The sequence below is a fragment of the Schistocerca serialis genome, chromosome 1 (genome assembly GCF_023864345.2).
Source record: "Schistocerca serialis cubense isolate TAMUIC-IGC-003099 chromosome 1, iqSchSeri2.2, whole genome shotgun sequence".
NCBI classification, from domain to species: Eukaryota; Metazoa; Arthropoda; class Insecta; order Orthoptera; family Acrididae; genus Schistocerca; species Schistocerca serialis.
In genome coordinates, this window is record NC_064638.1 from 1,217,684,868 (window position 1) to 1,217,829,046 (window position 144,179).

Sequence of the window (144,179 nt, forward strand, 5' to 3'; positions counted from 1 at the left end):
AGTAGGCTGCAGTTTAAGACATTAGTCAGGAAGAATCAATACGGGATACAGAAGTACTAATGAATGACGAAATACGCTTGAAGTTTTCTAAGGCTAATACATACAGCCATAAGGAATAGCTCATTAGGCAGTCCAGTTGTGAAGGAATGGACATCCCTAAAAAGGGCCATCACAGAAGTTTGGAAGGAAAACATAGGCACAATGAAACCAACTGCGAAGAAACCAGGGATAACAGAATAAATAATTCAGTTGATCGATGAAAGGAGGAAGTACAAAAATGTTCTTGGAGACTCAGGAATACAGATATACAAGTCGCTGAGGAATCAAGTAAATAGGAAGCGCAGGGAAACTAAGACGAAATGGCTCCATGAAAAATGTGAAGAAATCGAAAAAGAAATGATTGTCTTAGGACTGACTCAGCATACAGGAAAGTCAAAACAACCTTCAGTGACGTTAAAAGCAAGGGTTATAACATTAAGAGTGCAACGGGGGAATACAGTGTTAAGTGCAGACGAAAGAGCGGATAGGTGGGAAGGATACATTGAAAGCAACTATTATGGGGAAAATTCATCTGATGTGATAGAAGAAGAAACAGTAGTCGATTTAGAAGAGATAGGGGACCCGGCATTAGAATCAGAATTTAGGCGGACTTACGATCAAATAAGGCAAAAGGGATGGATAACATTCGATCAGAATTTCTAAAATCATTGGGGGAAGTGGCAACAAAACGACTGTTCATGTTGGTGTGTAAAATGGATGAATCTGGCTTTCAGAAAAACATCATTCACACAATTCCGAAGACGGCAAGAGCTGACAAGAAGGAGAATTATCGCACAATCAGCTTAACAGCTCACGCATCCAAGTTGCTTACAACAATAATATACAGAACAATGGAAAAGAAAATTGAGGATGAGCTAGATGATCAGTTTGGCTTAATGGAAAGTAAAGGTACGAGAGAGGCAATTCTGACGTTGCGGTTAATAATGAAAGCAAGACTAAAGAAATATCAAGACATGTTCATAGGCTTTGTCGACCTGGAAAAGGAGTTCGACAGTGTAAAATGGTGCAAGATGTTCGAAATTCTGAAAAAAAGGGGTAAGCTATAGGAAGAGACGGGTCATATACAATATGTACAACAGCAAAGATGGAATAATAAGAGTGGGCGACCAAGAACGAAGTGCTCGTATTAAAGAGGGTGTAAGACAGCGATGTAGTCTTTCACCCCTACTGTTCAATCTGTACATCGAGGAAGCAATGGTGGAAATAAAAGAAAGGTTTAGGAGTGGAATTAAAGTTCCAGGTGAGAGGATATCAATGATACGATTCGCTGATGCCATTCTCTTCTACACCTACATCCATACTCCCCAAGCCACCTGACGGTGTGTGGCGGAGGGTACCTTGAGTACCTCTGTCGGTTCTCCTTTCTATTCCACTCTCGTTTTGTTCGTGGAAAGAAAGATTGTCGGTATGCCTCTGATTTTATTCTCATGGTCTCTTCGCGAGGTATACGTAGGAGGGAGCAATATACTGCTTGACTCCTCGGTGAAGGAACGTTTTTGAAACTTCAACAAAAGTCCGTACCGAGCTACTGAGCGTCTCTCTTGCAGCGTCTTCCACTGGAGTTCTTCTGTCATCTCCGTAACGCTTTGTGATTACTAACTGATCCTGTAACGAAGCGCGCTGCTCTCCATTGGATCTTATCTATGTCTTCTATCAACCCTATCTGGTACGGATCCCACACCGGTGAGCAGTATTGCTATCCTGAGTGAAAGTGAGGAAGAATTACATGAGCTGATGAATTGATTTGACAGTCTAATGAGTACAGAGTATGGATTGAGAGTAAATCGAAGAAACACGAAGGTAATGAGACGTAGTAGAACAGCGAGAAACCTAATATCCGGAAGATGGTAGATGAAGATAACTAATTCTGCTAACTAGGCAATAAAATAACGAGTGACAGACGGAGCAAGGAGGACATCAATAGCAGACCAGCAACGACAATAAGGGCATTCCTAGCCAAGAGAAGTCTACTAACATCAAATATCGGCCTTAATTTGAGGAGGAAATTTCTGAGAATATACGTCGATGGTACAGCATGGTATGGTAGTGAAACATGGATTGTGAGAGAACCGGAACCAAAGAGAATCGAAGCATTTGAGTTGTGGTGCTACAGACGAATGCTGAAAGTTAGTTGGACTGATGAGATAAGGGATGAGGAGGTTCTACGAAGAATCGGAAGGAATGTGTAGAAAACTCTGATAAGGAGAAGCGACGGGATGATAGGACATCTGTTAAGATTGGTTCAAATGGCTCTGAGCACTATGGGACTTAACTTCTGTGGTCATCAGTCCCCTAGAACTTAGAACTACTTAAACCTAACTAACCTAAGGACATCACACACATCCATGCCCGAGGCAGGATTCGAACCTGCGACCGTAGCAGTCCCGCGGTTCCGGACTGCGCGCCTAGAACCACTAGACCACCGCGGCCGGCATCTGTTAAGACGTGACCGAATGACTTCCATGGCACTAGAAGGAGCTGCAGAAGGCAAAAACTGTAGAAGAAGACAGAGTTTGGAATACATCCAGCAAATAACAGAGGACTTAGGTTGCAAGTGCTACTCTGAGATGAAGAGGTTAGCACAGGAGAGGAATTCGTGGCGGGCCGCATCAAACCTGTCAGAAGACTGATGACCCAGAAAAAAAGACCTACCAGTAGTGCTGGTACACAAGGACACCCGGATGGCAGACGTATGACGAATATAAACAAGTTACTCTGGCAACACAACGCCATCTAGGATACAATGAGTAAAACAGGTGCAGGGGTATGTGAAGTTGCAGACAACTTTCTGGGGAGTGCAACCACAGCTCAGAGACTCTGTACACAACAATAAAAAACACTCATCACTCAATAACTGTTTAGATTTTCATACGTATTCCAACAATTTAAAAAGTTGAGAACGACGATTTGATTCCAAAAGCCGCATAATTGTATCAAGGTAGTTTATTCGCAACTACCTTTTCCACGACAGTATAGACACGTCTTCAGTCTTATTATGGTTGTATTTTCATAATGTTGTTCGAAAATGTTGTTCATCTACATAATGAAAATGTACTATTACACACCTGAAGGTGCGTCTATACTGACGTGGAACCAGTAGTTGCAAAAAGAGCAAATTCATATTTTGGTAATACCTCATCGTTCTTGACTTTATCAATGGTTACAATTTTTATGGTATTTTGAATGGTTGTTGAATGTTGAGTGTTTTAACTGTTATAAGTGATGCTGTTTGGCTGTACGTGGAAAATTGTAGAAGGTCAACATTCATAACAGTATTAACTCGAAAAAGAAAGTTAATCTGAGGTATGATGGTATATTTAGATAAACCTTTTTGCTTGTTTGGGTGTAAGGAAAATTTGCCCATAGTCTGTAAAAGTATTTTTGAAACCCGCTGGATGAACTATAAACGGCCTAGACATACTCCCGAATTACATTTTCAATTGTGGATTTCGTCACATTTACAGAAACATTAAGGGTTAACAAATGTCATCTATAAACTTTTATACAGCCAAGAACCTCCACTGCCAGCTCTGTGTTACTTACTTGCAGAATGTTAACAAAAGTGGGCCTATTTCTCACATTGGAGGTTATATTTACTTTCATTCATTCCGAACTAGGGATGCCGCGTTTTTTTTTTTTCAGGTCTGTGCGGCTGGTCCCGGCGGTGGTTCGAGTCCTCCCTCGGGCATGGGTGTACGTGTTTCTCCTTAGGATATTGTAGATTAAACAGCGTGTAAGCTTAGGGACTGATGACCTTAGCAGTTGAGTCCCATAGGATTTCACACACATTTGAACATTTTTTTCTTCAGGCAGAGTTCCTCCTAGGAGGTATAATCTTCTCACTGATGTTGAGTTAATTAATTACGAAGGTGTTCAGCATGTAAATCACCTTTCATACGTTAGGCCTAGCAGCTGCAGCCACGAGGGCACGTGTAATTAGCGCTGCAAATGTGCGGTGTTTACAGGAATTACGCGCTGCAGTGACGATCACAGATCATAAATAAGTAACTTTGGTAGAGTACCAAATTGGGTAAGAGCAATTTCACAATTATCTGCCCGGATGCCGGGCCTCACTTGCTAATGACATAAATGGTGATGAGAGGCTTTATCATGCGGTGCTGTGTGAGGAATGGCCGGATCGCGACCTTCCTTGCTGTACTGCGTTGAGCGCGCGCTGACTAATTCAACTGCACTGACGCGTGTGAGTGATGCATACAAGATCAAAGTGGCGTGGCTGAGCCAATAAAAGCTTTCGCGAGAGCCGTATTATACGTGTAGCGGCCCCCAGAGAGATAACTGCGCTTCAAATATTGTACTAAAAGCCGGAGATCGGCTATTAACGAGACCGCCGACGTGCTAGCGTGCTCGGTTTCTCTGAGAACGGCGTATAAAAAAATAGGGGCCTGTCGGTGTTACGATGTTTTATTGTGCTCGTCAATACGTGTAGATGCATCTGAATCTACTTGACTTCTCTGCATTTCGCACTGTATTGTTTGGCAGAGTGTTCGCAGAACCCCTTTCATTCGATCTCTGTACGGTTCCGCTCTCGAAGAGCTCGAGGAAAAGATGAAAGTCTAGATCGTTTGAAGTAAGTTCCGATTCCACTTATTTTACCACGATGTCCATTTCTAGGAAATTATTGCGGCATTCGAAGGAGGAACTTGGTGGTTACAATTCCGTCAAAAAATCTTGCCGCAACGAGAAACGCATCCTTTCAAATGAATGCCAATCCAACCCGTTTATCTTATCCATGGCGCTCTCTCCCTTATCTCATGTTAGTAACCGAGCATCTCACTTTAAGCTTTTTCGGTGCCCTCTGTCGTAGTGATCTGGTAACGATCGCACACCGCGGAACAGGAGTCTAGAACACGACTGATAACCGTGGTGTAGACAATCTCTTCAATACGTTTGTTGCACCTGCTTAAGAATATTGACAGTAAAATGCAGACATTTGTTCGCCTCCCGCAGAATATTTCTAGTGTGGTGGTTAGAGCTTAAGTTGTTCGAAATTTCACAGCCTTGGTGTTTAGTTGGAACGAACTTCCCTAAATTTGTGTAATTTTTCGTCTGGCCGAAACTGAAACCTGGTAGTCAAGGGAAGGCAGGAGTCGGTTACGATTGTAGACGGGGCCGTAATCAGTTACTACTGGATGCCATTTACAGTTACACACATTTATTTTTAAAATAGTAAATCCAAACTCAACAATAAATTAAAAAAATAACACACGTTATTAATGAAGGAATAAACAAGAGTGTAAATAATAGTGCTTTCAGTGAGTTACAGTTTAGCATATCACCATTAAATACAGATACAACAGATAACATCTTAAAAGCAATTAATTAAGAATTGCTTAAAACTCGCTGCAACTTACAAATTACAGGTATTGACATATTAAAAGCAAGTCGCCACAAACAAAGCGGACGGCATCAGACGCCAGGAAATAAGGTTCCAAAGGCTTACTGCGCATATACAAATAGCAAATTACAATTTTAAGGCAAGCGACCACAACCAAGGCTCAAGGTCTTGCACGCCAAGAATGGTAATAAATTAAGAACTGTTTAAGAACTAGCTGCAATTTACAACTTACAGGTATTGAAACATTAAGGTAAGTCGGCACAAACACAGCAGAAGGCAACAGACGCCAGGAATGGCAGTAAGGTTTTAAGGCTTACTGCTAAAATGCAAATACCTAATTAAAATATTAAGGCAAATGACCACAATCATGGCTGAAGGCCTTACACGCCAGGAATGGCAATAATATTAAAAAAATTGAAACCTGCTGTAAAAGGGCACATACAATAGCAAAAGTTAATTAAAAAAAAAAGAAAAGCAACTGGTCCAGACGGTGCTCCAGGAATCGGCAACTGAGAAGGTCTGGCAACAAATACGAGGTGCATTCAAGTTCTAAGGCCTCCGATTTTTTTTCTAATTAACTACTCACCCGAAATCGTTGAAACTGGCGTTACTTCTCGACGTAATCGCCCTGCAGACGTACATATTTTTCACAACGCTGACGCCATGATTCCATGGCAGCGGCGAAAGCTTCTTTAGGAGTCTGTGTTGACCACTGGAAAATCGCTGAGACAATAGCAGCATGGCTGGTGAATGTGCGGCCACGGAGAGTGTCTTTCATTGTTGGAAAAAGCCAAAAGTCACTAGGAGCCAGGTCAGGTGAGTAGGGAGCATGAGGAATCACTTCAAAGTTGGTATCACGAAGAAACTGTTGCGTAACGTTAGCTCGATGTGCGGGTGCGTTGTATTGGTGAAACAGCACTCACGCAGCCCTTCCCAGACGTTTTTGTTGCAGTGCGGGAAGGAATTTGTTCTTCAAAACATTTTCGTAGGATGCACCTGTTACCGTAGTGCCCTTTGGAACGCAATGGGTAAGGATTACGCCCTCGCTGTCCCAGAACATGGACACCATCATTTTTTCAGCACTGGCGGTTACCCGAAATTTTTTGGTGGCGGTGAATCTGTGTGCTTCCATTGAGCTGACTGGCGCTTTGTTTCTGGATTGAAAAATGGCATCCACGTCTCATCCATTGTCACAACCGACGAAAAGAAAGTCCCATTCATGCTGTCGTTGCGCGTCAACATTGCTTGGCAGCATGCCACACGGGCAGCCGTGTGGTCGTCCGTCAGCATTCGTGGCAGCTACCTGGATGACACTTTTCGCATTTTCAGGTCGTCATGCAGGATTGTGTGCACAGAACCCACAGAAATGCCAACTCTGGAGGCAATCTGTTCAACAGTTATTCGGCGATCCCCCAAAACATTCTCTCCACTTTCTCGATCATGTCGTCAGACCGGCTTGTGCGAGCCCGAGGTTGTTTCGGTTTGTTGTCACACGATGTTCTGCCTTCATTAAACTGTCGCACCCACGAACGCACTTTCGACACATCCATAACTCCATCACCATGTCTCCTTCAACTGTCGATGAATTTCAATTGGTTTCACACCACGCAAATTCAGAAAACAAAGGATTGCACGCTGTTCAAGTAAGGAAAACGTCGCCATTTTAAGTATTTAAAACAGTTCTCATTCTCGCCATTGGCGGTAAAATTCCATCTGCCGTACGGTGCTGCCATCTCTGGGATGTATTGACAATGAACTCATCCTCATTTTAAAACAGTGCGCATGTTTCTATTTCTTTCCAGTCCGGAGAAAAAAAATCGAAGGCCTTAGAACTTGAATGCACCTCGTACTTTCGCGAGCGATGAGATAGGCAGCCAAGAGTTGCATTCACTTCACAAGATCATAACGGTCTAGTGGCAGTCTAACGAATGACTAAAGATAATCTTGCTGAAGCTACCTGATGTCCAATAAACCAATAAACCAAAGCCGGAACCAGCAGTCTACATTACGTCCCCAGAATACTGAGCTTAGAGTGCCCGGAACGAGGCAGAAACCACTACCACCAGAGTAGAAGAATAATAAGAAGTCAAGGAATGCTCTTCGCCTCGGCGACACTACGGGCAGCAACATGAACCCAAGTCACTGGAGAATCGCGAGATATCACAGTGGTGGAGGTTTCTCTACCTGGATTGCAATGCATTCATCTTAAAGCTTGCTGCATCCAGTTTAGGACGAGGTCGTGCACCCTCTTGACCACAGCCCTTCCATCCGGCAGTCCATGCAAGCCGCCAGAGGTCCTGGCGTGTTCTGGCACTGGGCACATCTGGCTCCTCCTGAGTCCCATCCCGAACTGGCCCACTCAAACGACCCGGAAAAACAACGACGTCGACCCAAAGAAAGGGCAACAGTTACTCCATATCGATAACCACCGCTGCTGCCACTAGCGGACAAGCAACTCTTGTGAAACCGGGTGGCGCCAGTCAACACGAGAAGAAGACAAAGAACCGTAACCGTGCCAACCAAACGATACCGTCTGGCCTTCAACATAGGGCGGAATCCTACAAACAGCACCAATGTGAGCCGCAGCACGGCTCAGAAATTTTATGAATCTTTTTTTAGAACTCAATATTAAGGGTCATTTTCCACTTTCCCTGCATATAGATATCTTATTAAAATCATTTCCCAATTTAGTTAAATTTTATGATGACGTCATTGGATGGCACATGACTTCAAACAGTCTAAGAGGTCTGCTCAGATTGTTTTCTAAATCGTTAGTTCATCAGAATAAAACACCGTCCGAACAGTCAAAAAAATGGTTCAAATGGCTCTGAGCACTATGGGACTTAACTTCTGAGGTCATCGGTCCCCTAGAACTTAGAACTACTTAAACCTAACTGACCTACGGACATCACACACATCCTTGCCCGAGGCAGGATTCGAACCTGCGAGCGTAGCGGTCGCGCGGTTCCAGACTGTAGCGCCTAGAACCGCTCGGCCACCCCGACCGGCTCCGAACAGTGCTTGAAGGCCAAACGGTATCGACCTGCCACCGGGTCATCCTCAATCCTTAGGCGTGTATGGATACGATAACATAGGGGCATATGGTCAGCACACAGCTTTTCCACCCGTTGCCAGTTTTCGTGACAGTTGCCGTTACTTCTAAATCAAGGAGCTCCTCAATTAGCATCACAAGGGCTGAGTGCACCCCGCTTGCCAACAGCCCTCGGCAGACCCACATGATGCCTCATACAAGTGCTAGCCAAGCCCTACAGCGCTTAACTTCGGTAAACTGACAGGAACTTGTATTACCACTACGGCAAGGCCCTTGGCTTAAGTACATCAGAGGGCCTATAAGACTTCCTTGTCATCGCGAGATATAACTTACATTTTATTACTTGCCTTCACGTCAGTTATTGCAACCTCTGACCTTTTTGACGCCATATAACTAATCCAGTCATAAAGCCCGCAATTCGATTAGAAGGCGCTTGTGAGAAACGTCCTCTGGAAGGCTAGAAATGTAAAACCAACTTGACATGCCCTCTCGATAAATCTCACTATTTCGTTTGAATTAAATGCCAGTTGTGTTTCAAAAGAGTTATAGTTTCTGAATCCAAACTGGTTAAAGGCCAAAATATTGTTTTCTTTGAGGTGTTTCGTAATAGAGCACGTCTAGCAAATTCCTACTACAAATCGACTTCAGTGACGAGAATAATGGAATATAATCGAATTAAATCGGGTGATGCTGAGGGAATTAGATTAGGAAATGAGACACTTACAGTAGTAGATGGATTTTGCTGTTTGGGGAGCAAAATAAGTGATGATGGTCGAAGTAGAGAGGATATAAAATGTAGACAGGTAATGGCAAGAAAAGCGTTTCTGAAGAAAAGAAATTTGTTAACATCGAGTATAGGTTTAAGTGCCAGGAAGTGTTTTCTAAAAGTATTTGTATGGAGTGTCGCCATGTATTGATGTGAAACATGGATGATAAATAGTTTAGACAAGAAGAGAATAGAAGCTTTCGAAATGTGGTGGTACAGAAGAATGCTGAAGATTAGATGGGTAGATCACATAACTAATGAGGAGGTACTGAATATAATTGGGGAGAAGAGATATTTGTGGCGCAACTTGACTATAAAAAGGTATCGGTTGGTAGGACATGATCTGAGGCATCAAGGGATCACCAATTTGGTACTGGACGGCACCGTGGAGGGTAGAAATCGTAGAGGGAGACCAAGAGATGAATACAATAAGCAGATTAAGAAAGACATTAGTTGCAGTAGATACTGGGAGATGGAGAAGCTTGCACAGGATAGAGTAGCATGGAGAGCTGCATCAAACCAGTCTCTGGACTGAAGACCACAACAACAACAACACGATACCGGTTTATGCAAATGAAGGATTAATTTCATTTCCTTTCTCGTGCACTGATCTGGCCTCTGTGACTAATCTTTAGGCATGGATCTTACCTAACTGAGAGCTGCCGAAGGACGTTTTCGGTACAGAATTTTTCTATCAAACAAGTCAATAAAAACTGAACATCTGCAGTCCATACAGCACCTTGAGACAACTCTTGTTGTCGACGCCATTTTGCGCATAATGTTTTGACCGTCTCTCAGTTCGTCCTATTAAGGTCCTCCAAACGGTGGTTTCACTCTTGCTCGTTGCCTGAACTGTAACGAGATTGCGGAAGCACTAATTACACTTTAGTTCCACTCTCAGTTATTGCGCGATCTGCTACGACCGATTTGTCTGTGTGGCACAGACGACAATGACTTGTGGTCTATAAGACGAGTGATGAAACAAAGTGATCGTGTGGTTTTGTTAGGCACCTTGCGCAAGTCTTTCCATTTGACTCAACTTCAGCGAATTACCCGTTTTTCTGATGCAAATGAGATGAAGTGGGTTAGACAACATAAACACCCAGTCCCAGTCTGAATAAAATTCTCTCACTGCCGGTATTTGAACCAGGGACCCCATAGTTCAAAGATGTGATGCTAGCCACCATTCCACGAGCAGCAGAGAAACAGGTGGAGATGCTTCTGAACGGACACACGCAAGTACCACTACCCGATTTACAGTACAAAATTGAAGCATCAAACCGTATCGAAAGCCTCACCGATGCGAATAGTGTATGCTTCTCATTTTGTGTGAACTCTGGCAGAAAAACATATGACTGTGGTCAGCTGAAGTTGGGGGCGAATTTATAAGCACCACTCTATCTGTACATTTCGAGCCATATTGGCATGCAGTGTTTGACGCTGTCTCCTCATGCTTCTACCACACTCACCGTCGTTATACAAGAAGAACTCCCTCCAGCTATTCTGGCAGCCAGCTAGGAGTGGAGTTAATAATACACTTAATTTTTCGAAGTAGTGAAGTAGTGAAGTAGTGAATGCACACTTTCCTCCGCTTCAGAAGTGCGTAGATAACACGGTGAAACAATTCTTTTGGTAGACTGTGTAACCTGTGATGCACTGTGGTTTTCACCTCTTCGTCACGTCTGTATGCGGCACACTTTGCAAGAAGTCACCCGATACGCCGAATTTGTTCATTTTACTTCCTTGTAAGCGAACTTACGTGTACGTTCCATTTCACTTCACTTGAAAGTTACGTTCAGATATTTAGCGAAGGTGATTTTGACATGCTGCACACCACTAACAGTGTATTCTAGATCACGTGTTTATTTATCCTACTCGTCTCTACTAATTTATGGTTTTCTGCATTTAGAGAAAGCGGCCTTTTATTACACACAAACAACTACGTCCAAGGCATCCTGCATTCTCCCACAGTCACACAACGATGGCACTCCTCTATACGCCACAGCAAACAGCTTCTAACCCAATTCCATCAAGTACTGCAACTGTCAGAAGGCTGATTCAAATGAAAACTTAAAAAGTTCCATAAAATTTCGAGAAGTTGGGCGATGGAGTTTGGCAGGTGGCCCTAGTGTGCCTTGACATTCAGAAAATGACCGACAGGTGACAGAGTGATGCTGCAATGAGAGTGGCCACCACCACTGACAAGCGCGCATGTCCAACGGTTTCTTTGAGAGCATCGAAGAGATGCAAGTCACCGAGAGCGAGGGCTTCTGAATAAGGAGGTGTACCAAGCATTCAAATTTAACTTCACGAATAGTCTCAAATATCGTATGGATCGTATGTAATAGAGCGTTGTCAAGCTATAGCAACGCTTCGGAAGGTGGAAGTCCTTTTCGTTTACTCCTGATTGCAGAGCAGAGCGAATTTTTCAACATCTCTGAATAAGTACTGGTTACCATCCTACCCTACCCATGTAATGCTCCAGAATTACTACCTTTGCATCCCAGAAGAGAATGAGCATGACGTTCAAATCAGATGGTTGAGTGCAGAATATTTTTGGTTTCGATGATGAGCTATGGCGTCATTTTTTGCTTGACCTTCTCTTTCCTGGTTGGTGATAATGAGCCGAAGTCTCGCCGTCTCTAACAATCTATCCTAGAAATGCATCACCTTAAGTTTACAAATGTTGCTAACATTCTTCACAGGAACTGACGTGACAGTCGTTCAGTTCAGCAGGCAACTGACGTGGCAGCCATCTTGCAAACACCTTATTGAACCGCAGTACATTGTGAACAATATTCATCTATGAATCAGTACTAATCTTCAGACTTGTGGCTTTTTCGTTGAGGGTTACGCATTTGTCCTCGTTTACAAGCTCCTCCACTGACGCCTTGGGGAATCCTGACAGTAGTTACACCGTTTTTGAACTTCCTACCCGCTGTAAACGTGCTGCCATGATAAACACAAAAAGCACCAGAAAACGCACCGCAGTTGGGTGCTCAATAGCGATGCATGTTGTGAGCGTGGTGGCCATTCTGGTTCCAGCATCACTCAGCCACCAGTCGGTCATTTTCTGAACCTCAAAGCACACTGCTGCCATCTGCCACCTCCATCACACAACTCTACGGAATTTTATGGAACTTTTAAAGCTTTAATTTGAGTCAGCCTTGTAACGAGTGCAGTACTGGATGGAACAGGGTTAGAAGCTGTTTGCTGCGGTGTACAGAGGAGGGCCATCGTTGAGTGACTGTGGGAGAATACAGGATGGCTTGGGCGTAATTGTTGGTGTAATAAAAGGCAGCTTTCTCGAAAGGCAGGGAACTATAAATTAGTAGAGACGAGTGGGATAAAGAAACATGTGATTTCTAATACAGTGTTAGTGTTGAGCAGCGTATCAAAATCACGTTCGCTTAATATCTGAATGTAACTTGTCAAGTGAAGTGAAATGGAACGAACTCGTAAGTTCGATTATGAGGAAGTCAAATGAACAAATTCGGTTTATTGGGAGACTTCTTGCAAAGTGTGCCGCATACAATACACTTTTGCAATGCATTCTGCAGCGTTTAGGATCTGCACCAGGTGGAATTAAAGAAGACGTCCGAACATTTGACACAGATGGTGCTAGATGTGACGCCATTTGACACGGTATAGTATAAACAGAGCTGAAGTCATTGTTTTTGTCCCGCATGATTGTTGACTTACACGCGCTGTGGTGCCGAAGCTATAGCGTCACCACTGCTGGCTGGAGAGTATAGTGGCCGTGGGCCGCTGTGGCACGGGCCACGCTTTAAAAAAAAAAAAAATTATCTACGGGCTACCAGGACGTGACGACATTTTCGCCCGGCTGTAGTCAAAAAAAGATGAATGTCCCTGTACAAATTTGTGCATGAGAGCCGCGAGCAGTGGTTCTTATAGTAAAGCACGTAACACCGTTTTAAAAAAGAGAAAAGGATAGATCATTCGGTATGTGGATATGCAATGGGAATAACGTATGAAAGAAGTTACAGCGCCGAGAAGGTTCTTTCAACATAAAATTAGTAAACAATTTACAACATTGAAAATTTCCTTGCCTAAGAGGGATCTACCTATCAAAAAGCAGTGTTTGTGGAAACCCAGTGACTGAGCCAGTTAAAAATTCTGTTATTTGAACGATTAACCTTCGAGAGACGTTTTGATTAAATATTTGATTAAAAGCAACACTTTTTTTAAAATTCAAGACAGTTACACACTATGCCAGATAGTATCTGCCGACATACACACATATGCACATCACCAACAACATTCACTGTTGAGACTTATGTGATTATTTATTACTTTTAGTTATTGTTTATTATGTGGCGTACTTTGGCCTTGATTTGAAAATGTTTAGAGGAACATGAAGTCTGTTTGCGGCAGTGGATGGAACTGGTCAGTTCCTATAAGAAAGCGATACCTTATATGTATTTTCAATAATAACACCAGATATAGAGGACATTAACCGAACACGACCGCTGCATTAAAAATATGAATTACATTTTTAGTATATCAGCGAACTATTTTGCGTAGAGTCGAGTATGGTCACTTTTTTCAGCTTCGTTGCGTACTTATAAAGTGGCGTTTGAAGTTGTATAAGGAGCAGTAAAAGAAGGCTGGAGATTGCTGTAAACGTTAAGTGATGTAGATGCTTGTAATTTCTGGTAAATGGGGTACCTAACTTATATAAGGCGCAAGCATTTTGCTTGTTTCGCACTATTGTCGATAGAGTTGTAGAGCAAGAGCTTTGCCGGCATTGGTGGTACTCGTAGTATAGCCGTACGCTTTTAGGACTAAACCGTTTTTTCCGGCACAACGGTCTCGGTACTTGGAGTAATTCGGCAATAGAAAAATCTGCAGTGGTCACGGTCTAACACTCTGCGTGGTTTCTGTTCGTTCTAAGTCGTGTCTCCCTACCACTTTCGCGCAACGATGCTCTGAGCGTGTGTTTTAGGGAATTGACTAGTTTGAACCTGGGACCTATTGCTGGTAAGGAGACGCCAGACCACACATGACATGTAGAGTTCAGAAGAGTTCAGTGAGACTAGCGATGATATAATCAAATACTTAGTGATTTCAGCGTCAGCTCAACTGCACTCCCTGTAAAAGAATCTTAATACTAACTGAATTTAGTGGAAGGGGTCAAGGCTTTCCTATTTTCAGTTATCTGGTAAAATAACGTCCAAAAAGCAGTTAAGTTTACCGTTGGAATTTTTATTCTACTCACAAAACATTGTTTATAAATTGCACTATTGATAAAAGGAAATATTTTAATACAGAGTTCAACAAAAATGTGAAAGAATATTCCCTGAATTGCTTTCCAAGTTTTATAATGTATCGAAGGATGACCTATGCCATATCACATCTATAATCTAGGTTTAAATTAAGTTCCATAAAAGAGAAAGCTATCAAAATGGTCTACTGTGACCCTCAATTATTTTTAATTACTCATTTAACTTGTCGTAAATTACAGTGGCTGATGTGGCTTCTCAATAATTATATAACAGAAAAATCATCGCGTTTCAGATTTTAACTTTAAGCAGCAAATGTGAATACCATGGGCTTTAATTGACGATCGACACTAGTATTACGCAAAAAGGGGATGTAACAGATGAGACTTCTGCAGTTCTGAGTGAAGCCTTATGCGCTCTTATGCAGCATCGCGTGCGTTCATTACCTTGTCATTGGTTAGGCAGCGTCAGGGGGCAGCGGGCGGCGCAGCACCACACACCTCGCCGTCTCGGAAGCAACTCTCCCTAACTTCTCTTTACTACAATTTACTGAAGTGGGTTTAAGAAAAAGGTATCTAGCTGTGTTTTCAACTGACCAATCAGGGTCTCAATGTCAACCTTAAGCTCCGCCTACAAAAATTCTGTCTATCCAATGAGAAACGTTATACTTTTCGTGGTGGGGCAATGTTTTTAATGTTTGCAATGTAACAGAGACGCGTATAGTCTCACGCTAAAACCTGCAGCTGGTGTGGCCCTTTTAGTGTTATCGTAAGATCTATACTGTGCTTCTGGAGGGCTCTAGCTTTTAACATGGGCGGGGGGCTGCTCTTTGCGATGTGGGTGTCCATCCCTTATCGTAGGGCCTTCTAGCTTGCACGACTCTGCTCTCGGCTTCTGTTCTCGTTTCTCCCCTCGGAACTGTGTCTGTTTCACGGTGGGAAGGGATGACATGCATTTAGGCGTTCTTGTGTTAGTCTGTGGTATTCCATTTGCTCACTCGTTGATTGTATTACTTTGGTTAATTTAATGTCAGGATTTATTCGTAGCTATGTGACATACTGCCGAATTTGCTATCATGTCAGGGTTTTCATGGAAAGTGTTGGATTTGCCTGACACCTTACAATGCGTGGTTTAGTGGTTTGCGAGTTGCTGAATGCAACTTGTATATATCACGGTTTTAGGCAAAGTGGGCTTGGAATTATTGTAACTGACTCTTACTTTAACTTAGCTACTGAGGTTCTGTTGATTTCAACGCTGGCCAACATTAAGGCTCGTCATCAGGTGTTTATCTGTCCTGCGTTTTATTGTGTTTGTGCTGATGTGACTTTGTCACTCTAAACAGTGAACACTTGCTTTTATGTTATTTTATTTATGTAGTCTGCCAACCACTATCTTCGGTGCGTGAAGTAACTTCAATTCGCTCAACTGCAGCTTAATCACTAGTCTTCGTCCGTATGTGCGATAAAGAACAATAAATATTATATTTGTAGTTGGGGGACTTTATTTCATCGCAGCATCTTCATTCAACCTGGCATTATTTAATTCCGATTAATATATTGGGAACAACAGCATTAGTTTTATTTACTAAGGTGACATATACCTAAATTTGGTAATCATCACCAGGGCAACAAGACCAACATCGCTGTCGCAGCTATAAATTACTTACTTCACAACAGGCACGTGTGATGAAAACGTTTATATTACCGAAATGCTCCTCGAGCGCCAATGAGGCTTCCTAGCGGAAAGAAGATACTCTTTTTCATGAAACACTATTGAGAACGTTTAGAGAACCGACATCCACGACAGACTGCTGAACTATTCTACTGAAACCAAAGTACATCTAGAAAAAGGAGCACGGATACAGGATTATTCACGACACGAACGGAAGCATCCAGACAGCCGTCTTCCCCTTGCTCCATTTGCGAGTGTAACAGGGAAGGAATGACAAGCAGTAGTAAGTAAGTATGCCGACGTGTTTTTCTGTATCGTGCAATTCATCGATCTCCTTCTGGTGCAAACCTTTCGATGATAGTAATTTCATTTAAATCACTGTCATTCTTCTCAACCCTGTCGATCTTACTTTTCAGTACATTCACTTTATTGTTTTTTAAACACACGATTGCAGCTTTCAGTTCAAAACGTAGCCGTTCTATACTGTAATGCATGACAGCAGTTCAAATAGACTCTGAGCAGCCTAGCAAAATGTAACAAATGGCGTTCGCCATTAAATAAACGATTAAATGCTATACTGTAATAATCCTTGTCACTTAACATTTCGACATGCGAAAAGACATTCTGACAGCCAAAAATATTTACTCACAGTAACTTCACTTTGTAAATGCTTCCTGCTGAATGCGTACTACTGCGTTTGCGGCCACTACCTGAAGATACTTGTAGGACGGATATTGCAAAATGTTATAATATCAAGCTGTTTCCCTTCTGGATATTAATATAATCGTCACTAGAAGCAAAAATTACAAAAACACATTAGGAAGTGAAGTAAGTATACTTAACTACTAACTGTGATCTCATAAATTGATAAACTTATTTGGTCCTGTTTAACTGGATGGAAGCTTCGATGGAAACTAGGTCATAGAAAAGCCTACCAATAAATTTTATGGGAAGTTAAATTTTCTAATTGAAATATGTCACAAATTAAAATGTTGTTCTAGGAAAATGATACCTTTTTGGAAACATAAAACTTAAGACTACGAAGCAATAACAATCAAATTTTGAATGGATTACACTTTAAGATTTAAACATTGTAGAGATCAATAGCCTTAAAGAAAGGTGTGTTTTGGGCTACATGTTTTCCAGAAAAGGTATGATCTTCTTAAGAAAGACGGAAACTGTTGCGCTGAAACAAGGAACGCCACTACCAAAACAGACAGTTTTTAGCGGAGTCGCATTTTGAAGGGTTCGTTATTTACATGCCTCTTAAATAGTCATTACTTCTTTATACAAAATATTTTCTCAAAAACTAATTACACAGTTATCATCAATTATCTGAAGACTAAATATTGAATAACAAAGTAAATTACCGTGTAAGAATTTGAACATTTCATCTAACGTAAGTGGACGTTTCATGTATGGAATAGAAAACATAAAAGAAAAAAAAAAATTATTTAAGCAATGGGTTTGTACACCAATGGAACTATGCTATCTTGCTATGCTCCGGCGCGAAGTAACCTGCACCATGCACATCATGGTGGCTTCTAAACACTGTACATAACCGAGAGAGGTGGCGCAGTGATTAGCATACTGGACTTTATTTCGGGAGGACTACGGTTCAAACCTGCGCCCGGCCATCCTGATTTAGGGTTTCCGTGATTTCCGTAAACTGCTTCACGAAAATGCCGAGTTCCTCCCCCATCCTTCGCAAATCCAGTGGGACCGATAACCTTGCTGTTTGGACCCGTCCGCCAAATCAACCAGCCAACCATTGTACAAAGTCGTAGTGTATATTAGTTTCGTAACCGACCATTTTAAGTGTAGCGTTTTGGCTTCTTTCATCTTATACTAGTTGCAAATCCAGCATTGCCCAGATGTTCATTTTGCCAATTATTTACTAAAAACGAAAACAAAAAATGAAATGAGTTGATAGTGAATTATCGCAAAAATTTCATTTCCATGTATTTGTTAAAATACATTTGAAAATTATTTAGCTTTCGTACTAAGAAATATGCTTAACGGAAAAATGTATGTGTACAGTATACAAATTAAGACACATGATCCCGGACAGCTTCTGTACACTAGGTGCAGCTGCTTTGCGTGTCTGCAACGAGATATCATAAAAGTCACTATGGCAAAGCCTTTCCACTGCTCAATAGATGGCTGTCGTTTACGACTATAGCCATTTCCGCTTCGCAATTAAAAGCTGTCGAAAGCGCTGCCAGGTGTTAGGGATTTCCCTAAGTTGAGTCTATTGTGGGAACGTCTTAGTAGTAACGAATAATAGTATTAAAACTTCATGCATAATGTGGCATTTTTTTGCGTATCATTGTTTATGTCTTTAGCTATGACGGTTGGTTCTTGGCACTACAGCGAATGTTGTCTGACAGTAAGAGCGTTTGTACGAAGTTTGGCTGAAATGAATTGAGTAATTTTTGAGCAGATGTAGAGAACACACACACACACACACACACACACACACACACACACACACACACACACACGCACACATACACAAAGAAACAAATCCATTTTCATAATACGGAAGTCATTTCAAAAGCCGTGCACACCGCGCATGCGCGACCGTTATGGTGGCGACATCACGTCGATATTCATGTCAGTTATGAGTGAGCCAGACTTTCCAGTTCCCCTAGTTGTGTCGTAAGTTTTAAAATGGAAGCAGATACCGAGTCAGGTCGGATTGCAAGTAGCGACCAGCCTTCCTACATCCAAATAGAATCCATAGGTGGAAAGACCCAACAGAAATTTACAACGCTTTGAGAGAGGTGTATGGGAATAGTGTAGTGGTCTGCTCGTTTCAGTCAAGGGCCAGGTAAGCACTGAGGTTAAGCCAAGAAGTGGAAGCCCACCAACTGCTACAGGCTACACCTCTCAGGTTATTGTTAATGACACTCTGAGAGAGGATTGCCGGCCGGTGTGGCCGAGCGGTTCTAGGCGCTATAGTCTGGAACCGCGCAATCGCTACGGTCGCAGGTTCGAATCCTGCCTCGGGCGTGGATGTGTATGATGTCCTTAGGTTCGTTAGGTTTAAGTAGTTCTACGTTCTAGGGGACTGATGACCTCAGAAGTTAAGTCCCATAGTGCTCAGAGCCATTTGAACCATTTTGAGAGAGGACTGATGAAAACAGAGTGTCCTGTGGAACGTCTGTAAGAGGCGCGTACAACAAACTGTTTCTGCAAAACGCTGAGGGCCAGAAACTTCGTCAAAAAAGTCTTCCAGCTGGTGTCCTCATTTTGTACGGTAATGCAAAACCACATATTGCCGTACCAGAAAGAGAAAAACCTTCGACACAAGCCGGCCGCAGTGGCCGAACGGTTATAGGCGCTTCAGTCCGGAGCCGCGCTGCTGCTACGGTCGCAGGTTCAAACCCTGCCTCGGGCATGAATGCGTGGGATCTCCTTAGGTTGGTTAGGTTTAAGTAGTTTTAAGTCTAGGGGACTGATGAACTCAGATGTTAAGTCCCATAGTGCTTAGAGCCATTTGAGCCAAACTCTCGACATATATAGGTGGGAAATATTTCCCCACCCACCATACAGTGCTTATACCACCCCAGAAGACATCGACTTTTCTCCCAAACTGAAGGAGCTACTCGGTGGAGACAGGATTGATACGAATGATAAACCTTCCAGTGAGGTGAACCGAGTAATCAGTCATATCAGTAACGCAGGTGGCTTATCCGGAATACGGAAGTTGCCAAACTGTTGGGGAGTTGTCATAAGCTAGAATAGACGTTATATTGAAGACCTATAGAGGTATTTAGTAAACTGTTATAATTCTAACAGTGTGCAGAAGTTTTGAAATGACCCTCGAATGTATGGATGAATGTACCATTATCAGTTTTCGCCGTTAGTTATGACACACCCTGCAGCCGCAGAAACACAACTGGAATCACTCAACAGAGGAAAGTCCACTGGACCTGACGGGATACCAATTCGATTCTACACAGAGTACGCGAAAGAACTTGCCCCTCTTCTAACAGCCGTGTACCGCAAGTCTCTAGAGGAACGGAAGGTTCTAAATGATTGGAAAAGAGCACAGGTAGTCCCAGTCTTCAAGAAGGCTCGTCGAGCAGATGCGCAAAACTATAGACCTATGTCTGTCACGTCTATCTGTTGTAGAATTTTAGAACATGTTTTTGCTCGAGTATCATGTCGTTTTTGGAAACCCAGAATCTACTCTGTAGGAATCAACATGGATTCCGGAAACAGCGATCGTGTGAGACCCAACTCGCTTTATTTGTTCATGAGACCCAGAAAATATTAGATACAGGCTCCCAGGTAGATGCTATTTTTCTTGACTTCCGGAAGGCATTCGATACAGTTCCGCACTGTCGCCTGATAAACAAAGTAAGAGCCTACGGAATATCAGACCAGCTGTGTGGCTGGATTGAAGAGTTTTTAGCAAACAGAACACAGCATGTTGTTATCAATGGAGAGACGTCTACAGACGTTAAAGTAACCTCTGGCAAGCCACAGGGGAGTGTTATGGGACCACTGCTTTTCACAATATATATAAATGACCTAGTAGATAGTGTCGGAAGTCCCATGCGGCTTTTCGCGGATGATGCTGTAGTATACATAGAAGTTGCAGCATTAGAAAATTGCATCGAAATGCAGGAAGATCTGTAGCGGATAGGCACTTGGTGCAGGGAGTGGCAACTGACCCTTAGCACAGACAAATGTAATGTATTGCGAATACATAGAAAGAATGATCCTTTATTGTATGATTATATGATAGCGGAACAAACACTGGTAGCAGTTACTTCTGTAAAATATCTGGGAGGATGCGTGCGGAACGATTTGAAGTGGAATGATCATATAAAATTAATTGTTGGTAAGGCGGGTACCAGGTTGAGATTCATTGGAGAGTCCTTAGAAAATGTAGTCCATCAACAAAGGAGTGGCTTACAAAACACTCGTTCGACCTATACTTGAGTATTGCTCATCAGTGTGGGATCCGTACCAGATCGGGTTGACGGAGGAGATAGAGAAGATCCAAAGAAGAGCGGCGCGTTTCGTCACAGGGTTATTTGGTAACCGTGATAGCGTTAGGGAGATGTTTAACGAACTCAAGTGGCAGACTCTGCAAGAGAGGCGCTCTGCATCGCGGAGTAGCTTGCTCGCCAGGTTTCGAGAGGGTGCGTTTCTGGATGAGGAATCGAATACATTGCTTCCCCCTACTTATACCTCCCGAGGAGATCACGAATGTAAAATTAGAGAGATTAGAGCGCGCACGGAGGCTTTCAGACAGTCGTTCTTCCCGCGAACCATACGCGACTGGAACAGGAAAGGGAGGTAATGACAGTGGCACGTAAAGTGCCCTCCGCCACACACCGTTGGGTGGCTTGCGGAGTATAAATGTAGATGTAGATGTAGATGGTTGAGATGTAAAGGAGTGACGGGCACTTGGAAGCCCGCCAGAGCTAACTGTGGAGTCGACGCTATGACGTATCGGGCTGCACGCTGTACCCGACCGCGAACATTTCGCAGTTCGTGTTGGTGAAGTGGGGGGGGGGGGGCGGCCGTAGGGGGGGGGGGAGCTGGGCCTGAGCGATGCTCAGCCGTGTTCCGTTGTCATTGCCAGTCGGCTTAATGAAAACAGAGGTACCACTGTGCGCTGGGGCGTCCACGGCGGGGACCCAGAACACTCATTTCTCGCGAGTGCACCCTGACAAAGGACGACGCTCCATCTCCCCGCGCAAACCTTCCCCTGTCTCATCCACGCGACGACAACCATTTTCTGGAGAGAAAAATCTTAATGCTTATGCATGCCCGGGTTAATGTAGTCTTTTCTCCCGGCTCGCTTCCGCCTTTACAATTTTTCAAAGCTTGCATCTCAGCGCTTTCTTTCTTCCGTTTGTGCGCTACTCCAGGTTCCTCGTTTCGGTTCACTTTTTCCTTCCACTGTTGCTTACGAACATGTAGCGAGCAGTGAAGAGTTCTGGCTAGGCTTATCTTTCCTTTCGGTCGCCAGAGTTTCCGCTGCGCAAGTAATCCAAAGTGAAGGAATATGAAAGGCCTCCGCTTACCGGCTTTTCGCTCTGATAAATGACGTGTTGTCGCGAGTAATCTGTAAAGTGGGCAGGAATTTGTGATAGTAAACGGAAGCTAGCCCACCACTTCGCATTTAGCAAGCTTTTGTTTCATCGCATCCGGTGTGTGGGGCGTTTCAGCTTAATACTTCTTTCTTTCCTTTGACACGGTCAGATGAGAAAGTTAGCAGTAAGTTTAAAAAGAACCTCACCATCAGACGAAGGCTGGGCCTTGAACATAGAAGTGCGGTACGTATAGACGGAAACACGCTTTAAATCTGAAAGTGTAATCTGAAGTAATAACTGTACGATACCGTTTAGCTTACGTAGTAATTAGTATATGCATATCACCTTCCGTGCGGTGTCTAATTTATGAAAATGTTGACTATGCAGCCATGTCTCGATGCAGTGCAGAGAAGATAAAAAGCAGAGCAATTTTGTTGTGACGTCTGGTATTAATCTTCTAAAGAGCATTGTATAATTGTACTAGATTCTTTCCTCTATTCAAAATTTTTGGTAACATTTGCGGAGAACAACGATCTTGTAAGATACCTAAAATTAGTGGAAAACATTCTAGATTGCAATGGTTATTAAGAATGACCGGTTTTAGCGTAGTCTTAGGTCATCTTCAGAATAACTCTGTCAAGGGTAGAAATCATGCTATTTACGTAAAGAAGTCAGCGACTTAGAATACAATAATTTATACTTACTAAATCGAAGTTTCAGTGACTGATGTCTACTGCCTGTTCTGGGCATCGTAAACGCCAGCTGATTGGTAACGCCTCTTTGAGTTTAATAAGTATAAATTACTTTATTTTTAATTCACTGACTTCTTTAAGTAGCTAGCAAGATTTCTATCATTCACAGTGCTTTTCTGAAGACGGCCTGAGACTAGGCCGAAACTGGTCCTTTTAAATAAAATAACCTTTACGACCTAGACTGTTTTTCACTAGTTTTAAACTTTTTTTCTGTCTCTGCTTCACCGTCCCGGGGAAGGGGCCTGGAATGTAATTTGTCATCAGACGAACAGCATATTTTAATGAAGTAGAATATTAAAACCAGAAAAGTAGGACGGCGATAAAATAAAAGAAGGGATTTTATGTTGTCTGCATCTACATGGATACTGTGCAAATCACATTTGGCAGAGGGTTCATGAGACCACCGTAACAATTCTCTATTATTCCTATCTCGAATAGCCCACGGAAATAACGAACGCCTATATCTTTCCGTACGAGCTCTGATTTCCCTTACTTTACCGTGGTGATAGTTTCTCCCTATGTAGGTCGATGTCAACAAAACATTTTCGCATTCGGCGGAGAAAGTTGGTGACTGGAATTTCGTGAGAAGATTCCGTCGCAACGAGAAACGCCCTTCTTTTAATGATCTCCAGCCCAAATCCTGTATAATTTCTGTGACACTCTCTCCGATATTTCGCGATAATACAAAACGTGCTGCCCTTCTTTGAACTTTTTCGATGTACTCCGTCAGTCCTATCTAGTAAGGATCTCACACCTGGCTGCACTATTCTAAAAGAGGACGGACAAGCGTAGTGTAGGCACTCTCCTTAGTAGGTCTGTTACATTTTCTAAGTGTCCTGCCAATAAAACGCAGTCTTTGGTTAGCCTTCCCCACAACATTTTCTGTGTGTTCCTTCCAATTAATTTTTCGTAATTGTAATACCTAGGTATATATTTGAATTTACGGCTTTTAGATTAGACTGACTGATCGTGAAACCGAAGTTTAACGAATTTCTTTTAGCACTCATATGGATGACCTCACACTTTTCGTTATTTAGAATCAACTACCAATTTTCGCACAATTCAGATTGCTCTTCTAATCGTTTTGCAATTTGTTTTGATCTTCTGATGACTTTATTAGTCGATAAACGACAGCGTCATCTGCAAGCAACCTAAGACGGCTGCTAAGATTGCCTCTCCCCAATCCTTTATATAGATAAGGAACAGCAAAGGGCCTATAACACTACCTTGGGGAACGCCAGAAGTCACTTCTGTTTTATTCGATGACCTTCCATCAATTGCTACGAACTGTGACCTCTCTGACAGGAAATCACAAATCCAGTCACATAACTGAGACGTTAACCCATAAGCACGCAATTTCACTACAAGCTGCTTGTGTGGTACTGTATCAAAAGACTTTCGGAAATCCAGAAATACGGAATCGATCTGAAATCTCGTGTCAATAGCACTCAGCACTTCACGTGAATAAAGAGCTAGTTGTGTTTCACAGGAACGATGTTTTCTCAAGCCATGTTGACAGTATGTCAATAGACCGTTTTCTTCGTGGTAATTCATGATATTCGAAGACAATATATGTTCTAAAATCCTGCTGCATATCAATGTTAATGATATGGGCCTGTAATTTAGTAGATTGCTCCTATTACCATACTTGAATATTGATGCGACCTGTGCAACTTTTCAGTCTTTGGGTACGGATCTTTCGTGGAGCGAACGGTTGTATATGATTGTTAAGTATGGAACTATTGCATCAGCATACTCCGAAACGAACCTAATTTGTATACAGTCTGGACCAGAAGACTTGCCATTATTAAGTGATTATATTGCTTCACTACTCCGAGGATATTTATTTCAACGTTACTCATGTTGGCAGCTGTTCTCGATTCAGATTCTGGAATATTTACTTCGTCTTCTTTTGTGAAGGCATTTCTGAACGCTGTGTTTAATAAATCTGCTTTGGCAGCACTGTCTGCGATAGTATCACCATTCCTATCGCGCAGAGAAGGCATTGATTGTTTCTTGCCACTAACATACTTCACATAAACCAGAATCTCTTCAATGTTGTGCCAGGTTTCGAGACAAAGTTTCGTTGAGGAAACTGTTATAGGCATCTCGCATTGAAGTCCCCGCTAAATTTTGAGCTTCTGTAAAAGATCGCCAATGTTGGGGATTTTGCTTCTGTTTAAATTTGGCGTGTTTGTTTCGTTGTTTCTGCAACAGTGTTCTAACCCATTTTGTGTACCAAGGAGGATCAACTCCATCTTTTGTTAATTTATTTGGTATAAATCTCTCAATTTCTGCCGATACTATTTCTTTGAATTCAAGCCACACCTGGTATACACTTATATTATTAATTTGAAATGAGTGGAGATTGTCTCTCAGGAAGGCGCCAAATGAATTTTTATCTGCTTTTTTGAATAGATATATTTTTCGCTAATTTTTGGCGTATTTGGGGATTACAATTTTCAGCCTCGCTACGAGAACCCTGTGTTCACTAATTCCTGTGTCGGTTTTGGTGCTCATTATTAACTCAGGTTTATTTGTTGCTAAGAGGTCAATTGTGTTTTCACAACCGTTTACTATTTGCGTGAGCTCATGAACTAACTGCTCGAAATAATTTTCAGAGAATGCGTCTAGCACAATTTCGGATGATATTTTATGCGTACCTCGGGAACTGAAAATATATTTTCACCAGCATATCGAGGGTAAATTAAAGTCATGACCAACTATTACCGTATGAGTCAGGTACATGTTTGAAATCAAAATCAAGTTTTCTTTGAACCTTTCAGCAACTGTATCATCTGAATTGGGAGGTCGGTAAAAGGATCCAATTATTAATTTGATCAGGTTGCCAAAAATGATCTCTGCCTATATTAACTGACAGGAAGTATGTACTTCAATTTCGCGACAAGTTAAACTGCTTCTAACAGCAGCAAACACGCCACCGCCTACCGTGTTTAGCCTATCCTTTCGGAACCCCGTTAGGTTCTTCACAAAAATTTCGGCTGAGCTTATATCCGGCTTTAGCCAGCTTTCAGTGCCTATAACGGTTTGAGCATCAGTGTTTTCTATTAGCGCTTGGAGCTCTTGTAGTTTCCCAACACAGCTACTACAATTTACAACAGTTACACCAATGGTTCCTATCTAGGTTCTTCCTGTGTTTAGCCTGCACCCGTTGTGATTGAAGACCTTCTTGTGTTATCCCGACACCTTCTAACTTAGAAAACGCCCATTCCACGTTACACAGCCCCTGCCGCGCGTGTAGTCACCTCCTGCGTATAGTGGACAAGTGACCTATTCAGCGGTACCCGAAACCCAACCATCCTTTTGGCAAGTCAAGGAATCTGCAGCCTACACGGTTGCAGAACCGTCTGAGCCTCTGATTCAGACACTCCACTCGGCTCTGCACCAGAGGTCCGTAGTCGGTCCTGCCAACTATGCTGCAAATGGTCAGCTCTGCTTTCATCTTCAAGCAAGACTGGCAACTTTTACCACTTCTGTTAGCCGCTCGAAACCAGTGAGAATCTATTCTGATCCCAAGTGACATACATCATTGGTACCAACGTGAGAAAGCACCTGCAGTTGGCTGCAACCTGTGCTCTTCATGGCATCCGGGAGGACCCTTTCCACATCTGCAATGACTCCACCCAGTATGCACTCGGAGTACACATTGGTTTTCTTTCCCTTCTTGTCAGCCAAGTCCCTAAGGACCCCCATACCGCGCCTAACGTTGGAGCTCCCAATTACCAATAATCCCACCCACTCTGATTACCCGGATCATAGAGGCTGAGTGGTTTCCTCTGAAACAAGACAGGCGACAGCATCTGGCTCAGAGACAATGTCAGCCACAGAAGCACCTGGAACCTGTTTGTCAGACAAACTGGGGAGGCCTTTCGTGCGGCCGCCTGAGATGTCTTTCGCCGCCTGCTTCGCCCTAGGGCGACCTTCCACTCGACCACAGGTGAGGGGTCAACCTCAGTGCGAGCAGTAACTGGGTTGCCACCGGTGAGGACCGATCGGAGGACTCGGACGTGCTGGACTTCCGATGGATTCCCACGCTGGCCCACAACAATGGTACCCATCCACTGCAGCCTCGTTGTGTAACCGAAGCCATCACAGCCTGAAGTTGAGAGCGAAGTGTCACCAACTCGGCTCGCATCTGCACACAGTAACCACAGTCCCTGTCCACACTAAAGACCGTGGAAAACTAAACTATGCAGATAAACGGACTATCGGCACGTGCTTCGCAACTCTACTGTAGATCATGACTAAAATGCAGGAACTGTGTCTAATAATATGCAGATATTCATAAACCTAACTACCGAAGCACTCAGTTGAAACTAAATTATTTTCCCCTGATTAGGAACTTAAAGTATGTCACAATATCGGTTTTCTTTCCAACTCTAACGAAACGCGAGAACTGCGGCTATTAGATAATAAATTTACTCGCAGAAACTGAAGAAACTATTAACGCACACAGATGATATAATAAAATTCGCTCGTTGTTAGGAACTCGTAAATGTCATAAAAGCGGTTACTTCCCTGTTGCTGCGTCTGTCTCGGTCAGCTGCTACTGCCTGACTGATGATAGATTCAAATCCTTAGAAACAAAATGCTAACACTTTCAACTGTGTTGCAAGTCCAACGCCGGAACTTTTATTAATATCTTCAGGGTATGAGTTGGAATGTGTATACGTTATCAAGCTAAGTCCATACTTCGAGGAAAGTTTATTGGAATCAATTAATTTCGCATCAGTTTTCCATAAAAAAAAGTTTATATGCTGGATGAAATTTTGGCAAAGCAATGGTACATAAGCCCAAATTTTCTTTTATGTGAAGCTCTAGGAGATATCTTCAGACTGCAGGACTTGTTGAGTAACCGGTGCTGAGCTTTTAGCGAGGTTCTTTTGGAAAAATTGTTTGGATCAGAATTGGTTAGCAGTAGGCTACAGGTTTCTACATGAGCATTTGGTAGGAATGCGAGGATGAGCCGTTGCTACAGAAATGCAGTTGTAATGGCGTTGGTATTAGTAGAGGATCCGGACAGTAACGTGACATTAGCCTAGGGTAGTAACATTGGCGATAGAATGAGAGGGTTGGGGGGGGGGGGGGGCGGTCCAATTCTTCTCTAGTGCAACTGGGTGTGGACACCCCTCAACAGGGTGAAGCAACTGCTTTAGTCTGCCCCGAACATATCCATAACGAATGAGTTTACCGAGGTGAGCTTTTCGCCAAGTCGTAGTGGACATTACAGCGAATTATTTCATGAACACAAGTAATTTTTTGCGTGTGTAGCTACTGAATTTGAACAGTGACTTTGTCATTTTAAATGGAACTGTATTTCATTACATGGCATTGGAAACAAACCTCGAAAAGAACGTCATAACGTATTGGCACATGATACAGTAGCATGAAGAAAATAGCCCCGCAAATAATTTTCTCGCCGTTCAGTCACAATTGACATGGGAGAGTGGCCTGAAATGTACTGATTTGGAGATTTTATTTATTATAGTCTAAACAGCAAGGTAAAAAATTATTTAAATATTGCCGCACTCAACTGCTGGTTGTTGTTTTCGGTTTCTAATTTAAAGAACGGAAATTCTAAGACAAATAAAGACCCTGTAGTTAATTTCCAAACACCTACAAGTGGAACAAATTAGGAATCTGGTGTACCAGTTTATTTCACTGAATGCATAAATTTTACCACCGTTATAAACTGAGCTTATAGAGATGTGCTGGTCTATCTTATATCGCTACTTGCATACATCGCAAAATCATTTTTTCCCTGCTTCCACCAACTCCTGAACAGTTTGCATGAAATCGTATTTTGGATTTCTACACTGCTACTTCTCATCAGCTCACAGGTTTCTTGGCTGCTTCTTTCTGCACTGCCGAATACAAGTTTTCTTACATCCGACATGCTTAAACCCCTCAAAAGTAAAAATACGCACTTCCATTTCGTTATCAACTTCTGTGGAAAATACTTTACTATCGCTAAAATTTTTATATCCCAGTCTCCAATTTCGTTTTTATTTTCAACATGCCTCTTAATTGTTGTCTAAGGAAATTTTATGTGTGGGAACATTCACTTAATACACGATCATTATTTAGTTATTCTGCTACAGCTAAATGCAATTCATCAGTTTTCCACTTTCCATAAGGCCTTTCTTTTGCCTTGCTACATTTCAGAATAATTATTTAATTAATAACTTACAAAAACGAGCACGTAAGGAAATTCATCATATTTTCTAAACATTATGTCGCACTAATAACGCTAAACGCATTTTCTAAAGCCCACTACACAAGCAAGTTTTGCCCAATTGTACGGAAAACTACTGTAGTACGCTATAGGGAACTTCGCCATTTTCTATTAGTTAATTACCTACAAATGTACCACACCGTCTGAAAACAAAGTTTATTTCATGTACGTTCTGCCGTAAATAATGCATAATGTTGTCATTCAGCTTATAACGGAAGTTTCAGTCCCCACTTACACAAAATGTTAGATGGAAACTATAACAAAATCAGCGCTGTCTTAAGACGATCTGTTCCTCAACACACAGAGCTCATAGCTGCCAAAATGGCTCCAAGAAGTACGTACTTCACGATGACCTCAGTAAATGGTTCAAATGGCTCTGAGCACTATGGGACTTAACATCTGAGGTCATTAGTCCCCTAGAAATTAGAACTACTTGAACCTAACTAACCTAAGGACATCACATACATCCATGCCCGATGGTTCAAATGGTTCAAATGGCTCTGAGCACAATGGGACTTAACTTCTGAGGTCATCAGTCCCCTAAAACTTAGAACTACTTAAACGTAACTAACCTAAGGACATCACACATATCCATGCCCGAGGCAGGATTCGAACCTGCGATCGTAGCAGTCGCGCGGTCCTGGACTGAAGCGCCTAGAACCGCTCGGCTACCGCTGCCGGCTGATCTCACTAAGTGTTGGTTAGTATAAGAGGTAAGGATCTATAGCAGTGCTACATAATAGGAGCTGGTTCAATATAGGCAACTTCCCCTTTTTATTGATTTATGTAAACAGGATATCCTCAACACATCGGAAACTGCCTACCGTTTGCAAAATTATTTCACGTCCCCCTACATATAACATGTTAATCGTGCATGTGCGAAGGAAAAAGTGCTCCACAGAGCCATAAGAGGAGCATTTATTTCCAGACGGTTGTCTGATGAGAACTGGAAGTCCTGTCTCCTAAGACAGTGCTCGGGTTTCGCTATCTTCCTCAGAATTCAGCCAGTCGCGACGCTCCCGTTACAGCCCGTCACAGTAATAGGCCGTGACAATGCCACCCTCGTGACGTCGTCACCCACTGACAACTAGGCGGTGCTGATTATTGCATTATGCCGGCAGAGGAGCCAGACAATACCCGGACAGCCGCCCTGATTGGCCGCCATGTTGCTGAGTCATCCGCCAGGCGGTTCAGTCTCGGGGAATTCCGAAGGTGGCTCTCGCTCTGGTCAGGTCTTCTAATAAAGAAATTTGCGATTTTACGTGAAATACTAGATTCGGCAACTGGGTAATCAATGTCTTCTTTACGAATAATCGAACTAAAACTTATATTAGGCTGTTCACGCAATTCATAGAGTCATCACGTCATCTGCATGGGGAGAAACTGCAGAAGACGTAATATGTAATTCTATGTCCGGTCTATTAATCTGTGTTCACGACCTACGACTTTACTTGAATTAGAGAGAGAATTAGTCCATTTCACAGACGAGAGGAGTATTGTAGTCAAGTCGAACAAAAAAAGAAAGAAGCATTGATATCCTTTCACTCTGAATTTTCATTCCAATTCTGAACCTTTCTTTTATTTCCAACATTGCTTCTCCTATGTAAAGATTGAACAGTAGGGGTGAAAGACTACATCCCTGTCTTACACCCTTTCCAATCCGGGCACTTCTTCCTTAGTCATCCACTCTTATTATTTCCCCTAGGCTCTTGTACATATTGTATACTACCCGTCTCTCCCTATAGCTGACCCTGTTTTCTCATATTTTGGAACATATTACACCACTTTACATTGACGAAGACTTCTTCGATGTCGACAAATCCTATCAACGTGTCTTGATTTTTCTTTAGTCTTGCTTCCATAATCAACTGCAACTTCAGAAATGCCCCTCTCGTGCGTTTGCTTTTTCTAAAGCCAAACTGATCGTCATCTAGAACATCCTCTATTTTGTTCCATTCTTCTGTATATTACTCTGTCAGTAGCTTGGATGCATGAGCTGTTAAGCTGATTGTGCGATAATTCTCGCACTTGTCAGCTCTTGCAGCCTTCGGAATTGTGTGGGTAATATTTTTCCGAAAATCAGACGGTATTTCACCGGAATCATACATTCTACACGCCAACGTGAACAGTTGTTTTGTCGCCACTTCCCCCAGAGATTTTAGAATCACCAGTAACACTTTAAATACAGACGGTGACTTGCAACCCAGATTGGTTTGAGGTTCAGCAATCGCGACGTTGAAGCGGTCGCATCGAACGCCAAGCCAACACATCCCCGTGTATGGCGATTCCGCAGGCACCAGTGATGTCACACATTTAATGTATATCAGGAGCATACCAACAGACCCACTGGCAGTCATACCAAATAACAATGGCAGACAATACTCGGCCTAAAGTTCGTGTAACTGTAATTACTTGTCGCGGTCGAAACCCGAGAACATTGTTCAGTGCTACCGCCACAAGATTCTGAATTCTTACAAGGGCTATAACGACTTTGATGTATTACAATAAAAACGGCTATAAGCAAGTGGCAACCTGTGTCAATATTAATACGGTAAAATCATAGGTAAATAAATGACAACCTGTGGCGGCATTAATTCCTTGGCATATCTGACTCAGAGGGTTGGGGAAGTGGCTGGGTCTGAATGCCAATAACCATCGAAAAACATTACTTAAAATCGTAGAATGCCTATAGACTGCCGTACAGTTAATGGAAACAGATAGTGCTAGAGGAGGGAGTACGACACACCGGTGGGCGAAGTTGAAAGCAAATTGTTCTTTACTGTCAAAATGCAGGTCTCCAAGATGAAGCTTGAGGTAATCAGGCTACAAAAAGGATATCATAGTTTCCGTACCCCTCGTCTCGCAGTTGGTGGCACAATCGAACATTGGTTTAGCCAACGACTCTCGCCAGATTAAGAGGAAGTGCGTCAAAGTCCCCAATAATCATTAATTAAATCTTCAGGGTTAAGAGACCGTGATCGAACGGTAGAAACTTTTCTTGCTGACATTTCGTTGCGAAATGTGGGGCACATCTTCCGAGGTGAGCCAACGACTGGCTGCTAGGCCGCGGAGGTCCCGTTTATATAGACCGTATAGAGGGCGCCACCACTCGTCACATGCTGTCGACAGTGAAAATATCTCTGACCAACGTCATTACTCTCGATCAAAGGTAATCGAGTGTCACGTCGCTGTTACAAAGTCGACTGCCATGTCTTACCTAAGACTTCTTCTTTCACGTAAGAATAGTTGTCGTGTTTAGAAATCTCTATGGCTGTTCATGTGTACATAATAATGCGATTTAGTGGCTAGCACTCTCGCTTCACTAAATTTTATTTCATGATCATCGTCTTCAAAAACATGTTCCGATACAGCCGATCTGACGGTGTATCCCCAGCCGATCTGTCGGTGTATCCAGACGGCGGTTCCTTTTGTGTTTAGTTAAGAGGGTATCAACATATCTTTTCGTTGTTGCAATATAAACCTTCCCAGAATTACATGGAATTTTATACACCCCAGGGGTTGCAAAGGAGTGTCGTGCATCGGTCGCTGATCTTAAACGTTCAGTAATCTTCTTGGTGGGTCTAAAGATTGTTTCAACTCGAAATTTAGCCACAAGTTTCCAAATACGGTGCGTCATATTGTTGATAAATGGAAGAAGAACTTTCCCAGCCGACGGTTGCTGTTGTTGCATGTCTCCTGGCACTTTTCTTCTTGGATGGAGTGCTCGATCTATTTAATTATCAGCGCATCCATTTTTCTCAAAAGCTGTTCGCAAATGATTTAGTTCCTCTTTCAAATAAATTGGCTCACAGATTTTAATAGCACTTGTAACCTGCCCCTCTTTTATCGACCTTAATGACAGTGAAAAATTAAACCACGTGTACCTAATGGAAATTTGGGAAAAGCAATCGTCACCGAAGTTAATCTGTCGGTAAAGAGGGAGGAAAGGGTTACATCTAAATGAAAGGAAAAATTCAAATGAAATTGGTGGAAATTAATTTTGAAAAAGGGCAAAGTTGATGAAGAAAGTAAATGTGCGGTCGTTACGTTAACAGTCAACTGGCGTTAATTACATATTTGAGATTTGGGGAAAATTACGTTCGCCATTTCTATGGACAACTACTATAATAACTGAAAAAGAAAGATTAATGCACATGCAATCAGCACTAAAAGCGTGACAACTAAAGGTTGACACGTGTTGTGTGAAACCTGAATGTTTGTCAGAAGTAATAAATTTCGCTACACTCTGACCTAATTTAGCAAAAGAATTAATAAAACCGGAAAATTGAGAGTTAATTTAGTGACTGAGATTAATAGTGAATTTAGTTTCTGAAGCATATCGAAATTCAGTAAAATACAGTTAGTCTTGGGCTACCTCAACAATTATTTCAAAAGCTACTTGAATCTATGCAATTTAGAAGTAAGAGATTTAACTTCCAACTTGAATTAAATAATTCTGAACAATTAACAATAGTAAAATTTAGTACATACCAAGCCAAGCTGCAGTCACAGATAAGCTATAATATGGTAAGAAAACTTGCACTCTTAATTTGTGCTTGTGTAATCTAAATATTGTAGCCAGCTATGTATACTTTAACTTAACTTTGAAATTAAAGCAGTGAAATGGAAATTACTTTAATGCTGGCGTCTGAATATCAACGACACACGAGTTCATTTCGGAAAAAGGAGGGACCCTACTTGGTAATGCAATTGGGACAATGAGCAACAAAGGTACATGCTAAGTTGCTGTATTTTAGTGATGCAAATGGAATAGTTGGAAAAGCTGATGTCTGCCATACAGTTCTAAAACTTTACGTGCTTTCAGTCTTCCTTGTTGGTTGATTGAAGGTTTGAAGTCGTCGATCGAAGAGCGGCGACAATCACTTATTGTCGGCCGTCGCTGTTGCAAAAGCTGGATGTTGGTGTGCCTTCTTCTCGACACAGTCACCAGGCGAAACGGACTCTTGATGTGTGCCAGCTAATTTTTCCAGTCCGCGACACCGTTTCAGAAACTATCATAGCAAGTCGAGTGCAATTACATGCTGCCAAACCCCGAAAGTGCGGCAGCTCTCAGGAGCGTCACACAACACACCTGCTCCACCGCCCTACTTCAAGCCACACTGTGCTCTGCCCGCGCTCCACTGCGGCAGAGCTAACACTCCCAAAGATCCTAAACACTTTGGTTCTCCACACGACCCATCGATGTAATAGTTCGATAGCATAGTTTTCCCTAGGCAAGCCCCAGCCTAAAAATATAAATAATGTTTACAAAACAAACTAATTATACATAGACATAAACGCATATATATATATATATATATATATATATATATATATATATATATACAAATTGTAAAAAATTACAATATATATAGACATAGAAACGTCATATCTTCAGGTAACAAAATAATGAAAAAGTTTATAGTACAGTAGATGGAAATACGAGGATACGCATTTCCGGCGTTACACACTGCCCACCAATGTTTTAATGCCACCTCTCTTCTGCCTGGGATGATAGTTCGAATCCTTATGGAGGTAACGATCTATATGTTTGTGTCTTCGCCGGTTGATGTGGCCGAGCGGTTCTAGGCGCTTCAGTCCAGAATCGCGTGACTGCTATGGTCGCAGGTTCGAATCCTGCCTCGGACATGGATGTGTGTGATGTTCTTAGGTTAGTTAGGTTTAAGTAGTTCTAAGTTCTAGGGGACTTTTGACCTCAGATATTAAGTCCCATAGTGCTCAGAGCCATTTGAACCATTTGTTTGTGTCTTCCCTATATACCTTATGACATAAAAACCCATCTGCCCTTTCAATTACTGAAACATCCAAAAAAATTAAGCTGTCCACTACTCTCTCCCTCCATAGTAAATTCCCTAATTGACCTACCTGCATCAACAAATATTTCATTTTTATGAAATTTTTGGTCTCTAGGCTTAAGTTTTAATTGATAAAGTATGTAGTGCTCATGAGTGTAGAACATCTGAAGCTCTTGTTAATACCCGTACTTCTGCATTTATAATCTTTCGTCTTCACCGTGATTCCATATCCAGAAAGTGTCATCCATTTACCGATATCGCTTCAAAGGACTTTTATTGACTGACTGCGCGCCTGCAAGTATGAAAGAAACTGGAAATCTGGTCTCGGACCGTGTCCGAGCTACGACGGCCTCCACCGCTTAGGGCAGCAAGTGGTACCGTCGAGCAGGCGGCGCCGTGGCCCGGAGCCGGTGTTTGGCCGTCCCTATTAGCCCCGCCGTCGCTGCGCTGATTGATGGCAAGCGGCGGTCATTGAGGTGGCGGCTGCGGCGGCGGCGGTGGTCGCCGTGGCAACGTGCCGGCGCTACGCCGCGCCCAGCGCAGCCCACACAGCCAGGCAGGGGCATCGCGTCGCTCGCTCTGCGCTCCCTCTGGCGCCGACAAGGGCCGCAGCCGCCGCCACCGCCGCTCTAATCGATCAGCTAAACGCCGCGCTCCGCTGATTAGCTAATGGCACGCGCCTCGTCCAATTACGGGCGCACCAAATCTCTGATGATTGCGGTTCCGACCGGCCGCCTCCACGATAAGTAGAGAAAATTGCTCGACAAACAACGGCCGCAGCGACCGCGATTGTGCGGTTCCTTGTTCCACGAAACGTCCGGGTGACCACCCGGCGGATAAGCTTGCGATTTCGTAACTTCATCTACCTACATACTAAATACTAGTGCCGCTGGTGTAGAGTAGTGTCCTACAATACTTCCTAACGGAGCCATATAGGCGTAAACCATAGAAAAAACTTGTCGCGGCTATCGTGACCACCTGTTAACATTATGCCTGTTGCCTCGAAACCATTGGCTGACGTTATTTCAATGATTTTTCGCAAGCACGAGTGGGTCACGTGCTCAACGAATCACCCTCCCATGGCTGGTGATGGAGTGGAGCTGGTAGAAGGATAGTATAGTACTTCTAGTGCCATCTTAGTCCCTTTACCTGATCATTACCGCTGTGATTGTCCTTTAAAAAGATGGGGCCCCTCCACGCCCGCACCAACATGGTGACCAAACCAAAAGTTCTACTGTCACCTCCGTCAACATGTTAGTTATCTAATAGGTGGATCACAGGATGCCTGGCTGTGATGTTGTCCGTGCGTCTGGGTAAGACTACGCATTAACACGGCCCATAAGGTGATAGATAGCGGACGAAATGCAAATAAGGGCAGCAATTTGAAGAGCAATGGGGAAAAAGTGCCAAGGCTCGTGCCGTGGGAAAAAAACCTCTGCGACAGCGCGGTGGGTAATAAGAGTTATAGTGGCTTACTAGCTGCGATAGTTCATGCAAGGTTGGGCTTGTTAGTACGGCTATCATGCATCATTACCGTGGCGAGCGATGGCGGTGTATCCGAGTTTGCTGCAACCGCTGCATTCCTGGAACAATCAAGATCGATATATAGAAGTGGGAGATCGACCATAGATCATCTCACTGTGTGGGGGATGTGTGGAAGTTGTCTGCATGCAGTGTATAGTATGGCTTCCCTGAAGTGGTGTCAGTTATTCGGCAACTGTGTTCCAGCTGGATATCCAGTAATGGTGTCTGATTAACAGGGTCTCACCTCTACTGTCGTGTTTACGTCTACTTGGCCATAGATGTTAGGTCCTTACAAGTATGTCTTTCGGTCTTTTATGTTTCCATCTATGGTTATGGTCGTAGTTCCCCAGATTCAGAATAAACGGTTTCTGCGAATGTCTGGAGTTCTGTATAGTCTTGTGGTAAGATTGTCCCCTTGTTACCTGCAACGGTATTTCACTGCAGTGTGGGAATGTCGGATCAATATATGTGTAGCCTTTCGATTTTCTTCCTCAGACTATTGGCATGTTTATGAATTTAAATGGCGTCCTTGAAAAAACGGGCGTGGTGGTGCTACACGTAATCGAGGACCTGGGTGGTTCAATAGAGGAAGGCACAGATCTTGAACAAAAATCGCATCCAGAACTCGAAAAATGTCCTTCCACTTCACCTGTGACGACGTGAAAAGCTGTAACTACTTTTTAACTTTTTAAGACATTCTGACGACTAACATCACGTGCACTACGCGTCCTTCATTCTTCAGGAAGCTATTCTATTATGATTATGACAAAAATTTTAATAATAAAAAGCAGTGCGGCCAACCATCAATTTCTTGTTTTTAATTCCAAATGGCCGCTCCAGATGACATGAGGAGCCAGTTCACTGAGCTGCTGTGTAGTGCCTACTCATACTTGATGCCAGGGAATGTTGTCACAAATGTATTGCACTGATATTCCTTTTGTGTTACAGTTTACGACTATTTTCATTGTTAAAGAGCTTTGTTTGCACACTCCACGTGATTAATCACATCTGAGGGTGATTATCAACTACGATCGAAAATATTTATCAAGTGCACCTCATGGCAATTGAGACTATTATAAAATGTGTTTTAAAAAAAACTGATGTGAGTGTCTTCATAGGAGACCGGATTCCTGTCTAGTGCGCTACATGTCTCCCCCTCTAACATTGTCACCAATGGAATTATATTATGGCTCTGTACACGCACTCGTCACCGTGTTCCACGTTAAGCATCTACATTAAGGCGTCTGCAACAGACGTGAATTATAGCAGAGGAAGTGCGAATCCAGTTGTCGGGTTTAAGTATATTGATAAGAAAGTGTTCGAAGGTGGTAGAACCTAAAAGGAAATTTAATGCAGAGATGCACATACTAAAGCAACGCCTTGTAATATGAAGAACAGTACTAATTGGAAGATCGTGGGACAGTATGTTGACAATTTTGTTTAAAACGTTGCTCTGCGTGGCTCAGAGTCGTGAACAGCGCATGAGGGAGCGAGAACTAAAACGTTGAAAGGCTTTCGAGCCATGGTTTTGGATAAGAGTCCTAAATATCTTGTGGACAGATAGAATGACAGAATGAGCAATAAAACATGAGTTAAGTCCCATAAGATTTCATACACATTTCACAATAAAACATGTCTTCAGTATCATAGGAGGGGAAAATACGCTTTGGAAGTCTTCCATGGAATAAAAGGTTCGATTGATTTGATAACTGTATAAATTTTGTCCTCTCATGTTTAGATCATAAAACGAAAGACAACACAAAAAATACGAGAAACGCTACAGCTTCACCACATTAAGAAGAAAAGATAAGGTTTATAAGTAAAAAGATACTGTGAGCTCAGGAAACATTGGTAGGTTGGCGAGGACCGGAGGACTAGATACGCTGCAAAGGAATCGGCAGGTAGCCAACCAGGTGTGGATGTAGGGTTCGGTCACAGGTCACCGCTTTTTTTCCACCCCATCACGAAACACCAGCTTTGAATATAATATGTTACCGTTCCTACTGTTACCGTGCGAAAGTTCCAAAGTATTTTGATAACAGTTAAAGTGGACTAAACGCTTTAATACAATAGTAATTTGTCTACATCAGTGCTGAATCCGTCACTGCAGGATGACTTCCCAGAAATCGTAGTTCAGAAATACGTACGCAGTTCTCACAAAGTCACATTACTCCATGTATTACGCAGATATTACTGTATTTTTGTATGTTATTGTTGCAGTTTCTGATAAACATCAAAGTAATGGCTGATGAGTCCATTTGCACCATGGAGGAGTGGATTATAATAAGCACATTGGCTCGCTGAGGGCACCATACAGGAAAATCTTGGAGAGACTTTCAGCGTGAAATCACTATAAAGCTTCATAAACCTTGTCCAAGAGAACCAGCCATTGTGCGGTGGGAAAAAAAACTTTGCGGCTGGTTGCACAAAAGATAAACCCATCTCAGTACGTCCATAATCACAAATGGAAACATTTTCCAAAAGCTTAAGCCGTCACAGGAACTATGAGTTTCATACTCGACAATTTGCAAAACTTATGAAGAACGATTTGAAGTTAAATGCATTTGAACCTTTGTTTGTAAGCGAAGTGTGATAATGAGATGCAAAGACGTCTTCAGGCTTATGGGTGAACGCTCGATGTCTTTACAACTCTCCCTCCATCGGGAGAAGTGTTTTGCTCTGTTGAGTATACAACGTATAGCGCAGTGCAAAAGTGACAAATATTTATTCCTGTAGTAAAGAAAACCAACGTTTTTTTGGATAACTTGACACAACCTACCAAATGTCCTGATCTTGGCTGAAACTTAACAAACCCACTTCGTAGATCCACATTTCTTTCATGGTTCTGCGAATCGTTCATTCGACATAAGGAAGACCTCGGACTGCTCGAAAGTGTAGGGTTCCAAAAGTATGGAGCACCAGCCCATTGTGCTGTTGCCGTTAGAGAATATGATTGAGGTATTTTCTGGTAAATGGTTGGACATGGTTCTGCCCGTTCGGCTGAATTTTTGGAGTGGACAGCACGAAGTAATGATCTGTCATCTTGCGACAAACAGGACTGGTCGTTTGTTAATCAGAAGGTTGCTGCCATACGTTACGAAACAGTTAAAGAAGATAGGGATTAACGTAGGGTGCATGTCACAGATAGCAGTAAGGACTTTACAGAATAGATCTCATTGAGAACAATCATACAACAGTTCATTATCTGTTGCATGCACCCCGTTTTACATTCTCCAAGTACTGACAAAGCCACTAAAACTTCATATGCGCCAATGTTCAGGACTATCAGCATGCAGCTAGGAATTTTTGTGGTGCTAGGACAAATTATATTATAGTTTACAGTCTGTTTTAAAAGGGTGTTGTATTAAAAACTTTTTAAAAAAAATATTATTAGGTATGTAGTCTTGATAATGCACACAAAAATACGAGGATTGTCCGGAAAGTAAGTTCAGATCGGTCGTGAAATGGAAGTCACTTGGTAAATCTGGTAAAGCTTTGCACAGATATGTTGGGCAGTGACTCTAGTACGCCCGTCGATCGTGCCGCGTCGATCTTCTCAGTTTTGAGTGAACAGTGAGCACGTAAAAATGAGTAGGGAATAGCGTCTCCCGCCAAGTATCAGTGCCTGGTTACAGATTTCGCCTGTGTGATGCAGCCCACATAACACAACTGTCGAACAGTTCCTTCTTCATGCCAATTTTCGGCCGCACACTGCAGGGCCAATGAAGACGCTCCTGCAGCGTTTCCGATGAGAAGTGTTTGATCATCCACAATACTGTCCGTAATTGTCTCCACTGAGTCTCATCTCTGCTTACAAGAACCGCTGGCTATGAAGACAAAACTTTTCCACAGACAACGAGCTGCAGACCAATGCAGATAATTAGCCGAAAGCACAGGCTGCTGCTTTCTATGACGAGGATATTGGAAAGATGATACAACACTGCGATAGAACTCGAAGTTGGGGCGGCGATTATGTAGAGAAGGTGTACCTAACTGTTGCGAATAAAACGTTTCTGGTTTTCACTGTGGTTTCCATTTCGCAACCGCTCGGAACTTACTTTCTGGACAACCCTCGTATCAGCGCCACATTCACTTAGAAGGCCACTAGAGGAGCTGAAACAACATGGTAAAGCTCAACACTGTTTTGTCTTCTGTAGCGGCGTTTTAGGCTAACAGGTAGTGGAGGTTTCAGTGTGTACTATCAGGACTGAAGACCTGTACGTACAAGCACATAAAACTTAATAATAATTACGTATCCTTATTTTGTTGAGCATATAAGGAAAACATCGCGATTTTCACTCAAATATGCCGTTCATCACAAAAGCGTCCCGGACTAGTAGGTACTGAATGACACACAGTTCTCGATTTTCATAGATGTGTGTTATAAGCTTCCAACTTGAAGAATGGCTATCTTCTCTTGCGCAAACAGTATGTAGGTTAACGATAGAGGGTTACGCATTCAGTATGAACTGTAATAAGTGACGTTATGGTGATTGGACAGGAATATCTTTGCCGATACTATTATTATTTTCTTCTTTCAGGAACGGCTTCCTCACGACCAACAACTCTTTTTCTTTCTCTACACATTTGCTACCCTGACGCAGAGCTAATTATTAACATCAAGAATAAGAACACCTTGCTATCAATGCTTTATTTTCTATCGGAAACGGATTAAAACAAGGAGCAACGTGTTACCTCCGAAATACATTAAATGAATCCACTTACACCACATGATCGTGGCCTATAGCTTCCTCGTGTTATGTATTCTCAACCGCCAACTCCTACCTTATCCGTCAAGCGTGATAGGTGTAATCTCTTCAGTAAAAGGAACTGATTCTAGCAATAATTATGAATTGAGAAAAACTCTTATCCACGGTTTTATGCGCTAGAGTTTGAATTTTTTATTGTGTAATCCGAAGCAGATTACACTTTCCAAAAGATTTTGACGAGTCACCGGCGATAAAAACTTAGGTTTTATTAGAATATGGAAGTGAATTAAATGGTTCATCTTTTTGTTTGTCTTTTTAAACAGCTTATTACTGCTATTTTCTTGTAATTGCTAAATCTGAAGATAATCATTATACATGATCGAAAATAGTTCCCAATCATTTATGTTACGTCTTTTTCCAAGTGAATCCTTTAATCAACGACCTGAAATGAAGCAGAATAATCAGTTCCTTGCCATTAATTTGCCTGAATTAGTCCTAAACTTTAATAATGGATGTGTGTCACCAGCTCCTTCTATACCAATGCAACGTTTTTCCAAGAATGTAGAATGGAATCAACCATTGTCATACAGTATTGCTCCAAGAACGTAAAAAGGTAATTTATGGCTCTGTGATGTGTCTCACTCGCTACTGGAGCGAAAAATGAACCCCTGTGAGACCCGAAAAACTGCACCACGCTCTGGACTCACTGGTTGCCTGAACGCAAGACTGACTCAGATTCGAGTACATATATCGCTTCAATTTCTTGTTTGTTTCCGACATTAGAGCCTGCGGATTATTTTCTTTACGGAAATAAAGCAGAGCATCAAACGAAATAAGACAAAGGGGATACTTTACGTTCCATAGGAATTTCTAAAGTCATTGCAGGTAGTGGCAACCAAATGACTGTTCAAGTATGTGTGTTGGATTTACGGGACCGGCGGCATGACATCAAACTTTCGAAAAAAAATTATTAATTCAATTCCGAACAAAGGAGCAGGTTATAATTTACGAGCACTATCGCCCAATCAGCTTAACGGTTCACATATTAAAGTTGCTGACAACAGTCAGAAGCAGGAGAAAAGGAAAGAAATTTTAATGGCTGTTACATGACGGTCAGTTTGGCTTCAGGTAGAGCAAGGGCACCAGAGAGGCAGATCTGACATTGTGTTTTATAACGGAAGCAAGACAGATGAAAAACCAAGCTCATTTGTCGACTAAGAAAAAGCGTTGGACGATGTAAAATGATGCAATATGTTCGAAATTCTGAGCAGAATAGGAGTGAGCTCTAGGGACAGAAAAGTAATATACAGTATGTAGAAGAATTAAAAGGTAACAACAGGACTGGAAGACTAAGAACTTCCATTGTACTAGAGGGAGCTGTATAGAGTAAACACCGCAGAGGAAGAAAGAAATGGTAACATATCCAGCCAATAATTGAGGATGTAGAGTTATAATGCCACTCAGAGACGAAAGGTTTGGCACCGGAGAGAAATACGTGGCGGGCCAAAAGCCAAAGATAACACCTATGAATACAAAATAAATGAAATAAAATAAAATATGAATGTGTATGAGGTTTCCATATGTCGAGCTTTCATACCTTAGACGTATTCTACTCCAGTTTCATGAATATATTACCCCATTTATTTGGTCAACTTATTTTCTTACTGCGTCCTTCGGCAGCTCGTGAAAACTCGCGTTTCGAGTAACCGTGTCCCATTCACGCAGGTTGTGTTATCGAAAAGATTCGTTACCAGACTGCCGTATGTTTTCATCCCCGCAACTGCCTCCCAAAAAATCTGTTTGGTTGTAAGGAGAGTGGAGAATAGTGGGTAATACCATGCCACCTTTGATGTAATTCATACGACACAGGCAATAGCAAATGATCACTTTGTTCTAGACCAGTGAAGGGACATATGAGGGCTATTTGAAAAGTAAGGCTTGATCGGGAGCGAAATGGAAAGCACTAGAAAAATAAAAAACATTTTATTTGCAACAGCTAGCGACAAATTCCAGCAACTTCTATACATAATCGCCGCTGCGACTTAAACTTTTGTCGATCGTTGTACCAACTTTTCAGTACCTTGGTCCATAGAAGGCCTCCGCCTGTGCTTTCCGCCAATTCTCTGCGCTGGTGTGTAGCTCGTTGTCTGTGTCAAAATGTTGTCTTCACAACCAGCGGTTCATAAGAGGAGCGATTAAATTCCGGGTGGAAAGACAATTACTGGACATACAGCGTGTGATCAAGTACTTCTCATCCTAACTGACAATGCAGAGTGCCACGGATAATTATCATGGAAAAGGAAACGCATGACAGTTATATTATGTGCGCAGCATTAGACCAGCCGAAATTTCTGACAGGACCCTTCATACTTTGCGGAAGACACTATGTTCTAGGCATTTTTACGTGCTCACTGTACGTTCACGGCAAAAAAGAGCGACATGACGTGATCAACGGGCATACTATAGGCTCTGCCCAACACATCTGTGCAAAACTTCACCGGAGTTTCGCTATGGTTTCCATTTCGCACCCGATCGACCTTTGCTTTTCCAATAGCCCTCGTATAAGCTGGAAACAGGTTACGATGTTAATACAGTCTGCCTACGAGACAGTCACAGGCATATAATAAATCAGAATTCTATACGAAGTTACTTACAACGAGGAGCCAAAACATTTTGAGAATTGCCCTTCACAAGAGTGCAAGACGGTGGCTTTGTGAACAAGTGACGTGGTAAGGAAAAGTGGATAAAAGGGGCAGAGACAGACTGAGAGTCACAGAAGCGATGATAGTAGCTTCAAAGTGGGAAATACACTGGCATAAGAGCAGACAAAGGGCAGATTGCTAAGGTCCTACGTCTGGTAACGATCATCTCGGAAAGGGCGAAACTCGTAGAAATATTGTTTTGTATGTACACATCCCCAAAAGAAGTACATTTCTTAAAGAAAGTCATTTCTCCCCCTGTTCGCGTATAGATTCTTGTTTTACTATGTATACTGACTTTACGCGAGGGATAGTTATGGAAGTGTCGTCGGAGTCTTTCACGGCGGCATGCTTGAACAAAAACTTCTCGGTTTTCAAGCCGTGTGGATTCGAATAAAATTCTCGAGCATTCAATGTCTATACCCGCCATCGTCGTCAGGAATGAACACCGTTGTCAGTAGTTTCACTCTTGACGACGACGGTGGTGATACACATCGAAAGCTCGAGAATTTTATTCGAGTTGACGCGGCTTGAAAACAGAGAAGATTTTATTCAGTTATGGGGGTAACTGTCACGGTCTGCGAAAGCCTTATTACGGATGCTATCATGTCACTTTACCCATAAGCATGTGTGGACTATAACGTGATATATGTTTGCTAAAGCCAAAGCGGGTGAAATTAGTTGACTGCTAAATAATCAAGTGAAGCATTTATTTCGGAATAATATAACATTCCATGCAGCAAAATGACTTCATTTAAGTGAAATTGAAGTTTTACGTTTAGGCATACACGTCAGTGCGCTGTGTGTATGTGTTTGTGTGTGTGTGTGTGTGTGTGTGTGTGTGTGTGTGTGAGAGAGAGAGAGAGAGAGAGAGAGAATGATGTGCATTGCCTGCAGGGGGCTTTGTTTATTTAAAGTTATTAGTCAATAGGCAGGGTTTCCGCACAGCCTATCTCCCCGGCCTGTTTAGCCGGGAGTCAATCCACCCTGGTGCGGTGATGAAGTTGAAAGCGGCCGCTACCGGATGGACCTGCGTGCGCCACCCTTATTTCGCCTGAGTACACCGGACCCTTCCCCTAATAACAGCGCGGGGAGTTGCGGGCCCAGAGCTGGGGGAGCTACGTGTTGCGTGCGGGAGTGCGTCACTGCGTCGCGTGATCTGGCAGTGGGTGGACTGGGGGGTGGGGAAACGACTGACGTCGCGTGTCATCCCCCACCACTGACGGCTGGCGTAGGGTGGCGCCCGGCGCTGTTCCGCGCGGTTCCCTGTCGTTAGCCGCGAACCCCCTGCGCCACTCTCTTCTGTAGGGTCCAGGGCTGCCTCTAATCACCCATTACCACACGCCACCGGCGTGCGCGCCAGACTACAAATGCTGAAGGCACAGTGTGGCGCCTACCCCTCAGGCAGCATTCGTTAGATTCAACGGGGAAAAAAAAAAATCAAAACATTGTAACGACGTACAGAAAATACAGCTCATCTTCCACCTCCTTTTCGCTTTTTCCCTCTTTGAATGCCACTATAATTAAAACCGGATTTCTTTTGTTAGGTACAGGAAATTGACTTTAAGTTCTTTCGGTTATAGTACTAGAGCCATTATCGTCCCCTCATTTTATACATTTTGTCATGTAAAACACAGTACATTATGCCTTAACCTGAGAAATCATACGATCCCTTGTTGCCGGTTTCAATGCCCTGAAACATTCGTCTTTAAATTAAATGTGAGCTTTAAGTTTTCAGAAGCCGACACAAGCTCATCTCTCCATTTTATACATTTTGTCATGTAAACCTCAGTACATTATGCCTTAACCTGAGAAATCATAAGATACCTTGTTGCCGATGTGAATGCTCTGAAACATTCCTTGTAAGACGTGTATATTTCTATTGTCTATTGTCAAAACACAATTTATGAAAGATGTTTATATTTTGTTAATAGCATTAAGTGGGAATAATTAATATTTGTCATGTTGGAAATAATTGTGGTAGCAGGAAATGTCTGAACCATAGTATTGTTGGCAGGAGAGAGCGGACATTGATATAATTTTAAAAAGGGCGGGAGAGACCGCGTATCGATACATTTTAAGAAAAGAACAGGAAAGACCGCGCAATGATACATTTTGTAATGGTAGCAGGGACTGTCTGCACCAGAAAGCATTGTTGGCGGGAGGGACCGCACTTGCGCGTTCGTTGGAAGTCGGTAGTAAGCGAGAAGTGAAGCGAGTCGGTAGCAGGACTGAAGCGATAGGTTGAGACGAGCGGTGTGCCTGCCAGCCACCAGCTATGATTTACAAGAGATTATAAACGGATGTACAGAGTCATCAGCTAACTATTATCATAAGAGGAACTAATATTATTGAATTATTTTTTTGAGAAACTCTAGACTATTGAAGGTATTTCTGCGCATTGCTAGTTGTAAGATTATTGTAAAAAGTAGGTCTCATTTGAACGTTTGTAAAATCATTTCATTCAGAATACAATTAATTTTTGCCAGCAATATGGCATTACTGATTATAATCCACCACAAAAACCCTCAACGTAAAACTTTGCAAAATTTTATTGTTGTCAAGAAAAGGTTTAACTATGAGTTACGTAACTTCAGTCAAATTAATTGAAGAAAAACGTCAGCTTTTCTAATAAAGAATAACGGAAGCTTTGGTAAAAAATACAGCCACTTATTATGACAGCCCACCAGCAGGTAATAGACTATAGATAAAAACAGAGTAAGTATATTCATGTCGAAGTTCGATGTAGCTGTCAGATGGCGATCTAGTAACAGTAAAAAAGGTAAGGAAAAGTTTTGGGTTATTGCAGGTAACGACTTAGGGCCACGACGACGACACATTCTATGTTTCGTCGAAATAATCAGAAAATCACTTTTAATAAGCAGCATTTAAATTTGTATGCGAAGATTGAGGAAGAGAACTAATTTGAAAGGGAAGATTTCATGTGTTATTACTAAGCAAGAGATAGAGATCCCAAGGGAAGGTTTCATAGGCTATTGTAGAAGGGAAGGTTGCGTAACAAAAGAGATATAGAGAAGATGGGAAGGTTTCATCCTCTTCAAATTAAATGTGAGCTTTAAGTTTTGAGAAGCCGACACAAGCTAACAATCCCTTCAGTCGTTTTAGTTATCTAGGTTAAATGTATTCGCGATTGCGAATAAGGACAATCATCGGCTGCATATCCAAAGGAGCTTTTCATCGTAATCAGAATAACACAGGCAGTGCAATATCTTATTTTCATTATCGGTTCCAGATCGGTCCCCATGAAACTGTCGAACAACGGATAGAATAATGACAAAAAATGGCCCCTCGAAAATGAGTCCTTGGTTCTCACAGTATCTTTCGGAGGGTGTAACAACATTTTCAATAGCGAGTAATTAGTACAGTGTAATTAACTGTATGTAACCATGGAACATTTATATGGTTCAAATGGCTCTAAGCTGAAACTGAATTTAACTCTCTCGTGAGCGAAGTTCTTAAATAAGTACAAGTGACGATTTGAATAAAGATCAGAGGAAGAAAAAACAGCTTCGTGAGAAACGCCAATCATATAAATACCAAATTAGCATGAGCATATTCTACAGAAAATTAAGAGAAAGTTCCGTCTTACAAACAAATGTCCTTCAACGGCCCACGTGACTTTACACCACGGTACATTTACAAAAGGCAGAAAGATATTCCTATATTCATATTAGCGCCCATAACATTATTTAAACGAGTGGAAAAGTAATGAGATAAATGACTTGCAGATTCGGATGACCGAACAGAAAATGGATATTGATCTTCATATATTCCTCTGAAACTGTGAAAGCGAACAAAGGAACTAGTATTGGTCACATAAAATTCAATTGCCAATCTAAGAAACCACGTAACGTATAACTACACAAAAGGCCGCGCAAGCAAACAACCAACCATTTCACAACAATGCTGAACGTCGTTGCTTCACCGCCCCGTTTCAGTATAACAAGACAAAGCGTCTGTGTAAAAAGTGCGACACGTCCAGGTTGGTGAGAGGAGCGAGTTCACGGCAGCAATCCGAACCGAAGCGTCTACCTTTGTCCACAATCGTTGTGGAGCCTTGCTGTTTCTCATCGCCAAGTAATGCGACTGGCTGCAAAAATCTCAGAGTTTGAACGACTTGCCTAAGATGTACCGTTACAGTTATTAACCAAAAGTGAAGTTACCCTTGCGGACGGAATATAAGTTCAGGTTCTTCGAGATCAGCCGGTTTTTATCGATATACGTGTGTGTACATAGTATCAAATATATCTATAGCAGACACTTTTCAAAGGTTTGCAATGCCTTTACTTAAGCAGTTGCAGCCTAGTTGCTGACAAGCCATTACCATCCTCTTTAAGCTCACTGACATCACCATAGTGCTTCACGTTAAAAAAAAAATATCAATTTTCGAAAAAGATGATAAGCACTCGAGGCAGTTACAGGTCTAAAACACACACTTTCAAAACCTTCCCACTTAAGCTGCCAAACCAACTACATCATCGCAGCAGAATGCCCACGAGCGTTATCGTGAAGAACGACGGTGAGGGTAAACAACCTTAGACGCTGTTTGTTTTGAGCGATGCGACGCAGTTGCGGGAGGGTCTGGCAGTAGATCAATACGTTTATAGTCTTTCCACTAGGTACAGAGTCGACGAACAGAACGACTATTTCTTTCTACAACGCGGAAGTCATAACATTTTTTATGCTTGGACGTTGTTTGGCCGGTTTTTCTTATTGTTGAGGATCGTGAATTGTGTCATTTCAATGATTGACGATTTATATATGGATTTATTCTTGCGAAAACCATGTCTTATCTCTATTAATAATTCGATTCAAAAGTTCTTCGCAATCCTTGTTGTAACGAGGCAAGTCAATGGACCTCCCAATCGTTGTTTATTGCGTTCATCTGTCGAAACTAAAAAAAAAACTAGCTCAAGGTATTCTAATGAATGTTTTCTCCATCCTTGATTTGAGTTCGTCAGTCACAATTGAAGATCGGCTAGAGCTTTCTTCATGATGAATATTCGTTCATTCGTCATGAAACATGATGCACTAAGTTCAAACTAAACCTTCATTCATCACATTTCAGTAACCACCAGGTATCTGTCTACAAATTTTTTGTATTTAGAAACCGCATCTCATTACGAAGCTCACATTGAGATGGATAATTAATATTGACACACATTTTGAAAGAGCACAAATAAACGGTAAACGAACGTCTTTGCTCGCTATTGACGTCATACTTGTGCCAATGACAAAAAAAAAAAAAAGTCTCTGTCATGGCTGTGGGACTTACAATATCAGATCGCTCAATGCCTTTAGAGCGACCCTAGCACATTAATAAAAGACATTTTGTAGAGGGCTGTCCCTGACGGCAGCTAATAATTTAAGAACATCTTAATTTGCAGAACGTCTGAACCGTTACGCGATCGATGGTTCTTGCCCGTCTCCTGGAACACAATCTTTGGCGTGAAGAGGACGAGTTAGGTTTGCCGCGAGTGTCATTGCGGCCATTTTCCGTTAGAGGCAGTCAGTAAAACAGCGTGGGTAGCGCAGGTCTGCGAGGCAACAGGCTAGCTGTTTGTCGTACCGCCAGCGTGACTTAGAACTTGGTCTGGCTGAGCATTTTCCGTACACGAGGGACACGCACCGGAAACAAAAGTGAATACATTATTCCTTTATGACGCACGGCTGAAGTCATATGGAAGTTTGGGTCTGGTCGTGAGTCGTGCATGAATAATCAAAATGGAAGTAGAAATTATGGCTTCGAGTCCCGAGGCGGCAAAAATTTTCACTGTTATTATTCCATTCTACAACTGGTGGTTGTCTCTATTCGCAGTTTCGAATACATTTAATGCATTATTCCTTTGTCCGACCAGGACTGGAGGTGAGCGATGAGTCGTCGTCATCCACCAATCCGCTGGCAGCTCCAAGTTTTCCACTGTCTGTCATCGCACAGTGGCGGTATATGCACAGTCAGCTACTTTTACTTCGCTGCTTCTATGCCGAGACCACGGGGCGTTCGTAAATACTGACCTTGTCACCCGCTGTGAGCGTGATAATTTTGACTAGTTCGCTTCCTGCGCGTGTTTGTACCCTGCTGTTCCTATATCGGAATCGGTTCAGCGTCCTGTTGTTATTATTCCCTGTTCTTGTGCCTGGCCAGGCGATTTGAGTAGCGTGTCGCTTCCACCAAAACATAATAGCTTCCATTTAGTATTGTGACAGAGTTGTGCTTTGAATGTGTGTTTTAAATCTTTCTGTTCAAAGTGTCACTTATTTTTTTAAATGTCCAAAACACCTTTTTTAGCCTGGTACGTTGTGCACTTAATCGCTATGTCATCTTCTTTTCTTATTTGGAGCAAAAAATGGCTCTGAGCACTATGGGACTTAACATCTGTGGTCATCAGTCCCCTAGAACTTAGAACTACTTAAACCTGACTAACCTAAGGACATCACACACATCCATGCCCAAGGCAGGATTTGAACCTGCGATCGTAGCAGTCACGTGGTTCCAGACTGAAGCGCCTAGAACCGCACGGCCACACTGGCCGGCTCTTATTTGGAGCCCTCAAGTTCTTGCGTCGTACCGGGGCGAATCATGTTTGGCGGGTTATACCTCCAAGCCAAGCTTGTCTCTTCGTAGCTGAGGTTCATCAGCCAATCAACTTGAAACTCAACCTCGGTTGGCCACTGAACTTCTTTATTGCCGGATGTAAGTGAGAATGATTGCCTTGCCCAATTACCTCACTATCTTTTGGCAGCTTTTCATAACTGTTTTGTCTACGCTGTTAGCATGTAGACTTATGACTTAGGCTTTTATTAATGTTACTTAAAGGTTACTTCGCTGTTTGTCAAACTATCATTGCACGTTTGTGTCTAGGGGAGTGTTCTCGCTGGTTGCTTACGAAAGATCAGACTACACTGCGTGATTCGTCGTGGATCCTTATCAAGCATCTTTGATTGTATTTCTTTCCTTTAAATGAACTTCTTCTCAGATAAACCTGAATTATTTATTGTATTTTAGCCACACATTCTAAGGATGTTTGTGGCCGGACTACTTTGAAGACTGTTTTCTTAGAAGCTTTGAAGAAATTGTAATGTTACTTCAACCGGTGAAATATAATTTTGCTTTTCATACTGAAATTTGCTGTAAGTATTTCAACGATAGTAACATGTGCCACACAAAATTTGTATATTTTTGGAAAGAATGTAACATCTGAAGTAAATCTGAACTATCATTCTTCATGTTCCCATGAATGACTTTTGGAGATCTGAGAGCAGGTATTTGAATTAACACTACAACTTTCTTGCTATTTTATCTCATTTGAGCGATTATCAGTAACTGTTCTTCAATAGGCTTGTTTTGTGTTAATACGTCAAGGTCCAGTCAACCTAATCGGTAAAATTATTTTTCCTGAAATGTGGTAATAATAATCTTGATACTAATTACACTCCTGGAAATTGAAATAAGAACACCGTGAATTCATTGTCCCAGGAAGGGGAAACTTTATTGACACATTCCTGGGGTCAGATACATCACATGATCACACTGACAGAACCACAGGCACATAGACACAGGCAACAGAGCATGCACAATGTCGGCACTAGTACAGTGTATATCCACCTTTCGCAGCAATGCAGGCTGCTATTCTCCCATGGAGACGATCATAGAGATGCTGGATGTAGTCCTGTGGAACGGCTTGCCATGCCATTTCCACCTGGCGCCTCAGTTGGGCCAGCGTTCGTGCTGGACGTGCAGACCGCGTGAGACGACGCTTCATCCAGTCCCAAACATGCTCAATGGGGGACAGATCCGGAGATCTTGCTGGCCAGGGTAGTTGACTTACACCTTCTAGAGCACGTTGGGTGGCACGGGATACATGCGGACGTGCATTGTCCTGTTGGAACAGCAAGTTCCCTTGCCGGTCTAGGAATGGTAGAACGATGGGTTCGATGACGGTTTGGATGTATCGTGCACTATTCAGTGTCCCCTCGACGATCACCAGTGGTGTACGGCCAGTGTAGGAGATCGCTCCCCACACCATGATGCCGGGTGTTGGCCCTGTGTGTCTCGGTCGTATGCAGTCCTGATTGTGGCGCTCACCCGCACGGCGCCAAACACGCATACGACCATCATTGCCACCAAGGCAGAAGCGACTCTCATCGCTGAAGACGACACGTCTCCATTCGTCCCTCCATTCACGCCTGTCGCGACACCACGGGAGGCGGGCTGCACGATGTTGGGGCGTGAGCGGAAGACGGCCTAACGGTGTGCGGGACCGTAGCCCAGCTTCATGGAGACGGTTGCGAATGGTCCTCGCCGATACCCCAGGAGCAACAGTGTCCCTAATTTGCTGGGAAGTGGCGGTGCGGTCCCCTACGGCACTGCGTAGGATCCTACGGTCTTGGCGTGCATCCGTGCGTCGCTGCGGTCCGGTCCCAGGTCGACGGGCACGTGCACCTTCCGCCGACCACTGGCGACGACATCGATGTACTGTGGAGACCTCACGCCCCACGTGTTGAGCAATTCGGCGGTACGTCCACCCGGCCTCCCGCATACCCACTATACGCCCTCGCTCAAAGTCTGTCAACTGCACATACGGTTCACGTCCACGCTGTCGCGGCATGCTACCAGTGTTAAAGACTGCGATGGAGCTCCGTATGCCACGGCAAACTGGCTGACACTGACGGCGGCGGTGCACAAATGCTGCGCAGCTAGCGCCATTCGACGGCCAACACCGCGGTTCCTGGTGTGTCCGCTGTGCCATGCGTGTGATCATTGCTTGTACAGCCCTCTCGCAGTGTCCGGAGCAAGTATGGTGGGTCTGACACACCGGTGTCAATGTGTTCTTTTTTCCATTTCCAGGAGTGTATGTTCAGTCATTACTTTGCCCGGTTGTTCCACTCCGATCTTTCGGGTGGTGTACCTGTTTTAGTTTATCGCCTAGCTGTCAGTGGAGGGCAAAGTTCAAGGCTTCACAAGGAAAGCGTCTGTACCTCATCTGGCAATACATTCGTCCCTGCTGTTGTGAAAATTTGAACATATTTTCCGTTAACACTTGCAATAGTTTAACGACAAAATTTAATTTCTGATTCAGAATAGTATTATATTACCAAATGTTACACTAAATTCATTTATACTGAAAGGTTAAATTAAGTTACTCATGTTGGTGGTAGTTATTTTTCCATTTATACTGTTTCAGACGCATCCTTTGGTATGTCTTTCGGTGTGAGATCCGACAACATCAATAAACAAAAACTCGGTATGGTGTCACATCGTTGCCTAATAAACAAAAGACGAACATACAAAATTTGTAAACACACATGCGAACGAACTGAAATCTTCCAAATGAAAAGAAGATAATATTTCGCTCTTATCAGACCCATCATTGGAAGTGAAACTGACGGTACTGTAATGGGTTCGCTGCTGTTTGCGATGTGTATAAATTGGTTACGTGACATCTGTAGCCTAATGACGCTGTTCGCTGGGACGTAGTTATCACTACAGGGCGAGATAGCTTCATTAAAACTTAATATGAAATATAAAGGGATTCGCAGATTATCAGGGCCTCGTCCAAAGGTTGAGAGCTGACTGAACATAAACAAATGTAGTACTTTAGAGAATGTAGACGAAAATGTGGTCGCCGATCAGTCACTAGAATCAGACGCGACCTTCAAGCATCAGAGAGCTTCTGTCTCGTGTAGCTGAAGTTGGAACGACGACACAACTGTAGTCCATTCACGATTCTTGTCACACACGATCCAATACTTTTGATTCAGATCCTACTGTACTAACGAACCGAGCGAGGGAGCGAAGTGGTTAGGCACAATGGAATCTCATTGGGGAGATCGGCTGTTCAACTCCTAGGCCGGCCATCCAAAAGTACCCAGTCATTGATTTCCCTAAAAAGCTCCAGGCAGACGCCGGGGTGGTTCCTTTGCAAAGGGCACATTTATTCTTCGGTAATCCGAGTGAACATCAATTAGTTTAAAAAAAGAACCTGAATCTACGAATAGCCTTAGTGTAACTGGAGCATTGAACCCTACATACTGGCACAGTAGCAGCCTGAGATTAATAGTTCCACAAATTTGGAAACATCTAATAGACGTACTCAGCGCCATCATCGTAACAAACAATTAACCGTAATGGAGTGGCAGGAAGCTGCACAGCTTAACCTCTCAATGAAACGCAATTGTCCGTGGATACAGACATAGGTAGACAAACGACAAGCCGAGCTAAAAACTGAAATCCGCCGACAGCTGAGCACCATGCTAATCTGATGCCGTAACTTCATTCACACCAATATGCACACGAAAAAGCGCGGCATTTACCCGGGCGCTGTACCCCACACACAACTGCGAGAGAGTGGCAAGCCGACAGCTTACACCATTTACACCTGGGCCCACAGTGTCTGTCCAGGTGTTGTGTTTGGTCCAAGACACCGGAGCCGTAACACACAGAAGCCTGCCTTCGGTCCACATTACGCCACAACATCCATATGGACGCCATACTGCAAGCGTGCCATGGACATGTGGCACACAAACAAACACCTTGCGTGCAGGGCTGCCCTCGTCGCTCATGGTAGTAGCCATAACTCCCATACACTAGCTGACACCTACCCAAGGCACTTGACCATGTGTTTCCTTCCAGTTCGTAGGCCGACTCGAGATTGAGCACCTGCACCAACAAACTCTGCTGCACCTCTACCTTGGCCACAGACAGCAAGAACCACAGCGTTCACACAGCAAGACTCTCTGATATGGTACATACACACGTGCTGGCACATTTCCAAACATCAAGGAGAGGCTGCCTATGAACCAAGTATATCCATTTAGAGGTATGATTCACTGCCTTACAGTCCACGCTGAGTATTTATACTGGATAAAGAAATCAAACTTGACTCTACTGGATCCGTTGTGCACAGCGGCTGTACAGTATGTTCCAAAAATGAAGAGGGTTTCAGCAATTAGATACATATCCAATATGTACATTTAATTACAGATCTAGATTTCAGCTGTTTAGTAGCTATCTTCAATGCATTTAAATCGAGCCGTATAGACTAGTCAAGCTTTAGACAACACGTTATTATACGAATTACATCGCCAGATTCTCAACAGGACCTTCAGGGCCACCTATGGGTGCACAGTGTACATGGATAATTCTCCATCTCCCAAGAAGAGAGACTGGAAAGGCAAGCAACAGAGAATCACAGACACCTTGGACTTTGTGAGATGTAGTTAAGTTTTCATATCATCTTGAAGGCGAGACATTAATTGCACGATGTTCTACCTCTTCTTCTGACGAAGACCTCCACTTACCTTCACGGGTGGTCCCAGTAACCAAATGTAACCGTTTCCCCATCCTGTAAACGATAGTATTTGGTACAAATAAGCATTGTCCTCCTCAAACAATATTCGCACCATTCACTGCCACATGTGCACACACAATTAATTATATCGTTGCAACTTTGAATCGAAGCTTACAATTTTCACTCTGACATGCAGGCCTCCGTACTCACGATGCCATTTCCTAGGACAGCATTCGACTGTGTGTTTGAGAAAGACTTTGTGGTTTTCATCTACTGAGGATGAAATACACATACCAAAAAGGCTTTCACTTAGCTTGTAATACCTATGGGAACATCTAACACTGTTTGGCATAAAGAAATACGTTAATACGTTTTCCTAATAAATCGTCGCCGCTAGGCTTGCGGTATCATAGTTCTTCAAGTACCAATGCAGCGTCTGAGGCGCTTTTTTTGTTCCCATAAAATGTTGGAATCAGCTCTCGTGGTCTAGGGGTAGCATCTTCGTTAAGTAATCAAATCGCCAGTTCTGGGTTCGAAACCCACTACTGATTAAATTTTGAATAAAAATCATCAGTAACGGTTGCTGAAGACTTCCGACATAAGATGTCACCCTCACGTATTTAACGGTCTTGTTAAAGAGGCAGGAGGAGCGGATAGAAGTCCAGGGTACTCTCTAGAAGGGTGCTGAAGGCAATGAAAACCAAAGCATTAGAGATACATAATGGGTATCTACAGGACATGTGGACAGTAATTGAAAAGTAACACAACTGTCTCTTCTTTGGCAAAAGATTCCGGAATAATACCCCATTCGCATATCCGGGATGAGACTGCCAAAGGAGAGGTGACTATGAGAAAAAGAACAATCAAGGAAAGGATAATGTTCTACGACTCTGGGCGTGTAATGTCAGAAGTCCGAATGTGGAATAGGAATTAGAAAACCTGAAAATCGAAATGCAAATGCTCATTCTAAGTGTAGCGGGCGTCAGCGAAATTAAAGGGAAAGAAGATAAGGAGTTCTTTGAATATTCTCAGTGAGTGTGCAGAATGCCCGATTTGTTTTACTGGCTAAAAGGCATTCAGTAGCCTAGAACGCATAAAATATTTATTTATTTATGAGAACAGGTTTCGACAGATGTTGCTGTTACCTTCAATCTTAACATTTTTTTGTTGCAAAACGTATTCATTTAACTTTCAATTTCATGCCAAGTTGTCAAGTGGATGGAAATCAAGCACATTCGTGGAGTTGGTAATGCCTGCTCAGTTCTCCGCCATCGCCTACCATTACGGTTTGAGGTCTGAATGTGGTCAGTAACTGACCGAAACCCGCAACCGCAAAAATAAAGGTTTCTTGCGATCGGGTTTGTTTACGCTCATTATAAGTACTAAGAAAAATCTATGCTCTCCACGAGAAATATTCTCAAAAGTTACATACTACAGAATTCTTTCTGTTTTTAATTTCTTTAGCTATGATAAAACTTTTATGATGTGCCGTTTTTATTCCACTTGACAACTAAGTGTGAGGTTCAACGTAAAATGAACACGTTTCACAACAAAAAGATTTTTAAGAGCTAACGATGACAGAAACGTCTGTCGAAACCGGTTATTTTAAATGAATTATTATTATATGCGATCTAGGCTGTTCACTGTTTTTAACAAGGATTTCTCGTGAGGTGAGGAAAGCGACATATCAACAGAAACAGAGTATCATATAAAAGGAGTATGATTAATTGCGAACAGGAAGGCAGGACAGAAAGTGAGTTAATATAAAAAGTTCAGGGATTGCGTTGTTCTTATCAGAATCGGCAGCAAACCAGAACTGACAACAATGTTTCAAGTACACAAGCCGACGTCGGAAGCAGAACATGTAGAGATAGAGACAGATATGAGGATGTTAAACGGGGAATTCAATTTGTAAAGGAAGCTGAACAGCTAGTAGTCACGAGGAACTGGAATGTGGTTGAAGAGGAAGGAGTAGAAGAAAGGCTTGAGAGCGAATCCGAGCTTGGTAGTAGGAGCGAGAGAGGAGAAAGACTAATTTAGCTTTGCAATAAATTTTAATTCTTAATAATGAACAGTCTGCTGAAGAATCACAAGAAGAGGAGGTATACTTGGAAAAGGCAGGGAGATGCAGAACGAGACTGCGAAATCAGTTTCTAGGTCGTAAGACATACCTAGGGACAGATGTAGATTCCAGTTTGCTAATGATTAAGAGTAGAATGAGGTTTAGGAACCTAATTTGGAAGAATCAATAAGCAAAGAAGTACGGTACGGAAACACTAAGGATCGAAGAGATACGCTTGAAGATCTCTGAGGTTACAGATACAGCGATAATTAATAGCTGAGTAGGTAGATAAGGTGAAAAGGAATGGAAATATTCATATGGGAAATCACAGAAATTGGAGAGGAAAACATAAGTGCAAGGAAGGTAACTATGAAGAAACAAAGGGTAACAGGAGAAATACTTCAATTGATCGACGAAAGAAGGATGTGAAAAAAATGCTTAGGGAAATTCAGAGATACAGAAATACAAGTCAGTTACGAATTGACTAAATATGAATTGCTGGAAAGCTAAGACGAAATGGTGGCATGAGAAAAGGTATAATACGAAAAATAAATGATTGTCGGAAGGACTGACTCTGCACATTGGAAATTCAATACGACCTTCCGTTAAATTAAAAGCAAGGGTGGTAACATTACTGTTAAATACAGAGGAGTGAGCGAACAGGTAGAAAGAGAACACTGAGCGCCTCTGTGTTGAGGACTTGTCTGATTACATCATAGAAGAAGAAACAGGAGTCGATAGGGAACAGATAGATCAAGTATTAAAATCAAAATTCAGAAGAGCTCTGGAAGACTTCAAATGAAATTATGCAGAAGGGATTGACAACATTAAATCGGAATTTCTGAAATCATCGGTGGAAATGGCACTAAAACGATTATTCACGTCAGTGTGGAGAATGCATCATACTAACGATATACCATCAGAATTTCGCCAGAACATCATGCACACAAATCCCAAGACTGCAACGGCCATATGAGCGAGAATTGTCGCACAATCAAGTTAAGACCTCATACGTCCACGTTGCTGACAAGAAGAGTGAACAGAAGAATGCAAAGCAAAATGGAAGATGTTAGAAGACGATCAGGTTGGCTCTAGAAAAGAAAAGGCACCAGAGAGTCCGTTCTGACGTTGGGGTTGCTAATGGAAGCAAGACTAAAGAAAAATCAAGACAGATTCGTAGGCTTTCACAGTCTGGAAAACGCATTCGAGAGTGTAAAAAAGTACAATATATGCTTCTGATGACTGAACGGGATCCTAGATATCTCCAAGGAGTCCTGAGATCGAAGCCCATGGCCCAGTGCATCTCACACTTGGTATGCTGCTTGGTGCTGCCGTCATCCTGACATTTCATAGCGTGAGTGACTGTTGGACTATCCTGACAGTTAGTGGGCTGCATACTGTACAGCTTGTCCCAGAATTGACTTCGTAGTGCAGCCCATAACAGGAAGGAAGAAGAGTGTCTCCCTCGTTATGGGAGGTAAAGGAGATGGAGAGTCTGATGATAGTTGCCAGACTGACCCATAGTGATACTGATAAAGATAATCATCCAAATAATGCGATAGGCTACAGATCATCGTCAAACTTGCAATATAAATTTCCTTTATTACTTGATGACTAATTTCTAGGCTAAACTCATCAAGACATCCAGTACGCTACGCAATAACATCCATTAGGACCGTGATGTTATTGCATAGCTTACTGCATGATCTGACAATGTACTTATGCTCGAAAGTATAGAATTGCATCCATCACGATAACGATGTTCTTACATAGCTTATTCGATGACTTGTGACTGAGCTGAGGCTTGAAATTAGTCGTTAAGCATAAACGAAATTAATATTGAAACTTTGACGAGTCTCTCCAATTTATTGCATACGTTGGTAAACCACAATAGTTACTGACGTCATATTTTCCTGAATTTTGGAGATTAGTAAATAATGGTTACGTGCCAACAAACAGCGTTGATAAATAAAGCAGTTCTGAAAATGCTAAGAGTTTAGCTTTTGTCTCTGTGTTTATACTGCCGGCCGGAGTGGCCGTGCGGTTCTAGGGGCTACAGTCTGGAACCGAGCGACCGCTACGGTCGCAGGTTCGAATCCTGCCTCGGGCATGGATGTTTGTGATGTCCTTAGGTTAGTTAGGTTTAATTAGTTCTAAGTTCTAGGCGACTGATGACCTCAGAAGTTAAGTCGCATAGTGCTCAGAGCCGTTTTTTTGTGTTTGTACTCCTTCGGTAATTTGAACTGTTTCTGCATTAGCAGTTCTCAACAGACACTCACCTACAGACTTTTTATGTAACATTACGAGCCAAGATAACCACTTGGACAATTTTGGATATTGCCGAGTTGTACCTGAGAAGAGAAGTGGATGGGACGTCAATCTGGACAAAAGTAACGAATTCTTGGGTGTAGTCGATAACTGAACACTCAAGAGCGCTAGAAATCAACACGACTTCAAGATTCCGGGACTAAATAAAAATATCAAACATAGCTTTCGCAGACGACCTGGCCGTACTATGAAACAACGAAGCAACAGCAACCAAACAAATGGAGGCACTAAAAGAATGCGCTGAAAACGTTGGGCTGCAAATCTCTTTCGAGAAGTCTTTTTCTGCTCAAAATTAAACAATACAAATTTAAACACAAAATGCCGGCCGGCCGGTGTGGCCGAGCGGTTCTAGGCGATTCAGTCTGGAATCGCGCGACCGCTACGGTCGCAGGTTCGAATCCGGCCTCGGGCATGGATGTGTGTGATGTCCTTAGGTTAGTTAGGTTTAAGTAGTTCTAAGTTCTAGGGGACTGAGGACCTCAGATGTTAAGTCCCATAGTGCTCAGAGCCATTTGAACAAAATACCGAAAAGCAGAGTGGCACACTTCAAGTATCTGGGAGAAATCCTTGAACTTACAGGAGGAGAATAGATCGCACAGAAGACTCGACTACAAAAAATGAAGAGAGCGCTCGGCAAGACACAGCACGTGTGTAATAAAAAATGGATGTCCATTGACACAGAAGTCAGACTCTACAGCACAGCAATCAAGCGTGGAATACAGTATGCAAGTGAGACGTTAACACTCCATACAAAAAGTGACATGGACAGCATACTGAAGGAAGAAAGGAAAATCATGAGGAAAATTCTCGGCCCAAAGCTGACAGAAGAGGGATACAGATTACACTCTAGGAAAACTACAGGCAAGATGTCAAACATAGCAGCATACGTCAGAAAATGAAGGCTGATGTTCTATGGGCACATCATCAGGCTATCGCCAAAACGACTCACCAAGAGAATTCTAGCATACATACAAGGGGTCAGATCAGCAGTAACATGAATCACACACTTCAAACTGTACCTAGAAGCAGCAAAAATCAATCCAATAGAAATTCAAGGCAGAAACGTGTACAGGGACAAGATATACAAGTGCAATGTGAGGTTAGAAAACGAAGTCGCAAAGAAACCAGGGACAAATTTCTGCGCTCATAGGCAGCACACCGCGTCTGGTACACGCGGAGGTCGGGGACCACAGCACAGCTACCACACCCGAGAATGGGCTCATAACAGTCCGAAACCAGTCGTGTGAAAATAAAGTAATTTTCAACTGAGGCGGTATTTTCAACCTCTGCGAAAGTAGACTGAATAGAAAGAGACTCCATGGAGAAAAAATCATAGAATAGTGGAAGATCAAAAAGAACGCTCAAATGAGGCAGAATGCTTTGCGTAATCCTAAAGGGTCTCGACGCAAATAATAATAATAATTGCAATATATAGTGAACACTTAGTATCACAAATATAGCACCAAATTTTTTTCTTTGATAGTTTATTATTATGCCCATCGAAGGTTAAAATTACAGTAGAGACAGTACAGACTGTACTCATCATTCATGTAATTGAAATTCACAAAAAATTACGAAGTATCTTCCTTTCCGGCTGAATGAATCTTTCATTAGAGGTCTAGCTGACTTTTTGTTATGAGGAATTACAGTACAAATACTGTGCGCGATGTTCCAGTCCAACATTTCTCTCCTCGCGAATAGTTCTCTATCCGCTGTCTTTAAAAGAAAAATTAAAACCGTGAAACGACCCTATTACGCAGCGAACGTCGCTCGGAGGTTTCGCCTCTCGGAATATCTCTGGATCTGCTTTTTATGTCTCGCTTAGCATTAATTCCCGACGAGAGAGAGGAGGCCTGACATTAACACAGGGAAGCTCGTGGCTGCCGCAGTTAATTAATTTCAGGACTGATCCCTGGCGCCCCTCCTGTCAAGGCGACGTCGCCTTCCTCGGAAGAAAGCTGAGCGGAGCAGAGACCCGACCGGCTCTGTCACGAGCCTCGTCCGACAATGGAAGGCTTCGTCGTCACCGGGACTGACAGCCGGAGAGCAAAAGACGTCGCTGGACCGCTCCCGTACTTTTAATTCGCCGCATTTAGAATGTCACTCACCTGCCACATTCTGAGCCCGCTGCTAAAGAGCTTCATAAAGCTATAGCTTCAGCAACATTAATGATGAATGCATGACCTTGCAGCTACCATTTCAAAGACAGAATTCAGAACATTTTTTGCACAGACAGTGGCTGCACATAAAAGTGGAGATAGACATCCTGATAAAATTAAAGCAAGTTAGGGAACGTCCAATGGGAAAAATTATTTCACTAAGCATAGCACGGAAAACGATAGCTAATCAGTAGCAACGTGCGGAAGTATGTACAGTGAAACTGACCTCGCAAAAACAGACATAATGTCTGCAGGGATACCGCAATCACTTTTTATACAATGTTAATTATAGTCCGTCTTGATTGCAAAGTGTTTATTCGCATGACCGGTTTCGGTTCCTCTAGAACAATCTTCAGATGTGAAATGACAAATCCAAGCTTAGTTCGTCCTATCTGATCAACATCAAATGTACCAGAACATACCTGCAGTTTTAGTTACAGGAGTAACCCGTCGACACTCAGCAACCTTCACATGCTGCGTCACATTAAATTGCTTGGCAGAATACACGTCATTTATATCAATTATATAAATCTTACGGACAGGTGGAGTCTGGTATATTTGTTACATTACATGTGCACATACTGTATTAAGTAGATTTTTCAGGATTCATGTGTTGATAAGATCAAATGTGATGACTGCTGTAGACAATACATAGGGCAGACAGGCAGAAACTTTGAAACTAGATTCAGTGAGCACACCTACTCTCAAAACAAAACAGCGTTTGGGGAGCATATGGCTGCATTGAAGCACTCAGTCACGAATATTGAACAAAACTTAGAAATCCTACATAGAGTTCATAAGGGACGGTTTCTTAACATTTTAGAAGAAGTTGAAATATACACCCACAAAAAGAAAGACCCGGATTTAATCCTCAACGAGCAAAGCGAGCTCAATCATAATGCCTATTTTAGTGTTTATGACCACTTACTGGAATGATCCCTGTTGCGTATAAGAAGTCCAAGCCGGAGGATGAGAGACGGTGCACGGGGAAACAGCTGGAAGATGCGTACCGAACGGATCGCGACACAACACCGAAATAGCGGGAACCATGGAAGCTGACCATGGAGGAAAACAAGTCTACACCAGCGCCATGGATATAGAAATCGCCCTTTGTTTTCGATCGTACAAGAGCGATAATTTTATTATTTATTTTAATTTTGACAAGTACAGATTTTAACCTTGACAACTACTGATCTTAAGTAAGTATTTTTAGAGATAAAAGCAAATTAGAAAAATCTGCTTAATACAGTATGTGCACAAGTAATGTAACAAATGTACCAGACGCCATTTATAATTAATATAAATGACGTGCATTCTGCCAACCAATTAAATTTGACGCAACATGTGAAGGTTGCTGAGTGTGAACGAGTTACTCCTATAACCGAAATTGCAGGTACGTTCTGGTACATTTGATGTTGATCAGATAGGACGAAATAGGCTTGCATTTGTGAAATAGTAAATTAGTGTCATTGTCATTTCAGATCTGAAGATGGTTATAGAGGAACCGAAACCGGTCATGTGAATAAACATTTTGCTATCGAAACTGACTTCACTAATATATTACTTGCTATTTTAAAAAAGACAGCTAGCAATTAAAGTAGCTGAAGGTAAAGGTTTCAGCTCAACAGTTAAAGCTTCTGTCCATTGCTGGTTACGTAGGACAGGAACTTCGTATAAGGTTTACTGGATAACACATGAGCAATAAATCAACAAAACTGTGCCGTGCGTCAGCTATACCGATGTCTTTGGAGGTTAACACCGATATAGCGGCACGTTGGAATATTCGTAGCGGATGGTCGGCCGCGAGAAGAGAAGACAGTTGGCGGAAACGAAAATGTTTGCCGGCCGCTGTGGTCTAGCGGTTCTAGGCGCTCAGTCCGGAACCGCGCGACTGCTACGGTCGCAGGCTCGAATCCTGCCTCGGGCATGGATGTGTGTGATGTCCTTAGGTTAGTTAGGTTTAAGTAGTTCTAAGTTCTAGGGGACTGATGACCACAGATGTTTAGTCCCATAGTGCTCAGAGCCATTTGAACGCAGTTGGAGTTGGATCGGAGCCACGCTTTGAGTGTGAACAGCTGAGCCGGTGCACGACGGCGAGTGCAAGTCCGTGGCATTGGAGGTTTATACATCCGATTGAGCGATGCCGATGACGACAGCCGAGACCGAGGGTCGTGTGGTCAGTTGAGTGTTAAGTTTGAATTAAGGTCCATTAAGCGGACGCACCGAGGACTCGCTCGCGACTGCGCTTTCTGGTGAATGATCTGTGGAGTTGACCGTCTCCAATGATTCAGCATTCTGTTCACTAGCTATGATTCAGCATTCCATAACATATGTTTTTGAGTGGGGTCCGCCTTTAGCAGAACACTATTTTGTTTCTTGTCAAGACAGGTTTCACTGCAGTTGCACCATCACCAATTTTTTTTTTATTGTTATGGCTTCTTACCACATGGTGTGGTTTTCTTGTTGTATTGCCTTTTTATAGTGTCTGTTTTTCTTTCCAGTTTGTCACCTGCAAGGATTCTTTTTTCGTCATCTTCTTCATTGCCAAGTTCACTGTTTCGAGTTTTCACTGTCACTGTCTATCAGCTGATTGTGTCATCCCACACCATTGTTCGAAGACTAGCAGGAGCCGGATTTCGCAGCTACTATCCCATGCATAGGCCGTCGTTAACACCACCATGCAAATGAGTGCGCCTGGAATGGCTCCATGACAGGGATGTGTAGACCGCTGATTAATGCTGTAGCGTTGTATTCAGCGATGAATGGCGTTTCTGCACTGACCCCGATGACTACTATCGGCGAGTATGGCGGTGGCCTGTGGAGATATGCTATTTCTGTAAGGTACTGAAACGACACAGCCATTTTACTCCTTCTGTTTTGAGTGGAAGCCATCTGTTATGACTACAGCTCATGGCTGTTAGTGACCGAGGAAACTGTGACAGTATGATGATACGCCACAGACATCTTGCGTCCTCATGTGTTACCTCTCGTGCGATACTAATGTGGCGCTATTTTTCAACACAACAATGCTCGTAAACAAAAGGGGACGTGTTTTTTTTTAGACACTCCTGTGGGAGCAAGATATCCAACTCTCTTCATGGTCACAGAAAAGGTGCATCGTCACAATGATAACAGGCCAATTATGTCAAGTTTTTATTTTATTTTGTAAATCTCATTCAGTATTGCAGTGAGTAAAATAACATCACATGACGTTGAAAACCCTGTAAGGTTTACTTCGCTTCCTCTTCTACTTCTGCCTTTCTCATTTCTTTTGTGTATTGTTCTAGCTAGTACGGTAGCTAGGCTTAACCGTACAAAACCACACCGCTAGTAACTCTCACATCTATTTACTTAGCGGACTGGCTGTAGATCTATGGACTTTGCTCTTCAACGGTAGATACCCAACCAACAGTCTTTGGAAAACTTCGCTCGATTCGACTTCATGTAACGTGGACTGACCGTATCGCGAGGGTTTTTTCTCCACCAAACATGTCACATACATGAGATCTGCCGTACTCTCCAAATTATATTGATACATTAAACAGAGCTATACCGAAAAAAAGTTATCAGGACTCATCGTCTGATGTCATAAAACCAGGTACGACAAAACGCATTTAAATGTTAATATTGGCGCACCGAGCCCTCAACACTAACATCAATTTATTGCAATAGTTTTAAATAGAGGACGAGTGTCGTCTGAAGTTTATACAATGAATAATAAATTAAATATAGCTTAGAGTGTAGGTGTACTTTATTATTATTATTATTTTCGATTATTCCCAATTAAGAGAGCGTTTGAACTTGAATTCCTTTATGATGATTGTTTGTGTTTTTTCTGAGCCCATATTTTCTTCATGTGTTCACTTTGTTGTTTCTTTCGCTCCGCTGTCCATTTGCATCCTGGTCTCTTCTGTGTTGTGGTGTCAAATTTATGGTTTTTGATAATGTTCCTGAATTCAGTTCTATTTTCTGCATCGTTTACTGTTATGTGTGCTTGTCTGAGGTCCTCTTCAACTTCTTTTATCCATTTTGTTTTTCCCCTGCCTGAGTTGATGACCTTAAGAATTCGCTTTGAAATTCTGTTTTCATTCATCTTGTGGATATGTTCGTAGAACTGCGTTCTTCTTTTCCTTATTGTATCCGTAATCTTGTCTGTGTATTTATATAATTCTGATGTTGTAGGTGTACTTTAATTATTCCTGTTATTATTTTTATTGTTAGAGGTCATCACTTCTCTGATTGGTTTGCTGCGGCACACTAAGAATATTTAACCTGTGCCATATTCTTCATCTCAAAACAGCAGTTATGCCAAACATTTGTTAGCAACATTTCAGCCTCATTTTTTCCCTGCAGTATTAATGCTCAACAGCTGCAGCAAGTACCATGCTAGTTGTTCCTTAATATCCTCATCTATCCATTCACCTTGTACAAGTCTTATACACGTTTTTCTCCGCACCTATTCTGCAGAGAATGTCCTCATTTCTTATCTTACCAGTCCACCGGATCTTAAACACCCTTCTGTAGCTTCACGTCTGAAATGCTTCAATTTTCTTCTCTTGTGGTTGTTCTACAGTTCACGATTCACTTCCATATAATGTGTGTTCCAAAAATACACTCCTGGAAATGGAAAAAAGAACACATTGACACCGGTGTGTCAGACCCACCATACTTGCTCCGGACACTGCGAGAGGGCTGTACAAGCAATGGTCACACGCACGGTACAGCGGACACACCAGGAACCGCGGTGTTGGCCGTCGAATGGCGCTAGCTGCGCAGCATTTGTGCACCGCCGCCGTCAGTGTCAGCCAGTTTGCCGTGGCATACGGAGCTCCATCGCAGTCTTTAACACTGGTAGCATGCCGCGACAGCGTGGACGTGAACCGTATGTGCAGTTGACGGACTTTGAGCGAGGGCGTATAGTGGACATGCGGGAGGCCGGGTGGACGTACCGCCGAATTGCTCAACACGTGGGGCGTGAGGTCTCCACAGTACATCGATGTTGTCGCCAGTGGTCGGCGGAAGGTGCACGTGCCCGTCGACCTGGGACCGGACCGCAGCGACGCACGGATGCACGCCAAGACCGTAGGATCCTACGCAGTGCCGTAGGGGACCGCACCGCCACTTCCCAGCAAATTAGGGACACTGTTGCTCCTGGGGTATCGGCGAGGACCATTCGCAACCGTCTCCATGAAGCTGGGCTACGATCCCGCACACCGTTAGGCCGTATGCGTGGTTGGCGCCGTGCAGGTGAGCGCCACAATCAGGACTGCATACGACCGAGGCACACAGGGCCAACACCCGGCATCATGGTGTGGGGAGCGATCTCCTACACTGGCCGTACACCACTGGTGATCGTCGAGGGGACACTGAATAGTGCACGGTACATCCAAACCGTCATCGAACCCATCGTTCTACCATTCCTAGACCGGCAAGGGAACTTGCTGTTCCAACAGGACAATGCACGTCCGCATGTATCCCGTGCCACCCAACGTGCTCTAGAAGGTGTAAGTCAACTACCCTGGCCAGCAAGATCTCCGGATCTGTCCCCCATTGAGCATGTTTGGGACTGGATGAAGCGTCGTCTCACGCGGTCTGCACGTCCAGCACGAACGCTGGTCCAACTGAGGCGCCAGGTGGAAATGGCATGGCAAGCCGTTCCACAGGACTACATCCAGCATCTCTACGATCGTCTCCATGGGAGAATAGCAGCCTGCATTGCTGCGAAAGGTGGATATACACTGTACTAGTGCCGACATTGTGCATGTTCTGTTGCCTGTGTCTATGTGCCTGTGGTTCTGTCAGTGTGATCATGTGATGTATCTGACCCCAGGAATGCGTCAATAAAGGTTCCCTTTCCTGGGACAATGAATTCACGGTGTTCTTATTTCAATTTCCAGGAGTGTACGTTCTCAGAAATTTCTTTCATAGATTAGCGCAGATTTTTGGTACTACTAGACTTGTTCTAGCCCGAATTGCCCGCTTTTCTGGTGCTTCGTCCTTCATGTGCTATTTTGTTTCTAACGTATGACTACATCCCAACTTCGGCTTTCACCTCATCGCCAGTTGTGATGTTATGTTTATTGCTAATCTCATCTCATCTACTGTTCATTCTACTCTTCATTACTTTCGTCTTTCTTCATTTTTCAATCTATAGCGCTTGTACATTAGATTACTCATTTCATTCCACAGGTATTGCTGTTCTTCCTTGCTTTTCCGGAGGACAGCAATGTCATGAATGAAACTCATCATTATCATCATTCCACAGTCCATTTTAAAACCGCTCCTGGACCTATATTTCCGTGATTGCCTCTTCGATGCATAGACCGAACAGTAGGAGAGAAAGGCTACATCCCTCTCTTATAACCTTCGTGATTCAGTTACCAAGTTCCTGATCTACTGTACTTACTTCCCCTCTTGGTTATTGTATTTATTTTATATTATCCGTCATTCTATAAGTGTTACACCCATTTTGTTGAGTATCTGTTATGGATGCTTTTTCTGAATCTGAGTATCCTATGATAATGTCGTGATTTTTCTTATCTCCAGCTTTCATTAACAATCATGACGTAAGAACGGATTCTTTTGTGTGTTTACCTTTTGTCAGTAAAACTGTCCCCATTTAACAGATCCTCAGTTTTATTTTCCATTCCTCATTGTATTATTCCTTTGAGTAACTCGAATGCTTGAAATGTTGAGCATTTTGTGTTTTTGCTCTTATTTGCCCTTGATATCTGATGATATTTCTCTAGTCTCGTAGATTTTAGAAACCATCTTGAATAACCGTGTTTTTTGTGATTTCTCACCAATTATTCCAGAAACTTGGTAGAAATATTATCATTGCCTTGAGTTTCTTCGATGGCAAATCATTAAATGCTTGTGCTAAACCCTACCTGTAACGCTGTATGGCCTGTGTTATCACATTTCGTCATCAGACAGTGCCTCCCATAGCAGAGGCCCTCAAAGTACTTCCTCCACCTATCCACTCTCTCTTCTGGGTTCCACTTCTGTTCCTAATGGTGCTACAATTGTTTTTAATCACAATGATGGTTATTTATCGTATTTCTAAGCGACTTATGTTGCAGTTTTCCTTCCATTTCCTGAAACTGTTTGTATCTTCTTCTTTCATCAATCAATTGCAGTAGTTATTCTGTAAGTCAAAGATTACTTGGAGTTATCTCATCTGTATCAGTATAATCTCTACACAGACGTCACTACACTTTTATTGAAGTGCAAATTACGACATCTATTCATTGTTACAGTGACTACAGCCTCAAAGAATTTCGAACACAGTACATTATGTCTCACTACCTCAGCAACCCACTTTCTTTCAAAGTGACTTTCTGCATGAATTTCTTTAACTTCAGTCTGGTCTGTATCATTAGGAATTTGTGGCCTGAGTCTACATCTGCTCCAGGGCTACCCCTTACGACATAATATCTGATATCGGAATCTCTAACGATGTTGTTATCAACCTGGAATCTTTTCGAGCCCAAATATCTTTTCCAAATACAATTCCTCTCTCATGATTTTTAGCATATTCCCTGTTACCAGCTGAAATGTATTCCTCATCTGATTAAGCCTTTCTTCTCTCTTATTCCCACAACTCAGCCCATATTCTCCCCTAAATCAGTCTTCTGCTCATTCCGTATTACAGCATTCCGATTATCAGAGGTTATTAGGTTTCCATTTCCGTTTAACAAAGTGAACTACACGTTCAGTATCCTCCTATACTTCCTCCATATTTTCATCTTCTGCTTGTGATGTTGTCATGTGTACATAAATTTCTGATGTTGCTGTCAGTTTCATGTCGATCGCTGTGAGTCATTCTCAGACCTACATTTCTATTCATAACGAAACCTTGCAATGTTTTCTACTTCCCCTGACATCGCCCTCAATTCAACTTTTTCTGTTTCCCCTTTAGTTCACTAACTCCCATGATATCCATAGTGAGTCTTACCATTTCCTTCTCAGATCTTATAGTGTCCTCCTTCCCCTTTCCTTGCTTGAAGAAACAGAGATCATGACATAGATACTCAGTAGTCCCCATACCCAGAGCTGTTTGCTGTGAAATCTCAAATCCATTTCGCCATTACAGAATGAATTTTCACAGTGCAAGAGTTTGATATGAAATCTTACAAATGTTTCAGTATTACTGAATCAACTTCCACACGGAAGGGGAAACTTCCTACGAGATTAAAACTATGTGGCACACCAGGACTGGAACCTTGTACCTTGGCCTTTCATGCTCAAGTGCTCTACCATATATGAAGACCGTTCATGAGTCATGCTTACACATATGTATCTGTAGAACATTTCTCCAGAAAGAGAAAGTTCGAAGTTTAGATTTTCAATTAGCACACAGTTTTAACCTTTCAGAAATTTTAGTATCAGCACGTACTCCAGTGCAAAGTGAAAACTTTCTCTGGAAACAATACCCTAGGCCGGTGCTATGCAGTAGAGTGCTAGCTTCACAAGGATGTAGGAAAACTTTTCAGAAGTTTAGTTGGTGCAAGAGGAAATACTGGTTAAGGTGAAGCTGCAAGAGTACATTTCCAGTCAATCCTGAATAGCTGTAAAGTAGTACTGCAACGTACAAATTGGGCCATAATTCAATTTGCCAACGTTAGTTTTGGCGCTGCAGTTGTGTGCTAATTAAAAATTGAGGAAGGCAATTATGGGAAATTTACAGGTTATTGGGAAGATAAAAGTCAAGTTAGGAAGAAGGTAGAAAGTACAACTGGAGTAGTTCAGCCATCTTGGGCCTTTAAAAATTTGTTTTCATTTCCTGCCACCTTGCATTCTTGAAATTAATTGCTTCTCACAATGCAGCACTGGGACTGCAGCGCTGACTATTGGTCGAAATAGGCAGTACACTGCCATACCACTTGACCTAGAAGAGTGCTGCTGCTGCGGTCGCAGGTTCGAATCCTGCCTCAGGCATGGATGTGTGTGATGTCCTTCGGTTAGTTAGGTTTAATTAGTTCTAAGTCTAGGGGACTGATGGCCTCAGATGTTAAGTCCCATAGTGCTCAAAACCATTTGAACCATTTTTTTGAAAAGAGCACGTGCACGACATCTTGGCTTGTGATGTCACTGCAATTGCGTACCTCAGTACCTCATTCAATGCACAGTGAGCCAGGAGACTAGTAGCCATACTACTCTATGTCGCTATAGAATTCTTCGATGAATGGCAAAGTTCCAGGACACGACCCCCACCCACCTTGTATCCTGTGCTCCATGTCACACTGAATAATATATCACCTGTATTTTGTTTCATCTCACACTACATAATCTATCACCATGTATTTTTTTTCCAGTAATCTTAGGAAAAAAGATACAGTAAAAATCAGAGCAGTGTAAAGAAAATGACCCTCGAAGCCGCCTGAGAAAAATTAGACCAACGTCTGCAGTATTCCAAGAGGAAAAAGGAGGATAGTAAGGACAAAGGAAATTGGTCTCACAAACGATGAAGCACGTGTCACTGCGTTTTGCAGGGGCGGTGGACAAGGATGAATAATGGAACACACCCAAGCGGGACGTGTGGCGGTGGTGGCTCGAAAGCAGCTTCCGGTCGTCTGTTGTGCGGGAGTTAATCGCCTGGTATGGAATTCCCAAAGGGACAAAGTGTCCTAACTAGGGGCGGTCGCCTCACGGATTTGGGACGCGCGGCGACACGCCGACGTCTGACAGCGATGCTAATCAAGGGCCGCGCCTCTCCTCTGCGCCTTTGTGGCAGCCGGCAGCTGCGGGCGCCGCGCAGTGGCCGCCTAATCGTATATTAGCCGGCTGGAAGTTGGGGCCGCCGGCTCCCTCCGCCCACACTGTCCACGCCGGACCCTCCCTGGCGACGCCAACTACTGTGCGCTGCCGCCATTGTTGCCAGCAGACGCCGGACGCCGCGCGCTGCGGTCTGCGCACTTGGTCCGAGCCTATAATCCTCTCCAGCCTGCTAATTCCTCCCACTCACGTACCTCCTGTACAACAGGGATTTCGGTAGTCTGGTTTGGGAGGCTCGTGTTTATTCGCACACCATTATTGCAGGACAATGCTGGAATCTTTGAAATTTTCAGCAAGTCTTTGTGTTAGGGAAGGTGAGCTACGTTTTACTTTGAGAGGACCACACTTTATGAGAAATGGTAGCAAGAAATGTAAACGTCGTGAGATATACCAGTTTGTTCGGAATGTTTGCGACTACGAGCATCTTCGCATGGTTCAAATTGTTGAAATGGCTCTGAGCACTATGGGACTTAACTGCTGAGGTCATCAGTCCCCTCGAACTTAGAACTACTTAAACCTAACAAAACTAAGTACATCACACACACCCTTGCCCGAGGCAGGATTCCAACCCGCATATTCTTTGCCTACCAGAGGTTGTATTATTGAATGTAGCACAGTCAAGTTACGGTTCCAGAATGAGATTTTCACTCTGCAGCGGAGTGTGCGCTGATATGATACTTCCTGGCAGATTAAAACTGTGTGCCGGACCGAGGTTCACAGGAGAGTTTATGTTAAGTTTGGAAGGCAGGAGACGAGGTACTGGCTGTGAGGACGTGGCGTGAGTTGTGGTTGGGTAGCTCAGTTGGTAGAGTACTTGCCCGCGAAAGTCAAAGGTCCCGAGTTCGAGTCTCAGTCCGGCACACAGGTTTAATCCGCCAGGAAGTTTCGAGTTACAGTTGTTAGCAATGGGTGTGGAGCTGTAGAGAACGAGAGAGACTGTTCTGTCATAAAAAAGTGAGGTGCCGCATAAAGAAGGAATTTTCATTTGAGATGTACCACGATATTTAATTAACGACAGATGAGAATTTGATATGGTTTTATACAGACACTGAAACTTCCCCTCTGTATGTAAAGAATGACAGTGCTGGAAAAACTCTTACATTATTTGATTTTCAAACAGCTGAGCAGAACTGAACGTACTCAGACAGTTCTCTCTTTACTTATTCTGATCATCACTAAACTGACACACAATATTTGTAGAGCAGCGCAGTCTGACTTTCAATAATCCCTACAAAAGAATGGCCCTGACGAACAATAACCTATACCTTTCATGAATCACAGACCTCACAAAATCTTCGTTATTCGAAATATCGCAATACAGCGAGCGCCAATACTGCCAGCTAAATAAAAGATACTAACCACTGAAGGCAATAACTACTGATAGAGATAGTTAGCAAATGAAAGATTTTGATAGACAACAAACAATGTATTTACCTTAACAGTGTTCAGTTCATGATATCCAGACTTACAAATTTCCTTTTTCTAACAGACACACCTCCAGATCGTCCACCGAGCGAGGTGGCGCAGTGGTTAGCACACTGGACTCGCATTCGGGAGGACGACGGTTCAATCCCGTCTCCGGCCATCCTGATTTAGGTTTTCCGTGATTTCCCTAAATCGCTTCAGGCAAATGCCGGGATGGTTCCTTTGAAAGGGCACGGCCGATTTCCTTCCCCATCCTTCCCTCACCCGAGCTTGCGCTCCGTCTCTAATGACCTCGTTGTCGACGGGACGTTAAACGCTAATATCCTCCTCCTCCTCCAGGTCGTCCTCTCATAGTAACCTCTCAAAACTCTGGCAGACCCATATCCACCACTGCTGGCGGCTCACCTCCAATTACCCAACGCTAAGCGCTGTTCACATCCAACTGCCCAACACTACACTAGCGAATATTCCAACAATGAGTCCAACCAGCTACACACTGCACACAGCGCAGTCAGCGATTTTCATACAGAGCACTACGTGGCGTTACCAACATAGAAACCTAAACAGCCTACTTACAACAAGGCTATCTGGATAAAGTTAATTTTCATTAATCTTTATATGCTGCAGCCACTAGTTACTAATTATTTTAATGTAAGGATTTCACTGCGTGTGTGTTGTACCCAGAGTGAATTGTCAGTTACGTGTTCGGTATTCTAATTATCTTACTCCCTTCACTTATAGTTTAAAAGTGTACACTGAGGTGGCAAAAATCATGGAAAGTCTGAGGGTATTTCGCCTGTCTCATACATCTTGCTCACCAGATGGTAGAGTTTTGTCAGGACTGGCGCTCCCAAGGCCGTCAGTAGTTCCAATGGAATGTTGTCTACTCCGGGGGCCTTGCTTCGGCTCAGGTCTTTCAGTGCTCTGTCAAACTCTTCACGCAGTATCGTATCTCCCATTTCATCTTCATCTACATCCATTTCCATAATATTGTCCTCAAGAACATCGCCCTTGTATAGATCCTCTATATACTCCTTCCACCTTTCTGCTTTCCCTTGTCTCCAAAAGTGTCTTTAATTTTCCTGTAGGCAGTATCTATCTTACCGCTAGTGAGATAAGCCTCTACATCCTTACATTTGTCCTCTAGCCATCCCTGCTTAGCCATTTTGCACTTCCAGTCGATCTCATTTTTGAGACGTTTGTATTCCTTTCTGCCTGCTTCATTTACTGCATTTTTATATTTTCTCCTTTCATCAATTAAATTCAGTATTACTTGTGTTACCCAAGGATTTCCACTAGCCCTCGTCTTTTTACCTACTTGATCCTCTGCTGCCTTCACTACTTCATCCCTCAAAGCTACCCATTCTTCTTCTACTGTATTTCTTTCCCATGGCAAGGAAAGCGTTTCTGAAGAAGAGAAATTTGTTAACATCGAGCATTGATTTAAGTGTCAGGAAGTCTTTTCTGAAAGTATTTGTATGGAGTGTAGCCATGTATGGAAGTGAAACATGGACGATAAATATTTTGGACAAGAAGAGAATAGAGGCTTTCGAAATGTGGTGCTACAGAAGAATGCTGAAGATTAGATGGGTAGATCACATAACTAATGAGGGGGTACTGAATAGGATTGGGGAGAAGAGAAGTTTGTGGCACAACTTGACCAGAAGATGGGATCGGTTGGTAGGACGTGTTCTGAGGCATCAAGGAGTCACCATAGTATTGGAGGGCAGCGTGGAGGTTAAAAATCGTAGAGGGAGGCCAAGAGATGAATACATTAAGCAGATTCAGAAGGATGTAGGTTGCAGTAGGTACTGGGAGATGAAGAACCTCGTACAGGATAGAGTAGCATGGAGAGCTGCATCAAACTAGTCTCAGGAGTGAAGACCACAATAACAACAACAGCGATATGCACATATACAGATGGTGGCAGTATCACATACGCAAGATATAAAAGGTCAGTACATTGGTGGAAATGTCACCTCCTCTCAGGTGATTCATGTGAAAAGCATTCCGTCGTGACTATGGCCTTATAATGAGAATTTACAAACTTTGAAGAATAAATTCTACATAGAGCCAGTCGCATGGCACATTCCATTACGGATATCGTTAGCGAATTCAATATTTCGAGATCCACAATGTCAAGAGTGTGCTGAGAAAAACAAAGTTCAGCCATTACCTCTCACCATGGGCTACGCAGTGGCAGACGGCTTCACATAACGAGCGAGAGCAACGGAGTATGCATAGAGTTGTCAGTGCTAACAGACAAGCAACACCCCAGAAATCAATGTGGGACGTACGACGAATATATCCGTTGGGAAAGGGTGACGAAATTTGGTGTTCATGGGCTTTGGTGGCAGATGACAGACACGCGTGTCTTTGTTAACAGCACGACACCACCTGCAGCGCCTCTTCTGGGCTCGTGATTTTGGGGTTTCAACCGCAAACGATTGGAAAACCCTGGCCTAGTCACATGAGCCCCGATTTCAGTTCATAAAAGCTGACAGTAGGATTCGAATGTGGTGCAAACCCCACACAGCCACGCACCGAAGTTGTCAACAAGGCACTGTGCAAGCTGGTGATCACTCCATAACGGCATAGGTTCGTTTTACATCGAATGGACTGGGTCCTTGTCATGTTCGATTACTTGGAGAGCTTTTGTAGCCATTCATGGAGTTCAAGCCCCCAAACAACGATGGAATTTTTATGGATTACCGTGCGCAATTTCCTCGGTGCCCAACGGTTCACGGTTGGTATACAGAGCATTTTGAACAATTACAGGGAATGATATGGTGACCCAGATAGCCCGACACGAAAGCCATCGAATATTTATACACTACTGGCCATTAAAATTGCCACACCAAGAAGAAATGCAGATGATAAATGGGTATTCACCGGACAAATATATTGAACTAGAACTGACATGTGATTACATTTTCACGTAATTTGGGTGCATAGATCCTGAGAAATCAGTACCCAGAACAACCGCCTCTGGCCGTAATAACGGCCTTGATACGCCTGGGCATTGAGTCAAGCAGAGCTTGTATGGCGTGTACAGGTATATCTGCCCATGCAGCTTCAACACGATACCACAGTTCATCAAGAGTAGTGACTGGCGTATTGTGACGAGCCACTTACTGGGCCACCATTGACCAGACGTTTTCAATTGGTGAGAGATCTGGAGAATGTGTTGGCCAGGGCAGCACTCGAAAATCATCTGTATCCTGAAAGGCCCGTACAGGACCTGCAACATGCGGTCGTGCATTATTCTGCTGAAATTTAGGGTTTCGCAGGGATCGAATGAAGGGTAGAGCCACAGGTCGTAGCACATCTGAAATGTAATGTCCACTGTTCAAAGTGCGGTCAATGCGAACAAGAGGTGACCGAGACGTCTAATCAATGGCACCCCATACCATCACATTGGGTGATACGCCAGTGTGGCCATGACCAATACACGCTTCCAATGTGCGTTCACCGCGATGTCACCAAACACGGATACGACCATCATGAAGCTGCAAGCAGAAGATGGATTCATCCGAAAAAATGAAGATTTGGCATTCATGGACCCAGCTTCGTCGTCGAGCACACCATCGCAGGCGCTCCTGTCTGTGATGCAGCGTCAGGGCTAACCGCAGCCATTGTCTCCAAGCTGATACTCCATACAGCTGCAAACGTCGTCGAACTGCTCGTGTAGATGGTTATTGCCTTCAAAACGTCCCCCTCTGTAGACTCAGGGATCGAGACGTGGCTGCACGATCCGTTACAGCCATGCGGATAAGATACGTGTCATCTCGAGTGCTAGCGATACGAGGCCGTTGGGATCCAGCACGGTGCTCCGTATTACCCTTCTGAACCCACCGAATCCATATTCTGCTAACAACGAGAGCAGCAATATAGCGATACGATAAACCGCAGTCGCGATAGGGTACAATCCGACCTTTATCAAAGTCGTAAACGTGATGGTACGCATTTCTCCTCCTTACACGAGGCATCACAACAACGTTTCACCAGGCAACGCCGGTCAACTGCTGTTTGTGTATGAGAAATCGGTTGGAAACTTTCCTATTGTCAGCACGTTGTAGGTGTCGCCACCGGCGCCAACCTTGTGTGAATGCTATGAAAAGCTAATCATTTTCATATCACAGCATGTTTTTGCTTTCGGTTAAATTTCGCGTCTGTAGCCCGTAATCTTTGTGGTGTAGCAATTTTAATGGCAAGTAGTGTAATTATCTTGCTCCCGTCACTTGTACTTAAAAGTGTACATTGATGTGACAAAAACCATTGGAAAGCGATATGCACATATACAGATGGTGGCAGATCATATACGCAAGACATAGAACGTCAGTGTATTGGTGGAATTATCATCTGCACTCAGATGATTCATGTGAAAAGTTCCGTCGTCAGTATGGCCTTGTGACGGGAATTCACAATCTTTGAACAAGGAATGCTAGATGGAGCCAGTTTCATGACACATTCAACTACGGATATCGTTAGCGAATTCTATATATCAATACCCACAATGTCAAGAGTGTGCTGAAACAAATTTCAGCCATTACTTCTCACCATGGGCTACGCAGTGACTGACAGCTTCACTTAACGACCGAGAGCAACATTTGCATAGAGTTGTCAGTGCTAACAGACAAGCAACACCTCAGAAATCAATGTGGGACGTACGATGAACATATCCGTTAGGAAAGTGTGACGAAATTTGGCGTTCAGGGGCTTTGGTGGCAGTCACGAGTGTCTTTGCGAACACTGCCTGCAACGCCTCTTCTGGGAAAGTGATTTCGTCGTTTCAACCGCAAACGATTGAAAAACCCTGGCCTAGTCAGATGAGCCCCGATTTCAGTTCATAAAAGCTGACAGTAGGATTCGAGTGTGGTGCAGACCCCACACAGCCACGGACCGAAGTTGTCAACAAAGTACTGTGTGAGCTCATGGTCGCTCCATGATCGTATAGGTTTGTTTTACATGGAATGGACTGGGTCTTTGTTATGTTCGATTACTTGGAGAGCTTTTGCAGCCATTCATGGAGTTCAAGCTCTGAAACAACGATGGACCTTTTATGGATTACCATGAGCAATTTCCTCGGTGCGCAATTGTTCGCGGTTGGTTTAAAGGACATTTTGAACAATTGAGAGCGAATGATATGGTGACCCAGATCGCCCGACACGAAAGCCATCGAATATTCATAGGAATTAATCGAAAGATTAGTACACGCACAAAGCTCTTCAAAGGCAACAGTCGCATTTATGGACGGCAATAGAGGCGGTGTGACTCGGTATTTCTGCAGTGACCACGAACAACTTGTTGAGTCCATGCCATGTCTAGTTGTTGCGCTATGGCGGGCATAAGAAGGTACGACAAGATATTACGAGTACAAGGTATCCCTCGACTTTTGACACCTCAGTGTATGCTTTACTTTGAAAGGTGTACACATTACGAGAAATTTTGTTCTTGTTGTGGTCTTCAGTCCTGAGACTGGTTTGATGCAGCTCTGCATGCTACTCTATCCTGTGCAAGCTGCTTCATCTCCCAGTATCTACTGCACCCTACATCCTTCTGAATCTCCTTAGCGTATTCATCTCTTGGTCTCCCTCTACGATTTTTAACCTCCACGCTGCCCTCCAATACTGAATTAGTGATCCCTTGATGCCTCAGAACATGTCCTACCAACTGATCCCTTATTCTAGTCAAGTTGTGCCACAAACTCCTCTTCTCCCCAGTTCTATTCAATACCTCCTTATTAGTTATGTAATCTACCCATCTAATCTTCATCATTCTTCTGTAGCACCACATTTCAAAAGCTTCTATTCTCATCTTGTCCAAACTATTTGCCATCCATGTTTCATTTCCATGCAAATACTTTCTGAAACGACTTCCTGACACTTAAATCTATACTCGATGTTAACAAATTTCTCTTCTTCACAAACGCTTTCCTTGCCATTGCCAGTCTACATTTTATATCCTCTCTACTTCGACCATCATCAGTTATTTTGCTCCCCAAATAGCAAAACTCCTTTACTAATTTAAGTGTCTCATTTCTTAATCTAATTCCCTCACCATCACCCGAGTTAACTTGACTACATTCCATTATCTTCGTTATGCTTATGTTGGTGCTCATCTTATATCCTCCTTTCAAGACACTGTCCATTCCGTTCAATTGCTCTTGCGAGTCCTTTGCTGTCTCTGACAGAATTACAATGTCACCGGCGAACCTTAAAATTTTTATTTCTTCTCCCTGGATTTTAATGCCCACTCCGAATTTTTCATTTGTTTCCTTTACTACTTGCTCAATATCCAGATTGAATAACATCGGGGAGAGGCTACAACCCTTTGTCACTCCCTTCCCAACCACTGCTTCCCTTTCGTGTCCCTCGACTCTTATAACTGCCATCTGGCAGTTTAACCGGAACTACGAGCATCTTTCCATGCCTGAACACACGAGTGACGTACTCTTTGGCTACCAGAGTTTGTGATATTGAGTGTTAGGAGCGGGTAGAGAACGAGAGTAAATGTTGTGTCGTGACAGAGTGAGGTGCTCCGATTGTGGACGGGCGCCACAAAGATGGAATTTGCATTTAAGGTGCGTAATGCAATTAAGCTGGTGCAAGAAATGGTAGAATTTTTCTATAACTTTAATAAACACAACAGATACACATAATGGAGACTTTAGTGATCAATAATATATTCTCGTTCACTATTTACAACAGTTTGCCAACATTGCGATAACTTCTAGGTTCTGCGTCTGTATAACAGGCAAGGAACTCGTCAATCCATGTTCGGAGCGCATCTTCATCCGGAAAGGAAGGTCCTTGAAGGTTATTCGATAGGGAGCGGAAAATGTGAAAATCGGTGGGTGCAAGATAAGGTCACTAACGTGGGTGCGAAATGACTTCCCAACACAGATCCCATGCAGTGTTTTTGTCAGTGTAGCAGAATGCGAGCAGCTGTTGTTCTTGAATTGTGTCTATAGACGTTACAGTTGTCGACAGTAAACGTCCGCAGTGATGGTTACATCACGGGGAAACGTTTCGTAGTACACAGCACCTCACAGTTCCGCCAGTTGCATAGCATTATCTTTTGTAGATGTGGCCAGGTAGTTGTACAGGTAGTCGCTGCAGCGTTTGGGCCGAACCATTAGTTCCTTTTCCTTGTGTTAGAATAAAGACACCATATCTCTTCACCAGTCACTGTACATGATAGGTGCGGTCGGTGTGGTTCAGGAGCCAATTGATGACGAGCAAGGAGGGATGCACATGCGGCCACCCACAGATTTTTGTGGTTTTCGCTTGTAGCAAGCAGCACCTGTATACCGGATTTTTGAATCTTCCCCATTGCACACAAATGACGCATTATGGTGGAATGAATTACGTGGATCATTGTGGGTTAATGCGTTTAAATTATCTGTGTCAACTATTGTCAAAACGATCCTCCTTAAAACGAAATAACATTTTCTCTCCATGCTCTGTCCAGTGACATTATCCCCATATTTCTGGCTGCCTCCCCTTCTGTCAGCGCTCAACTGAACGAAAACTGAAGAATATGTCGAAAATATTCCGATCACTCTACCTGGTACTCCATTTTCTAGCGTCCACACCAACTCACTGTCTGAAAATGACAAAGTGACAGTTTTTGGACTCAAACAGCAATATTAAAGTACAAAAAAAATGACGAGCGATAGTAAAATACATCGATAAATAAATAATTTCATCAAACAAAACAAAAATGCTACGAACTTAAACACATATCTAATAATCGAAGATGGAGGAGGATTAGATATAATTTTATCCCTTTTGGTCACGAATTATTTTTTTCCTGAAAAAAAAAATCATAGCTTTGCTGTCAGTTCTTCGAATTAAATTAAAATTTTTTAGATGTATAAAACATTCCTAGGTGCCCCCAAAGGTGCGACAGAACACGTCCCCAAATTAGGACATTGTGTTCAAATGGGTGCAGTATAAGTCGAAAAGTCAAAGTACTTTAATTAATTTTTTGTCACCAAAATACACAAATTTTGCTAAGCTTACTTAATGATTATATGCATAAACTATGGTTTTACTCTCATGAAGAGTGATAATCAAAGAAAAATTTTTTTTTCCATCCAGACACAAGTGAATGTTACATTTTACCCAATAAAATTTGTTTTTGCCTTTGTAACCCGGTTTCTTGCACCTGTCAAATGATTTTTTGTCACTGACCACTGGAAGATGTCCAACGTTGTGCAAACGAACATCAGCTTCTGGACGAACTTCCGCACTGGCTTGTTTTAGTACTTAAAGATGGCATTGGACTATCACTAGTCTAACACTTCCTTTTCCTGGCAGTTGGCGTATCTATTTTTGTCAGTACTTTAGCCACACTTGCCGTAAAGTGAAGCAAATCATGGGTCTTATTTTTAGGGTACTTAATTCTGATGGTAAGGGATTCCTCAAAACCCATAATAAAAATGCTATTACAAAAATAAAAACTCATAAAAATGCACGTCTGAGTAGCCCAAATGAAAATGCCGCTAAATTCATTGTATGTCTAATTTGAGGTGGGCACACGGCCGTATCATTTTTTTTTTCTCAGCGCTTAGATGATGGAATATGCTTCAGGTTGCAAAACTGGCTATGAAGAGTCGAAAATGGTTGTCAAAAATCGTGTTCGGTTTCAAGAGCAGCTAACTACATGTTGTCTTCGGGTGCAAAGCCCGCTAAATGCCCAATAAGCGTGACTGTTGCCCTGCTATGTCCGGATGCAAAGCACGTGAACAGACATCAGAGTTACCAATCTGGACATTCAAAGCCAGCTTTCATTCAGTTACGATCCGAATGGATATTTTTCTTATTCAGGTTTAGGTTGGCTGCTAGGTAACAAATTCGTACGCAACGATAACGTTATCGCTGTCAATGATTATCTCAGTGTCACTTATCATGCAGTTAGCGACATTTACGTCTAGGCTACTCAACTTACAAGATACCGTGAATTGTACTTGGTAGCCTTGCAACGTCTTTGCCTTAGCGAAATGAAATTTATTATTGTGCTACTTTTGCGTTATTTGAGCCAGATATTAATGTTTTTCTCTTCTAGAGATCCATACATAATACTGAGTAGTTGCGCTAGGATTTATGCCGCTACACCTTTTCTATGAGAGGAAGACCAGACTATGCAGAATTGTGTACTCACACACTGTTCGTCCTCGTTCGAAAATGTCATTATTTGCACCTCTTCTTTTAATTGTACTGTTGCAGTTACTTGCACTTCTAAAGGGAATTAGGGGTAGAGGCAGGGGGGCATGGAATTTGTGGCAGCGTTTTTCCTATTATCTTGAAAACTTTAGAAATGCTGTGCTAGATATATTTTTCCAGAACAGAAATTTCTTCAGAAGGCAATTTTTGAATGATATCGTCAATTCATCAAGTTTTTTTGGATCAGAGATCATGCTACGGAACAGCTGAATTTTTCCCCATTCTTACATCTTAAGAAGCTCTTGAGTGTTATTAAACGTATTAACGATTTGCTTACTTCCACTGAATATCATCCAGGAGGCATTTGTTTTAATTTTACGTGTTACATTATTTCAGCACTGAATTTCTTGTCCTTCCTATTGATCTTCGTTAATCTTTATTATCTCAAAAAGTTTCTCATCCGTTGTCAAAGGTGTGGAATTCCTAGAGACATATTGCAGCATACACCGGCTGTATCATTCGATATACGTTTTCTTCTATGATATTAAGTAAATTGTTTACTAGTTGTTGCCTTCTTCCTGTGCATATAAGAGTGGCTGCTGCAATTTCTATGTCATACCTACACAGTATCTATTAACTCCCCTACTTCTAGTACCTACATAATCAAAGTTAACTACATATTATTTCTGAAGGTTGTTTTTTCATATTGATTTCCTGCCATGATGCCGTTTCTGCTAGAACCGATTACAATTTCAATTTTTCTTTTAAATCTTATTGTGAAATTTTCAGGTTTCAATTGAGTAATGCAGTCAGAAAATCTAGATCGCTGGATGGGGCCACTTCATCTGTTGTCCCAGTGTTCTCAATGTTCTACTTTTCCAAGCAATGTACACATTTTTCTCTATTATAACTAATTTTCCCCGCCACATATATTCATTATGACAATAATAAACACGTACAAGTCCCTGATTAGCTACAGTTACAATTTTATCGGTTGAAATGAATTCTTGTATCTCATTTGACCAATTGGTTTACCACCATCAAGACGACACGCTTCCACCGCTTGAATCTTCCTCATGATTAACTGATGCACAGAAGGATTCACACAACTCCTCACACTACTTCGTTCCACAATAAATTTCCCATGGCGACTTTCACAGCACTCATTATCACGTCACAAGAATAACTTTACTTTATCCCAAAATGCGGTTTGATCTGTTTATCTGCCTATGTTAACATATGACTTAAGTCTGTAGGTGTAATCCGGAAAAACTGTAGTTTCTTCTTTTGGTTTTCTGATTACGCTAATTAACAAAAATGTTGTGTTAAAATTCCAGTAAGGTTAAATAGTTCACTTAAGTTATTATAACTAACGTATCACTTTATTTTTTGATCTGAAACTTTTTATCGGATGAGACTCGTAACAAAACGTACCTCAAATGTGTTTCTTATATTTCTTACTTTTCAGTGGCACTTATAACATTAAGGAGGTTGTATTAAAATATCTGTCCTCAGATTCTTTGTACCATATAATTTCATCTGCAGTTAGACTAATTTTTAAAGCTATATTTTCAAGAAAAAGAGCCTTACTTTCAATTCGTATTCTTAGATTAACATGTATTAGTAATGATTCGTTTTCTTAAAAAGAGGCACAGCAATCCTCCCCTTTGAGTGATTTTACTTGTGGACATGTGGAAACAAAAACACGTCAATACTCGTAAAACTCAACGCTGGCACCGTTTAGATGAAATGATCATATGGAATTGTTGTCTTGCCAGGTAGGTCTGTTCGGCCGTCTGTGCAAATTTTTCTATTTGGCACCTCTTCAGCCACTTACTCGCCTTGGTTATGATGATAAGATGAAATAATTAGGGCAACGATAATATCTAATTTTTAGATACTTTATGATGGTAAAAGGTCTTGAAACACACACCACGTGGAATGAAATTTACGTGAAAAGAAACTTAATTTGATGAAATTTTCTTGATGTATATCATATCAGCAAATGATTGTCAGTAATACTGTCCGCCCCCGGTAGCTGAGTGGTCAGCGTGACGGACTGTCAATCCAAAGGGCCAGGGTCCGATTCCCGGCTGGGTCGGATATTTTCTCCGCTCAGGGACTGGGTGTTGTGTTGTCCTAATCATCATCATTTCATCCCCATCGACGTGCAAGTCGCCGAAGTGGCGTCAAATCGAAAGACCTGCACCAGGCGAGCGGTCTACCTGACGGGAGGCCCTCGTCACACGACGTTTCATTTCATTTCATCTGTAATACTGAACAATACTGGACCAGCAGTTGATTATCAACTTTAAAACATTAGTTTCTACAGTAGCAACTGTATGTCTGATATCTGGCTTCATCTTGCAAATAATTTGTAAAAAACTGAATTATTGGTACTGTAGTAAATATTGTTGAAACACGCTTGTGATGTAAAATAAAGAATAGCAGTAACTTGTAACATTTACTCTAAAAATACTCTTTTATGAAGGTGGATTTCATTATTTCGTTTCTTTTTGGTTAGCTTTGCAAACGAGGACTGTAACGATTCCATTAGCATTTAGTATCTGTTCTTAGAGCGTTACACGTGGAAGAGATGTAGTGAATGAAAGTGAAATATTCTTTTCGTATTGCAAAATAAACTCATTTTTGAATCATCACCCTTCTGACTGGGTTGATGCAGCCCGCTATGAGTTCCTCGCCACTGGCAGCTTTTCATCTCAGAGCAGCATTTGCAACTTACGTCCTCAATTATTTGCTTCATGTGTTCAAACCTCTGTCTGCCTCTACAGTTATTGTCCTCTACAGCTCCCGCCAGTTCCATGGGAGTTATTCCCTGATGTCTTAATAGACGTCGTATCATCCGGTTCCTTTTTCTTGTCGGTGTCTTCCGTACATTACTTTCGCCGCCGATTCCACGGAAAACCTCCATTTAGTTACCTTAAACGTCAACGTAATTTTCAACATACTTTTGCAGCACAACATCTTAAATACTACGATTTTCATCTGCTCCGGTTTTCCCACAGTCATTGTTTCACTGCTACACAATCCGGTGCTCCAAACGTACAAGCTTAGAAATATCCTCCTCAAATGAAGGTCCATGTTTGACAGTAGCAGACTTCTCTTGACTTGGGAAACGCGTTTCTTCAGTGTTAGTCTGCTTTTTATGGCCTCCTTGTTCCGTCCGTCATTTGTTATTTGGTGCCTAGGTAGCACAATTCTTTAACTTCATCCAGTTAGTGGTCACCAATTTTTATGTAAAGTTTCTCGCTGTTCTCATTTCTACTATAGCTCATTTCGTTCGTCTTTCTTATACGTACTGTGCGTAAGTAGAATGGTTAAGGGTCGCACTATAATGATCTCTGGCGTACATGAGAACGTTGCCTGTGCAGTGGAACAAGTGCCACTTCAGATCGTGAAGAATGCAGTTTCTATTGCTATTTTACATTAGAATGAGAGTATGTAAACAAAAGAGAACTTACGAGATTGATACGTAGTTTTACCTGCCATGTAAGTATTTCGCATTGGTTTATATATGTAAATGGTTTTTGAATGTATGAAACTGCATAGTCTCTAGTCGACTATATAGGGCTATGTGTAAGATACTCTTCCTTCTGTCTCAGGGCCCTGCATTGTGTAGTGTTAGGGACAGGAACTGTGTAAAGAATAACTACGAATGTGAATGATGTCCTATTGGTGGCACTAATTTCGTTTACGTAACAGGGTTAGCACTATTGTGGATCTCCGTGTCGCTGAGGCTTAGATGTATCCTTCCTCTAGCGAAAGAGTGACATCTAGCCGAACTGAGGCCAGTGGAGGAAATTGTCTATGAGCGGAGTTCATGGTGAATAGTGAGTGCACAACGCAGTGAAGTCAGCAGTGGGGGTGTTACAGTGTCCTGCCACGAAGAATACACAATTGGCGTTTTGGAACGTATGGTTCATCGGTGCTGTGTGTGTAGTTGTGTTTGAGGTTTCTTACATTTTGCGTAAGGTAAGTAATTGTGTGGCTTGCAAGTAAGTGTTTCGATCAGGCACTGATGTTTTTACTAATTCTGCCCTAACGTAGCCTGAGACATTGAGCTGTTTCATTTCACAGTATATGCTTGTAGCTTGTTTCTCAAATGAACTAGCCATAAGTAATCAGATTAAATTCTTCAGCGAATAAAGTCATCATGGCATGTTACACTTTGGAAATTAAAATTGCTACACCACGAAGATGACGTGCTACAGACCCGAAATTTAACCGACAGGAAAAAGATGCTGTGATACGCAAATGATAAGCTTTTCAGAGCATTCACACAAGGTTGACGCCGGTGGCGACACCTACAACGTGCTGATATGAAGAAAGTTTCCAACCGATTTCTCATACATAAACAGCAGTTGACCGGCGTTGCCTGGTGAAACGTTGTTGTGATACCTCGTGTAAGAAGGAGAAATGCGTACCATCACGTTTCCGACTTTGCTAAAAGGTCGGATTGTAGCCTATCACGATTGCGGTTTATCGCATTGGTCGAAATCCAATGACTGTTAGCAGAATATGGAATCGATAGGTTCGGGAAGGTAATACGTAACGTCGTGCTGGATCCCAGCGACCTCGTATCAATAGCAGTCGAGATGACAGGCATCTTATCCGATGGCTGTAACGGATCGTGCAGCCAAGTCTCGATCCCTGAGTCAACAGATGAGGACGTTTGCAAAACAACAACCATCTGCACGAACAATTCGACGACGTTTGCAGCAGCAAGGACAATCAGCTCAGAGACCATGGCTGCGGTTACCCTTGACGCTGCATCACAGAGAGGAGCGCCTGCGATGGTGTACTCAACGACGAACCTGGGTGTACTAACGGTAAAACGTCATTTTTTAGGATGAGTCCAGGTTCTGTTTACAGCATCATAATGGTCGCATCCGTGTTTGGCGACATCACGGTGAACGCACATGGAAGCGTGTATTCGTCATCGCCATACTGGCTTATCACCTGGCGTGGTGGTATGGGGTGCCATTGATTACACGTCTCGGTCATTTCTGGTTCGCATTGACGGCACTTTGAACAGTGGACGTTACATTTCAGATGTGTTGCGACCCGTAGCTCCACCCCTCCACCCTACATTCGATCCCCGCGAAACACGTCATTTCAACAGGATAATGCACGACCGCATGTTTCAGGTCCTGTACGGGCCTTTCTGGATACATAAAATGTTCGACTGCTGCCCTAGCCAGCACATTCTCAAGATCTCTCACCAATTGAAAACGTCTGGTCAATTATGGCAGAACAACTGGCTCGTCGCAATACGCCAGTCACTACTCTTGATGAACTGTGGTATCGTGTTGAAGCAGCATGGGCAGCTGTGCCTGTACACGCCATCCAAGCTCTGTTTGACTCAATACCCAGGCGTATCAAGGCCGTTATTACGGCCAGATGTGGTTGTTCTGGGTACCGATTTCTCAGGATCTATGCACCCAAATTGCGTGAAACTGTAATCAAATGTCAGTTCTAGTATAACATATTTGTCCAATGAATGCTCGTTTATCATCTGCATTTATTCTTGGTGTAGCAGTTTTAATGGTCAGTAGTGTAATTTGGTGCAGACACTCAGAATCAGTTATTGTTTAAAATGATTTAAAAATGCGTTCACAGTAGCCAGTGAATACTGACTTCAAATTAGTACATGCTGTTATGAACGTAACAGACATAAACAGAGGTTATCGATATATTTAAGCTGTTAGTGACACAAACGAGGGGTACATCTTCATCATACTCCGCAAGCCAAGTAGTGGTGTGATGCGTGGATACTTAATGTACCACTAACTCAGCCTCTGTATTGGCTGTAACTTCTTGAATTTTCTCGTCGTGATCAGTATGCGAGACATACGGGGAGGGGAAGTAATATGTTCTCCGACTGTTCCCTGGAAGAGCTCTCTCGAAATTTCAGTAGTAAATCTCTCCGTGATGCACAACGCCGCTCTTGTAACGTCCGCCAATGGAGTTTGTTGAGCATACCCGCAACGTTTTCGTGCCGACTGTACGATCCCTTGTCGAAACGTGCCGCTCTTCGTTCTATCTTCTCCATCTCTTCTATTGATCCTATCCGGTAGGGTTCCCAGATAGATGTAGAATACTCAATGACCGGTCCAAGTAGCGCCTCATAAGTTTGTTTTATACGGACGCTTCACGTAAGGTTGCTCTAGATAGTTACTCTTAGGCGGTTTAAGGCAGATACTCTTACCGACGGTTTGTCATCAGTGGCGCAACTTTACAGCACTAGATTTCTTTTCCTATGTAGGCGCGATATGTTACATCTATTTACGTTCAGGGTCAACTGCTAGAGCCTGCAGTCTTCATCAGCTCTCGGGACGTCATCGTTAGCATCCTTTGGCATTGCTATTTAGTTACGGACAGCCGCATCATTTACGGTACATTGGTGTTGTTAACATGCTGTGCTGTGTTGCATATACACTACCGGCCTTTAAAATTGCTACACCAGAAAGATAATGTGGTACAGACGCGAAATTTAATCGACAGTAAGAAGATGCTCTGATATGCAAATGAGTAGCTTTTCAGAACATTCTGACAAGGTTGGCGACGGTGGCGACACCGACAACGTGCTGACATTAGGAAAGTTTCCAACCGATTTCTCAATTGCAAACAACAGTTGACCGGCGTTGCCTGGTGAAACGTTGTTGTGATGCCTCGTGTAAGGCGGAGAAATGCGTAACATCAGGTTTCCGACGTTGATTAGGGTCGGATTGTAGCCTATCACGGTTGCGGTTTATCATATCGCGACATTGCTGCTCGCGTTGGTCGAGATCCAATGACTGTTAGCAGAATATGGAATCGGTGGGTTCAGGATGGTAATACGGAACGCCGTGCTGGATCCCATCGGCCTCGTATCACTAGCAGTCGAGATGACAGGCATCTTATCCGCATGCCTGTAACGGATCGTGCAGCCACGTCTCGATCCCTGAGTCAGCAGATCGGGACGTTTGCAAGACAACAACCATCTGCACGAACAGTTCGACGACGTTTGCAACAGCAGAGACTATCAGCTCGGAGACAATGGCTGGCGCCGTACTGGCGTATCACCGGGGGTGATGGTATGGGGTGCCATTGCCTACACGTCTGGGTCACCTCTGGTTCGCATTGACGGCGCTTTGAACAGTGGACGTTACATTTCAGATGTGTCACGCCCCATGGCTCTTCCCTTCATTCGATCCCTGGGAAACCCTACATTTCAGCAGGATAAAGCACGACCGCATGTGGCAGGTCCTTTACGGGCCTTTCTGGATACAGAAAATGTTCGAATGCTGCCCTGGCCAGCACATTCTCCAGATCTCTCACCAATCGAAAACGTCTGGTCAATGGTGGCCAGTCACTATTCTTGATGAGCTGTGGTATCTACATCTACATTTATACTCCGCAAGCCACCCAACGGTGTGTGGCGGAGGGCATTTTACGTGCCACTGTCATTACCTCCCTTTCCTGTTCCAGTCGCCAATGGTTCGCGGGAAGAACAACTGTCTGAAAGCCCCCGTGCGCGCTCGAATCTCTCTAATTTTACTTTCGTGATCTCCTCGGGAGGTATAGGTAGGGGGAAGCAATATATTCGATACCCCATCCAGAAACGCACCCTCTCGAAACCTGGCGAGCAAGCTACACCGCGATGCAGAGCGCCTCTCTTGCAGAGTCTGCCACTTGAGTTTGTTAAACATCACGTTATCACGGTTACCAAATAACCCTGTGACGAAACGCGCCGCTCTTCTTTGGATCTTCTCTATCTCCTCCGTCAACCCGATCTGGTACGGATCCCACACTGATGAGCAATACTCAAGTATAGGTCGAACGAGTGTTTTGTAAGCCACCTCCTTTGTTGATGGACTACATTTTCTAAGGACTCTCCCAATGAATCTCAACCTGGTACCCGCCTTGCCAATAATTAATTTTATATGATCATTCCACTTGAAATCGTTCCGCACGCATACTCCCAGATATTTTACAGAAGTAACTGCTACCAGTGTTTGTTCCGCTATCATATAATCATACAATAAAGGATCCTTCTTTCTATGTATTCGCAATACATTACATTTGTCTATATTAAGGGTCAGTTGCCACTCCCTGCACCAAGTGCCTATCCGCTGCAGATCTTCCTGCATTTCGCTACAATTTTCTAATGCTGCAACTTCTCTGTATACTACAGCATCATCCGCGAAAAGCCGCATGGGACTTCCGACACTATCTACTAGGTCATTTATATATATTGTGAAAAGCAATGGTTCCATAACACTCCCCTGTGGCACGCCAGATGTTACTTTAACGTCTGTAGACGTCTGTCCACTGAGAACAACATGCTGTGTTCCGTTTGCTAACAACTCTTCAATCCAGCCACACAGCTGGTCTGATATTCCGTAGGCTCTTACTTTGTTTATCAGGCGACAGTGCGGAACTGTATCAAAACGCCTTCCGGAAGTCAGTGTTGAAGCTGCACGGGCAGCTGTACCCGTACACGCCATCCAAGCTCTGTTTGACTCAATGCCCAGGCGTATCAAGGCCGTTATTACGACCAGAGGTGGTTGTTCTGGGTACTGATTTCTCAGGATCTATGCTCCAAAATTGCGTGAAAATGTAATCACAAGTCAGTTCTAGTATAATGTATTTGTCCAATGAATACCTATTTATCATCTGTATTTCTTCTTGGTGTAGCAATTTTAATGGCCAATAGTGTACTATTGAACAGTTTCAGGTAAACTCTTAGGTTATCGCTAACTGTGGTATAAATCAAACTGCTGAGAAGGGCGAAACAAAGGGGCTGAAAAAGCATAAATACCCTTTGCTGCTTCATAACACGTTCAGATTTCGTCGGAAAAATTTTGAAAAGTCCGCCCTACAGATCAGGGGAAGAGTTGCGATTGCATTACGACCCAAACCTGTCAGACGACGCTCACTGAGGTTGCAGCATCAAGATGTTCTTAGAGAAGGGATGACTCGTCCGGGAGTTGTCAGGAACATCAAAGGTTGTCAAGATGATCATTCTCTTTCACATCACACTTTGAACTTTCGTCTTAAGTGTGCAAAATGTGTGTAAATGAACGCCCCAAGGAAAGGAGCAGTTTCGTCGACGTCCTTTATGACATCCGCTAAGGCCAGGTCCGTGTCGATTCTGACCAGCGATGTGAAGAAACGTTTCCCTTGGTCACCCCTTATGGCCGCCTGATTTCAATGCTGGGAAACGCGGTTCTGACCTCCACTGCCTAAGGTGTCAAAAGAAGGGATGAAATGAGGATAAGGTGGGTGTGACGACTTTCCTATAGCGTGACACGTACACGTTCACGGAGGTGTTGTACAGAATTATTTGGTACCAATGCGACATCCTTAACCGACTGTGCATTCACATGAACATCTAAGGCTGCTTTCGTTTGCTTCTTTGTTGTTTTCCAGTTTGAAGCATTGCCGAACCCTAGAATGACGTCGCAAGGCAGAACGCTTTTGTAGCATTGCAGAGAAAGTTTGTGGGCACCTTTGAGCCATTTGAGCCAATTATCACAGTTCCATCTCGCAATGGGGGAAACTACGGCTTTCAAAAATGGGAACACTCAATTCTTTTCCGTACAATATGTACACAGGGAAGACGATTGGTTGTTCAACCAAGATTATAACGTAACTACTCAGCATGTGTAACAGAACCAAGTAGACTTTTAATAACTGCAAGATTTGGGCAAGACTATCTAGGATCGCAAACCGAAACCATCAAAGTTCGTTATCGGAGGAAAGTTATCGTTCTTAAATATTATATTTTTAAGATTATGACATATGCTCGTCAGCTTTCTCAATAACTCTGAAGTTCTATTTTAAATATTGATTTTACTGCAATTAAACTCTGGTTTTTAAGACTAGCTCTTAAACTATGACTGAAAGATTTCGACTGCTATAAAATTTCAGACTTGTATGCAGATGTTCAGCTTTCTGGTTATCGCTGTAAACATTTTTGTGATTAGGTTGCTCTTCCATTACAATTAGACCTCGCTTGCTGCTGACTGCGAAATGCTCCGCTTAGTTACAAACTTAACGTTCTGCAATATTTTTATTTAATCGTGATGAGATAATAATCTGTGTGAGATTACCATTCTTGTGTGCCATTATCTGAATAAAGCTACAAGGAGGGATAGCCTGTTGTAGCCCACATTATTATCCTACGAGATATTTTATTAAAGTTCTTCTTATAATTATCACTATCCATATATTCATTTACTTAATTATTTCGTTTGTTAATATTGCCAACAAAGGAGTTTCGTGAATAATTCGTGCGTTTATGTGTGCAGAAGGGAACAGCGCATGGCGGAACTCATTTTGACTTTATGTGTCGTGTTAAAATCTAAGCTCATATGCACGCCCTGTACTCGTCAGACTGCAACGAACTGTTGTTGCTTGGGGATCAGTTTTACGATGTTGTTGCCGGGCTAAGTGAAGTTGCAAGGAAACATATTTTCGGCAGGCTGTGCTTCAGTTAAATATGTGGAATGTGCTGACTGTTGCTTTTCAAGTAATTTCACAGTTTATGTCACACTCTCTTTTTCCTAAAAAATAAATTCCACCATGTAGCAACAGTTATTCGAATCAGAGCATGGAAACATCACATATCTCACATATCTACCTCCGTTTGATCTAGTGAAAATGGAATGTGAGCCACGTATATCGCAACACTACCTGCATTCGATGTATCTAGTAAACCCACAGCGACGCAAACGGCGTTTGCTGAAATGCGGTAGCTTTGTAAGCGCCCATATTTGCTCTACGGTCGCGTATGAAAGGCCGGAGGACTAGGCGTTAACTTTGCACACCGTTTTATAAGGTTGGATAATTTTCTCTGTAAGCGAGGATTTGTAAGCGCTTTCGTTCATCCACATGTTGAGTACACAGGCTTTGCAGCGCGTGCGTAGAGCAAACAGGGAAAATTACGAACCGCGACGTTCCACGCAAGTTAATCTGTGAGGCGCATGAGCATAGTATCGCTTTAGAGGCTCTGTCTTCATCCGCCACCAGTGGTGTATACATTTAGCATAGCTGGAGAAAGTTCTTCTCAGAACTTTACAGATCTTGGTTTTAAGATATAGTGAACGATAAACTCTTCAACATGACAGTCACTACAGTAAGACGAGATGATCTGTGTAGTACTGTTCTGATACAGTCTACGCGTAAATCTTCCAATTTTGATTGAAGTTTTACATGTTTGCTGTTTTTAGTTTTTGTTTTCCCTGATTGGTTTTCCAGCACTTTCCCGTTCATATGAAGATGAGGTATGCGTTTATGCACCAGTTTTGCCTGAGGCACTTCGCTTACTACAAAAGTTCTAATTTCAACACAGTTTACACGAGAAATACATATAAAGTGCTTCAGTTAAGGGTTTTGCGATTTGTTTTTACTGTGAAACTGCTTCCAAGACCAGCATCCTGTTTTGAGAATAGCTATGTGATCCTCTGGAAGCTTCATCTGAAGGCAAGTAGGAAGTAACTGAATACTAGTTTGCGAAATAATCACATATTGCGTTATGTGATAGTGACTGTGACCTATTTGCAGCTATAGTTCACAGAACGAAACTTGACTAGTTTGAAGGGCGAAATCAGATTGCGCTATGGTGTCCCGCTAGATAGCGCTGCCATAGTTCAAACGCACACTGTATTCCAGCTAAATGTAGTTTTTTCTTCCCCGACAAGTCAATATTATGTCCAAATTTCCCAGTCAACACATTCAGAGTGTTACATAGGAATGGTCAGTATTCGGGCTTATGATAGGAATTTGAAGAGCATATTTAATAAGTTCAGCCGAAATTTTCAAATGATCTAACAGTGCTCAGAAAGAATAGATTAAATACAGTTGGTGGTAGAGTATTTATTGCTATCAGAGGTAGTTTGCCTTATATCGAAATTGAAGTAGATAGTTCGTGTGTAGTAGTATGTGTAGAGGCTATACCTGATAATCGGACTAAACTACTAATTGGATCACTTTACCGACCCCCGACTCAGAAGATATAGTTGCTGAACAGTTCAAAGAAAACTTGAGTCTCATTTCAAACAAGTACCCAGCTCATACAATTATAGTAGGTTGTGACTTTAATCTACCCTCGACACGATGGAAAAATTATGTTTAAAGCCGGCGGCAGGCATAAAACGTCATCCGATATTGTACTGAATGCTTTCACAGAAATTTATTTTGAACAATTAGTTCATGAGCCCACTCGAAACGTAAATGGTTGCGAAAGCATATTTGACCTCTTAGCAACAAATAATCCTGGACAAATAGTGAGTATTATGACGAATACAGGGATTAGCGACCACAAGGCAGTTGCTGCTAGGCTGAATACCGTAACACCTACAGCCATCGAAAAGAAACGCAAAGTATACCAATTTAAAAACCTGATAAAAATACTCTTCAAGCCTTTTCAAGAGACAGTCTTCACTCCTTCCGATCTGATCATGTAAGTGTAGAAAAGATGTAGAATGTTTTTAAAGAGATAGTATCGACAGCAGTTGAGAGATATACAGGGTGGTCCATTGATCGTGACCGGGCCAGATATCTCACGAAATAAGCGTCAAACGAAAAAACTGCAAACAACGAAACCTGTCTAGCTTGAAGGGGGAAACCAGATGGCGCTGTGGTTGGCCTGCTAGATGGCGCTGCCATAAGTCAAACGAATTTCAACTTCGTGTTTTTTTAAATAGGAGCCCTGATTTTTTATTACATATTCGTGTAGTACGTAAACAAATATGAATGTTTTAGTTGGACCAATTTTTTCGCTTTGTGATAGATGGCGCTGTAATAGTCACAAACATATGGCTCACAATTTTAGACGAACATTTGGTAATAGGTAGGTTTTTTAAAATTAAAATACAGAACCCCGTAGGTACGTTTGAGCATTTTATTTCGGTTGTTCCAATGTGGTACATGTACCTTTGTGAACTTATCATTTCTGAGAACGTATGCTGTCAGAGAGTGATTACCTGTAAATACCACGTTAATGCAATGAATGCTCAAAATGATGTCCGTCAATCTCAATGCATTTGGCAATACATGTAACGACATTCCTCTCAACAGAGGGTAGTTCGCCTTCCGTAATGTTCGCACACGCATTGACAATGCACTGACGCATGTTGTCAGACGTTGTCGGTGGATCACGATAGCAAATATCCTTCGAATTTCCCCACAGAAAGAAATCCGGGGCCGTCAGACCCTGTGAATATGCGGGCCACGGTATGGTGCTTCGACGACCAATCCACCTGTCGTGAAATACGCTATTAAATACCGCTTCAACGGCACGCGAGCTATGTGCCGGACATACATCATGTTGGAAGTACATCGCCATCCTGTCATGCAGTGAAACATCTTGTAGTAACATCGGTAGAACATTACGTAGGAAATCAGCACACATTGCACCACTTAGATTGCCACCGATAAAATGGGGGTCAATTATCCTTCCTCCCATAACGCCGCACCATACATTAACCCGCCAAAGTCACTGATGTTCCACTTGTCGCAGTCATCGTGGATTTTCCGTTGCCCAGTAGTGCATATTATGCCGGTTTACGTTACCGCTGTTGGAGAATGACGCTTCGTCGCTAAAGAGAACGCGTGCAAAAAATCTGTCAACGTCCCGTAATTTCTCTTGTGCCCAGTGGCAGAAGTGTACATGCCTTTCAAAGTCGTAGCCATGCAATTCCTGGTGCATAGAAATATGGTACGGGTGTAATCGATGTTGATGTAGCATTCTGAACACCGATGTTTTTCAGATTCCCGATTTTCGCGCAATTTCTCTGATACTGATGTGCGGATTAGCCGCGACAGCAGTTAAAACACCTACTTGGGCATCATCATTTGTTGCAGGTCGTGGTTGACGTTTCACATGTGGCCGAACGCTTCCTGTTTCCTTAAATAACGTAACTATCCGGCGAACGGTCCAGACACTTGGATGACGTCGTCCAGGATACCGAGCAGCGTACTCAGCACACGCCCGTTGGGCATTTTGATCACAATAGCCATACGTCAACACGATAACGATCTTTCCGCAATTGGTGAACGGTCCATTTTAACACGGGTAATGTATCACGAAGCAAATACCGTCCGCACTGCAGAATGTTACGTGATACAACTTACTTTTACGTTTGTGACTATTAGAGCGCCATCTATCACAAAGCGAAATAAGTGGCCCAACTAAAACATTCATATTTCTTTACGTACTATACCTATTTAGAAAAACGCAGTTGATATGCGTTTGACCTATGGCAGCGCTATCTAGCGGGACACCATAGCGCAATCTGGTTTCGCCCTTCAAGCTAGTCAAGTTTCGTTCTTTGTAGGTTTTTTCGTTTGACTCTTATTTCGTGAGACATTTGGCCCGGTCACGATCAATGGACCACCCCGTCTATCACATAAATTAATAAGTGATGGTACTGATCCCCCATGGTACACAAAACGGATCAGATCGTTGTTGCAGAAGAAACGAGTAAAGCATGCCAAATTTAATAGAACGCAAAATTCCCCAGGTTGGCAAAGTCTTACAGAAGTTCGAAATATAGCAAGTACTTCAATGCGAGATTCTTTTAATTATTTCCACAACGAAATTCTGTCTCGAAATCTGGCAGAAAACCCAAAAAGATTCTGGTCATACATGAAGCGCACCAGTGAGAAGACGCAATCAATACCCTCACGGCGCGATAACAACAGTGATGTCACTGATGACAGTGCCACTAAAGCAGAGTTATTAAACACGGTATTCCGAAACTCCTTCACCAAAGAAGACGAGGTAAGTATTCCTGAATTCCAAACAAGAACAACTGCTAAGACAAGAAACGTAGAAGTAGATACCCTCGGTGTAACAAAGCAGCTTAAATCACTTAATAAAGGCGAGGCCTCCGGTCCATATTGTTTACCAGTCACATTCCTCTCAGAGTATGCTGATAAAATAGCTCTATATTTAGCAGTTATATACAACCACTCGCTCACAGAAATATCCGTACCTAAATACTGGAAAATTGCTCAAGTCACACCAATAGCCAGAAAGGGAAGTAGGAGTAATCCGCTGAATTACAAAAATGGTTCAAATGGCTCTGAGCACTATGGGACTCAACTGCTGAGGCCGTTAGCCCCCTAGAACTTAGAACTAGTTAAACCTAACTAACCTAAGGACATCACAAACATCCATGCCCAAGGCAGGATTCGAACCTGCGACCGTAGCGGTCTTGCGGTTCCAGACTGCAGCGCCTTTAACCGCACGGCCACTTCGGCCGGCTGCTGAATTACAGGCCTATATCACTGACGTCGATTTTCAGTACGGTTTTGGAACATTTACTGTATTCGAACATTATGAAGTACCACGAAGAAAACGATTTATTGACACATAGTGAGCACGGATTCAGAAAATATCGTTCTTGTGAAACACAACAAGCTCTTTATGCTCACGAAGTAATGAGTGCTATCGGCAGGGGGTGTTAGATGGATTCCATAGTTTTAGATTCCCAGAAGGCTTTCGACATCGTTCCTCACAAGCGCCTTCTAACCAAACGGTGAGCCTACGGACTATCGCCTCAGTTGTGCGACTGGATTCGTGATTTCCTGTCAGAAAGGTCACAGTTCGTAGTAGTAGACGGCCGTTCATCGAGTAAAACAGAAGTGATATCCGGCGTTCCCCGAGGTAGTGTTATAGGCCCTCTATTGTTCCTGGTCTGTATTAACGACATAGGAGACAATCTGAGTAGCCGTGTTAGATTGTTTGCAGATGATGCTGTCATCAGTTGATCACAACGACTAGCAAAATGATTTAGATAAGATATCTGTGTGGTACGAAAACTGGCAATTGACCCTGAATAAAGAGAAGCGTGAAGTTATTCACATGAGTACTAAAAGAAATCAGCTGAATATCGATTACACAATAAGACACAGAAATCTGAAGGCTCTAAATTCAGCTAAATACTTAGGGATTACAATTACAAATAACCGAAATTTGAACGACCATATAGATAATATTGTGGGTAGAGCAAACCAAAGACTGCGATTCATTGGCAGAACACTCAGAAGGTGCAACAGGTCTTCTAAAGAGACTGCTAACACCACGCTTATCCGCCATATTCTGGAATATTGCTGTGCTGTGTGAGACCCGCGTTACGTGGGACTGACAGTTGAGTTGAAAAAGTACAAATAAGGGCAGCTCGTTTTGTAATATCGCGAAATAGAAGACTGGCTCTTCTCACGAAATTTCAGTCACCAGTTTTGTCCTCCGATTGCGAAAAAATTCTGTTGCCACCCACCTACATAGGGAGAAATGATCATAACGATAAAGTAAGAGAAATCAGGGCTCACACAGAAAAATTTAAGAGTTCGTTTTTCCCGCGCGCCATTCGAGAGTGGAACGGTTCAGAGCCATTTTGAAGGTGGTTCATTGAACCCTCTGCCAGGCACTTTATAGTGAATAGCAGAGTAATCACGTAGATGTAAATGTAGATGAATGTACACTGTTACTTATTTTCTTTATTATACAATACGTTGTCAAGTTTATGCATGCGCAACAGTTAGTAAATACTACAAATTGCGTTTTACAAAGCAGCAATTGAAAAATACATACACTACGTGACGGAAAGTATGCAGACGCCTGGCTGAAAATGACTTACAAGTTCGTGGCGGCCCCCAGCGGTAATAGTGGAATTCAGTATGGCGCTGGCCCATCCTTGGCCTTGATGACAGCTTCCACTCTTGCAGACATGCTGAACGTTCTGGAAGGTTTCTTGGGCAATGGCAGCCAATTCTTGCGGAGTGCTCCACTGAGGAAAGGTATCGATCTCGGTGGGTGAAGCCTGGCACGAAGTCGGCGTTCCTAAACATCCTAAAGGTGTTCTGTAGTATTCAAGTCAGGACTCTGTACAGGCCAGTCAATTACAGGGATGTTACTGTGTAGCCACTCCGCCACAGGCCGTGCATTATGAACAGGTGCTCGTTCGTGTTGAAAGATGCAGTCGCCATCCCCGAATTGCTCTTAAACAGTAGGAAGGAAGGAGATGGTTAAAACATCAATGTACGCCTGTGCTTTGATAGTGCCACACAAAAAAGCAAGCGGTGCTAGCCCCCTCTATGAAAAACACGACCACACTGTTACACCACCGCCTCCGAATTTTACTGTTGGCATTACACACGCTGGTAGATGTCGTTAACCGGGCATTCGCCATACCCACACTCTGTCATCGGATCGCCACATTGTGTACCGTTATTCGTCACTCCACACAACGTTTTTCCGATATTCATTCGTCCAATGTGTACGCTCCTTACTGCAAGCGAGGCGTCATTTGGCATTTACCTGTGTGTGTGTGTGTGTGTGTGTGGCTTTGAGCAGCCTCTCAACCATGAAATCCTAGTTTTCTCACCCACCGCCTGTCGTAGTAGTTGCAGTGGATCTTCAAGCTGTTTGGAATTCCTGTGTGATGATCTGGATAGATGTCTGCCTATTACACATTACGACCCTCTTCAACTGTCGGCGGTCTCTGTCAGTCAAGAGATGAGGTCAGCCGGTACGCTTTTGAGCTGTACGTGTCCCTTCATGTTTCACCTTCACTATCACATCGGATCTAGGCATGTTAAGGAATGTGGAAATCTCGCGTACAGACGTATGACACAAGTGACACTCCATCACCTGACCACGTTCGAAGTCCGTGAGTTCCGCGGAGCGCCCCATTCTGCTCTCTCACGATGTCTAATGACTACTGAGGTCGCTGACCTGGAGTTCTGGTAGTAGGTGGCAGCGCAATGCGCCTAATATTAGAAACGTATGTTTTAGGGGGTGTCCGTTTACTTTTGATCACATATTGTACATTTGACACATTTATCTCTAATCATAGCACACGTCACATTACAGCTGTTGTACAGGCCGCAACAAAAGTTCGGTTTCCCACTTTCTGCTGCATATGATTTGCGCATTCTTCTGCGAACATGCCTCTATAGGTTCTCTAATAGGCCCAGGTGTGACCAAGATGTGACCAAGCAGCTCATCTCCCGTATTTACCTTTCGTTTGTACACCACAGATTTCATCCAACCTCATAAACAAAAATCAATTGGGGTACGATCTGGCGATCCGGATGACCTCCGAGTTGTACTACGACGGCCAGTACGGCGAATAGGGGAGTCTAGTTGAGATGTTCCCTCACATGTATGGTTATATGTGGAGCGGCCCCGTCAAGCTGAAAATACATTGCAGTCCATGTGGCCAAGCGGACGTTCTCTAGGTATTCAGCAAACGAATTTTCCAAATAATGCAAATAATTCTGTCCTGTCATTCGCTCTTCTAAAATGATTGGCCCCTTGAAGATGTTACTGATGATGACGCACCAAATATAGGTCGAAAAACGAACTCTGATGTTGGTTTCAACTGTAACGTCTTCATCTTCCTGCGACCATCAATGATTATTCTGTGTTGTTGATGTCATTACTTGTAAACGTGGTTTCCGCAGTGAATAGTATTAATGGAGGCAAATGACGATTGTCATTTCCCCAATGACAAAATAGAAATTGTGGGGAATTGTCGATATCGTGAGGATTGGAAATGGGTAAAAGTTTTCCGCATGCAATGTTCGCCATACACTTGTTCATTGAACACTGATGCGTTCAGAAAGTCACAGTGTGTTGCCTGAATAAGTAAACTACACCATTAAACTATATTTAGGAGCCGCGTGGGATTAGCCGAGCGGTCTAAGGCGTTGCAGTCATGGACTGTGCCGCTGGTTCCGGCGGAGGTTCGAGTCCTCCCTCGGGCATGGGTGTGTGTGTTTGTCCTTAGGATAATTTAGGTTAAGTAGTGTGAACGCTTAGGGACTGATGACCTTAGCAGTTCAATCCAATAAAATTTCACACACATTTGAACATTTTATATTTCGGAAACAATTCTCAATAGGGCATATGTCCACATAAAGCTTTCTTTTTGTATGAAGTGAGCGCCCCTGTGAAATATCTGATTACTGACGAGTCCTTCTGGGACACACTATATAGTTTGAGTGTGAAATGTGGGCCTTATATTAACCAGCTGGAGAAGAAAAGACTAGATGTTGTCGGAATATAATTATACGGAATTAAAGATGAAATAGCGTAATGTAAGCACTTCAAAAACTAGCATTTCGGATTTTCCTCCATTATCATCTACTAACAGTCATCTACAAACTCTACAGCGTCAAAATTAGGACAAGGAGAAAATTCCAACTCGACCAGTGCTGTCAACACGAGGTAGTAAACGCTGAGATCCGTATATCTTTTCAGATGAAAGCGACGTGAGAAACAGTAACATCTTGTACCGTGATGAACAGTGTTGATGTTGTTGTTATTGCTGTGGTCTTCAATCGGAAGACAGGTTTGACGCAGCTCTCCATGCTACTCTATCCTATCCAAGACTCTTCATTCACAAATAAGTACTGCAACCTATATCCTTCTCAATCTGCTTATTGTATACATATCTCTGCTTCCCTCTAAGATTTTTACCCCGACAGTACTAAATTTGTGATCTCCTGAAATCTCAGAATGTGTCCTGTCAAACAGTTCCATCTTCTAGATAGGTTCCGACACGAATTTCTTTTCTCTGCTGTTATACTTAGTAACTCCTCATTAGTTATATGAAGCACCGATTTAATCTTCACCATTCTTCCGTTCACCACATTTCAAAAGATACCATTTTCATCTGGTCCAAACCGTTATCGTCCATGTTTCACGTCCATTCATTGCTGCAGTCCATACAAATACTTTCACAATAAACTTTCAGACATTTAAATCTATATTAGATGTTAACATTCTTCTTCAGAAACCCTTTTCTGGCCATTTTACTCTATATTTTATATCCTCTACACTTCGATATCATCAGTGATGTTGCTGCCGAAATAGTAAGACTCATCTACTACTTTAAATGTCTCATTTTCTAATCTGATTCCCTCAGCATCACCTGATTTAATTCGACATTTCATTGTACTTGTTTTGGTCATTTCTTCCTTTCAAGAATGTGTCCCTTTCCTTCAACTGGTCTCCCAAGTCCTTTTTTGCCTCCGAGGGAATTACAATGTCAATGACAAACCCCAAAGTTTTTATTTCTTCTTTCTGAACTCTAATTCCTACTCCTAATTTTTCTTTGGTATCCTTTACCGATTGATCAACGTACAGACTGAACAACATCAGCGATAAGCTACAAGCCTGTCTCATTCCCTTTGAGGTGTAGCGCTGTATAACGATCCTGCCTTGGAGGCGGTTAAGTGGGTGACGTGTCTCAGAGCTGGGTAGTGACAGACTGGACGCGCACGTAGTTTATGTATCAGCCGATAGAGGACAATATTGGATAGGGGGACTTTGATTTTAGTTTCGATTGTGCCCACTAGAGTGCACTAAAGTAATAGAATGTTTTTCATAAACTGTTCTAGTATTTTCATAAAGTGTTATTATGTCTTTTTGTGCATGTATAATGTTATAAATGTGTTTTAGCAATATGAATGATGCGTGAGTGTGGTTTAAGGTTAACATAAAGATAATTCTTTAACGAGTTGTGTAGTTGGATGTAGTGTGGTAACATTTCGAAGATGTATAGATATGGACAAAGGGGATTTTTGTAGAATACATTTGTAAAGTAAGTTTACGGTAAAGGGACAGTTAATTCACGTATAAATAACAATAGTAAATAACTTTATGCATAAGCAAAACTTTAGCATATTAGATAATTACGTCGGTAAAAAGTGCAGTCGTTAGGTTTACTATTTTACGATTGGTTATTGATGATAAGCGCGGATTGACGCGGGAAAATGTTTTTTTGCTATTGGCCGTTGAGTAAACTGACCAATGGTAAAGCAATATTCTTCGCGCTTCTTTCTCTGCTGGTAGAGAAGACTTAGAGTATTCTAGAGAGGAGTCGGAGCCTAGCCATGAAACAGTTCGGACGTGTGTAGTAGTAGTTGCGATGGAAACGAAAAGTTGCCGGATCTAGCAGTGTTACATACATCAAAAGTGCTATAAAGTGACGGCATAATAATTCCGATGAGTGTGTAGAAATTTCGGATTTTTTAAGTGAATTTTGTGATGAGAAAAGTCACATATTTTCCGCGTGGCGTATTGAGCAGGTCGGTGGCTAAAAACTGTGACTGCATTTGGTATCGACAGACTTACGTTTTCGGGAAATGCAACACCATAAACTTGCTAACGTGAGTGAAAGGGATTGTGTGTGACTGTGTTAAGGCTAGCACGGGCTTGGCAGTGATACTTGTTCACCTAAGGTTCAGAATATATTAATTGGGGACAAAATTTCCAACCTTCCATTTTGTGTGAAAACTTTCTCCCGAAACGTAGATTAGTGACTTTAATTGCAGCCTGGTTCACGTCGAAGTACAGTAGGTTTCACTCGGCTTCCCTACTGATGATATGCTGAGGCAATGTTCACAGGTAGGTGCAAGTTCGTCGAAAAGGGACGGCAGGAACCGCGTCGCCGCACCTTCTCAATCACTGCTTCGTTTTCACGCCTCTCGACTCTTATAATTGGCATTTGGTTTCTATACAAGCTGTAATTAGCCTTTGGCTCAATGAATTTCAGCCTGCTACCATCAAGATTTGAAAAAAAGTACCCCAGTCATCACTGTCAAAAGCTTTGCGTAAGATCTCGAATGCTATAAACATAGGTTTGCCTTGCCTTAACCGATTTTCAAGAGATGTCGTTGGGTCACTAAGGTCTTGCATGCTTCTAAATTTCTGTGGAATCCTAACTATTCTTCCCCGAGGTCTGCTTCTGCCAGTTTTTCCATTCTTCTGTTACAAATTCGTGATAGTATTTTTCAACCATGACTTATTAAACTGACAGCTCGTTAACTCTCATATTTGACAGCACCTGGTTCATTTGGAATTAGGATTATTACACGTTTCCTTCTTCAAACAAGAGTGTATGTCGATTGTCTTATACATTTTTCACACGAAGTTGAAGAAGTTTGTCATGGCTGTTTCTCCCAAGGGTGTCAGTAGTTCTGACAGAATATCGTCTACTCCCAAGACCTTGTTTCAACTTAGGAAATTATTTAGTAAAGTTTCTTTTCGCTATCAATTATTATAAGTCAAAGATCTTAGTAGCGGGAGCATTTTATCTAGAGGGTAGTGTGGAACGTGTGAAGCTTTATGCTTGGTACTTCAGTCCAATGACGGAGTTTAGAATCATTGTAATAAGCAGTTTCTGTCATTTTCTACAATTCTTCTTGTTCTGAGACACGAGGCTGTATTCTTTGTACTTCGAGTTCTACACATTGAAGTACAATATATTACAGAATTAATATTATAGAATTAATTGTCAATGTGAGCACGCTAAGGCCACACTTCATCTGCTCTGCACAATTTTGTAGCTTGCAACAGAAGAATGCATTGTATCATGGAACATGGGATATTTGCAAATTAATTTTGTTTCGTTAATGTCTTAACAATTTTCGATGCCTTGAAGACGGAAATTTGTGTTTTTCTTCTAATTGCTTCAACTTAAAAATGTATTTCAGTTGTAACTAGTTCTTACCAATACTTTTGCTCCATTTTATTTCATTTACTTATTATTTGGGTGTAGTTGAGTAACAGTGGAACAGATAGACGACTAAATACAGTTTTGATGAAGTTTTCTTGATTTCAGCGCCGTTAAATATCATTAGAATATTTGTTCGTACATTCATGACCTGGTTTTACCCTGGAACATGTTTTTAGATTAAGAAAACACCTATTTACATTATTTTGTCCATTATGGTTAGAGAACATTGCCACTGTTTTCTTAACTTACACTATAGGAAACACTGCAGCCAGCCACAAGGTTTTTAGGAATGATTTTATTGTATCTGTACTGTTCCGGACCTGAGCCCACTGTCAGCTGTTAGGATTGATTTGATGGCCACTTTTGTATTTGTGTTCTGAAATATAACAACACGTTGTGATCACATAGTTCAAAACTGTTTTACATTTTCATCGTAAAACACAACAAAGGTCTGTGATTACACACAACAAGGTTATACATTGTACTACATATTTCGTAAAAGAGAGCTTTGATTCTCTTTCTCAGTCCATGTTTCTGCATGTGTTTAACTACAAAGTGGAAAATACATCTGTTCATATTGTCTGCAGATTTTATATGCCAAAGAACATGATATGTGTACAGATATTTCATAATTCTGTAACTACTGCGAAGATATTTCTTTTTAGTACATAGCATTTTAAGGCTTCACATTTAACTATTTTCTTTTGAAAGCTGCAGGTAATGGCTAATGAAGAATATTCTCTCTATCAGTTCATTGTTATTCCTATCATTTGAAATTGTACGATCTGTGTGAAATTTTGGAGACACTTTCTTTCTTAATTCTAGTTGATCATTTATTTTTCAGTCAGATTTACTGTGAATGTGGCTTTATATTTACGATCCTTCTGACAGATTCATTTGTTTTCCTTCTTCGGCCGAATTTAATATCTCTAGGTTCTCACTGATGCTTATCTCTGTGTCATATGAGCAGCGAAAGTTGAATTACTTGATTGTTAAGTAAAAATTGAGGTTCTTTCTCAAAATTAGATCATCACTGTTGTGCATCACTACTCTTGGGCACGATAATTGAAATATTTACTGAAATCTACATGTAGATATTTAACGTGGAGAATACTCAGACTGAAACGAAAAATATCTTCGAAACCACTTGGTCAGGACCAAGCTACTATGTTGCCCTGTCACTTGTTCAGGATGTAGCACAGCGTCACCTGTCTTTCTGTTTTCTGCTCTGACGTATCTTTCTATCAGTTTTCGATTCTGATGTAAGCATTCTACACTCCTGGAAATGGAAAAAAGAACACATTGACACCGGTGTGTCAGACCCACCATACTTGCTCCGGACACTGCGAGAGGGCTGTACAAGCAATGATCACACGCACGGCACAGCGGACACACCAGGAACCGCGGTGTTGGCCGTCGAATGGCGCTAGCTGCGCAGCATTTGTGCACCGCCGCCGTCAGTGTCAGCCAGTTTGCCGTGGCATACGGAGCTCCATCGCAGTCTTTAACACTGGTAGCATGCCGCGACAGCGTGGACATGAGCCGTATGTGCAGTTGACGGACTTTGAGCGAGGGCGTATAGTGGGCATGCGGGAGGCCGGGTGGACGTACCGCCGAATTGCTCAACACGTGGGGCGTGAGGTCTCCACAGTACATCGATGTTGTCGCCAGTGGTCGGCGGAAGGTGCACGTGCCCGTCGACCTGGGACCGGACCGCAGCGACGCACGGATGCACGCCAAGACCGTAGGATCCTACGCAGTGCCGTAGGGGACCGCACCGCCACTTCCCAGCAAATTAGGGACACTGTTGCTCCTGGGGTATCGGCGAGGACCATTCGCAACCGTCTCCATGAAGCTGGGCTACGGTCCCGCACACCGTTAGGCCGTCTTCCGCTCACGCCCCAACATCGTGCAGCCCGCCTCCAGTGGTGTCGCGACAGGCGTGAATGGAGGGACGAATGGAGACGTGTCGTCTTCAGCGATAAGAGTCGCTTCTGCCTTGGTGCCAATGATGGTCGTATGCGTGTTTGGCGCCGTGCAGGTGAGCGCCACAATCAGGACTGCATACGACCCAGGCACACAGGGCCAACACCCGGCATCATGGTGTGGGGAGCGATCTCCTACACTGGCCGTACACCACTGGTGATCGTCGAGGGGACACTGAATAGTGCACGGTACATCCAAACCGTCATCGAACCGATCGTTCTATCATTCCTAGACCGGCAAGGGAACTTGCTGTTCCAACAGGACAATGCACGTCCGCATGTATCCCGTGCCACCCAACGTGCTCTAGAAGGTGTAAGTCAACTACCCTGGCCAGCAAGATCTCCGGATCTGTCCCCCATTGAGCATGTTTGGGACTGGATGAAGCGTCGTCTCACGTGGTCTGCACGTCCAGCACGAACGCTGGTTCAACTGAGGCGCCAGGTGGAAATGGCATGGGAAGCCGTTCCACAGGACTACGTCCAGCATCTCTACGATCGTCTCCATGGGAGAATAGCAGCCTGCATTGCTGCGAAAGGTGGATATACACTGTACTAGTGCCGACATTGTGCATTCTCTGTTGCCTGTGTCTATGTGCCTGTGGTTCTGTCAGTGTGATCATGTGATGTATCTGACCCCAGGAATGTGTCAATAAAGTTTCCCCTTCCTGGGACAATGAATTCACGGTGTTCTTATTTCAATTTCCAGGAGTGTACTATGAAGTTCACATGAAGGTGGCAAATTGTACTCTAACGTCACAGTGGTGTTACGATCTTCCAGAAATGGTTTCCTACAGACTGCAACAACAGGTAGTATGAATGGTTCCTATGCAGTCATTACCAACTCATGCGTTTTCTTAGAGAACAGTAAAATAATTATACTGTGAACATGACTTCTTCATTGGTGAATTCTAGAGCTCCTTACTGATGAACATAATGGTGAATAAAATTATTTTCCGTAACTCTTACATATTTCAGTCTTAGTCAGACGGAATATATTTACTCTTAGTCAGACGTAATGTAAAGCGTGATACGATTGCATTTCAATATACAAATTAAACACTCGCACTTGAATGAGTAGTTCAGCTAGTTGCTTTTAAATATTCAAGGTCAGTCAGATGCAACGATCAGCACTAACAGAACTATGATCAGAATCCAAGTTCAGCATTCTGTCATAACGTTCATATAATGTGCTGGGTGTCCAGTAAGTCCCTCCATCATTTCAAAAAATTAGAACTTGAAATCTTGTTAAAGACAGAGAATCGTTGTTTGTTGTATAACGTTTAGCTGCTCTGAAAGTTTTCTTCCTACGTCATTTGTTGCCATTTTCATTGGATGTGCATGAAAATGGTGAGACATCACGAGAAGGCGCTATGTGTCATTTGATATGTAAAATACAAACCTGTGACAAAGATACTGGGTATTATCGACTCCAGTATAGGATAGCACCACCGGCTAAAACAAGGATAGTAAGGTGGGGCTAAATCATTAACAAGAAAGCTAATGTCAAACATCTTGCTCGAAGTGGACGTCCACTTTGTCTCAAGCATCTGTAGACGCACTGCAGACTTGCATTTCTACACTGCCCCAAGAATTCAGTTACCCATTCAACATTCGAAACAGGATGAACCGTTCGTAATGTGCTACACAGGCGATTACGCCTTTTCGCGTACAAAGCACAACTATCTGAAAGAGTGCCTATTTTCAGGTTCCATATTTCTGGCCTTGTGGATCTTCACAACATAAGGATTTGGGGCACCAAAAAACCCATACAACACACGTGAGCACAACCATGGTAGCACGACACTGAATATTTGGTGTCACTGTACGGTAATAGGTAAGTTTATCGTCGCGAAGAAAACCATACGAGGAAATTTACACCTGGTCTTGCTCGAACCACTCCTGTACCCAAAACGAGCAGCGTTGCCGCCATCCATCATTTTCTGGATTGATGATGCAGCACCACAATGGAGTTTGAATATGCAGATTGTAGTAACAGAGGCATTTTCTGAGGCGTGGATGGGCCGTGAGGGTCTCATAGCATGGCACCCGCCCTCTCCCGTTGTCATGCCCTTAAACTCCTTTTCGTAGGGTTACTTTAAGGATCATGTTCGCACAACTCCAGTCAGTGACATTGCTACTCTTAGTGCACGAATCAGTGAAGCCATGATACTGCAGTACTGACCCCTACATGGGCAGAACTCCAACATCATCTTCATGTTGTGTTAGCGACGAATGGGGCAAACCATGTATATCCGGCATGACAGAAAAACTCGGGAGCTGCTAAACTTTTTACATCAAACGACGATGATCTATCTGCAGCAGTTTACAAGTTAGTTAGTTAATTTGTTCCATTGATCATTTTGCACTATAGATCGTAATGATGTGATAAGAGTCATTTTAAATTCACATGGCAAATTAATTTGTAAATAAGATTACATTCTGAAAATATCTAAGTACTTTTTTTTTATTACAAAAAGAAAAACGGTATACACGTCTGATTCAGTAATTCGTACACACCATCTTTTACACATTACAGTAACAGAAATTCTTCTATTGAATAGAAGAAGTGTTCAAGGAGAAACTTTCTCAGTTTGTTTTAAAATTTTACATAACTATGAGTCAGCCATTTTATTTAACTGCGGAAGTGATCAAAATGCTTTTGTTGCAGCACTGTGGACCCCTTTTGTGCTACAGACAGCCTTAAACTGGGTTAATTAATGTCATTTTCCTGCTGGTGTAGTAATTATATACCTCATTGTTCCATTTGAACTTTATTGGATTATTTTCTACAGACTTCATGAGGGAATCAATATACTGCGAAGCAGTTGTCAGAATGCCCAACTCCTTAAACAGATGTCCACATTATGATCGCGGGTGAGCACCACATATTATTCTTACAGTACGTTTTTATGTAATGAGGACTTAAATGTGAGTTCCCCAGAACATTATTCCATATGGCAATATTGAATGAAAGTATCTAAAATATGTTAACTTGCTGATTTGTCTATTCTCAAGATTTCCAATGATTCTAAGCGCAGGTATTGAGGAACTGACTTGTTTTAGGAGTTCCGAAATGCGTTTCTTTCCATTTTAAATTCTCATCAATATGGTCCCCTAAACAGTTTGAGGCTTCGACCCTATATATTGTTTGCTCACCGAATGTTACACTTATCATTGGTGTATTATCCCTAGATGTGGAGAAATGAATACGTTGTGTCTTTTTAAACCTGAGGGTGAGACCATTTGCAGAAAACCAATCAATGTTACTTTTGAGAAGTCTATTTACGTTTCTTCTGTTTCTGCATGTATGCTTCGATTGATTATAGTAATTGTGTCATCTAAAAAAGAACTAATTCTGATGGGTGGATATTAGATGGAAGATCGTTTACATATACGAGGAACATAAGTGGACTGAAGATTAAACCTTGAGGAACTCCATACTTGATTCCCCCAAAGCGAGAATTATTTCCCTGAACTATATTTCTTGAATTACTATGTACAGCATTCTGCATTCTTTTGGTTAGATAAGATATTATTCATTTGTTGGCTATGTCATCAATCCCATAAAATTTAATCTATGTAGGAGAATACTGTGATTCAAACAATCACATACCGTAGAGGTGTAACAGAAAATAGGAACCAACGCTATTCTGTCAGTTAATGCCTGTAAAATCTGGTGAGTGAATATGTAAATGGCTTTTTCAGTAGAGCAACCCTTCTGGAACACAAACTGTGACTTGCTAAGGCTACATTGTTGCTAAGGCGAGATTCTGTTTTAGAATACATCACCATCTCAAAAAATTTGGAGAATGATGTCAGCAGTGAAACAGGTCGGTAGTTATCGTCATTTCTTTTATCATCTGTCATAAAGAGGGACTTGACAATGGTATATTTTAGTCCCTCTGGAAAAATGCCTTGACTTAGTGATGAATATTTCGAGTAAATTAAGATTCTGATATGTGAACAAATCTTTGGAACTCTATTCGAAACACCATCAAAACCAGGTAAGACTTTAAGTTTCAAAGAAAGTATAATTCTCTTAATTTCATAAGGAGAAGTAGCTGACACATTCATTTTACTGAATTTTATGAGAGCTGCATTTTCACAATACTGATATGGTTATGCTGTTGAAGTGTTTGACCCTCTGCTTTCTAGTATATTTAAGAAATCATTATTAAATGCATCTGTTACCTGTGATTCATCATTTGCCGTCTTTCCATTCAGCACAATATTGTTTCCCTACATGCCAAAAAGCCTGTTGTCGGAAGTACTGATTTATGACATTATGTGCATTTTAATTGATTTTTTAAATAAAATTTTATAATAATTTTCAGTAGGTCTTGTAGTGTGCAAGTACTGCAGGATCCATACTTGTTCTTGCCAAAAGATACATTTCCATTTTCCTTTCACGAGATACTTCAATCCCCCAGCGCTTTTTAGTGTTCTGTCTGATTAGCTTATGTGGAAAGTTGTTTTCAAATAATGCTAAGAATTTACCATGGAATATATTAAATTTTATGTTAGCGTTTGGTACATTATAAATTACATCCCAGGTCATCTCCTGCAAACCATGCGTAAAATTGTTGGTCTGGAGTCGTTAATTATTGTAACTGATTTCCACTGAGGAGTGTCCATACTGTAAGCCACTATGTTATTTATACTAACTAACTGAGCATCATGATCAAAAAGAGAATTTGTAGCATTTGTAACATTCGTCAAAGAAACGTTGTCAGTTAGGATCCTATTATCTTCATCCACCCACGTTGGAACGTTAATTACTGAGATCAGACTATAGGATCCAAATAAGGTTTCCACATTATTTTTCTTATGAATATGATTTATAAAATCTACATCGAAGTCACAACAGACCAAAAACTGATGGCTGCCGTCTGACAGATAGTACAGTAAAGAATCCAGATTACTCATGTATAGTTAAAGCTTTCCCAGTGGGGCACCACATACAGCTAAAATTAAAACTTAACTACTTTTCAGTATAATTTTTTGAAATGATAACGGGAATTTATTTACATCCCACACAGTGGATTCACTTGGAAACACTGAACTGCGATATACATTTTATTCCGTGGCATTCAACCCTGCTTTATCCGTCGCTCCGTATCACAACCTGTCCTTTCAGTGCCTCCCTCACGGGTCACTAGGTCGTAAGGGTGAAACTGTCGGGAATATATGAATTTATTAACGCGACGCGGAGACCTCCTTTCGTGGGCAGAGCCGGTAGCAGCAATACGGCTTACATCGACGTTTATTCGTCTTGGTGGCTCGGAATCAATTATACTGATTGCATCTGGGCGGCGGGCCGGGCACGCAAACTAAGGGCGAACACGCGACGTCCAGAGCTGCGCTGCGCTGCGGCTAGGTGAGGTGAGGCGGGCAACCGGGCAGAACACGGCGGTCGCGCAAACCGACCGTCGGCGCTTATCTCTGGCGGTCACTGCACAGCACAGCGGCGCCACACACGTTGTTTGCACATGGTCTGTAGCGTCAGTCGTGTTATCGTTCCGAGCGTTCAGGGATATCGTTTGAGCCTGTCGACATTTTTTTCTTTTATTTTTAAGTTAGCCTTTACCAGTTGTGGCCAACCTCTTCATTTCAATGCAGCACTTGTACCAGAGGTCCTTATTTCAACTTTGTTTATACACTGCCGGGAAAAAATTAGGTCACTATTTAGAGGGTTCCAATTCACTCGGGATTTGTTGTTGCAAAAGTGCATATTGAGTACATGAATTGATTTCAATTGTATATCAGTAGCACAAGCGGTTTTGAGGTACCAGTTACCGACCTACACAGAAACGCCCACAGGCAGCATTGCAGCCGCTGACTCTGGCATCCAACCATTGTACAGATGGCGAATACTGTCCTGCGATACATTATATCACGCCTGCTGGACCTGTCACGTAGTTCAGTAAGAGGGCTCTATTACATGGGTTCTTTTACTTAATATGTTCGTCAATAGATTGCAGGGGTAAACCATGTCAAATGCTTTTCCGAAATCCAAAAATATGGAATCTGCCTATTGCTTTTCATCCATTGTTCGCAGCATATCAAGTGAGAAGAGGGCAAACTGGGTTTCACACGAACCATGCTGTCCAAAGCCGTGTTGATATGTGGACATAAGATTTTGCTCTCTAGAAAATTTATAACAGTGGAAATCGGATTATGTCCTAGAATTCAGCAACAAACCGATGTTAAGGATATTGATCTGTAACTTTATAACAGTGGAAATCGAAGTATTCCCTAGAATTCAACTGAAAACCATGTTAAGGATATTGACGTGTAACTTTGCGGGTTCGTTTTTTTACGCTTCCTAAATATAGTAGTCACCTGTGCGGATTCCGGTCGCTTCGGAATTTGCGCAGGGCGAGAGATTCGCGACAAATACGTGTAAGGGGCCTGCCAATACCATAGAGTACTCTTTCTAAAGCCGAACTGAGATTCTTTCTGGACCTGGCGACGTGTTTCCTTTGAACTCTTTCAGCTACTCCTCTACCAAGGGATGCTTACTGCTGTACTGCCCATACAGGACTGTTAGCGATGGTCAAACAACGAAATGTTCGTACCATTCTCCTGCGTCAACGATATCTCAAATGCGAAATTTTTAAACTTCTGCTTTTCTTTTGCTGTCTTATACTGCCACAACGAGTGACTATATGGAAGCCTTAACCCCGCTACCGGATTTTACATAGGACCAGAACTTCTTCGGGTTCTCGACCAGAACTTCTGATGAGTATTGTATGTTTTACGCACAGATCTTTTCAGAGACGTACGAATCTTAACTAAACTTTCTCACCATTGCGTGTTCTCTTTTCAACCGGGAGTGAAACAGCCTATGTTTCGTCAGCGTTTTCCAAATTTCGTTGTTAAACAATGTTGGGTTTTTCTGTCCTTAATCCACCCACTAGGCACATAGTTGCCCAGATCACGATCTGCAATCTATTTAAACTTTGCCCACAATTCATCTACGTCCATCGTACTGAAATCACGAGATGTCACTTTATTGTCTAAGTGATATCCTAACAACTGATTATCTTCTGTTTCTAGCAGAAACACTTTCCTTTCTTACTTGATTGATTTATTAACTTTCGTAACCATAGTCGCATTAAAGACATCATAATCACTAATCCATGTCTCTATACTGACGCTGCCGATAAGATCCGGGTCGTCTGTAGCTACAAGTTCTAAGATATTTCCATTGTGAGTGGTCTGCTGAACTAACTGCTCAAGTCTGTTTTCAGAAAACATGTTAAAAATGTCTTCTCTAGACTGTCTGAACCCCCACGCAGTGAACCCGTAGGCGTTCCAGTCTATACTCGGTAACTTGCCCACATCGCGAGGTTCATCATGCAACAGTAACAGCCATTTTGTGGCAAGTGTTGACGTCCATTACCTTCGTATCCGCCATATGTTAACCATCCACGAGTTGCTCTTGATGTTTGCAATTACGAAGCTCGTTGCAACTAAGATGGCTGCGTCTGTGGTGTTGCTACAGGTGAGGATCTGTTGCAGGTGAGGTTCTACTAGGGAACAATGACAGTCGGTACAATTAATTCAGAATCTTAAAATGAAAAATGACAGACACCCCAGCGATAGGTCGAGCCCTTCACCCAGTCAGCCAACACACACGCCACATGTCGCTGTTTGCTTCAGGCATAGATCATTGCATAGACGAACGTGTGTTACGAACCTTTGGCTGTAGTCGCTCGTACCTTCTAGTTTGGCCGGAGAGCGCACGGCATTGCTTCTTCAGCATTTTCCGAATTTCGTTATTAAACCACTGTGGATCTTTTCCAAGACACACACTTGTCCAGAACACCATCTACAATCTGTTTCAATTATGACGATTACCTGACATTGCCTCGACTGTATCGGAGACAATCTCAGAATCTAATCACGGTTTTCTTCTTATTGAAGAAGTTTTTCCGCCCATATCGCATGAAAATACACAATGATTACTAGTTTCAGTGAAACTGAATAGCCATCGTCATCTTCAGATAATTTGTGTAGAAAAGCTTTATATAGGGCAAATCGATTTCGTCGAATGTTTACCTTAATTACAATGTATGTAAAGATACGTTTATGGCAAATTCTGACGTCAAATCAACATAAAACACACTCAAATTCAAAATAAACATACCATATAAAGACGAAATTCCGCAGTACCATCCCTCCTCATACAATAAGAGAATAGCTGTGTGAACAATTCACAGTGGTTATAAATAAAATAAGTAAGACGCTTTTAAAGTGATTTCAGGTTGTGTCCTTGTTGACATCCGATAGGGAACTGCTATGAATCGCCACCAGATGACGGCAATCCGTCACAACATTCGATTATGTCTTCTAAATAAAATGTAAAGAGTAAAGCGGAAGGATTATATAACATAGGTGGAATGACTTTAATGACATGACAACTATGATATTTTTATGGTTTCACCGTGCACTCTTTCTCTCTCTTTTAAGTTTAAAGACTGAGGTTGGTTCGAAACTTTTATATAATGGGTTAATATGTAACACTTAACGTAACCTATATCATGACTCAGATGTTGTTGTTTTGGTCTTCAGTCCAGACACTGGTTTGTTTCAGCTCTCCATGCTACCATGTCCTGTGCAAGCTCCTTCATCTCCAAGTACCTACTGCAAACCTACATCCATCCGAATCTGGTTAGTGTATTCATCTCCTGGTGTCCCTCTACGATTTTTACCTCCAACGGTAGTGATCCCTTGATGCCTTAGAACGTGTCCTACCTCCCGATCCCTTCTTCTAGTCAATTTGTGCCACAAATCCCTCTTCTCCCCATTTCTATTCAGTCTCTCCTCCGGGCTGCGCAGGTTAGCCGCGCGGTCTAGGGCGCCTTGTTAGTTACGGTCCGCGCGACTCTCCCTCCCCCCCCCCCCCTCCCCGTCGGAGAATCGAGTCCTCCCTCGGGCATGGGTGTGTGTGTCGTCCTTATCGTAAGTTAGTTTAAGTTAGATTAAGTAGTGTGTAAGCTTAGGCACCGATGCCCTGAGCAGTTTGTCCTGACCCTTAAATCTATACATGATGTTAACAAATTTCTGTTCTTCAGAAACGCTTACCTTGCCATTGCCAGTCTACTTTTATATCCTCTCTACTTCAACCATCATCAGTTATTTTGCTCCCCAAATAGCAAAACTCATCGACTATTTTAATTGTCTCATTTCCTAATCCTAATCTAATTCCCTCGGCATCACCTGATGTAATTCGACTACATTCGATTAACCTCGTTTTGATTTTGTTGATGTTCATCTCATTTCCTCCTTTAAATACACTGTCCATTCCGTTCAACTTCTCTTCCAGATTCATTGCTGTCTCTGACAGAATCACAATGACATCGTCAAACTTCAAAATTTTTATTTCTGCTTTCCGGATTATCATTCCTACTCGAAATTTTTCTTTTGTTTCCGTTACTGCATGCTCAGTATATAGACTGAATAACGTCGGGAATTGGCTACAACCCTGTTCACTCCCTTCCCTATCACCGCTTCCCTTTCATGCCTCTCGACTCTGATAACTGCCATCTGGTTTCTGTACAAATTAAAAATAGTCTTTTACTTCCTGTTTTTTTTTTTTTTTATCCCAGTCACCTTCAGAATTTGAATGAGAGGATTCCAGTCAATATTCTCAAAAGATTTCTCCAAGTCTACAAATTCTACAAACATAGGTTTCCCTTTCCTTAATCCACCTTCTAAGATAAGTCGTTGGGTCAGTATTGCCTCACGTCTTCCAACATTCCCACGGAATCCAAACGGTCTTCCCCAAGGTCGGCTTCTACCAGTTTTCCCATTCGTCTGTAAATAATACGTGTTAATTTTGCAGCCGTGTCTTATTAAATTGATAGTTCGGTAATTTTCACATCTATCAACACCTGCTTTGTTTGAGATTGGAGTTATATTCTTCTCGAAGTCTGAGGGTATTCTGTCTATCCGATACATCTTGCTCACCAGATGGTAGAGTCTTGTCATGGCTGGCTCTCCCAAGGCTATCAGTTGCTCTAACGGAATGTTGTCTAATACCGGGACCTTGTTTCGACATAGGTACTTCAGTGATCTGTCAAACTCATCACGCAGTATCATATCTCCCTCTTCATCTACGAACTCTTCCATCTCCATAATATTGCCGTCAAGTTCATAGCCCTTGTATAGACTCTTTATATACTCCTTCCGCATTTCTGCCTTCCCTTCTTTGCTTAGAACTGTTTCTCCGCCTGAGCTCTTGTTATTCATACAAGCAGTTCTCTTTCCTCCAAAGGTCTCTTTAATTTTCCTGTAGGGAGTATTTATCATATCCATAGTGATATATATATCGACATCCTTACATTTGTCTTCTACCAATCCCTACTTAGCCATTTTGCACTTCCTGTCGATCTCATTTTTGAGATGATTGTATTCCTTTTTGACTGCTTCATTAACTGCATTTTTATATTTTCTCCTTTCATCAGTTACATTCAATATCTCTTCTGTTACCCAAGGATTTCAACCAGGCCTCGTGTTTTTACCAACTTGATCCTCTGCCGCCTTCACTATTTCATCTCTCAAAGCTATGCACTCTTCTTCTACTGTATTTCTTTCCCCTGTTCTTATCAATCGTTCCATAATGCTGTCTCTGAAACTCTCTACTGCCTCGGGTTCCTTCAGTTTAACCAGGTCCTATCTCCTTAAATTCCCGCCTTTTTGCAGTTTCTTCAGTTTTAATCTACAGTTCATAAGTAATAGATTGTGATCAGAGTCCATGTCTGCCCCTGGAAATGTCTTACAATTGAAAACATGGTTCAAAAATCTCTGTCTTGCCATCATATAATGTATCTGAAACTTTCCAGTTTACCTAGGCCTCTTCCACGTATACAGCTTTCTTTTATGATTCTTAAACCAAATGTAAGCTACGATTAAGTTGTGCTCTGTGCAAATTTCTACAAGGCAGCTTCTTCTTTCATTCCTTACCCCCCATTGCATATTCACGTACTACTGTTCCTTCTTTTCCATTTCCTACTATCAAATACCAATCCCACATGACTATTAAATTTTCGTCTCCCTTCACTATATGAGTAATTCCTTTTACCTCTCATACATTTCTTCAACCTCTATGTTGTCCGCAGTAGCTTACCCGCGCTCCTATTTTTTATTCACTATTAAACCTGTTCCTCCATTACCCCTATTTGGCTTTGTATTTATAACCCTGTATTCACCTGGCCAGAAGTCTTGTTCCTCCTGCCACGGAACTTCACCAGTTCCCACTATAACTATCATTGACCTATCCCCTTTTTAAATTTTCTAACCTACCTGCCCGATTAGGGGATCTGAGATTCCACGCTCCGATCCGTAGAACGCCAGTTTTGTTTCGCCTGATAACAACGATCTCCTGAGTAGGTTCAAATGGCTCTAAGCACTATGGGACTTAACATCTGAGGTCATCAGTCTCCTAGACTCAAAACTACATAAACCTAACTATCCTAAGGACATCACACACATCCATGCCCGAGGCAGGATTCGAACCTGCGACCATAGCAGCAGCGCGGTTCCGGACTGAAGCGCCTAGAACCATTCGGTCACAGCGGCCGGCCTCCTGAGTAGTTCTCGCCCGCAGATCCGAATGGGGGACTATTTTACCTCCGGAAAATTTAGCCAGGATAACGTCATCATCATTTAACCACAGATAACATACTTAATACATTAGACCCCAACCTAGACTTTGAGTTACTCAGCGTACATCAGCTGATATTTGAAGACAGATTATTATACTAAAGTCTTCAATCGCGCGTAGTGGAGTCACACTAAGGTACAGTAATATACAGGGTGGTCTATTGATAGTGACCTGGCCAAATATCTCACGAAATAAGCGTCAAACGAAAAAAACTACAGAAAACGAAACTCGTCTAGCTTGAAGTGGGAAACCAGCTGGCTATATGGTTGTGCGCTAGATGGCGTTGTCATAGGTCAAACGGATATCAACTGAAGTTTTTTAAACAGGAACCCCCATTTTCTATTACATATTCGTGTAGTACGTAAAGAAATATGAATGTTTTAGTTGGACCACTTTCTTCGCTTTGTGATAGATGGTGCTGTAATAGTCACAAACACATGGCTCACAATTTTAGACGAACGGTTGGTAACAGATAGGTTTTTAAAATTAAAATACAGAACGTAGGTAAGTTTGAACATTTTATTTCGGTTGTTCCAATGTGATACATGTACCTTTGTGAACTTATGATTTCTGGAAACGCATGCTGTTACAGCGTCATTACCTGTAAATACCCCGAACGCCCCAGGACGGAATTAGTGTACCACAGCTGCCTGCATTTAGTGTAAGCCATAAAATAGTGCGAACGTTTTCAAATGTCTGCAACTCGTATAACGGCGGCGGAACGTGGGAACCAGCCCGGTATTCATCTAGCAGGATGTGGAAAACCAACTAAAAACCACATCCAGGCTCGCCGACATACCAGCCCCCGTCAGTAACCCGCCGGGAGGATTTTATCCAGCACTAGCGCTGCTACCCGAGACCAGGAAGCAGAGCATTGGGGCTCCCGGCTACCATAGTGCGTTGTTACAAAACTTGCTAATTTCACTTTGAAAGTAAATCCTAAACTATTAGAGATATGGTAAATATTCAATATTTATTGGGATCACCGTGGAGATTCATGAAGGATGGTAAATTAAAATTACTGTGGCTTTATTCCCTGAATTACTATTTAATTAAATAGTTTTCATAAATGGTTCCCTTTATGACCGATCTTAGGTCCATTATATTTGCACTGCTACTCCTCCTTGGTCACAAACAGCATATACAGTGTTTCTCTATGACGTAGGTTCTCGACTGTGTCACTCGCACACGGCAGCGCTTAGGCCTCATCCAGCACTATAAACGTCCGTGAGTTTCCGTATTTTGTTCTGAATCTGCGCTCTTCGTGGCACACGGTCCTAGACGACAGGGTTCGTTTCACAATTCCTGAAGTCTGACTCTTTCGGCCATGTATTTAAGTGAGAGCGAAATGCTGGTTAACGCACAAGGAACACCAGAACAATGGCCACAGGAAGCTTACTCACTACTCTACATGTTGATAGCCAAAAGAATGAAACACACGCACACATACTGTTCGATGGGCGAGGTGCTCGCAAGACACTCAGAAGATGTGTCACGTTCGGATGGTGATCCCTTTACAGATCCGGCAATATCGCTGAGGAAACGGAAGGAACACACAGGAGAAAAGCAAAGCTGCGTCGGGAATGGACACGGATACCCATAACGTGGTGGAGAGCACCCGTGCCATGTGTGTGGCACACACACACACACACACACACACACACACACACACAAACGCGACAGCTAACACGCCTGAAGCCTTACCTCGCTCAGATACACGGAGGGCCGGTCGCCGCCCCGCTTCCAATAAGCCACACTTGAGGCAACGCCGATAGCCAGGGAGGCACCAACAGAGGGGAATCTACCGCTGAAAGGGCGCACCTGCCGGCCCTCGCGTGTACTCTCAGCGATGAGTTCCAGCGGGCCGACGCACCGTCCGCGCATCCCACGCCGCCCGCGCCTCAGATCCTCCTGTGCAGAACCAAACGAGATAAAACACGCCGCCTTTCTGGAGTACGCACTTGAGGCATGGAGGGTCTGCTCCGAAAAGGCCCGTGCTTGCCGTTTCGCGCAAGGAGGAAAAGTGTCCGTGGGTTCCCGCCGGATGGGAATAGATCGCCGGAACTTTTATAATCTATTTGATAAAAGTAAACGACTGAATGAAAGCGGGGATACTTATTCGCTATACACTTTAGCCTAATGACCAATGGTACTCAATGATTGGCCAGTTATACTTTTCATACGATTCAGTTGCTAGTCATTATACAGAATATCTCAGCTAGGCACGTTTTGTTATATTTATTGTGATTCCCTGTTACACATCAACAGAATTCGACTTGTCTATTTCTCTGTAGGAGACCATACGCTGAAATGAGTAGTCTCAGAAAAAATGTACAGAGCTGAAATCATGATTTGAAATGATCATATACTCGTTTCTAGATTGAGGTGACAGGGTGGGTACAGACAACATCATAACCGGGTTGGTGAAATATATGGGAAGGAAACAGTGAGAATGAATTCCTGAACTCTGTCACAACTCTCTAAAACTGCAATTTGTTTGAAAAAGTGTTACTGCATTCTCTTACACCAAACTTCAAAATTAATTCATCCACACCAGACCAGGAAAAAAATTTATACATCGCATGCTTCACACAATTAAATACAGAACGTTTTCGAAACTTATAATATTACAGCGCACCATGGGCTCATTAGGATGATTGTAGGTAGGACTCATCTGCCAGTTTCCGTAAAAGTGGCACCACAGAAATGTGCGCCTCCTGTTCCGCCCTGTGAGTTTTTATAGCATCTATACTGACAGCTTTGGGAGAGCTAGCCCTGACAAAACTACAATCTGGTGAGCAAGACGTATGAGACAGGCGAAATACCCGAGACTTCAAGAAGAATATAATTCCAATCCCAAGGAAAGCAGGTGTTGACAGATGTGAAAATTACCGAACTATCAGTTTAATAAGTCACGGCTGCAAAATACTAACGCCAATTGTTTACAGACGAATGGAAAAACTGATAGAAGCGGACCTCGGGAAAGATCGGTTTGGATTCCGTAGAAATATTGGAACACTTGAGTTAATACTGATCCTACGACTCATCTTGGAAGATAGATTAAGGAAAGGCAAACCTACGTTTCTAGCATTTGTAGACTTAGAGAAAGCTTTTGACAATGTTGAGCGGAATACTCTCCTTCAAATTCTGAAGGTGGCAGTGGTAAAATACAGGGAACGAAAGGCTATTTACAATTTGTACAGAAATCAGATGGCAGTTATAAGAGTCGATGGGCATGAAAGGGAAGCAGTGGTTGGGAAGGGAGTGAGAGAGGGTTGTAGGCTCTCTCCGATGTTACTCAATCTGTATATTGAGCAAGCAGTAAAGGAAACAAAAGAAAAATTTGGAGTAGGTGTTAAAATCCAGGGAGAAGAAATAAAAATTTTGAGGTTCGCCGATGACATTGTAATTCTGTCAGAGACAGCAAAGGACTTGGAAGAGCAGTTGAATGGAATGGACAGTGTCTTGAAAGGAGGATTAAGATGAACATCAACAAAACCAAAACGATGATAATGGAATGTAGTCGAATTAAGTCGTGTGATGCTGAGGGAATTAGATTAGGAAACGAGACACTTAAAGTAGTAAAGGTGATTTGCTATTTGGGGAGCAAAATAACTGGCGATCGTCGAAGTAGAGAGGATATAAAATGTACACTGGCAATGGCAAGGAAAGCGTTTCTGAAGGCATCAATTTAGTACTGGAGAGCAGCGTGGAGGGTAAAATTCGTAGAAGGAGAACAATAGATGAATACACTAAGCAGATTCAGAAGGATGTAGGTTGCAGTAGGTACTGGGAGATGAAGGAGCTTGCACAGGACAGAGTAGCATGGAGAGCTGCATAAAACTAGTCTCAGGACTGAAGACTTCAATAACAACAGCAACAACAATCAACCTCAGAAAGAAGGTTCGAGCTGCCTACGCCCACGAGAAAAAATTTATTGTGCCATCTCTTACCACTCAGTAGTTCTGTTGCCATCTAGAAACAGTACAAGGCATGGCTAATTATGTCATACGTTTAGGGTTATACTCCTGGAGTGAAGTAATAAAGGAAGTATACAGTTTAATTCTCTGTCTTTCTGTGACTCAAATCATGTTGTACGCATGGTACAAGTCCAGCGTACTATCACTGAAAATTCAGTCAGAGTTAAATGTTTTTCTTTTTAACTGAGAATTTATTGTAGATTTAGACACCAGCTCTATGTGTTCGGAAATTGTAAAAGTACCTAGAAGCGATCCGTGATATATCGAAACTGTCTCGTCTTTGACATGGGCACTACTCCATAACATGCTTTGGCCAAACACTTACGAAGCCCTAACGACGGCATCTTCATGAGCTCAAATTACCCACAGTTGTTGGCTACCCTTTGTCTCGTTTATCTTCCTGCGGAGACAGCGTTATCTTTTCCTCCTTTTGGCTAATCGTTTATTATATCCAAGAATTAATTCAGTCTGTAAGTTTCTTACATACACTCAGATAACAAAAGTCACAGGACACCACCTAATATCGTATTAGACCCCATTTCGCCCTGCTTAGGCCTGCAAACTCCACGTGACGTCACCTGCAAAACACTGAACGACGCTGCCTCTACAGCGCCCGTAATTGCGGAACGCTGCCGGTGCAGGATTTTTTGCCCGAACTGACATCTTCATTATGTTAGATAAATATTTTATGCGATGTCGGACGATCTGGGTTGCCAAACCAGAGAATGTTTCACAAATCAGTCACGAACAGAAGTAGCCCAGTGACATGGCGTAGTGTCATCCATAAAAATTCCATCTTCTGAAAACTACGAATGCTTGCAAATGGTCTTCAGATCATCATTATGCATCCACCACCAACACGCACAGTACCTCGTTGTGACTTTGGTCCATGGGCTCGTAGGATTTGCGTTACATTCTAAGCCTACAAACAGCTATCATCAACCGCAATCTGGACTCTAGGAGAGGCGCTGCAGGCGATGTCGTGGTATTAGCAAAGGGACTGGCATCGGTCGCCTGCTACCATAGCCAATTATCGCCAAGTTTCGCAGCACTTACAGACAGATACCTCCGTCTTCAGCCCCACATTGACTTATGCTGTTTTTTCACGTAGTGTTGCTCGTTTATCAGCACTGACAGCTCTACGCAGTCGCCGCTGTTCTCGGTCATTAAGAGAAGGCCATCGGCCACTCTGTTGTCTCTGGATGGAGGTAGTTTTTGAAACTTGGTACTCTCGGGACACTCTGTAGTACATAGTTCAAACGCACAACACCTGCTAAAGGCTAACATCTAAAATTACACGATTCTTTTTGAAGAACACTGAAATCTCAGTCAGTAATAAGTGCGCAAGAAAAGGAAACAGATATTAACTTAAAATTTCAAAAAAAATTATAAGGGCTTTGGGTGCAAACGTAATAATTATTATTAGAATTACAGTATATTGTAGCTTAATGCACATTGAAGATGTGGTATTGTATGAACTATTATGAACTTAGTATTATGCTATTTGAGTTTCTTCTCATTAGCGTTATGGAAGTGGCTGAATAATAAACAGAAGTTAATTTATCACGGATGTGAAAATGTATGCTGCTGCACATATATAAAGGACACAGTAGCAAGAAAATATAAAGTAATTTTGGTACTTCTTACCGAGTAGTACTTAGAAGAAAAGTTCTTATTCAAAATGTTGGTGAAACGGTTCATGAAAGGAAGAATAACAAAGTGGCTACGAAAAGACGTCGGAAGACCCTATTCGCTAAAGTAAAGCTACTGCTCAAGAACTTGGCAAGAAATAAAAAGAAACTATAGAGATATTTAACGAAATACTTGGATCCTAAGCTGGTCAATCATACCGTTGTATCATTGCCTATATTGAACCCACGAAAGAAGCCAGTACAATGGCACCTGTGCGTGATAGGGCCTGTACAAAATTCTAATTATTTGCTTTTGATTCGAATCACGCGCGATGTTTTAACTTCGCAAGGACAGAAGTATTAACATTGTGTGAATATAATTTTCCTGAAATGATTAAATGTACATGTACTAATGCCAATGTCCTATTTAATGACAAAATTTTTCCATATATAAACAGAATATATTCAAATTATACAAAAAAGTACTTTTGAGTACTTTCTCAGTACTTTTAGGAAAGTAGTTTACCTTCTTTCAAATGCTCAAATGTGTGTGAAATCTTATGGGACTTAACTGCTAAGGTCATCAACCCCTTAGCTTACACACTACTTGACCTAAACTATCCTTAGGACATACACACACACCCATGCCCGAGGGAGGACTCGAACCTCCGCCGGGACCAGCCGCACAGTCCATGACTGCAACGCCTAGACCCTCGGCCAATCCCGCGCGGCTTACCTTCTATCATACTGATAATTTAACTTAATAGAATAGTGTATTAAATGTAGTGGCGAATCTCGTAGCCGTTGATATTGTTGTTAATATTTCAGGTGTGGACCGAAACCATCCTGTCAGTAAAATATTCATATCCATAGTAAAAAATAGTACCTGTCGTAAATATAGAAATTACTGGTAGAATTTTATTGTGGAAATGAACAATATTACCGTACAACCGAACGAAATAAAGCAGCCCGATGAAATTAATGTTATTTAATAGGATTATCTTAGGCTAAACGCAGCGCACACTGCTGTTCAAATGAAGTTATAGCTGTTAGGTTCCTCTACAGTTTTCGGAGTGTAAAAAAATCTGTAAATATTTTTATATGTTTTTGATTGGTGTATACCTGTGATGAAATTAATGTTATTAAATAGGATTATCTAATTATCTAAGACTAACCGCAGTGCTCACTGCTGTTCAAATGACGTTAGGGCTGTTGCGTTCCTATATAGTTTGTGGAGTGTAAAAGAAATCTGTGAAGATTTTTATAAGTTTTTGATGGATGTATACTTATGTCTGTTGATTTTACAAATCACTAAACGTGTATTAAATAATCATTCGTATACCAGTTCTGGTAACTGCATCAAGTATTACCCCAGCCTCAATATAAGTACGTAAGTAATGAGCACTAAAAGAGCAGTTTTATTGCTTCTGCAAACAATAATTATTTGGAAATAATTTTTCGGAACATACCTTTAGACTTCTTCCACTATTTTAGCTTTCGCACTGTAATGTAATTTCAACGTATGGATGGACTGTGCTTCTGCAGTAGGTGATCACATCGTGGATCTACTGCTACCACGGTGAAAACATTGTGTTACCGTTAGTGCTGTAATCATTCCTTTTTGGCTTACATGGTTAGCTACCCCGAAGAGATGTGAAAGCACCACTGGCAACTGTCTCCTGCTTCTTTAATTTTTTTTTATTTTGACTTTTCCTCATTACAGAGGCTTATGTCCAACATAATAATTTACTCGGAAATTACTACACGAAGAATAAACGTTCTTAAACTATATTTTCAAAATATTCCTCCAGGTCGATCCTGTGTGTCCTCTTCCTCTGCCCCCATTCTCCACATAGTGTGCTGTACGTTTGGGAGCCAGGTGGTCATAGGTCGTCCTTTTCTTCTTCTCCCCTCCGGTTCCCACTCCAGTATCAATTATGCAATTCTGGCTTCCTCGATTCGTCGTACACGCCAGTACCACTGTAATTTCTTCCTATCCATTACGACATATATTCTTTCTTTTATTTTCATTCTCCTTGTTATTTCAGTGTTCTTTATCTTCTCTTTCCTGGAGATTTTTGCCAATCTTCTCCATGAGTCCATCCCTAGAGCTTGTAATTTTTTAATGTGCTCCAGGTTAATTGTCCAGGTCTCCGTTCCATACAGAACCACACTCTCTAATATGGATTTATATATTAATTTTTTAGTTCAGCTCATTACATTCCACGTCCGTAAGACTGAGTTAAGCATCCCAATGACCTTCCGTCCGCTACTAAGTTTTTTATTGATTTCTGACTCTGATTTTCCCTCGATTTCTAAAATAGATCCCAAATAAGAGAAAGTGTTTATCTTTTTGATTTTTCTTTCTTTCAATGTATAGCTCATCTGAATCATTTGTCAAGTATTCTGATTTTTGGTATTTAATCTTCAAATCGCAAGGTTTGTATGCCACGGCTAGTTGATTGCACATATAGTTAGCATCCTCGCCATCTTGTGCTACGACTACATGATCATTAGCAAACAATAAATGATGTATGTAAACTCCATCTCTTATTTCTAATCCCATACTATTACATTTACGAGACCATGTACCAAGGCTAATATCTATATAGGTTTTAAGTAATGTTAGTGACATGAGACAGTCCTGTAAAAGGTGTTTGCTTGTTCTAAATTTCCGTGAAAGATTATTACTAACTTTCACTTGGAAAATGTTATCTTCTGTACATCTGTTGCGTAATTTTAATCGATGAAGTGTTTATGTTTTCCATACGTAATGCTCTCCAAAGTAATTTTTTTGGAATGGTATCATACACTTTTTCTAGATCTATGAAAATTAATGCTATATTTTTCGATTTTTCCCTCTGTTTCACCAACTGTCGTAATGCGAAAATATCGTCAACACATGATCTACCGGCTTGGAGATTTTTAAAAATTGAAGAATTATTTCATTTTTATTTATATTCTAATTTTACTTTGATGTTGTCGTTCTGGTCTTCAGTCCCGAGACTGGTTTGATGCAGCTCTCCATGCTACTCGATCCTGTGCAAGCTTCTTCATCTCCCAGTACCTACTGCAACGTACATCCTTCAGAATCCGTTTAGTATATTTATCTCTTGGTCTCCCTCTACGATATTTACCCTCCACGGTGCCCTCCAGTACTAAATTGATGATCCCTTGATTCCTCAGAACATGTCTTACCAACCGATTCCTTCTTCTAGTCAAGTTGTGCCACAAACTCCTCTCCTCCCCAATCCTATTCAATACCTCCTCATTAGTTATGCGATCTACCCATCTAATCTTCAGAAGTCTTCTGTAGCACCACATTTCGAAAGCTTTTATTTTCTTCTTATCCGCGTTTCACTTCCATACATGGCTACACTCCATACAAATACTTTCAGAAACGACTTCCTTACACTTAAATCTATACTCGATATTAACAAATTTCTCTTCTTCAGAAACGCTTTCCTTGCCATTGCCAGTGTACATTTTATATCCTCTCCACTTCGACGATCACAAGTTATTTTGCTCCCCAAATAGCAAATCACCTTTACTACTTTAAGTGTCTCGTTTCCTAATCTAATTCCCTCAGCATCACACGACTTAATTCGACTACATTCCATTATCATCGTTTTGGTTTTGTTGATGTTCATCTTAATCCTCCTTTCAAAACACTGACCATTCCATTCAACTTCTCTTCCAAGTCCTTTGCTGTCTCTGACAGAATTACAATGTCATCGGCAAACCTCAAAGTTTTTATTTCTTCTCCATGGATTTCAATACCTACTCCGAATATTTCTTTTGTTTCCTTTACTGCTTGCTCAATATACAGATTGAATAACATCGGGGTGAGGCTACAACCCTGTCTCACTCCCTTCCCAACCACTGCTTCCCTTTCATGCCCCTTGACCCTTATAACTGCCATCTGCTTTCTGTACAAATTGTAAATAGCCTTTCGTTCCCTGTATCTTACTCCTGCCACCTTTAGAATTTGAAAGAGAGTATTCCAGCCAACTTTGTCAAAAGCTTTCTTTAAGTCTACAAATGCTAGGAACGTAGGTTTTCCTTTCCTTAATCTTTCTTCTAAGTTTAGTCGTAAGGTCAGTATTGCCTCACGTGCTCCAATATTTCTGCGGAATCCAAACTGATCTTCCCCGAGGTCGACTTCTACCAGTTTTTACATTCGTCTGTAAGGTATTCGCGTTAGTATTTTGCATCTGTGACTTATTAAACTGATAGTTCGGTAATTTTCACATCTGCAAACACCTGCTTTCTTTGGGATTGGAATTATTAAATTCTTCTTAAAGTGTGACAGAATTTCGCCTGTCTCATACATCTTGCTAACCAGATGGTCGAGTTTTGTCAGGGCTGGCTCTCCCAAGGCTGTCAGTAGTTCTAATTGAATGTTGTCTACTCTAGGGGTCTTAATTTCGATTCAGGTCTTTCAGTGCTCTGTCAAACTCTGATACTATACAATTTTGTTACTTTGAACGTAACCATAGTGTGCACTGTTACTTAAATGACGTTGTAATATCCTAGATGACCCTAATGACTTTGTGTAAGTCGTGCTCATAATTACATTTCTTACGGCTTGCACTGCTACTTCAGTGATATTGTAGTCATAGACTTTCATATGTACCTCTACTTTACACGATTTGTAAAATTTTTAATATTTTCTAAATATTTTAGTGACTGTGTACACGTATCTGCTTTTTTTGTGAACAATGAAAGCCAGTGTTAAGTAATAGCTCAAATCAGTTTTCGGTAAATGTACGAAATATCCATTCAGCTTTGACATAAGTATATTGCGTATTTAAGGCTATAAGAATAATGCTTTAGAGTCTGGTTTAATTAATTATTGTCAATAATTTGTTAAACACGTGTTCAGATTTAATTTCGACCTCGCTTTTTTGGCACGTTGTAATGTAATTATATAAATTTATACATGTTACGCTAGGGACACCTCTCGGCCCAATTATCAATGCATATCCTTCACTGATCACGCCTGCCAGTCTACCAGCGCACTGGCTGCAATGATCTGCTCTGTTATGAGTGGCGTAAGAGAGGTGCATGTGGTGGATAACTGGGTGTGTAATTGTTTTGATTCTGACATGCCGATGAATCAGTCTTCTAATCTGCTACGTACCTGCCAAGGCATAAGAAAGAGTATCCCCTCTGCTATTTTAAGAAATATGCAATAACACGCCTGTTTTTTGTTATGTTTGATATTAAATATTACAAGTGCTTCGTGTATAGATACGCTGTATAACTACTTTCCAGTTCTGAAGATAACTTCTATTACCGAAACCGATTAAAGAGAATAAAGGTTATTATTAGCGACTTTGACAACGAAGATTATCTTCTCTAATTCATTATCACAGATCGCCTCTTGTGACTCAAAGTTAGTAAACTAAAATTTTTTATCGTAAAGATTTACGTAAGTCACACATGTTTCCTAGTCACAGATAGCGGAACAGGCAGTATCCAATGGAAATAACGACGTCAAAGATACTCGTATGTAAATTTAGGCCTGTTGGCATGTGCAGGTGACCATCTTGTTTTACAGTATCCCTATCAGATGCGTAAGAAGTTTCGACAAACAGGCAGATGAAACAATTGTAAAGTACCTTTGAGAAGAAATTTTATAGTTTATAAACAGAATATTCGATTTTTGTGCAAAAGTTTGACTACAAGTTCGATGAAAAATTTCCGAACTTGTAGATGAACAGATGAAAGCCGCTCATCGATTAGATGAGCTTATCCTAAAACAACATAATTTGCAGTGAGAACGTGATACCTTAGCATAAATAGTATCTGTGATGCTAACTAGAGTGTCAAATTTTCACAACACAACGGTGATTTACCGCATGAAATGCAAAATATATCGGAGGGTATGAAATTTCTGAAATTACAGCAGAACAGCAATGACATGCAACAATAAAGCGATATTTCTGATTTTGGATTATTTGACAGTAATTCTACACTTGGAGGAAAGGTTGTAGGGCAACACCACACTCACCTCGCTGAAATAGAAAGGATAGTAATTGAAAAGGAGAACGAAATTGTTGAACTCGATACCAATTTGATGAACGCAATTCAACAAATCCGGTTTGAAATAGGCGTAAGAATCTTGGGTTCAAGTGAACCATTTTTGCTAGTATCAAAAAAATGTTCAAATGTGTGTGAATTCCTAAGGGACCAAACTGCTGAGGTCATCGCTCCCTAGTCTTACACACTACTTAAACTGACTTATCCTAAGAACAACTCACACATCCATGCCCGAGGAAGGATTCGAACCTCCGGCGGGAGGGGCCGCGCCGTTCGTGATGCTAATAACAGCAACACAAATAATTAAACAGTACATAATATGAATAATAATGTTTCACCCAGTATCACACATAATTTGAGCGAAAGAGTGTATCGGGCATATGGGCAGTTCCATATCTGACACGGATAACTGTACTACATATACATTATAATACGATTTTGATGGATGAAAGCCTATTGAAGCGTAAAAGCAATTCCAGGTATTTTCAATAGAAGCAGAGAAGGTACACTCGGCAGTATTCATGATATCATTTCGAGATAGCCTATCGTGTATTTGGAATGAACAGCAAAAGATTCGAATACCCAAGGGGACGCTTTTCTGTGTGCTGCGGACAAAGCTGAACATTGCGAAACCTATGACCAATTTGAACAAGTTTCACTGGTAAGTATTGACCACCTGGCCTAAAGAAACGACTGAAGACACGAAGTTTTGACGTCGAGCCTTCTAATAACAGACAATGTGGTCTAATTAAATATTATGAAAAATTTATGAATAACACTCGTTATTGGATGAAGCCAATGTCACTACCTGCAGACATATATGAGAAGCTGGTCATTATACCAGAAAATGATTTAGAGCAGTTTCCACTTGTGGTTGATGCCGTCGACCTCATTTCTGTGGAGTGGCATACGCAATCAAGAAACACTGATTCGCCATCAGCAGGGGTTGCAGCAGCCAGAAACATTAGATAACACACCCGACAGGCGCAGACACACAGAAAATGACGTAGAATAGAGATAACTCTGGTTACCACAACATCGAAGGCAACCGTAGTAGAAGGAACAGACAAAATAACCATTAAGGAGGACCCTCCAACGGGAACCTAAGGAACAGCATTGGCTATCAAGGAAATCCAAATCCTCACACGGACTCAGTGTCAAGTAATAATATTAAACAAGGGCAAACGACTGTTCAGAACAGTAGAAACAGCAATTGCAGTCCACAGGAGCATCCAGTTCAAATAGTTGAGGTGTTTAATAGTAATGAGAGTATTCTGATGCCACCACCTGAAAATGTTACCCCGGCAGATCCTGGATGTAGGCGGGTACATTCGGCAACTATACATTTTTTGAGGCACGATGAGGTACACGACTTGAGGGGTGAAGGACGAGGAGGAGTGGTGCAAGGAACTTTTTTTTGTGTCATTATTCTTCTGGCTGGTTTGATGAGGCCCGCCACGACTTTGTCTCCTGTGCCAACCTCTTCATCTCTGAAAAGCACTTGCTATTTAAGTTTTCCCATTTCTGTCTTCCTCTACAGTTTTTGCCCTCCACATCTTCCTCTAGTACCATGAAAGTCGGTCCTTGATGTTTTAACAAATGTCCTATCATCCTGTCCCTTCTTCTTGTCAGTGTTTCCCACATTTTCCTTTCCTCTCGGACTCTACACATAACCTCTTCGTTCCTTCCTGTATCCGTCCTTTCAATTTTCAACGTTCGTGTGTAGCATCACATCTCAAACGCTTCGATTTTCTTCTGTTCCAGTTTTCCCAGAGTCCATATTCCATTACCATACAATGCTGTGCTCCAGACGTATATTCTCAGAAATTTCTTCCTCAAATTAAGCCCTATATCTGATACTAGTAGTTTTCTCTCGGCCAGGAATGCTCTTTTTGCCAGTGCTAGTCTGCTTTTGATGTCCTTCTTGCTCCATCTGACATTGGTTATTTTGCTAGATAACATAATTCCTTAACTTCATCGTCGTCGTAAACATCAATCCTGATGTTAAGTTTCTCGCTGTTCTCATTTCTGCCACTTCTCACTACTTTCATCTATCTTCGATTTACTGCCATCCATACTCTTTACCCATCCGACTGACTATTCCATTCAGCAGATCATGTATTTCGTCATCACTTTCAAATTGGCTCTGAGCACTATGGGACTTAACATTGGGGGTCATCAGTTCCCTAGAACTTAGAACTACTTAAACCTAATTAACCTAACAACATTACTCACATCCATGCCCGAGGCAGGATTCGAACCTGTGACCGTAGCAGTCGCGCGGTTCCGGACTGAAGCACCTAGAATCGCTCGGCCACCATCACTTCCAGTCAGGATAATAATATCATCAGCAAATCGTATCATTGATGTCCTTTCACTTTGAATTTTAGTTTCACTCCTGAACCTTTCTTTTATTTTCGTCATTGCTTCTTCGATTTAGAGATTTAACTGTAGGGGCGAAAGACTACATCCACGTCTTACACCCTTTTTAATCTTAACATTTCGTTCTTGGTTGTCCACTCTTATTATTCCCTCTTGGTTCTTGTACATATTGTATATTACCCGCCTCTACCTGTAATTTACCCCTATTTTTCTCAGAATTTCGAACATCTTGCACAACTTGGTATTGTCAAACGCTATTTCCAAGTCGACAACTCCTATGAACGTGTCTTGATTTTTCTTTGGTCTTGCTTCCATTACCAACTGCAACGTCAGAATTGCTGGCGTGTTTACCTTTCCTAAAGCCAAACTGCTCGTCATCTAACACATCCTCAGTTTCTAAATGTTATGTCCTTAGCTTCACTAGATTTGTGCTCTTAACACTGGCAAGTGTCATTACATCCAGATACTACGAAATATAATGCTTTGTATGATCCAGCCACAATTACTTTTCAGACTCAGTGTTAGAGTGTGTGTCTTTATAGGAGCACTGTTTTGAGACTAGTGCTCACAAGAGAATCACCACATATGTCAAAGATATATTGATGGCAATGTGTTCATGGAGAGAACACATATTTGTTAGAGGAGGTAGTGCAAATGTTTCTTAAGTATGATGCTACAGTTAACTTCTAAAAGTCCACAATTGGAAGAGAAAAATAAAACTTTTAGCTGCATTATTTCTCCCACATGTATTCTACCTGATCCAGTAAAGATTATGGCTGTCAAATAATTTTCTACACCACAGAGTAGAAAACATTGTAAGGCATTTCTAGAAGGAACTTCATTATTCAGGAAATTAGTTCATAAGCAATTGTTAAATAGTGATGCCCTCCTGAACCTATTAACACAAAATAATGAATTTCTAAAGACTCTAAAATGCCAAAGAGGCTTACAAGTCATAAATTAAACTTTTGTAAATACAGATACACCATCCAGACACTACACAAGATTTTTGCTTAAGCACTTGTAACGCGACATCCTCCACTTGCATTACTTTTCTTCAATAGTGGTTGTCGAAACTAGTATTATTTTGGAAGTCATAGAAGCTAGTAACATCTCAGTTGCTTTTCTGAAAATACTCTAGACACTGGCAGCGTATCCTAGCCCAGGTCTATCCATATCTTTGGTGGCAGATCGATTGACGGGTCTGACAAGAATATTTTAGCACTGACATGAACTCATATCGCAATCATCATAATTTATGCCATCATAAACTGATGATTGAACCAGTTTACCCCCAATGCAAACGGAGTTGTTCACATATATCGCGTAGTTCCTCCTCTTCTCTTCTCTGCCTCACTCACACCCTATACTACGCAATTTGAATTAACGCTTTAACTATTACTATGTCCCTTATCTGTCTATATTTGAAGTAGCACCTCGTGATTTCATCAATTAATTTTTCCCTGAGTTTCACTAAACTGGGGCTTTATTCATTCATGTTCTCCTGTATTGACTGGAACTTTTCAATTATACTGTGCATCAAATCATAGCGAATGCTTTTCTATGCTTTTCTTAGCACTGCGACCTGCTGTGCAATTTTCCTCGTCTCAAAGCGAAATATAGTGGCCCCTTTATCTAATAGAAACATTCGATGTCTAAGTTATTCATTTCAAGTGACTTGTCCGTCGTTAATGAGTTTTATTTGTTCTGCATTTTCATCCTGTTTCTTAATATGTTCGTATGTCTGTGGCTTCTTTTCTTAATTCTCCTGTGGTCGTTCGCGTCTTTTGAGCCCAAATTGTGATTAAATTCTTGTGCTTGTTGATCAGTTTTCTTTGTTGAATTATACTCGACTCGGTTGTCTTGCGCTCAAGCTTTGTTTCTGTACTCATTCCTCTTGTTTTTATCATCATATTCTTTACAATTTTTAGTTGATCCGTATTCTCCTTACTCACAAGTAATAAAATCCTACAAATCAAATGCAGCGGGTACAGGGGAAGTCGACTCACAACCCACGATGCTGGTCGTTATTTTGTCCTCGTGAACATTGGAGGTGGGTTCTGATATTCTCGGAGCGACATCACCACAGTCCTTATTAACTGCTGAACCGGGCCCCTTAACTATCCATAACACTTCATATGGAGGGCAGAGATCGGTATTTAAGATTTTGCGCATAGCTGCACTTGAGCAACTGTGCATGCGATAGCTTCAGTGGACTGGGAATAACAGCCAAGCAGTAAAACAATACATATTTATTAAATTTTGACCATGTTTTCGACAGCTTTGAAACTATCTTCAAAAGAAATAATGTACATAGAATCACATTATCTATATCCATTGTATGGGTCGTTGACTCCGACTAGTACAGGAGCATGTCATCTATTTAACCACCATTTAAAATACATGATTTAAAACTAGTGACACTCTACTGTAAAACTATATCTCAACATTTTTAAAATATCACATATTGACATTGGATCCAGCAACGTATAGTGTGCCACTTGACAGATATGTAGCCTATACATATGACATGAAATAAAAAAAAACGTGGCCCCAGACCTTTCAGAAAGTAAGTGAGGTACGTACAAAACTAGTGATGCGCGCCGAGTCGTCATGTCTCACTAGTTCTCTACGTGGTGCATTTTCGTGCTGTAGGAACCAATGCAACGTTTTATGTATCGGGTGTAAATGGTATGAGCTGCCAAAAAAGTCACAGTAGTAGAATGCAAGTAACTGATTTAAAACTTCTAGTAATAATTTGGTCCATTTCTTACGGTGTCAATGAAAAAAAAACAGTTCATATTGTGAAAAGTAGACATTAACGTTGCGCTTATTGACATCACGAGTGCGAGTCTCAAACACGTAGGCCACAACGACCTGAGTGGCTGAGTCGCTGTAATACGCCGATCGTCGGCAGTCGTTGAGTTACATGTGCAGATATTATTGCAGGAAGGGAGATTTACCATTACTGAACTACGCAATATTCGCTTAATTTAGCCGACCGCTGTGGCCGAGTGGTTCTAGGCGATTCAGTCCGAAACCGCGCTGCTGCTACGGCCGCAGGCTCGAATCCTGCCTGCCTCGGGCATCGGGCATCGATGTGTGTGAAGTCCTTAGGTTAGTTAGGTTTAAGTAGTTCTAAGTCTAGGGGACTGTTGACCTCAGATGTTAAGTCCCATAGTACTTAGAGCCATTTGAACCATTTTCATTTCATTTATGGCGAGACAAAAGATTTGGCGAGGGCAGCTGTACGAGTTTATCGGGACTGCTTCCCACAACAAAAACTTCCTGCACGATCAACAAATGGTTGGACACATCCATGCCCGAGGTAGGATTCGAACCTGCGACCGTAGTGGTAGCGCGGTTCCAGACTGAAGCGCCTAGAACCGATCCACCACGGCGACCGGCGCACGATCAACATTTGTCACTGTTCACCAAAGGTGTGTGCCGTCATAACTGTCTACTTTTACTCGATTATTTAGCGATTCATTCGTAACAACGTACAGTAGTTATCTTTAATTATATATGCGACACGTATTGTCTGTTCTGATATGCTTTCGTTTCATTACTGACTAAATCGAGACGTAATACAGCTTGCGAGTACGTATTTAGTTAGCATAGATCGATGGATACTGGCTCTTTACTACCCTGCGCGTAAGGCAGAGGCCCACAACGCGAATAGCGTACGTTGGAAGCTGAGTAATTAATTCTGGACAATATCCATGAACATCCTGCTAACACTATTACAAGCATCGTCCGCCAAGTAGGTGTATCACACACTGTTGTTCATCGCACTTTGAAAGAGTTTGAAAGAGAAGCCTCTGGAGCCCTACCACACTCAACGCTTACAAGCGTTGAAAGAGCAAGATTTCCCTCCACGACGAGATTTCTGAGTGCTGTTTGTTGCCCGCATCTCGTGGTCGTGCGGTAGCGTTCTCGTTTCCCAAGCCCGGGTTCCCGGGTTCGATACCCGGCGGGGTCAGGGATTTTCTCTGCCTCGTGATGGCTGGGTGTTGTGTGATGTCCTTAGGTTAGTTAGGTTTAAGTAAAGTTCTAGGGGACTGATGACCATAGATGGTAAGTCCCATAGTGCTCAGAGCCATTTTGCTGTTTGTTGCAAAATGCGCAGCATGATTCCGTAAATAAAATACTTGTCACTGATGAAGAGTGTTTCACTGGCGACGGAACAATCAATTTCAGTAACATGCATACGTGGAGCGTACACAGCCCGCACCAAGTAGTGGCAACACATTTTCAGAATCGTTTTTCCGTAAATGGATGGGCTAGTATCATTGGTAATTACATTGATGGGCCTTAGTTTTTGCCTGGACGATTAACTGGTAACAATTACGGTACCTTTCTAGAGGAAACATTGCTACCAACTTTATCAGAAAATATTCCGTTAACCGTACGTTGTAACATACGGTTCCTCCACGATGGTGCTCCGCCCCACCTTGGTCAAAGAGTACGATTTCCAGGACGATGGATGGAACGTTTTGGTCCATGTCCATGACCAGCACACGATCATGATTTAAAGCCACTAGACTTTTTTTCTTTTGGGGCCATATGAAGGAACTAAGGTATTCTCAGCAAATAAATAATGTGAATGAACTTACGCAGAGGATCTTCCATGGTGCCAGAACCATAAAGACAAATATAAATGTGTGTGAACGAGTGCGACGAAACTAGGTTCGTCACAATGAAGCATGTATCGAATAGAAAGGTGGGAATTTTCAATACTTTGTAGTGTTGGCCGGCCGAAGTGGCCGTGCGGTTAAAGGCGCTGCAGTCTGGAACCGCAAGACTGCTACGGTCGCAGGTTCGAATCCTGCCTCGGGCATGGATGTTTGTGATGTCCTTAGGTTAGTTAGGTTTAACTAGTTCTAAGTTCTAGGGGACTAATAACCTCTGCAGTTGAGTCCCATAGTGCTCAGAGCCATTTGAACCATTTTTTTGTAGTGTTGGTGTAACAGGAAACAAAGTGATAAGGATTTTATTTTCGTTACGGTACTGTTGTAGAAAAAGAAAATAATATTAATTTAATTTTCGTAAAGGTATTCCTGCAAAAAGAGGAAACAGTTGATTGTAATCTACACAAAACAAATTACGTGGTAACTGGTTATTTTATACTAAAGGAAATATTTTATTTGATGTTAGCTTTTCTTTACTATCATGACCTTCGTTATGGTAATGTTGTAATAGAGAAAACGTCTCATTTTCCTTAGTTCATTGTTGACGTAAAACGAATTACATGTTCTTCACGACGCAGTGTCTTTTAGATTGCTTGTTTCGGTACTACGGCCGGCCGCGGTGGTCTAGCGGTTCTAGGTGCTCAGTCCGGAACCGCGCGACTGCTACGGTCGCAGGTTCGAATCCTGCCTCGGGCTTGGATGTGTGTGATGTCCTTAGGTTATTTAGGTTTAAGTAGGAACGCATCTCCCTGTCATCTGTTCAACTGCCACTAAGCACTATGAGACTTAACATCTAAGTCCCCTAGACTTAGAACTACTTAAACCTAACTAACCTAAGGACATCACACACATCCATGCCCGAGACAGAATTCGAACCTGCGACCGCAGCAGCAGCAGCAGCGCCTAGAACAACTCGACCACAGCGGCCGGCACCTTGTCATTTCTGCTAAACATAACCTTAGCCGCCGTGCGATACATGCCGTGGACGGACACTTGGACGCATCCACACCTCTCCCCTCTGAAAAGCGAGCCACAGCTTGTTCGGGGACCGTATTGGACACATTGGCCTCACCCATTCCGTTCAGAGTGGCTCATCATGTACCCAGCATAACTACAGAGAATATTAAATGCAAAACAGCCACTGAGAAAGAGATGTCATTAATATAAAGGAAGATCGCTTAATCTTGCCGACTACTTACATAACCTATTACAAGTGTTAGTTACACTACGGTTACAAAAGTCATCAGATAGCGGTATGCACATTTAGAAATGGCGGAAGTACAGCGTACACAAGGCATAAAATGGCAAGGCATTGCCGCACCTGTTATTTATATTCAGATGATTCACGAGAAAAGGGTTCCTACATGATTATGGCACGAAAGGAATTTTTGAACGCTAAATGGTAGTTGGAGCTAGACGCGTGAGACATTCTACTTTCGGAAACCGTTACGGACTTCGCTATTCTGAGATCCACAGTGTCAAGAGTGTGCAGAGAGTACCAGATTTCAGGCATCAGCTCCCACCATGGACAACGCACTGGCCGACGACCTTCACTTAACGACCAAGAACAGCGACGTTCACGTACAGTTGTCAGTGCTAACAGACAAGCAACATGCTTAAAACATCTGGAGAAATTAATTTTTACATTAATGAGCTATGGCAGCAGACTACAGTCAGGATTACCTTTGCTAACAGCACGACATCGCCTGTAGCGCCTCTCCTGAGTGAGTGACCACATCGGTTGGACCCTAGACGACTGGAAAACCGTGGTCTGGTCAGTTGATTCAAAATGGTTCAAATGGCTCTGAGCACTATGGGACTTAACTTCTGAGGACATCAGTCCCCTAGAACTTAGAACTACTTAAACCTAACCAACCTAAGGACATCACACACATCCACGCCCGAGGCAGGGTTCGAACCTGCGACCGGAGTGGTCGCGCGGTTCCAGACTGTAGCGCCTAGAACCGCCCGGTCACCACGGCCGGCCTGGTCAGTTGAGTGACGGTTTCAGTCGGTAAGAGCTGATGCACCCAAGTTGCCAGCAAGGCACTGTGGAATCTCGTAGTGGCCCCATAATGGTATGCGCAATGTTTACATGTAATGGACATGGTCCACTGGTCAAACTGAACCGATAATTGACATGAAACGGTTATGTTCGCCTTTTTGGAGACCATTTGCTACCATTTATGGACATCATGTTCCCAGGAGAAGAGGGGCGTTGCGCCATATCACTTCAGCGAATGATCTGACCCTTCAGATCGCCCAACGTGAATGCCATCGAATTTTCACGAGAATGATCGAGAGGTCAATTCGTTCACAACATTCTGCACCGACAACGCTTTTGCAATTATGGATGTCTGTAGAGGCAGCATGGCTCAGTATTTCTGCAGGGGACGTCGAAAGACTTGTTGAGTCCATTCCACGTCGAGTTCTTGCACCATTACGGGCGAAAGGAGGTTGGACACGATACTGGGAGGTACCCCACGACTTCTGTCATCTCTGTGTATTTTATTAATTGAAGGGAGTAGAATTCAGATAGAAATGACTTCAAACGAGTTATGAACAACACATGAGATGTGCCAGTCTGACACAGGACTGAGTGTTATCAGTAACTCTGAAAATCACTATGAAATTCCCAGACACTTTCCTAACCCTTTTCCTACTCATCAACAGCCACACATGCCTTCTCTGCTGTTTGCTCTTGGGCACTGGGAGGGCACTTAATTCCAGACTTCAAAGTAGTCCTCTTAATGAAGATTTGCTGTTGAATCGTTTCCCTCACTTCGTTTTATATTACGATGTGACCATTTTTGTAACATGTGACACCATTTTTATCTTTATTTATTGAACTACCTTTCGACAGTGATTATTATAATGGCCATTAGTTCCGTTTAGACTTTAGAAAGCGGCTGTGACGATCCGGCTAAATCGCTCCTCTTCAATTCTAATACTCAGAGTTCACAAGCACTCGACTTGTTGGGATGAAAAATTAGAATGGCTTCTGCGAAGAGGCAATTACTGTCTGAAACCAGGGAGGGGCTAATTTTGTATTAACGGGAGCCGTAAACTGTTAAAAACAGGTTCGTCTAAGTTTTGGAGTGACACTGGAGCTAATCGATCAGTGAAATGAGTAGCTGTTCATTCGTAACGGGCAGCCGACGGCCGGGAAGCGATAAGCAGCCACCTAAGAATCCCGCCGCAGACAATCATTTCAGAAAACTGTGTTCTATAAAACTATAGCTCTGTAGTATAACCTATGTCCTTTGCTACTGACGTATTCCGCAACACAGGGACTAGATCGTTTCCGTGACTGTGCTGAATCATTGTAAAGGCTCGTTAGCGAATTGAAATGGCACTTGCGTGCGTAAGTTATGGAAAGGTACAGAGGCATACATTTTAAATGTTGCTGTAAGTGATTTGGTATATTAATTTTCACTCGTTTAGCTTGTGGAACGATAGTGAGAACTTAATGTGAATTTTAGTGTTCTATTGAAGTATTTCTAGACGGAGAATAAGCGGCGTTATTTTGTAAATAACAAAGCGTTTACTTTACACCAGACTTGGAACATTCAGTTTCGCCCTCAGTAATCTCTGTGTAGTCATATAAAGTAAAGTAGAGCTGGAACAATATCGTGAGAGAGTGGAAAACTTACAAGGATAGGTACATAGGCAACTATATAATGTGCAGTTCCTTTAGGCCGATGACTCAAACAACGTGTGCCTAGGTTCCTTATGTGTCGACTGGTTGGTAAAACAACTTATCCCAAGTGAAGTTAGTGCACAGAAGAAGTGTGAAACGCAGCGGCAAGTGACTTAGATAATGAAAGAAATGAAACGGATGTGAGCTTGTAAACTTCTTGCTAGCATTTGTTATACGTATCATGTTGATATTAATTAACCTTCAGCATTTAAGCCATTTAAAGACGAAACTGCGTTTATTAGATGTACTACAATACGTGAAATCAATTTCGAAAATGTTACTCAAAAATTTCAAAGAGACGGCGCACGTGGCCAAATAACACAACTCTGTGTGGTTGGTAGAGGATGATGATATTACTGGTCATGATTAAATGCCGCGGCCGGAGTGGCCGAGTGGTTCTAGGCGCTATAGTCTGGAACAGCACTATAGCTACGGTCGCAGGTTCGAATCCTGCCTCGGGCATGGGTGTGTGTGATGTCCTTAGGTTAGTTAGGTTTAAGTAGTTCTAAGTTCTAGGGGACTGATGGCCTTAGAAGTTCCATAGTGCTCAGAGCCATTTGAACCATTTGATTAAATGCCAATGAAAACTTCACGGTGCAATTATAGTAATTATGATACTATTACACGTTATAAGAACTGCTTGTATGAAAACTGAGATTATATCAGATGTACGGTCACTCATACATATATTTTCATAAACTCGAGATAGAAAAAGAGAAACGCTTTCGTAATGGCTGTAGAGGGAATGTGAAATACGTCCAATAATACATCGTTGAGTTTTATCCTTCGAAATAATGAATGTAATGGGTTATGACATATTTAGCAGCCTTAAAAGTTATATTCAGACTCGTTCCGTACACATGGTTCCATACATACCTAGATGGCTATTTAACATTAACAGTTAACAAGCTGAATTGTTTAGACATTTACTTCTTTCTATTTAAATTACCGTTAGCAGATGTGTACGTGCTGCATATCAACTCTTCATTTATATTACAGGACAAATTCTTACAGAATTCCTAGCACATTCTATCTCCTCCTCATCATAATCATCATTTAAGACTGATTATGCCTTTCAGCGTTCAATCTGGAGAATAGTCCCTCTTATAAAATTCCTCCACGATCCCCTATTCAGTGCTAACATAGGTGCCTCTTCTGATGTTAAGCCTATTACTTCAAAATCATTCTTAACCGAATCCAGGTATCTTCTTCTTGGTCTACCCCGACTCCTCCTACCCTCTACTGCTGAACCCATGACTATCTTGGCTAACCTTGCTTTTCTCATGCGTGTAACATGACCCCACCATCTAAGCCTGTTCGCCCTGACTGCTACATGTATAGAGTACATTCCCAGTTTTTCTTTAATTTCCTCATTGTGGACACCCTCCTGCCATTGTTCCCATCTACTAGTACCTGCAATCATCCTAGCTACATTCATATCCGTAACCTCAAACTTATTGATAAGGTATCCTGAATCCAACCAGTTTTCGCTCCCATACAACAAAGTTGGTCGAAAGATTGAACGGTGCACAGATAACTTAGTCTCGGTACTGACTTCCTTCTTGCAGAAGAGAGTAGATCGTAGCTGAGCGCTCACTGCATTAGCTTTGCTACACCTCGCTCTATGCTGCCATCCTGTCAGAACATGCATCCTAAGTACTTGAAACAGTCCACCTGTTTCAACTTTGTTCCTCCTATTTGGCACTCAATTCGTTTATATCTCTTTCTCACTGACGTTACTTTTGTTTTGGTGACTCTAATCTTCATACCATTGTCCTTACATTTCTGATTTAGCTCTGAAATATTACTTTGCAAACTTTCAATCGAATCTGCCATCACAACTAAGTCATCCGCACATGCGAGACTGCTTATTTTGTGTTCACATATGTTAATCTCACCCAGTCAGTCTATTGTTTTCAACATATGATCCATAAATAATATGAACAACAGTGGACACAGGTTGCAGCCTTGTCTTACCCCTGAATCTACTCTGAACCATGAACTCAATTTACCGTCAACTCTAACTGCTGCCGGACTATCTAGGTAAAGACCTTTAATTGCTTGTACAAGTTTGCCTCCTATACCATAATCTCGTAGAACAGCCAACAACTTCGTCCTAGGAACCCGATCATATGCCTTTTCTAGATCTATAAAGCATAGATACAATTCCCTGTTCCACTCGTAACGCTTCTCCATTATTTGCCATAAGCTCAGGATCTGGTCCTGACAACCTCTAAGAGGCCTAAAACCACACAGATTTTCATCCAACTCTTCTTCAACTAACACTCGCACTTTCTTTTCAACAATACCTTAGATTTTACCCTCAACGCTGATTAAAGAGATACCTCTGTAGTTGTTACAAACTTTTCTGTTTCCATGTTTAAAGATTGGTGTGGTTACTGCTTTCGTCCAGTCTGATGGAACCTGTCCTGACTTCCACTCCATTTCTATTATCCTGTGTAGCCATTTAAGACCTGACATTCCACTGTATTTGATGAGTTCCGACTTAATTTCACCCACCCCAGCTGCTTTATTGCATTGCAATGTATTGACCATTTTCTCCACTCCCTCAAATGTAATCCTGTTTCCATCATCATTCCTATCCCATTGTACATCGAAATATGAAACAATACTGATCGTATTTTCACCTACATTGAGTAACTCCTGCAAATAATTCCTCAATCTGCCCAGGGCATCAACAGGATTCACCAGCAATTTTCCTGAACCGTCCTAAATACTTGTCATTTCCTTCTTACCTCCCTTTCGAAGATTGCTAATAACACTCCAAAATGGTTTTCCAGCAGCTTGACCCAAAGTCTCGAATCTGTTTCCAAAGTCTTACCGAGATTTCTTCTTGGATGCTGCAATTTTCTGTTTGGCTTTGTTTCTTTCTTCAACACAACTTTCTCTGTCTATCTGAGTTCTAGTATGTAGCCATTTTTGATACGCCTTCTTTTTCATTTTACAGGCTGCCTTGACTGTGTCATTCCACCAAGCTGTTTGCTTCATCCTACCTTTACACATTACTGTTCCAAGACATTCTTTAGCCACTTCCAGTACTGTGTCCCTGTGCCTTGTCCATTCCTTTTCCAATGAATGTAATTGACTACATTCAACTAACTGGTACCCTTCTGAGGTCACTGTTATGTACTTGTGCCTGATTTCCTTATCCAGAAGTTTCTCCACTCTTATCCTCCCACATATGGACCTGACCTCCTGCATTTTCGGCCTCACAATACCAATTTCACTGCAGATTAAATAGTGATCAGTGTCATCAAAGAATCCCCTGAATACACGTGTGTCCCTCACAGACTTCCTGAATTCCTGATCTGTTATTATATAGTCAATGACAGATCT